The sequence below is a fragment of the Bradysia coprophila genome, assembly GCF_014529535.1.
Source record: "Bradysia coprophila strain Holo2 chromosome X unlocalized genomic scaffold, BU_Bcop_v1 contig_128, whole genome shotgun sequence".
Taxonomy (NCBI): domain Eukaryota; kingdom Metazoa; phylum Arthropoda; class Insecta; order Diptera; family Sciaridae; genus Bradysia; species Bradysia coprophila.
In genome coordinates this window covers 2,302,937-2,431,206 of record NW_023503295.1, presented here as the reverse complement: position 1 = coordinate 2,431,206, position 128,270 = coordinate 2,302,937, and the positions used below count along the sequence as shown (strand labels likewise).

Here is a 128,270-nt window from a genome sequence, read left to right as displayed (position 1 = left end):
ATCAGTAGATTGGTACAACAATCAGTAGATTGGTAACAACAATCAGTAGTATTGGTACAACAATCAGTAGATTGGTAACACAACAATCAGTAGATTGGGTACAACAATCAGTAGATTGGTACAACAATCAGTAGGGATTGGTACAACAATCAGTAGATTGGTACAACAATCAGTAGGATTGGTACAACAATCAGTAGGATTGGTACAACAATCAGTAGATTGGTACAACAATCAGTAGATTGGTACAACAATCAGTAGATTGGTACAACAATCAGTAGATTGGTACAGGGACAATCAGTAGATTGGTACATAACAGAACAATCAGTAGATTGGTACAACAATCAGTAGATTAGGTAAACAATCAGTAGATGGTACAACAATCAGTAGATTGGTACAACAATCAGTAGATTGGTACAACAATCAGTAGATTGGTACAACAATCAGTAGATTGGTACAACAATCAGTAGATTGGTACAACAATCAGTGGATTGGTACAGCAATCAGTGGATTGGTACAGCAATCAGTGGATTGGTACAACAATCAGTAGATTGGTACAACAATCAGTAGATTGGTACAACAATCAGTAGATTGGTACAACAATCAGTAGATTGGTACAACAATCAGTAGATTGGTACAACAATCAGTAGATTGGTACAACAATCAGTAGATTTGGGTACAACAATCAGTAGATTGGGTACAACAATCAGTAGATTGGTACAACAATCAGTAGATTGGTACAACAATCAGAAATAGATTGGTACAACAATCAGTAGATTGGTACAACAATCAGTAGATTGGTAGACAAATCAGTAGATTGTACAACAATCAGTAGATTGGTACACAATCAGTAGATTGGTACCCAGTATTGTACAACAATCAGTAGATTGGTAAACAATCAGTAGATTGGTACAACAATCAGTAGATTGGGTACAACAATCAGTAGATTGGTACAACAATCAGTAGATTGGTACAACATCGTGATTGGTACAACAATCAGTAGATTGGTAGAACAACAATCAGTAGATTGGTACAACAATCAGTAGATTGGTACAACACAGTAGAAACAATCAGTAGATTGGTACAACAATCAGTAGATTGGTACAACAATCAGTAGATTGGTACACACAATCAGTAGAATTGGTACAATCAGTAGATTGGTACAACAATCAGTAGATTGGTACAACAATCAGTAGATTAAAACAATCAGTAGATTACAACAATCAGTAGATTGTAAAACAACAGTAGATTGGTAAACAATCAGAGATTGTACACAATCAGTAAGAAAAACAGTGGATTGTACAAACAAACAGATAGATGTACAACAATCAGTAGATTGGTACAAACAATCAGTAGAGTAAACAATCAGTAGAGTACAACAATCAGTAGATTGGTACAACAATCAGTAGATTGGTACAACAAGATTGGTACAACAATCAGTAGATTGTAAACAATCAGTAGATTGTACAAAAACATAGATTGGTACAACAATCAGTAGATTGGTACAACAATCAGTAGATTGGTACAACAATCAGTAAGATTGGTACAACAATCAGTAGATTGGTACAACAATCAGTAAGATTTTTTGGTACAACCAATCCAGATTGGTCTGGTACAACAATCAGTAGATTGGTACCATGTGAGTACACATCAGTAGATTGGTACAAACAAATAAACAATCAGTAGATTGGTACAACAATCAGTAGATTGGTACAACAATCAGTAGATTGGTACAACAATCAGTAGATTGGTACAACAATCAGTAGGTACAACATCAGTAGATTGTACAACAATCATAGATTGTAAACAATCAGTAGATTGGTACAACAATCAGTAGATTGGTACAACAATCAGTAGATTGGTACAACAATCAGTAGATTGGTACAACAATCAGTAGATTGGTACAACAATCAGTAAGAATTGAGTACAAACAAATAAACAATAGTAGATTGGTACAACAATCAGTAGATTGGTACAACAATCAGTAGATGTACAACAATCAGTAGATTGTACAAAATCAGTAGGAAAAATCTGGTACAACAATCAGTAGATTGGTACAACAATCAGTAGATTGGTACAACAATCAGTAGATTGGTACAACAATCAGTGGATTGGTACAACAATCAGTGGATTGGTACAGCAATCAGTGGATTGGTACAACAATCGTTGGATTAGAACAAACGAATGGCAACAAGGCATAAGGTCCATTAGAAATCCGAATTGATGGCAGTCGTGGTATGTAAGGCCAGCCCGGGTTGTACAGAAATTGCAGAACGGATTGATCACTAGAAAGAAATGTGATCAAGGGACGAGTCCGGCAAATCAGAAAGTTATTGGCAGAACAGATTGATCACTAGGAACAAATATGATCAAGAGACGAGTCTGGCAAATAACAAAGTCATTGGCGGAGCGATTGGTCACTAGCGAAAGGAGTGGTTATATGAAAGCCATTGGCACGAACGAAACAATTGGTGAAAGGTTCGAAATGCGAGTCGATAATATTTCTCGTTGGAGTTCTCTCAAGTACTCGAAAACTGGTGGGAGTGTTCGAAATATTATAACTGCCACTGACCGGTGTTTCCACTGCACAGAAATGAAACATCACAGAAGTCAATTAAATTAAAGTCGATCGAGTAGGCTCAGAAAGCTGTTTAAATAGAGCTGCTGTACGAACAATTGGATCAGAATAAACTTGAACGTTGAACGGGTAACAGCCCTAAATAAATGTTTATTTCTCAAAGTAGATAGGCAGAGGTTTCTGGCACTATTAGTGCGGGGAGAATATCCCTTCCAGTCACCAATGCTTAGTAGTAAGTATCAATACGGCCAACCGGCAATTCAAAGAGAAACAGTTAAATTCTCAACAGGTGGCGTAAATTACAGATTTCGTCACTGAATTGTATTAAAGTATAAAGAGAATCGTCATCCATATGTGATGAACTAATATATTGGAACGATTGATACAAACAAAGCCAACGAAAAGTTAAAAAATTCACACAACTTTTCATTAGACCAACTACAAAAATGGTAATTTGAGCTTCCGAAACACGTTCCAACTTGAAACCGATTTCTATAATGTGAGTACGGCTGCTCGGTACAGATTAAACGAAAAATCCCTTACTCCTATTTTGGTTTAGTACAACTATTTGCCCCAATAAAATTTTACCTCATTTAAAATTAACTCAAAGTCTCCATAATGGAATATACATATATAGGTTTGGAACGGCATAACGATCAAACAATTTTCGATTAACTTTTGCAAATCGAGTGAATTGGGGACGGGGCAAAATTTGCTAATTCACTCGAAGGTGACATCAATTTTAAATCGAAAGTTATTCAACTTGTCTGAAAAATATGGATGAAAGCTTCACATTTTACACGGCGAATAATATAAATCTAAATTCAAATATATAGCTGCCGATTCGATGCTTATACGTATAATGTGTGCACGCTGTAAACACATAATCAAATAAGAAAGCCTGGATGAATTTTCACTTTGAGCAACACTTGGCTCTGGCCCCAGCGCATCAGGTTGAATTTTATATTAAATTAAAGAAGAAGGACGAGAAAAAAAAAGCGAAGCTGAAAGTAAAGAAAAGAGAAATACTCTACTGCCGACAATTTCTTTTTTGCCTTGCTCTGTGAAACATAAGACCTACTCGTTAACTTTTAATATTGAAATAAAATTATAATTTCATTTTTTTTCGCTCGTCTTCGCAAATAAATAATCCAAGTCCAGATAGATTGTGTTACAACAACATCAAATTAAATTCGAAAATTCATTTACATTCACAACCTGTCACTTTGTCGACGTAGAGCTTCTCCGACGGCATGAGGTATACATTACTTCAAACAACAACAACAACAACAACAACAAGGCATCAGAACAGTCGGAGCGTTTGCTGCGACTTAGCCCCGTACGACCTGTAATCCTATTTCGTCCGTAACCATAATACGAACGTAGCCGTAATACGCCCGGACCCCTAATACGTCTACAACCCTCTAATGCGTCTGTTACCAAAATGCAAGTCAAGTTGGGCATGCTCAAATTTACTGAAAGTGTTCATTTTTAAAATTGCGCATAGCGCAATTACGAAAGCCCGTACGAAGTACCTCTCAAATAAAATCAACAATTTACGACAATATTTTAGAAACCCAAAATTTTTTGCCAACTTTCCATTGGGTATTCAATTACCTCTCAAATGAAACAAAAACTAGCAAAATCGGATGAGATTTACTCGATTTATGTGCAAAAAACACTTAGGGCCGAGTAGCGGCCTTAGTCCAAGGACCCAAATTTAAAACTTTTTTCGCCATCATTCTATTCGGCATTCAATTATCTCTCAAATGAAACAAAAACTAGAAAAATCGGATGAGATTTACTCGATTTATGTGCAAAAAACACTTAGGGCCGAGTAGCGGCCTTAGTCCAAGGGACCAAATTTGAAACTTTTTTCGCCATCATTCTATTCGGCATTCAATTATCTCTCAAATGAAAGAAAAACTAGAAAAATCGGATGAGATTTACTCGATTTATGTGCAAAAAACACTTAGGGCCGAGTAGCGGCCTTAGTCCAAGGACCCAAATTTAAAACTTTTTTCGCCATCATTCTATTCGGCATTCAATTATCTCTCAAATGAAACAAAATCTAGCAAAATCGGATGAGATTTACTCGATTTATGTGCAAAAAACACTTAGGGCCGAGTAGCGGCCTTAGTCCAGGGGCCCAAATTTAAAACTTTTTTCGCCATCATTCTATTCGGCATTCCATTATCTCTCAAATGAAACAAAAACTAGAAAAATCGGATGAGATTTACTCGATTTATATGCAAAAAACACTTAGGGCCGAGTAGCGGCCTTAGTCCAAGGGACCAAATTTGAAACTTTTTTCGCCATCATTCTATTCGGCATTCAATTATCTCTCAAATGAAACAAAAACTAGAAAAATCGGATGAGATTTACTCGATTTATGTGCAAAAAACACTTAGGGCCGAGTAGCGGCCTTAGTCCAAGGACCCAAATTTAAAACTTTTTTCGCCATCATTCTATTCGGCATTCCATTATCTCTCAAATGAAACAAAAACTAGAAAAATCGGATGAGATTTACTCGATTTATGTGCAAAAAACACTTAGGGCCGAGTAGCGGCCTTAGTCCAAGGACCCAAATTTAAAACTTTTTTCGCCATCATTCTATTCGGCATTCCATTATCTCTCAAATGAAACAAAAACTAGAAAAATCGGATGAGATTTACTCGATTTATATGCAAAAAACACTTAGGGCCGAGTAGCGGCCTTAGTCCAAGGGACCAAATTTGAAACTTTTTTCGCCATCATTCTATTCGGCATTCAATTATCTCTCAAATGAAACAAAAACTAGAAAAATCGGATGAGATTTACTCGATTTATGTGCAAAAAACACTTAGGGCCGAGTAGCGGCCTTAGTCCAAGGACCCAAATTTAAAACTTTTTTCGCCATCATTCTATTCGGCATTCCATTATCTCTCAAATGAAACAAAAACTAGAAAAATCGGATGAGATTTACTCGATTTATGTGCAAAAAACACTTAGGGCCGAGTAGCGGCCTTAGTCCAAGGGACCAAATTTGAAACTTTTTTCGCCATCATTCTATTCGGCATTCAATTATCTCTCAAATGAAACAAAAACTAGAAAAATCGGATGAGATTTAATCGATTTATGTGCAAAAAACACTTAGGGCCGAGTAGCGGCCTTAGTCCAAGAGAGCAAATTTGAAACTTTTTTCGCCACGTTCTTTTTAGTATTCAATTACCTTCCATAAAAAACTAAATCTAGCAAAATCGGATGAGATTTACTCGATTTATGTGCAAAAAACACTTAGGGCCGAGTAACGACCTTTGGGCCCTCCCAACAAGCCCGCGTTGCATCTTACCCAAAAACAATGTTCAGCAACTTTGTTCTACTCGTCAATACATTTCATTTGATATATCACAAGCAGCTATTGCGTGCGTATTTCGGTAGATATCGTCGAAAGACTGAAAAACACCTATAGGGCCCTAGCTCTGGAAGGGCCGACCCTACCATGTCCATTTTCGAACTTGACCTTACTTTTGTCGATACCAATCGGGGAAAAAAAGAATTTTGAAAAAAGGTTGTGATTTACTCAAGCTAGAGGGGTCACGGACAGACGGACAGACGGACAGACGGACATTTTTTTTATTGCGGATTCGTTATCTATGAACATAGACAAATGCTTTGCCCTTACCGTCTGCTTCCAATTCAACATGTTACAAACGGCATATTAATCTTATAAGCCCCCAGTACTTCGTACGGGGCTAACAAAAACTCAACCAACAACAAGAAATAAAAAAGGAGAAAAGTTCAAATCTATAAACAGCATTTCGTCTTTCATAAGAAAAATCTTTTTTTAACTTCCTTTTTTCCTCTTGTTTATATTTTTTAAGAATGTAGACTTGTATATATACACCGTAAAAGTAACACACCACCCACTTTACACGTCATATAAAAAGACGTTTCATTGCCAAAATACTCGTAAATCGATTTAATGAAAATGTTTTCCAAACTCAAGCAAAAAAAAAAAACTTTAGTGAAATGTTAAGAGACATGATAAGTGTGCAAGTATATAAAGTACACGGGGAAATTTAATAAGTTTCGAATTACATTTCACGAATTAAATATAAAATAAAAGAGAAATTCCAATTTACCTCGCCCTCTCCATCTAATGAATGATAAATTACATGATATCCATGCAAACCGGTATGTTCTCGACTCTGCCACGACACCAGCACTGAGTACGGTTGAATGTCCTGTATTGCCAGCTTCAATATCAGCGGCATATCGCAGAACTCCTTCGGTTCCATTTCGGTGAAAACGCTGCCACGCAACTCTTGCGGCTGTTCGCATTTTAACTGTTGTATACTGCTGTCTTGCGCCCATTTTTGATGATCCAGCAACCATTCCCACAGTTCTTGCGATTCACACGTACATTGCAACGGATTGTCTGGAATTTTAATTTTAAAATTATTCCATCGGTAGATAGACGTTTACATCGACTAGACAATACACGCCAGCTCAACTCATTTTTTTTATTTTTTTTTTTTGCCAGCTCATCTTCTTTTCTTGTACAAGCTCAACATAATGTCGTATCACCTCATGAGGGTATACTTGGGTCAACTCAATGTTAGAGAGATTGCTATTTTCACTTATAATTAGAAGTTGACGTAAAACTTGGAAATTGTATAACTAACATCTCCCATTGGGGAGTCTGCTTATAAATCACACGTTTTACGTCGACTTATAATTATAAGTGAAAATTATAGGGTTCAAAGAAACATCGGATAAGCACAGTAGAAAGAGTTGTACGTTGGGTACAAACAACCACCTTTATTCTACTGAGCTATTCCGCTGTTTCTTTGCAAAAATATATAAGTGAAAATCCCAGTTTCTCTGTTCTCGGAAAATATGGAATTGTGGCGCCAATATGTTGCAGTTACATTCTTGTTGAAACGACAAAACGAAATGACCACCGTTACTCTTGCTGCGATGGGTGTTAAAGTGAACCGAGGCGGAAGAAGTTAAATATAAAATACAATCAATGAGGTAAGGAAACAATAAATAAAATTTCTGAAAAAGGGATCATAAAATTTCAGTTTTGAATTGAAGCTGAAAATTGAAATCTCGGAACTTCGGGGAACGGAAAAAAAAACATGCAAAGAGATAGGTCAGGTGATTTTTTCTGCAATTTTTTTGAGTCAACTTAACAATTTCTTCTTGACACATTTTGGGTGGGTGAGATATCGTGTTGTAAACCGAAATTTAAGGCTTTAGGTTATAGATCTCGTCATAGATCACACAATTGACCACTTGCATGACAGTGCGGTCGCATAACAAATTTTTGTGTGCAAACTAACGACAATCAATCTTCGCAAAAAAGAGGAAGTTTTCAATAATTTTTTGAAAAATAATTAAGGCAACATTGCCTTAAGGCCAGGTTAAAGTGCCTTACATCGCATGTCACTAGGAACAAGAAGATCTAATAAATAACGAATTCCGTAATAAAATTGACACAGCTGGGAACGAAAAGTGCACAACTGGGAACGGAAAGTGAAAGAGAACGTGAGAGAAAAAATTATTGTTTTGACTTTCTACCTGGTGAGAGTGACGGTTTTGGTCGGCCAGAATGAAAAATTTGTTTTTATATATTTCAGGAATCCGAAGAATTTTCCGCTTTTTAGAGGTTGGCCATGATTAGGCTGCACACAAAATCGTCAAAGTAACTGTCATTTTTTTCGCCAAGTGAAGAAATCAACACGTTCATGTATTTTCAATCATAGTGAACACATTTTGTAACAAAAAATTTCGAGTGATTTGTTGGTGTAAGACGTAAGACCCATGACTTACAATCAAAGCACTCACAGTAATGAAATGTATGAAAACAAAATTTCTAAATTTATCAAAATTTACAGCTTTTTTTCGCTAAATTTCAGTAAATTCTGTCAATTTTCAGTAAATGAAACCAATAAGAATGGTTCTGCAATGGAATCTTATTGGTAAAATGGATTTTCAATGAAAGATTAAATACTGTGCCACGTTTCAATTTGTTTATTGCAAATCCTCTATATATGAAAGGTTTTAAAGCGACTAAAAGTTCACAGAGCCATTAGCTCTGTGCCAGCATATATTGGAATTGTTGAGAGAAAAAAAAACGTCCATTAATTCGATAGAGTGCCCCTTAAGTTGAAATAAATTTTTATGAAAACAAATACGATCCGGAAAAAAGTGAGTAAACGAGCCATCAGAACAGTCGGAGCGTTTGCTGCGACTGAGCCCCGTACAAACCCGTATATCTATTGCGTACGTGACCCTAGTGCGTCTGTCACCCTACTTTGACCGTAAGCCTATTGCGCCGGTTAATGTAGTTAAAGTAAAATTATTATGGAATGTGTACATCTTAGAAATTGCGCATAGCGCAATTACGAAGCCCCGTACGACGTTCCTTTCAAATGAAACAAAAATTTCAAATCGCCCTAAAATTTTATTTTTTTGAAGGGCCTAGTATCGGCCTCAGTCCGAGGACCCAAATTTAAATTTTTTTTCAACTACATTCTATTAAGCCTTTGATTACCTTCTAAATTAAACAACGAGCCGTCAGAACAGTCGGAGCGTTTGCTGCGACTGAGCCCCGTACGAACCCGTACATCTATTGCGCACGTGACCCTAGTGCGTCTGTCACCCTAGTTGAAGTCAAATTATTATGAAATGTGTACATCTTACAAATTGCGCATAGCGCAATTACGAAGCCCCGTACGACGTTCCTTTCAAATGTAACACAAATTGCAAATTGACCTAAAATTTTAATTTATTGAGAGGCCTAAGGCCTAGTTACGGCCTTAGTCCAACGACCCAAATTTAATTTTTTTCAACATCATTATATTCGGCCTTCGATTACCTTCCAAATGAAACAAAAATTAGGAAAATCGGACGAAATTTACTCGAGATATATGCAAAATACACTTAGGGCCGTGTAGCGGGCTTAGTCCAAGGACCCAAATTTAATTTGTTTTCTCAACAATATTCTATTTGGAATTCGATTACCTTTCAAATGAAACAAAATTTAGGAAAATCGGATCAAATTTACTCGAGTTATATGCAAAACACACTTAGGGCCGTGGAGAGGCCTTAGTCCAAGGACCCAAATTTTAGATTTTTTTCAACAACATTCTATTCGATGTTCAATTACCTTTTAAATGAAACAAAAATTAGGAAAAACGGATGAAATTTACTCGAGTTATATGCAAAATACACTTAGGGCCGAGTAGCGGCCTTAGTCCAAGGACCCAAATTTAATTTTTTTTCAACAACATTCTATTCCTCGTTCGATTACTTTTCAAATGAAACAAAAATTAGGAAAATCGGATCAAATTTACTCGAGTTATATGCAAAATACACTTAGGGCCGAGGAGCGGCCTCAGTCCAAGGACCCAAATTTCAAACATTTTTCTCACCACATTCTATTCGGTATTCAATTACCTTTCATATTAGACAAAAACTAGCAAAATTGGATGAGATTTACTCGATTTATATGCAAAATACACTTAGGGCCGAGGAGCGGCCTCAGTCCAAGGACCCAAATTTAAAACGTTCTTCGCCACATTATATTCGGGCTTCGATTACCTTTCAAATGAAACAAAAATCACGAAAAAAGGATGAAATTTACTTGAGTTATATGCAAAATACACTTAGGGCCGAGTAGCCTTTCACTTCTAGGGCTCTAACTCACGGGCCATTCACCCGATTTTAATAATTTTTTCCTGGATCGGTATCAACATTACCTATCTTTTGCCGTTTCATTTACATTTCCAACGTTTTTTTTGCCGTAAATATCCCCAAAAGACCTTAAAGCACTTAGGCGGCCCTAACTCACGAAGGGCCGACCTAAATATGCCCATCTTCGAACTTAGCCTCACTATTTTGACTATCTTTCAGGGAAAAAAATTTTTGAAATCGGATTTGATTTACTCAAGATATCGACGTGACGGACAGACGGACAGACAACATTTTTATTGCGGATTCGTCATCTATGAACATATGCAAACACTTTGCCCTTAACGTCTGCTTCGAATTCCATCAATTACACACGGCATCGTAATCCTATAAGCCCCTTCGTACTTCGTACGGGGCTAAAAACCAAATGAAATTTTCACCATCCGATTAAAGGGTCACTTGACATCATATACCAATATCACCAAAACGAAGAAGACGAAGGGAAAAAAACAAGACACGAAAAGAAAATACAATCCCATATAACATACGAAAATACTAAACATCTTCCACAAATCTTAAATATTTGAATAATAAATTTCCATACGAGGACAATATTATCTTAGCAAATATTTCTCTCAATTTTCCCATATATATAAAGCCATTTGCCATTTGAAATGTTTTATTAAGTTTTCTTGAAAATACGAGACGACCGGGGCTATGTGTGTCTGTTTAAAAAAAAATGTGTGGACGAATATTCGGCAATATTCTTGTGTATGCAAATGGCTAGGTCAAAAAATAAATAAACACTTATGTTTGGTGTGTGTTTTCGTATCTTGAATGAGTGGGTGGATCGGAAAATCGGATTAAAGGAAATGGTTGTGTGAAGTGATATATAAAGTTTACTATTTTCCATGTTATTATGTGCTTGAGCTCTGGGTAACGTAACAATGCTGGCTAAGGTTTATTAAATAAGGTAATATTTTTTGGAATGAAAATACTTATAGTTTTATTGCACGGAAAAAGGGACCATGGAAACAATATAAAGGACTGCAAATAAATGTAACAGTTTTATTTGATCGTAATAGGTTATGGTGCTAATGGCACCCACTTGAATGGTTTTTATTATATTCCATAGATATTTTGTATGCTGAATGGAAGACTGGACGTTCTTTCGCTCCGTATGAATTGACGAACGGTTTATCACCGTCACCATTCCATCGAATATTTAAATCCCGGCAAAAAATCTTTCAGAGCAAAGTTGGACGCAGTCTACAGTCTATATGTGTGATAACTTCTAAAACAAGTGATATCGCTAGAGGTGACGCTGTCAGCGTCGTTACGCAAAATTAAATTTCACAGCCAATTAATTGAAATTAGCTGGCCTATTTTTCCAAAGCATTCAACGATGAATTTTTTCAGAAAAAATTTGAACAAACAGAATTTTTTCCATCACAAAATGGCTGTACATTTTTACATGAGAGAAATTGTTCTGAAAATTGATTGATTAATTACACACAATTCTGATTTTTCCTGGGATAATGATGAATGAAACTTAAGTTCTAATGGCCTGACTAAGGTCCCTGCAAAGTTTCATAGAGATTTGCTGACTACTTTCCGAGATAGCCCGTCGATAGATAGACAGATAGATAGATAGATAGACAGATAGATAGATAGATCATGTCCGGAGCGATAGCGGAGGACTTGACGCAGTCTAACTTCCAAAAAAAGAACGAAGAAATTTTTTTGAGACGCGGCAACTATATATAGGCGAGAATTTAAGTTTCTTTCCTTTGGCCTGTATCACCACAAATCCTATTCTATCTTATTCGCGCTTCAAATACGAGCAAAACGAACTATCACTCGACTATGTAACTTTAAAATTGCCGGAGATACATCGTTTTGAAATTGGTCACTTTTCATACAAAATTCACCAAATTAACGTTTTCCAAACAATCAAAATCTTTCAACTTACTCTGTATGTTTCTATCTATCTGTCTATCTGTCTATCTGTCTATCTATCGACGGTCGATCTCGGAAACTAGTCAGCCAATATCCATGAAATTTTGCAGGAGCCTCAGGGTGGGCATAAAAATGAAAATGTGATACGCCATTACCCCAGGAAAAACCAGAATTTTGTTTTATTGGCCTCGAAGTGGTTTCTGAGTGTGGTTTTCGAGGGTCGGGAACGCGACCCATCAAATGAAAGGTATTCGTAACACGATTCGAACAAAAAAATAATTAAAAAAATCGGGGCAGATTCGTTTGAGCTAGAGTGATTAGAGTGACCAAATTTTGAGCTACTCGAGCGTAGGATGAAAGGACTAATATTTTTTGGGTTATGAGAGATAGAGAATTACTTTCTTCGGCAAAGTCTCAGAGTTTTACGAGTAGAACAGAGGGGCATATGTGAAAAATGTCGAAAGTTGGAAATGGGTGGGTCAATTATGTTTTTAGAGGTATTTCTTGAATGGTGGCAGATAGAGGGTTACTTTCTTCGGCAAAGTCTCAGAGTTTTACGAGTAGAAAAGAAGGGCATTTGTGAAAAATGTCGAAAGTTGGAAATGGGTGGGTCAATTGGGGTTTTAGAGATATTTCTTGAATGGTGGCAGATAGAGAATTACTTTCTTCGTCAAATTTTCGAATTTCGTCAAATTTTCAAATTTCGAATTTCGTCAAATTTTCGATTTTCGTCAAATTTCGTCAAATTTTCGATTTTCGTCAAATTTTCGAATTTCGTAAAATTTTCGAATTTCGTCAAATTTTCGATTTTCGTCAAATTTTCGAATTTCGTCAAATTTTCAATTTTCGTCAAATTTTCGAATTTCGTCAAATTTTCGAATTTCGTCAAATTTTAGAATTTCGTCAAATTTTAGAATTTCGTCAAATTTTCGAATTTCGTTAAATTTTCGATTTTCGCCAAATTTTCAAATTTTGCCAAATTTCCGAATTTCTGTTATAAACTGTTATAAAAAGCAGTGTTCTAAAACTTCTAAAACGACTGATATCCCAACAAAAATCTCTTCGAGAAAAGTGTGACGCAGTCTTTGAAATACAATTTCTAAAATGAATGATATCGCTAGAGTTGACGCTTTCAGCTTCGTTACGCAAAAATTAAATTTTACACCCAATTAGTTCAAACAAGCTGGCTTAGGTTTTCTCATCATCTGCCAAATATTTTTACAAAAAAAATTTTTGACTCGAAACAACCAAAATTTTACCAAAAAAATCTGCGTCGCATGTGGCAGATAAATTTTCTTGCTGGTCTGTTCCTGAACATCTGCCACTTTGCGACGCAGATTTTTTTTGGTAAAATTTTGGTTGTTTCCAGTCAAATTTTTTTTGTAAAAATTATTTGGCAGATGATGAGAAAACCTAAGCCAGCTTGTTTGAACTAATTGGGTGTAAAATTTAATTTTTGCGTAACGAAGCTGAAAGCGTCAACTCTAGCGATATCATTCATTTTAGAAATTGTATTTCAAAGACTGCGTCACACTTTTCTCGAAGAGATTTTTGTTGGGATAGATAGATAGATAGAAACATACAGAGTAAGTTGAAAGATTTTGATTGTTTGGAAAAAGTCAATTTGGTGTATTTAGTATGAAAAGTGACCAATTTCAAAACGATGTGTCTCCGGTTATTTTAAACCTACATAGTCGAGTGATATCTTGTTTTGTTCGTATCCCAATTAACCAAATTCTTCCTCTCCGAAAATTCGGAATTCCTTCGGAAAACGAACAATAGATGTCGCTATTGTTCGTTTCCGAAGGAACTCCGAATTTTCGGAAACCCTAAGGAGACGTGTTGTTTTAATACAACAATTTCAAAAAATTTTGTACTGAAATACAACAAAAATGCAACAATGCAACACTTTTGGTCTACCGTTAGTAATCATAGAGTTAAAGCGAGAATATCATGAAATAGGTTTTCTGATGATATAGTCCAAAGGGTAAAAACTGAAATGTTCGGCTATACATAGTTGACGCGTCTCAAAAAAAATTCTTCGTTCTTTTTTTGGGAGTTAGACTGCGTCAAGTCCTCCGCTATCGCTCCGGATATGATGTGTATGAGGTCATCAGACGGATAATATCGATATCATGTTTCACATTTTCAATTATCTACCGTTCATATTTTGTGCCTGATTGCAATCCGTTTGCTTTTTCTATTTTCTATTAAAACTGACGGGTCATTAAATTACAGAACAAAACCCCATCGAAACAATTACATTTAGACTGCATTGAATTGTGCTTCAAGTTTCATTATTGTCCTGTGTGTGAGTATGTGTGTGGCTGTGTGGAGAAAATCAAGATTCAACATATCTCTCGCATTCATTTCGCATATAAACATTGTGGAATATCCAATTTAGTAACATAATTATTCGGTCAAATATTATCGCATAACAAGCCCTTCCACTGATTGTTTGAATTATACGTATATATAGACCAGTTCGGTGTATAGCAATTTATGCTGCAACATTCGACACGGTCTGCTGAATGCTAAATTATAAGTTCGTTGGAAGGGTGATGGTGGTCATAAAATATTTTCTATTTACCGAAAAGCTTATACTTCGTCAGATTGCATTTTGTCAAGTTAAAAGAAAAGAAAAGAAAAAAACAAACTCTTGGTCTCCTTTCTCTCTTGGGGATTTTGCTACTAGTTTTCTGGGAGTCAAGTCAGCAGTTATGTCTGTACACTGTAAGTTAGTACAGTACAATCTATTTCATAACGTAGTCACATTGCACACAAAAAAACAGAAGCAAACAAAAAAACTATAAAAGAATTGAGAGGTTCTTTATTTTCGTTTTGTCAAATCGATTTTCGAAGAAATGGTCTGGTGTGTTTTTGTTAAGTTTTTTTTTGTTCTCTTCCTTTTCTTATTGTTTCTCACGATAAAGTGGATACTTTGTATTATGTGTGCACACCAGTGTTGAGTGGAAAAATGAAGTTGTTGGTCAGGCACTGAATTTATATACACTTTTTTTAAAGCAATAAATTATTGGCAATCATTTGAGGAAATGTTTGGTTATAGTGTACAAGCAGTTTTTACTTTTATTGCTGGCGGAAAATTATAAAGTGGTTTATGGCTGTTTTATCAACAACAACAAAAAATATGTTGTGTTCTCGTACTACGTACACGCAAAAAAAAAGTCGTACGGATAAAACGTACATTTCGACGATGAGACCAATGGTTGAGTTATCAGTACAATGTACGAATAAAACGTATATTGGAAATTTCGCTTTTTTTTTAATTTTTCTAGAAATAATGTTACTATATTTCGTCCTTTGCCCACTTTACAGATGTGAGATCGATTACTTTATATAAAACAAAGTGCTGGGTTTCTCAAACGCGAATGAAAAAAAAAAAAAAAACATTTTCACTGGCGTGAATTGAACTGGGGACCTCTCGATCTTGAGTCAGTGACTTTCGCACTGAGCTAACTAGTTGTTGAGTTACGAACAGTTTACTTTGAAGAGTTCTTTTGTTTGTCATTTCCTTTTAAACATAGTAGAAAAAGGATGTAGTTTAGACGCAGTAAACTGATCTCATCATAAGAATGCAATTTTGGTGGGTTTCGTTTGTTTCTTTCGTTTTATTTGTTCCACGCGTGTTCCACCACATAGAAGTAGCGTTTGCCTTTACGCTTCTTCAATTCCACACGTTTGTGAGTGAAACGACACTCTTTACGCTTCTTTTGTTGACAACATGTGGAACGCTGTGGAACAATTAAAATTGTAGAATGCTAACCAATTGCAAACTTAAATTGAGTTGAGTTTAGCAACATTCAGGCAAATATTTTCTGATGATTAAACATTGAATTTCAGGCTCCCAAAAGAAGTCGAGTTTTCAAACTTTAAAAAATAATTATTATTGATAATTTATGAAATTTTCGCCACATGTTCCTTTAAAAATATAATGTACAGTTCATCTAGAACACATGATCATAGGATTCTCGGTAGATTTGTACATTTTATTATGCAATTGTAGCTATAGATCTGTTCCAAGGCCATACGAATTGTCAAATTTCATCCATAGACAACAGAACCTAAACAATTGCTCATGAAAAATGAGCTGTCACTATATATACGGGGCCTTAAAATTTCAGCGAAAAGCCAAGGTTATGTCGTCTATGGATGAAATCGTCGTGGTTCGGGTTGTCAAAGTTCGCGTTTACAGTTATTTGGAACAAACCTATTGAGCTAGAAAATCTGAGTACTTTTAAGCCAATATAATGACTGGTGAGACCGAATCCAAATATGTATTCTTGTTCTGAAATTTTCGAGTAAGTTAGAGTTGTTAAGGTCGGATGTTGTTGCAGTAATTATATTTTTTCAGGCTCCAAGAGATTGAAGGTTTTAATCAAAAATAGATCCGATTTTTTAGCCGCAACGCATCCATTTGTCGAGTCGGAATTCAATCATCACTTTTTTTAGATGTCGGATTTGGGCTTGTTGATTGGCAATGGCAACTCCGAATCCGATCAGAAACTTGTGAAAGTATAATGGTCTCATCAAAGGCCAGAGTTCAAAATTAAATACGCGTGATAAAATTAAATAATAGAATTCCATTTCCTACGCATTATAAGAACCTCTTTTTCTTGGATGAACTCTCATGGTTCTATTGGCAAGAAATTGATTTTCCGCGGTAATATTAAAATGAACGTTAAAATCGCGTTACATCTTTACGTCGAATTTTTTTAAAACATTGGTCGTTTCAAAGCAATCCAACAGCTTAGAAACCAAACGAGCAATACGACAATACAACAATTAATTGAAATGAATATTTAAATCGAATTGTTCTTTTAAATAATTTGTGAAACAATTCAGATATAACTTTTGACATCAACACCAAACATAATATTATTGTACGTCTTACATGTACACCATCCTACGTCTTAAACGTAAATCATGCTACGGCTAAAACGTACATTTCGACGATGAGACCAATGGTTGAGTAGTAGTCTAGTAGTCTAGTAGTCTAGTACGTAGAATGTACGTCTAAAATGTAGATTTTGTACGTCTTGAACGTACTTCCGAAATTTCCTTTTTTTGCGTGTACACGGCTGATATGTGGTTGTTTATTTAACACACACACACACACACACAGCATAGAGTGTGGCAAAATTTTCTCTCGAGTTCCTTTTTAGTGTTGTTCAATGCAATTCAATATCACAATAATTTGAAGTGAAAAGGACATTTTACTCGAGAATATTTCACCTAAAATAACTGCAAACCACCAACACAGCACACCAGTTTTCTCGTCTGGAAATAATTTCCGTTAAGATTAAAAAAAAGCTTTTTGAAGCCGTACATGGGTACATACGGAAAATGTACGTACGCGAATTTATTATTTAATGGAATAAAGAATTTGATACGAAATTTACACATTTTTCCCGATCGTATAACATACCTTATTACACCATAGCGCTTGTTTCGCTTGTTACATGGAACAAGTAATTTGATTAAAAGCTACACGATTACTTGGGAAATTACGCATTGAAGTAATTTGAATCAATCATCTGTGTGATATTACGAAAATCTGAATTTGGGAAATGGAAACACTCATACACACATATATATATATATATATGTAGCCATATACAGACAATAGCATCCTTCAAACAAAAAGCTGCATGTCAGTGCGAGACTTGGTTTGATTGTTAACATAACACAAAACATTGTTGCCTTTCGGAATTTGCTCTATTGTAACCAAGTATTATGCCAAGAGCATTGAGAACAAACGTGACTATCGTAGTCATTCATCAAGAGTATTGATTATGTCATAATACGTTTAAAGTTTCCATTATCCGGATAGGTCCATTTTTTGTGTATTTGTGTGTGTGTGTGTGTGTGTGCAGTGAAATCAAAAACCAATGCACTGGATAAATCGTTTCGAAACAGCGAGTTATGTAATGTACTAGTCAGAGAAATGTTAGGTTGGTTCGTATGCGGCGAGATAGAAGGAACATGTACATGTGAATGACAGCTGGCACCTATGGGAGAGAATTCGTATGAAATTCTATCGCATTCTCTCTCATTATATGCCAGCTGTCATTCACATGTTCCTTCTAACTCGTCGCATGTGTACCAACTTAACATTTCACTGGTACTACTAATATTTGACATGTAATTAAAGTGATCGATATTTAATAAGAAACGATCGCAAAAAATAAAGAATTGATCGCAATGTCTTCGTGATCGCAATAAAAATAAAATTTGATCACAAGAAAATAAGAATATGATCGCTAAATCTATGCAGTTTTACAACTAACATATGATTGCCTCAAAATATGAAATGATTGCAAGAAATAAGGAATTGATCACAAAAAAATAGAACTTGAAAGCAGAAAACAAATAATTGATAGTAAAAAATAAGGAGCTTGACAGAAGAAAGTAATGAATTGATCACAAAAAATAAAGAATTTGATTGCAAGAAATAAGGATATGCTATCTATTATTCTGTTTGATTGCCATTTTGTCAAATTTAATCAGAGTACATGCGAAGTTTTACGAATGTGGAACGATAGGAGGACTCTTTGGTAAAAAATAAAAAACGCGATAGATGTGCTTCTCTTACAGTTTTGTACAAAAAAGGAAGTCCCCCGGTACTTACTAAATTTACAAAACCTTCAATCGTGAATAAAATTTGGATGGTAATAAACGACCGATAAATTAATTTAATTTTTTTTTTGTCGTTTCTTCACTTTTGTCGATTTTTTTCGACGATTCAGAAAGCGACAAAAGTGAAGAATTGACGAAACGTCTCTAAGTTACATTTCGTAGAAGGATGAATTCCCTAGGAGCGAACAAAACGCCATCTCATTACATTTCGTTGAAAGATGTAGTCCCTAGGAACGAACCGCCTTTGCTTTATATTTCCAAAATCGACAAAGTGCGAAGGAAAGCCTATTTTTTACTGATTTACTGAAGAGGTGCCAGCGACATGTACCACATTTCTATCGGTATTTTATTGTTTTCTATCGGTAAAATTGAATTTTTCTATCGGTCGAATATATGTCCCATAAAATTATCACGACTCGTGAGAATTACGGCCCTCGTTTCGCTCTGGCCGCAAACTTCACACTCGTATGGGAGTAGTAAAATATTTTGTTTGATTGTTGGAATAATGAATTTAAAAAAAATATTCAGAAATTAGTTGAGAATGACTTATCTTATATTGCCTACAAAGAATGATGGTTACATTTAACATAAAATTTCCTACACTTTTCAATCATAGTGTGCTCATTTGATAGCAGGCATTTTTCTGCCGTAAGACATTGAGTAAAAAACATCTTTCTTTGGTATAGGTAGACGCATTAAATTTGTTAGTCAACTATCAATTTTGATAGTCAACTATCAAATTTGATAGTCAACTATCAAGTTGTTAGTCAACTACCAAGTTGTTAGTCAACTATCAAATTGTTAGTCAACTATCAAGTTGTTAGTCAACTATCAAGTTGTTAGTCAACTATCAAGTTGTTAGTCAACTATCAAATTGTTAGTCAACTATCAAGTTGTTAGTCAACTATCAAGTTGTTAGTCAACTATCAAGAGTTGATAGTCAACTATCAAGTTGTTAGTCAACTATCAAGTTGTTAGTCAACTATCAAGTTGTTAGTCAACTATCAAGTTGTTAGTCAACTATCAAGTTGTTAGTCAACTATCAAGTTGTTAGTCAACTATCAAGTTGTTAGTCAACTATCAAGTTGTTAGTCAACTATCAAGTTGTTAGTCAACTATCAAGTTGTTAGTCAACTATCAAGTTGTTAGTCAACTATCAAGTTGTTAGTCAACTATCAAGTTGTTAGTCAACTATCAAGTTGTTAGTCAACTATCAAGTTTGTTAGTCAACTATCAAGTTGTTAGTCAACTATCAAGTTGTTAGTCAACTATCAAGTTGTTAGTCAACTATCAAGTTGTTAGTCAACTATCAAGTTGTTAGTCAACTATCAAGTTGTTAGTCAACTATCAAGTTGTTAGTCAACTATCAGTTGTAGTCAACTATCAAGTTGTTAGTCAACTATCAAGTTGTTAGTCAACTATCAAGTTTGTTAGTCAACTATCAAGTTGTTAGTCAACTATCAAGTTGTTAGTCAACTATCAAGTTGTTAGTCAACTATCAAGTTGTTAGTCAACTATCAAGTTGTTAGTCAACTATCAAGTTGTTAGTCAACTATCAAGTTGTTAGTCAACTATCAAGTTGTTAGTCAACTATCAAGTTGTTAGTCAACTATCAAGTTGTTAGTCAACTATCAATTTTGATAGTCAACTATCAAGTTGTTAGTCAACTATCAAGTTGTTAGTCAACTATCAAGTTGTTAGTCAACTATCAAGTTGTTAGTCAACTATCAAGTTGTTAGTCAACTATCAATTTTGATAGTCAACTATCAAGTTGTTAGTCAACTATCAATTTTGATAGTCAACTATCAAGTTGTTAGTCAACTATCAAGTTGTTAGTCAACTATCAAGTTGTTAGTCAACTATCAAGTTGTTAGTCAACTATCAAGTTGTTAGTCAACTATCAAGTTGTTAGTCAACTATCAAGTTGTTAGTCAACTATCAAGTTGTTAGTCAACTATCAAGTTATTAGTCAACTATCAAGTTGTTAGTCAACTATCAATTTGTTAGTCAACTATCAAGTTGTTAGTCAACTATCAAGTTGATAGTCAACTATCAAGTTGTTAGTCAACTATCAAGTTGTTAGTCTTTTATCAAATTCTTTATTCTTTGCGATCATTTTCGTTATTTCTTGCGATCATTTTCGTTATTTTTTGCGATCAAATTCTTTATTTCTTGCGATCATATTCTTTATTTTTGGGGATCAAATTTTATTTTTCGGATGGTAAGTGGTACATGGGATCACTTCTTATTTTTGGTCTGTAGAATCTTATTTTGTTGTGATAATTTTGAAAAAGTGTCAGCGATCAGTTTTTTTTTCCAGTGGTCAGTTAATAATTTCAAGTAATCAAATCTTATTTTTAGAATTATCAATATAAATTCTTTTCCTAATATTTCAATTGTTAATTTTACTATTACAATGATTTAAGTTAAAGAGTGATACCGAGAAAAACTTGGGTCAATTGGTTTTTAGGCTGCATTATTGAAAAGAAGAATTGGACTTTGGATGGGTAGCATTCGGAAAACTTAGGATGATATTCAAAAGCAATACAAAACATTTACAAAAAGCATTATGACCAATAGCCTCAAACTGAAAGTGTTTGAGGTCATGTATCGTTCCAGTATTAACTTATAGAACTTCTCTTAAGTGGAATTGGGCAGGACACATTGCACGGATGATGGACGAACCACGCCACCGACTACAATTGTCATAAACGTTTTCTGTTGCTGAAAACGATAACTGTACCGATCGGGAACAGTTAACTATAAGGTCGGGGTGGCTTCAGACAAACTGTTTCCTTTTATATTTTTCCTCGAGATCTATGCTTTGCAGAAAAATGATAATTTGGTACGACTGTGGCGAAATAGAAGAAACATGTGAATGACAGTTGGCTCCTATTCAAATGTTCCTTCTACACAGGCGTACCAACTTATCATTTCTCTGATGCCTTGTTGAGATGTCAACACATCTAGCCCATAACTCTAGGAACCAAATTTTCAATTATGCAAACGACAAGTAAAACCACCTGTCCCGACACTACGCACTGATTGAACAGCTTTTCAATTAATATAATCACAGATTGCAATATCGAATTCGATTTTTTTTCCTTCTTCTTCGGTTCATGTTAATGTATGTAACGTCGTTTCGGTCAAAATATATTCAAAAATTTGTGTAAATGTACGACATAAAATTGCCATAAAAAGTTTTTCTCAAGAGAATTCTTAATGCAATTACATTTTCGTATAATGTTACCGCATACGCTATGCCATACCATTTATTTCCTTGAAATTATCATTCAAACAGACATACGAGCACTATAATATACGCAATCACATACATAATGGAATAAGAAAACCTCCGACTTTGGTAACAACTACACTTAATATAAACACTCTTCCAGAAACTAATGTCAGAAACTATGTACGAGGATTTAAGTTTAAGAATGAAAATGATCATTAATAACGGTAATTTCTATACACGGGAAGAAAAAGCAAAGCAAGACGAAGAGAAGGAAGAATAATCGTTAGCCGACCGTCTATAAAACGTCGAAATAGAAAATGTGGGTTGTATTGCATGCAACCAAAGAATGACTGAAATAATAAGAAAATTAGATCAAATGTTCTAATGTCAGGGTGCCTATTCTAGTGTATTTAAGAGTCAATTCGCCAATTTCTCAGCCACTTGGAAAACAAGCTCGCGCCGATATTATTGAGTTATAGCTAATTCGATTCGTCGTTCAATTCTAGCGGGTGTCTGCCATTTTTTCTCAAAAAAATCCAGTTCGGGTGTAATGTGTCTACATGTGATGTGATGTCAGAGGGTGGTCAGAACACGTTTTTAGCAATAACTTGAGGAAGGAGTAACACAAAAAGTTTAAACTTTGTGGGATTGTTGGCTTATCCACGGCCGACCATTTGAGCCCACTCTGACTTCCGCACGCACCTCCCCATGGCCAGCCATCAGTCAAAGTATGGTCAACTTTCAAATAGTACTGTACCTCTGCAACATCATTGTTCTGGTGGGTGAACTACATATTATGGTAGCTAGAATTGAACGACGAATCGAATGAGCTATAACTCAATAATATCGACGATATCGACGATTCAGAAATTGAAAATTTGGCTGACGAATTGGCGAATTGACTCTTAAGAATTTGTAACTTGACAGTTGTCATCTTGATGCTGAGAGTGTTCCTTAGATGATTCGTAACTTTTAGGCTGCCAGCGGACTTACACCATTTAGCTCTCCGTTTACGTTCTGACAAAGGAAAGTGGGAGGAGCTTCAATTGTTCACTCGTAAACGGAGTGCTAAACGACGTTAGTCCGCTGACAGCTTTAAGGTGACAGCTGTCAAGTTACGAATTCTTAAATTCTCGAGAATCGGCGCCCAGTCAATGAAACCGACGATTTTTTGGCAATGCCTGACCCCCCGAAAAGCAATATTTTTTAAACATAAGTCGATTGTTGTCTAAATTTAGATTTCCTGAACAATTAAAAAAACGAGTCGTTCAGTTGAACGACCAATTTGAACGTGGGCTGGTACAAAAAAAAAACCCTCAAAATTGCACTAATTTGCGACAATAAAATATTTTCTAAAAGTTTTTGTGAACAAAAAATGCTTACCTTCGATCCGAAGACTTTTGATGTGAGTTTCCAGTGGTTTCAGTGCCGGCAACGGTACTTGTTCGAAATAATTCTTTCGCAAATCCAAAACTTTTAAACTCTTTACATACTTAAAAGCGTCTGTCGATATTGTCGTAATTCGGTTGCCCATTAAATGCAATTCATTGAGTTCGGTTAAATGTTTGAAAACGTATTTCCCAATGCGATGTAACTGGTTAAATGAGACATCCAGAATTTGTAATTTTGCCAAATCGATGGTGAATTCCTCTACATCCCGTAGGTTATTATGCGATGCATTTAACAGTTTAAGCATTTTTAATCCTTGCAAACGTTCTTTCGGTAATAACTCTAATTCGTTGATGCTCAAATCGAGCGTCAATAGATTTTGCAATGGCACAAATGCACCGGGAGAAATGCGATTGATACGGTTGTGTACGAGATATAAATGTTGGAGGGCGTTAAATGCTTCGAAATCTTTGCTAGTTAGTAATGTTAAATTGGTGTTACTTATGCGAATTTCACGTAAGAATCCGTAACGTTCCCCCGATGTACCATAAATTTGATTCAACGGATTTCCAGTTAAATTGAGCCAACCCAAACGTGGTAGCAATGTGTCAGACAGTGCAACGCTCGGTATTTGATGGAAACGATTCGACGACAAATCTAAGCGCTGTAATGTGATTGCATTTTGTAGAAAATTACTCGGCAATGCAACCAGACCATTTCCACTCAAGTCCACGAAGTCCAATTGTGTCAGATTAACCGCATTGAAACCACTTAACGATGAAATGGCATTGTCTTTCAGTATCAGATTCCGTAAATAGGGTAGACCGTTCAATTTGAAAAAGTCGACATTTGTTAGAGAATTCGATGCTAACGACAGTGATTCCAGTGTGGATATGTTGTATAAGGCAATATGCGGAAAATCGCCCAGAAAATTGTTATTCAATTTCAGTTCTTTAAACACATTCAAGCCGTTAAATATGTTTCGGCTTATCGTTTTCAGTCTATTGTTGCCCAATTCAACTTTAACCAAATTGATGTTTTTGCGAAAAACATTTTCATCGAGATATTGTATGCTGCAATTTTCCATTATCAACGTCTGCAACGACGGAAGTTTATCGAACACATTTTCAATGAATGTTGAAAAGTTATTGTTCGATATTCTCAATGTACGTAGCGATGGTATATCCAGTTGCTTTATATCAGCCAAAGTGAGTCTATTGTTTTCCATGTTAATGTCGTTTAAATTATTCAATTCTCTGAACGTGCCCGCATCAATTTTGCTTAACGAACAATTTTTCATGTTCAACATAACAATGGGCAGGTCATGCTGAAAGATACCCGAATTTAGCGATAACAACAAATTGTTGGACAAATCCAAATTTTTCAATTTTCTCAAATTTGCAAAGGAATTGCTCTGGATGTCATTGATCTCATTCGATGACAAATTCAGTTCTTCCAGTACGCTCAGATGACTGAAAAAATCCTTTTTAATCATTCGCAATTTGTTGCAGCTCAGGTCCAACGAACTCAATCGCTTCATATTTTGAAACGTATCCAATTGAATGGTCGTTATACTGTTGTTTGTCAGATAAATTCGTTCCACATGCTGTAAATCTTTGAACATTGTTTTATCCAACTTATTCAATCGATTATTTTCCAACCACAATATTTGTACGTTTCGCAATCCTTTGAACGATTCATTATGCAAATGAACAATGTTATTTGCATTCAATTGAATCGATAATAAGGATGTTGAATTATGTAAAAAAATGTCGTTCAACGTTTTTAATTGATTGTTCTGAAGATTTATGTGCTGGAGCGCTTTTAAGCTGGTAAATGCGTTCGTCTCAATGCTGTTAATTAAATTATTTTGTACGTGTAATTCCAGCAATGCAGGTAATGGATAAAATACGTTCTGTTGGATCTGTTGGATTTGATTGTTATGCAAACGGATTTCACGTAGACTCTCTGAATGCTGGAACGTACCCGGCTCCAATGCCATAATATAGTTTCTGCATGCGGACGAACCGAAAATGAAAAATATTATTTTGTGTTTGTGTGTGTGAGCGAGTTAGCATACAGTTATGTCAATCGCTTATTATATTATCGGTTCGGATATGATTTGTTTTACCTGTCTAAACTGAGAGATGTTAATTTCCGACATTTATGGAACAATGTCCGTGGTATTTGCCGTAGAAAATTGGAGCTTAAATATAATTGCTCTAAGCCTATAAGCGTATTAAACACATTAACATCGAGTCTCTGTATAGCGTTGTCTTCAAGATAGATGACACTTATTTTTGATGAGTTCGTGAACGCATCAACGGGTACGAAAAGAATGTTATTCTCCGATAAGAAAACCTGAAAATTTGTGGGAAACGGCTATTAGTGGTTATCGTTTTTATTTATTTGCCTTATTTATATTTAATGTATCTCTATATCATAGGAACCCCCCGATATATCATCCAATTACTAACGTAATAGTATAACAGTTAGTGGTTATAACGATAGCATGAACCATATCTGTGGTGTGCGGTGCCCTATTTACTTTCCACAGAGACAACGAGGCAAAATACATCCCCCAGTAAAATAAAGGAAACGGTTGGTGTGTTCTAGCCATCGCAGCCCGAGGGTTAAAATGTAAGGTATAGCATTTGTAAAAGGATTCTGTACGACGTAAAATGAAAAGAAAGAAAGTAGAATGAAAAATGCATTTCATTTTTTGATCTATTCGACACCCAACGTCAATGTAAAGTGACACTGCATAATCTTCGTAACATTGTAAGAAGTAAATTCTTCCATCTGCTACTTGATCTGCTATTGATGACGAAGACCAAAATAGACTTATCATGTCCGGAGCGTTAGCGGAGGACTTGACGCAATCTAACTTCCAAAAAAAGAACGAAGAAATTTTTTTGAGACGCGACAACTATATATAGGCGAGAATTTAAGTTTCTTTCCTTTGGCCTGTATCACCACAAATCCTATTCTATCTTATTCGCGCTTCAAATACGAGCAAAACGAGCTATCACTCGACTATGTAACTTTAAAATTGCCGGAGATACATCGTTTTGAAATTGGCACTTTTCATAGAAAATGCACCAAATTAACGTTTTCCAAACAATCAAAATCTTTCAACTTACTCTGTATGTTTCTATCTATCTGTCTATCTGTCTATCTATCGACGGTCGATCTCGGAAACTAGTCAGCCAATCTCCATGAAATTTTGCAGGAGCCTCAGGGTGGGCATAAAAATGAAAATGTGATACGCCATTACCCCAGGAAAAACCAGAATTTTGTTTTATTGGCCTCGAAGTGGTTTCTGAGTGTGGTTTTCGAGGGTCGGGAACGCGTTTTCGGCTGTAGCTTAGCTGTATTGAAACCTACAGAGGCGTGCGACCCATCAAATGAAAGGTATTCGCAACACGATTCGAACAAAAAAATAATTAAAAAAATCGGGTCAGATTCGTTTGAGCTAGAGTGATTAGAGTGACCAAATTTTGAGCTACTCGAGCGTAGGATGAAAGGACTAATATTTTTTTTGGTTATGAGAGATAGAGAATTACTTTCTTCGGCAAAGTCTCAGAGTTTTACGAGTAGAACAGAGGGGCATATGTGAAAAATGTCGAAAGTTGGAAATGGGTGGGTCAATTATGTTTTTAGAGGTATTTCTTGAATGGTGGCAGTTAGAGAGTTACTTTCTTCGGCAAAGTCTCAGAGTTTTACGAGTAGGAAAGAAGGGCATTTGTGAAAAATGTCGACAGTTGGAAATGGGTGGGTCAATTGGGGTTTTGGAGATATTTCTTGAATGGTGGCAGAGAGAGAATTACTTTCTTCATCGAATTTTCGATTTTCGTCAAATTTTCGAATTTCGTCAAATTTCGTCAAATTTTCGAATTTCGTCAAATTTTCGAATTTCGTCAAATTTTCGAATTTCGTCAAATTTTCGAATTTCGTCAAATTTTCGATTTTCGTCAAATTTTCGATTTTCGTCAAATTTTCGATTTTCGTCAAATTTTCGATTTTCGTCAAATTTTCGATTTTCGTTAAATTTTCGAATTTCGTCAAATTTTCGAATTTCGTCAAATTTTCGATATTCGTCAAATTTTCGATTTTCGTTAAATTTTCGAATTTCGTCAAATTTTCAAATTTTGCCAAATTTCCGACTTTCTGTTATAAACTGTTATAAAAAGCAGTGTTCTAAAACTTCTAAAACGACTGATATCCCAACAAAAATCTCTTCGAGAAAAGTGTGACGCAGTCTTTGAAGTACAATTTCTAAAATGAATGATATCGCTAGAGTTGACGCTTTCAGCTTCGTTACGCAAAAATTAAATTTTACACCCAATTTTAGTTCAAAGTGGCAAATGTTCAGGAACAGACAAGAAAATTTATCTGCCACATGCGACGCAGATTTGTTTGGTAAAATTTTGGTTGTTTCCAGTCAAATTTTTTTTGGTAAAAATTATTTGGCAGATGATGAGAAAAACTAAGCCAGCTTGTTTGAACTAAAATTGGGTGTAAAATTTAATTTTTGCGTAACGAAGCTGAAAGCGTCAACTCTAGCGATATCATTCATTTTGGAAATTGTACTTCAAAGACTGCGTCACACTTTTCTCGAAGAGATTTTTGTTGGGATAGCAAATAGCGTGAACGCATTCACTTGGAAGGGCTGACATTTGGGGTTTAGCAAAATGTCAGGATTTCGCCCATTTCAAGGGAATGCGAAGGATTTCGCTTTCGATGATGCCTTGAAATTTAGGTCGAAGAGAGTAATTTAGCAAGCAGAAACATTACGTGCGACATTTGCAAATTATAATAAAAATTAAAAATTGGTTTTCTACGGCTATCGAACCAAACGATTCAATTTTTTCTTTTCCATAAATAGCAAATTCATTTAAGAGTCATATCGCCAAATTTTCAGGCGACTTTTTTAACTTTGGGAACAAACGGTCTCCGATTTTAATGAGTGATAGCTCGTCAGATTCGTCTTTCAATTCTAAGAAACACGTATCTTTCACTTTTTCTAAAAAAAAATTGTTTTCTGTGAAAAGAGCTCAAAAGTGAGCTCAAAAGTAAAGACATGTCAGAGGGTACCGAAAACAGTTTTTCGGCAATAACTCAAGAAAAAATTATTTAAAATTGTTGTAATGTTGTACGAATGTCGGCCTTGGAAAGACCTTCAGGTAGAGTATACGCACCGCTTGGTGCGAGTAGATCCACAAGAGTTACGACTAAAAATGTAGTGAATGTTCGGAGAGTCCGCCTTCTCTGCAGCATCGATGTTCCACGGAACTGAGTATGGGGTGTTGTAGCTGACCTCACCCACTATCGTTCCACATATAAATGAACCCAGTACTTTTGTGTTGCAAGCCCAATTTTTCTCTTGATATTACTAACACTGGATCTGATATATTCGTGGCATAGCGGCTCGTTTTTCTATTGATAAAGGAAAAGGATAGTATACGATAAAAAATGACTGTCGTAGTACCGTTCCAGATGCTGTCCCAGCTGTAGAGCCCTCAGAAAAAAAGAAAAAATCTGCATTTTGGCACCAACTTTTTTTCCAACACTTCTGTGGGCTTGCAGCACACAAGTACTGGTTTCATTTATATGTGCAACGATAGTGGGTGAGGCCAGCTACAACACCCCATACTCAGTTTCGTGGAACATCGAAGCTGCAGAGAAGGCGGACTCTCCGAACATTCACTACATTTTTAGTCATAACTCTCGTGGATGAACTCGCACCAAGCAGTGCGTATACTCTACCTGTAGGTCTTTCCAAGGCCGACATTCGTACAACATTACAACAATTTAAAATAATTTTTTCTTGAGTTATTGTCGAAAAACTGTTTTCGGTAACCTCTGACATGTCTTTACTTTTGAGCTCCTTTCACAGAAAACAATTTTTTTTTGAAAAAGTCAAAGATACGTGTTTCCTAGAATTGAAAGACGAATCCAATGAGCTATCACTCATTAAAATCGGAGTCTTGGCGATATGACTCTTCAGGAAAAACAACAAAAAATAATTTTCATTTTTCTTATAATTTGTTAATGCGACTCGTTTATAAATTTAAGAAACAGAAAATGTGTCGGATTTCAAAATTCCGCGAGTGTATTAAAATTGTGTTGGTTCTCACTATTCTCTACAGTTCGAGAAAAATAAGAGGTCAGTCACCTATTTCACGAGGACGAAAAAATTGACAAGTCAAGTTTTCACATGAAGTTTTTTGATCCGAGGCGAAGCTAGTTTCTTCTAAGCTTCTAAGCTAGTTTTATCGGCTGTATTCGAAAATCTAATTTCTAAATGACAAATTATGTCTAATTAGTTGAAGCTCGTTAATTAATTTAAATATTTTTCATTGCAGTAGAGACAGTCAACTCATGACTAACATTTGAAGAAATATTTCGAAGTAATCCGTGACATACATTGAATTGTATATTGAACGTTTTTTTAGCGTAAAAGACGTAAAAGACCTTGATTTCCACTCACAGAAATAAGACACTTCAAATTTCTGAAAACTCATAGGCAAATCCTCAAAAGATATTTTCGTCTGAGTATCTGTAGACAGCTCTCAAGGATTGTATGTATAACAACGATTGGCCGCACTTACAAACACCTACAATTTCATGATTCACTTGAAATAAAATCGAAAAACATGAAATTAGAGACAGGTATCCAAAATACCTTATGCTGACATCATAACTCTAATACCATCATCGAAACAAGAAACACGCTCGTGTATACCTAATATACGAAAATATTCACTGTTGATCTGTTTCGGTATATAAATAATAAACATTTAAGCGCGACTCTAAATTTGCCTAATCACGGTGAGTAGTCACGGTGAGATAACAAAACAAAAAAAAAGTGAGCGAGATTATGATTCTGTTTAGAGTTTATAAATTTGTGACAAAAATCGGTTGAAAGTGATTTTCAGTTCAGTCTGTTTAACATATCGGAAGTTCGTTGTTTGCATATAGTTTGAATACGATGGCGTTTATATTCGGAAGTATTTCTACCGATATCTTGGCCCTCGTTGCCATTTTATCGGCTGCCGTATATTTCTACGTAACTCAACATAAATATTCCTACTGGAAACGACTGGGAATCAAACAAATATCACCGACTTTTCCGTTCGGTAACTTTGCTGCGGCATTCCTGCAAATCAACCATATCGGACTTTATCTGCAAGATATCTATACGAAAACGAAAGAACCATTCCTTGGCCTGTACTCTGGCTTCAAACCAATGCTACTAGTCAACGATCCGGAATTGATCCGTTTGGTATTTATCAAGGACTTTCAACATTTCCAGGATCGTGGAATGTATATCGGTGAGTGAATATTTAAGAAATTAATTGCGATTTGTTTCAGTGTGTTAGAGTTTCACACAGCTGAGCTCCACGTCTTGTAACGTCGTAGCCAGTTCTTTGTTATTATCAATTTATCGTAGAGTCAAAATTATCAGTCTTGATAAACTCGACTGATTATACCTGTTATGTGTATAGAAATATGAGGTCACCGACCCAGGGCCAGACTAGCTATTCAACGGCCGCTCGGGCAATGCTGTGAAGCGACTCGTAAAATTGATTTTCGAAACTTAAAAACTTGGAGTGGCCCGAAATAGACAGCGGCCCTTCTGGCAATGTCAGATCGCCCACTAAACAATAGTATTTTTCGTTACGAGTGATGAAACTTTTTGCTTTCATCACGAGTTACGAACTACGTTTTTTTTTGCGCCTGACGATCATAATGAGACAAAACACAAATTTAAATAAAAATAAATGAAAATGAAAATCACTCAACGGAAATAAAAATGGCCGTCGTCATGTCAAAATCAATGTTGCACAAAAACCAAATAATCGTAAACGACGCATGAACATTCTAGTTCAAATTTGAGTGTCGACTCAAGGCTACGTAAAATAATTTAGTTTTGCCAAAAAAAAGCAAAATGAGCGGATCCGAGACCGAAGACGACTTTTTCGATATTGAGATGGAGGCTGAGATAGTAATTCGGAACCTTTTACCTAAAATATCAGCACCAATTTACGAAAAAGCGTTAAAAGTGATATGCGAAGACATTGCGGTTGGATGAACGAAAGCATGGCCGAGAAATATATCGAGAAATCGATCAACAACAAACGAAAAATTGCAGGACACATCTTGGGTATCCAACCCACATCAACAGTCAGTTCAGTTGATGTAAGTGATGCGTCCACATCTTCTGCGAGCAACAAAATTTCTGTCGACACTGCTGTAGTCGATTTGATGGTTGGACAAATGGATGAAGTTGAACCAATCAATTATGTCGACGGTGCACGAGTGAATTCGGCGATTGCAGTTGCACCAGTCAATTCGGATATTACAGTTCCTCCGGACCAGGCATGAGCGCCGACGGAGAAACCTCGGCGGCGGCTAGCCGAAAAAAATTTCTCGACGGCGGTGAAAAAGTCGGCTTGAGCCGGCTTAAAACGGCTCGGCTGGAGGTTCCTTTTAACTTTTTTTCAAAATAAAAACGTTTAGATAAATTCATGGAAAATGAACTAGTAAGCATGAAAATGAAATTGTACGGAAAGCGAAAATGTAGGTAGATTAGGTTGTTCAAAGTGCAAGTGGAACTGGTCTTGTTACAAGCAAGTCTCTAAGTCTAAGGTTCACTAACACGTCAAGTTTTATTGCCTCAAAACTTGAACTAAATGGAAAATCATGCTCCGGTACACTCATTTAACTCATTAAGAAAATGGTTTTCGATAAGAAATCGAAAGCTCACGAAAATCAAGTAAAAATTGAAAATAAAAAAAAAATCGAGAAAATTCGCAAAGATCGATAAAGTTTTCTCAAATTTGTGAATTAACTGATTGTGCGCCTTCGGCTCGTTCCGCAAAGATCATACTTGCCAAAACAACAAACTTAGAAGCGAGGACGTAATATACCATTCTGGAAAATTCATGAAAATTCAAGAAAATTTTCAAAATTTTCTTAATTTTGAAAAAAAAATTCAAAAAGTACTTGAGCTGCTTAGGATCAACAGGAATCTCGGTTTTCAAAATTATTTCACCCATTCACCTTTCGAAATCTTTATTTCATTTTCCAGCCGTTTCAAGCCGGCTTGAGCCGTGTTTTTGGCACCGGGACGGCTGCGGCGCGGCTTGCTCAAAAATGGCCGGCGGTGGCTTGATCGGCGGCTTATTTTCGGCGGCGCTCATGCCTGCTCCGGACAGTTTGGTAAATTGCTCCATTCAATTCGGTGATTCGAGCAACTGCACGATAAACATTTACCAAAAGTAAACAAAATGCTTGACTTTGTGTACGCTGTATTATAATTTGCGAGAATGAACGTTGAAATTACTTTGAAATTCTAAGAATCATCTTTTGCGTCCGAAAAAGTTACTTTTACGGACGCAATCAGTGGCCATCTTGGTGTGAGCAGTACCGAAAAAACGCACATTTCATCATTAGAGTGAGTGACGAAAAGCGTCGAATTATGATCGTCAGGCGCAAAAGCGATATTTTCGTTATGTAGGTGGACTTTAATGTCGATAAACATCTGTTCAGGTTAATAATGCGTGAATTTAGTGAGCTTATGGTCACTGTTTTTATCAAAAATTGTTACGATCAGCGTCGCGTGACCGTATGACATTCCTTTATTTAATTTCATTGATGAAAATTTATTCAATTCATTCCAGACGAGGAGCGAGATCCATTATCAGGCCATTTGTTTTCAATGAATGGCGATAAATGGAAAAACCTAAGAAATAAACTTTCCCCCACTTTTACTTCCGGAAAGTTGAAAGCGTAAGTACAAATGAAAAATGAAGGAAATTCCAATGTTATGTAAACTTGAGCTTTCAGAATGTTTCCAACCCTCGTTGAGTGCGGTGATTCTCTGTTGAAATTTGTCGATAAATACGCCGAAAAAGGGCAAACTCTTGAGATGCGTGATATCTTAGCACGATACACAACAAATATTATTGCCTCGGTATGCACAAACTGATAATAGTTCAACTTGCCCGATAGATTGTAAATGTGAACTTGCCAACTTGTCTGATTTTAGGTGGCGTTCGGTATTGACATTGATTGCATCGCAAACGAAGACGAATCGTTCCGAAAATACGGAAAGAAAGTTTTCGAGCCATCGTTTGGAAATGCATTCCGTGGACTGACAGGGTTTATATTCCCGAAATTGATGCCCATACTGAATTTGAAGTCTGTGTCTCAAGATGTTGAAGATTTCATATTGTCAATGACGCGACAGTCATTAGAATATCGCGAAAGGAACAACGTTACGCGAAAAGATTTCCTACAATTGATGGTGCAGTTACGAAATACCGGTGTCGTACAGTCTGATGGTGATTGGGAAACTAAGATCATTCATGATGAATCGAAAAAGACATTGAGTGTTGAAGAGGTAGCGGCTCAAAGTTTTGTCTTCCTAGTTGCTGGTTTCGAAACGTCTTCCAACACAATGAGTTATTGTTTGTACGAACTCGCTCGAAACCCCGAATATCAAAAAAAGGTTCAACAAGAAATAGCTGATGTCCTCAACAAACACAACGGTGAAATTACTTACGAGTCAATATCGGAAATGCATCTGTTAGAATGCTGCATTGACGGTAAGATCAACAATTGCACAATGATCTCTGGGTCGTCATTAAAATCGCTTGAAATATTTGCAAACTTAATCGAACAGAAACCCTCAGAATGTATCCACCCCTCTTGCTGTTAACCAGGGAATGTACCAAAGACTGGCAAATACCGGGCACCGATACTATCATTAAAAAGGGCATACAAGTAGCCATTCCTGCGTTTGCATTGCAAAGAGACGAAAAGTATTACCCGAATCCGAATCAATTCACACCGGAAAGATTTAATGCGGAAAATTCGGCTGGAAAATCCTTTGTCGATCGACCATACATGTAATTTATTCTAGGCGCCTGGTTCTGTGGAAACTTTTTCTATTTTCATTTTACTGTTTATTTTAGGCCGTTCGGCGAAGGTCCGAGATTGTGCATCGGAATGAGACTGGGAAAAATGCAGTCCAAAGTCGGTTTGGTGTTGATGTTGAAAAATTATAATTTCGAATTAACTGGAAGTACATTGAAACCGCTACTGATTAATCCAAGCAGTTTCGTTATATCACCTGTGGGTGGCTTACCACTGAAAATATCGAAGCGCTAGTTTATATGGAATTAGGGTCCACGGTAAGTAAAAATTAAAGGAGAGATGAAACACTTCTTAATGCTTAGACACCAATGTTGTAAAATAAATCGAAAGTTGTGTGGAGTCGATTGGTCTTTGATTTGTTTAGAGGCCTCATTAGCAGCCTTTTAGGAAAATTCAAGAAAATGTTTTCCTAAAAGTAATCCCTGATAGAATCAATTGTCTTAATCTTCTTTTCCTTATAAGAACTAATTATTCAGGCTGAAGGTCGGAATTAAGTAGATAAACCGCGTTAAAAAAAATAGTTACTCCCGAAAGTTCCAGCTCAGACGTTGCATTCCATATCATGGGCGCGCGTTAGCATAGCGCCCGTGACGCAAGTCCTATTACTAGAAAAAATTCCAAAAAATTTTTTTTGTCGTAGACTGCAGAACCATATATACAGCAAATATTGAAGTTCCACCATTCAAATACAAATGACTCCAAATTACCATTAAAAAAAAACTAGGCGTCCGTACGAGTTCAACGAGCTATCACAAGTTCTTGCAGCTTAAAATTTGGCCACGCAAAAAATCTTCCAAGAAGCCCCATTTTCATACATTTTGGTCAATTTCAGTACTTTAAACGAAATGAAAAAATCCTACGTTACTTTGTTAGTCCGTCCGTCCGTCCGTGTTTCCTATCTTCTAAAGTATTCTTTAGATTTTGTTGAAATTTTGGGAGTAGATTCTAGTCGCCATTCTAAGACATTCCAGAAAAAAAAATTGGGGGGAACCGGCCTCGTCTCGGAGCTAGGGCTCCTCGAAGTTCCATATAAGCCCCATATAAGAACATCTTTAAGTGTGTGTGTGTGGATGGGTATGGTAGAACAAATTTGTTCGCTTTTGGTAAGCTCTGCTCGCCTCAATTTTTTTTCCCTAAATTTAGAATTTTTTAAACTTTTCAATTTTTTTTAAATTTTTCAATATTTTTTAAATTTTTCGAAAATTTTTAAATTTTTCGAAAATTTTTAAATTTTTCGAAAATTTTTAAATTTTTCGAAAATTTTTAAATTTTTCAAATTTTTCAAAATTTTTTAAAATTTTCAAAATTTTCAAATTTTTTCAAATTTTTTCAAATTTTTCAAAATTTTTCCAATATTTTCCAATATTTTCAAATTTTTCAAACTTTTCCAATATTTTCAAAATTTTCAAATTTTTCATATTTTTCAAATTTTTTTAAATTTTTTAAATTTTTCAAACTTTTCAAATTTTTTTAATTTTCACGTTTTTAAATTTTTCAAATTTTTCAATCTACTAATTCTTCCAAAAGAACTGATATCAGTCAAAAACACTCAAAAGAGTAAAAGTGACGCAAGTCCCTGTGCATACTTCCAAAACAACTGATATCGCTGGATGTGACGCATTCTGCGCTTGTACGCAAAAACTGTAACAGGAAAAATTTGACCAAAGAAATTCTAGAAACAAAATTTTACCAAAAAAATTTTGCGTCACAAGTGGCATATGTTGAGGAAAGTACTTTTAAGAATTTTTTTAAAATAGGCAAGAATACGTCCTAATACGTCCGAATCATCTGCCACTTTGTGACGCAAAATTTTTTTGGTAAAATTTTGTTTCTAGAATTTCTTTGGTCAAATTTTTCCTGTTACAGTTTTTGCGTACAAGCGCAGAATGCGTCACATCCAGCGATATCAGTTGTTTTGGAAGTATGCACAGGGACTTGCGTCACTTTTACTCTTTTGAGTGTTTTTGACTGATGCTAAATTCATAATCATTTCATAAAAATTCTGTTACCGTTTTTGATGACTGACTGTATGGGACTTTGTGCCGTTAATGTACAAAAAATGAACAACGCGCTTGAATCATTCTAAAACTTTTTCCCTTTTATTCGAGAAGTATAACGTTTCATACACAAAATTATAAAACAAAATTTCCGTCGCGCGGTTTATTTTCGCATCATTTATACCGCTATGGCCAAAATTAAGTTAACAGTGGCTCAGCCAGCAGCATTAGCAGCGTTTCGAATATCGATAGCAGCAATGAAAATATTGTGTTTGGTAATTTAATTTGCAGAAATTTAATTAAAAACTGTGCACAACATCCAAATGAAAATTGTACCAACGGCATACGGACTGGTATTGTATTAGATATCATATAATGAACAAATCAATTGAAATTTATTTTATTGATCTTTTAGCGTTAATAAAGATGCGCTTCTCGAATAAATTGAATCTACATCAGTCGCTCGATGTGAATACGTTTGATGGTGTAAGTGGAAACCTTAAAACTGAAACAGCCGTTTCGCAACCATATTAAGCAAAATCAATTTGTTGTAAGCTTTTAAGTAATTTTAACGGGCTTCGATTTTCTTCTTTTGTATTCCATTGGAAATTGTTGCAGCTAACGTTGCTCGAAGTTCGTACAATATAAATGCTTCACAACAAATTGACTTACTTTATAGACGGGTGATCAATTTCACATCGGAACCTTCTTTTTGTGGTCCACCGCGTTCAAAGACACCACCTTTTATGTTGTTGAAGTTTATGTACATTCATTTTGACAGTAACTTAAAGTATCGGTGTTAGCTGGCTGGCTAGAACGTCGTATCAGCACTCAAAAACAAGTACTAGAACTAGTTATTTTCATCATAAGGAGAGAAACCACAAAATTACAGTATCATGCCTGCACGTTAGTAAGCAGGCGGGACGCAAGTCCACACTACAAAAAATGTAAAAAAAAATTTTAGGGACTAAGGAACATATATACATCAACTTTTTGACTTTTTCCCCTTGGCTCCCACGACTCTTAAAGTATGATAATCGTATTCTGGGCGTCAATACGAGTTCAACGAGCTATCGCACGTCTCATAAGGTTCAAAATTGGCCGAGATATTGCACTTCAAAATCTACATTTTTCTATGGGAATGGTCAGATTTGACCCATTCTGAAATGATGAATTTTACCAACCTTTGTTTGTTTGCTTGTTTGCTTGTGGAATCTATCTCGAGAACGGCTCCTACGATTTGGCTGAAATTTTGGGAGTAGTTTCTGGGCATGATTCTAAGGTTTTTGGCAAAAAAAAATTGGGTCGACATGATCTCGTTTAGGAGCTAGGGCTTTCGGAAGTTCCCATACAAGCCCCATATATTAACATGTAAAATGAACGTGTTTCTCGATATGTTATGATTGGAGATGTTTGGAGATGAAATTGGAATGTTCTTTACTTTCAGTTTTGGGAGTAGAATATGGCCCGATGTGCAAAAACTGGAGAAATTTGGACACTATCAGTTTTTAGATTTATCTAGAGAACTGTGGCAGATGGAAGTTTGGTTTCTTCGGCAAAGTCTTAGAGTTTTGAGCGAGGGGTGACGCACTTCCATTTAATCCATTTAATCCATTTAATCCATTAAATCCATTAAATCCATTTAATCCAAAAAAAAATTTTAGTTTTACCGAAATAATTAGGCTACCGACCTGAAAAATTTGTAGAGTAATTGCGAAAAATAAATTTGCACGATCCCCAGCTCGTTTAAGTACTCGTGAGGTATAGGAAAAATTTTTTTGTGAAAAATGGTATTAAATTTATTTAATCCATTTAATCCATTTAATCCACTTTACACCAAAAACTCCTAAAAGTGGATTTTTTCGCTCTTTAACATTCTAGTATGAGTTGTAGTACGTGGTTCGATCAAAATCAACAATTTTTAAGACTTTTACAGTATTTGGTAAAATGAACTTTTTTCCTATTTAATCCATTTAATCCAATTTTTATTCCATTTAATCCATTAAATCCATTTAATCCATTTAATCCATTTAATCCATTTAATCCATTTAATCTAGAAGTGAGTTACCCCTCGGTTTTGAGAGTAGAATAGGGCAGTATGTACAAAAACTGGAAAAATTTGGTCACTTTCAGCTTTTAGATTTATCTCCGGAACTATGGCAGATGGAATGTTCGTTTCTTCGGCAAAGTCTCAGAGTTTTGGGAGTAGAATATGGCCCTATGTGCAAAAACTGTAAAAATTTGGTCACTATCAGTTTTTAGACTTATCTCGGGAACTGTGGCAGATGGAAGGTTGGTTTCTTCGGCAAAGTCTTAGAGTTTTGAGAGTAGAATAGGGCAGTATGTACTGAAAGTGGAAGAAATTGGTCACTATCAGTCTTTAGACTTATCTCGGGAACTGTGGCAGATGGTAGGTTGGTTTCTTCGGCAAAGTCTTAGAGTTTTGAGAGTAGAATAGGGCAGTATGTACAAAAACTGGAAAAATTTGGGCACTATCAGTTTTTAGATTTATCTCAGGAACTATGGGAGATGGAACGTTCGTTTCTTCGGCAAAGTCTCAGAGTTTTGAGAGTAGAATAGGGCAGTATGTACAAAAACTGGAAAAATTTGGGCACTATCAGTTTTTAGATTTATCTCAGGAACTATGGCAGATGGAACGTTCGTTTCTTCGGCAAAGTCTCAGAGTTTTGGGAGTAGAATACAGTCGAAATGACCAAAACTGGAAAAGTGTTTCAATTTTAAGGTTGGTGTCTTCGACAAAATATCAGTGTTTTAGAAGCAGAAAACAGTTTTGGTATCTTTTGTGTTACGGGACATATAAAACTGCTTTCTTCGTCTCTAAATAAAAACTTTTGATATGTCATAACTGACGCTTTAACCTTAAAACTTACAAAAGTACTGATATCAGACAAAAACCTCTTAGAAGAGGAAGGGTGACGCAAGTCCTTTACTTACAAAAGTCCATTTGTGACGCAATTTTTTTAATATAAAGAATTGGTGTTAAAGTTAAATTTTTGCGTATCGGAGCCTTGAGCGTCACCCTTTCTGATATCAATACTTTTGTAAGTAAAGGACGTGCGTCACCCTTCCTCTTCTAAGAGGTTTTTGTCTGATACAGTATACGCAACATACATACGTATGCAAAAATGATACTCTCGGCATACGAATTCACACACATACTGTGATATGATGAACACAATTTTATACGCTTCATGATACGAAAAACAGAAACAACAAAAAGGAGCAAAAGAAAATGAGAGAGTTAGCTCCGCCTTCGTATACATCAATTCAAAACAGGTCGCATGCGAGTAAAACATCATCTATATCCCTAGACCTGTTTACAAGGTCGCTCAGAGAGAACTAGAAAACTATGGTGTCCAAAAACTTTCGGCGCGTGATTACGTCTCTTTTCGTTTCATGAAGTGTGTCATAGTTATTTGGACGGTATATTTTAGGCAGTTTTGCGCAGGGCCTATTTTTGGCAAATTATTTTGGAAAAATTTGCCAAATTTTCCAAAATTTACCAAAAACTAATTTGGTAAATTTTGTCAAACTTTGGTAAACTTTGGAAAAAATTTTTTACTGGCTGCGCCACTGTGAGCAGTCTTTTTTTTCGCTTGTCAATAAAATAATATTTTGGTAAATTTGGCAAAATTTTCCTAAATAATTTGCCAAAAATAGGCTCTGGTTTTGCGGAAGCGAATGTGCCTAAAATAAACCGTCCACAACAAATGCGTATACAACTATACGAGAATACGAGTATTTCATGCTGACGAGAAAAATTCCGAAATTTATGCCCAAGACATGAAAAGATTGATTTCGTGTTTTGGAATGAAAAACTTATATTTCCCCTCCCCAAATTTGGTGCCGAAACACAGAAAGTTTCTCTCAAAATTGCAAAATCCAAAATGTTCTCCTATCATTGCTACCCAAGATTTCTGACCCATGCACTCCTCAAATAATGGTTTCGTATAACTTTCGTCGCACTTTTCGCGACAGATAGTCCATCGATTCAATCTGGTATCAATATGGCACAGGTTCCAAACCGTGGCCTTGTGATACCCTGATATGGGCTCTGCTATGCATTTGTACGTGTCCTAATCCCTAATTCGACCAATTTCAACTAAACTTACTCTTAGCTATAACCCCCCATTCTACCGGAAATCAAAACAATTTCCAATTCGTAAACAATATATCGCAAAAGTGCACACTTACCTCTCGCAATTGAAGTAAATTTGAAAAAAGGCCGCTTATGTAATGTACATGGTTGTGGCTCAAATCGATCGTCTGTAGTTTCCGTGTCATTTGAAACGTTCCAGCATCCAAATAAACGACACGATTGTGACTAATATCCAACGATTGCAGTTCTCTCAACGAATTGAATGCATTTTCATGAATCGTTTCGATTTTATTGTTGTATAACGATAACGTTTTCAAATAAGGAAACGAACAAAACGAATCTTCCTTAATTTCCTCAAATTTATTTGAACTTAAATCGAGAAATATTAACGATGTGAAACGTGTTTGTCCCGGATATCCATACAATAACGATATCTCGTTGAACGACAATCGCAACGATCGTAGATGTTCTAATTTTTTCAATGCTGACATTGGAAATGATTTAATTTTATTTTCGGATAAATCGATTTCGGTTATGGATTCCTCGGGACCAGCAAATGCGAACTCGGAAATATTTTCCAGTAAATTTCCTTTCATATTTAACTTTACAAGACGGAGCCCATAAAAACTGTAGTCGGGAAGATTGGTGATTTCGTTTGATTCAAAATCAAGCATCATTAATTTCTGCATGCCAGTCAGCGCTTTTTTCGGAACCTGAAAATTTCCAAAAAAGGAGAGAGCGTAAAAAAAAACATGTAACAGCAGAAGAGAATTGAAATTAATTTGTTGAGTTGATAGCTGGAACATAAATTTTATTTATTTCGTAAATGGGATTTTATTTTAAAAGGAAAATGAAATTTATTCGTTGGTTTTTATTACATTGTCTGCGTTCAGAATATTGTGCGGGGTTTGGGTGTTAATTTCACTTTATTGTGCTTGTTATTTTTTATGGATCATTCTCACAATTCTAGCATAAACAAGATGTCTCAATTACATACTGTTTAAGCGTTCATGATTTTTAATTTGCCATTTGCATAGTTTGGCACTGACTGTAAAGTTTTCCAGCGATTTTAATGTGTGATTAAACCACTGAAATTATTTTCTTCCTCTTGAAAAATATGGTGTAAAAGTAAAAGGGAAACGAGAGAAGCAATTCGCTTCTAATTATACAATTTGAATTATTGCACCGCGCTTCAATGTGAATGTTTAGCGTATGCGCATTTTATATCAGGATTTTTAGCCCCGTACGAAGTACGAAGGGGCTTATAGGATTACGATGCCGTGTGTAATTGATGGAATTCGAAGCAGACGGTAAGGGCAAAGTGTTTGCCTATGTTCATAGATGACGAATCCGCAATAAAAATTTGGGCCGTCTGTCCGTCTGTCCGTCTGTCCGTCACGTCGATATCTTGAGTAATTCAAATCCGATTTCAAAAATTTTTTTTTTCCCTGAAAGATAGTCAAAATAGTGAGACTAAGTTCGAAGATGGGCATATTCGGGTCGGCCCTTCGTGAGTTAGGGCCACCTAAGTGATTTAAGGTCTTTTGGTGATATTTATGGCAAAATAAACGATGGAAATGTAAATGACACGGCAAATGATAGGTATTGTCAATACCAATCCAGGAAAAGTTTTTTAAAATCGGGTGAGTGGACCGTGAGTTAGGGCCTTAGAAGTGAAATGCTACTAGGGCCCTATGTGTATTTTACATAGAACTCGAGTAAATTTCATTCGTTTTTCGTAATTTTTGTTTCATTTGGAAGGTAATCCAATGCCGAATAGAATGTTGTTGAAACAAAAATTAAATTTGGGTCCTTGGCCTAAGGCCGCTACTAGGGCCCTATGTGTATTTCACATATAACTCGAGTAAATTTCATCCGTTTTTCGTAATTTTTGTTTCATTTGGAAGGTAATCAAAGGCCGAATAGAATGTAGTTGAAAAAAAAATTGAATTTGGGTCCTCGGACTGAGGCCGATACTAGGGCCCTATGTGTATTTTACATATAACTCGAGCAAATTTCATTCGTTTTTCGTAATTTTTGTTTCATTTGGAAGGTAATCAAAGGCCGAGTAGAATGTTGTTGAAAAAAAATTAAATTTGGGTCCTTGGACTAAGGCCGCTACTAGGGCCCTATGTGTATTTTACATACAACTCGAGCAAATTTCATCCGTTTTTCGTAATTTTTGTTTCATTTGGAAGGTAATCAAAGGCCGAATAGAATGTTGTTGAAAAAAAATTAAATTTGGGTCCTTGGACTAAGGCCGCTACTAGGGCCCTATGTGTATTTTACATATAGCTCGAGCAAATTTCATCCGTTTTTCGTAATTTTTGTTTCATTTGGAAGGTAATCAAAGGCCGAATAGAATGTTGTTGAAAAAAAATTAAATTTGGGTCCTTGGACTAAGGCCGCTACTAGGGCCCTATGTGTATTTTACATACAACTCGAGCAAATTTCATCCGTTTTTCGTAATTTTTGTTTCATTTGGAAGGTAATCAAAGGCCGAATAGAATGTAGTTGAAAAAAAATTAAATTTGGGTCCTTGGACTTAGGCCACTACTAGGGCCCTATGTGTATTTTACATATAACTCGAGCAAATTTCATCCGTTTTTCGTAATTTTTGTTTCATTTGGGAGGTAATCAAAGGCCGAATAGAATGTAGTTGAAAAAAAAATTGAATTTGGGTCCTCGGACTGAGGCCGATACTAGGGCCCTATGTGTATTTTACATATAACTCGAGCAAATTTCATTCGTTTTTCGTAATTTTTGTTTCATTTGGAAGGTAATCAAAGGCCGAGTAGAATGTAGTTGAAAAAAAATTTAAATTTGCGTCCTCGGACTGAGGCCGATACTAGGCCCTTCAAAAAAAAAAATTTTAGGGCGATTTGAAATTTTTGTTTCATTTGAAAGGAACGTCGTACGGGGCTTCGTAATTGCGCTATGCGCAATTTGTAAGATGTACATATTACATAATAATTTTACTTTAACTACATTAACCGGCGCAATAGGCTTACGGTCAAAGTAGGGTGACAGACGCACTAGGGTCACGTACGCAATAGATATACGGGTTTGTACGGGGCTCAGTCGCAGCAAACGCTCGATGGCTCGTTTTTTTCTTCTTATCGCAAGGAAATTTTGTTAAAATCAACGAATTAATTATGCACAACAGGTCTGCCGTTACCACGACTGTAAACATTTACATAATATACAATCTTCAGTGGTAAATGGAATTGTTGGTGTGAAATTAAATTGTTAGCAAAATAAATTTTTGTCTGTTTCGGTTTACCATGAATAGATGTGTTACGATACGCCCGCACCGTTTACAATATTATATTCGTGATGCGGTCTTTGTGAGCTAGATTACGTTTTTACAGCGCACCGCACTGATGATGCCAGTCTGACATTGATACGGGAATGGAAAAAAAAAATTCAACAATTTTATTAAGTATAAAAGAGGTGAAATGGGAGAACCTGAATGCTGACAGTTCCGTTGTGTCTATCAAAAATTTATTTTTTTGGTGTTCAAAATTCGCAGCTACATTTTTAGGACATTGATGTGGGATGTTAGTTGGAAATAAAAAATTCAAAGTTTGAATCAACCTGTTAAATCTGTGTGGAATCCTCGTCTTTCGGCGTAAAAAATCATGCTTCTAATTCGCTAATCTGAACAATATTTTTCCCGTCAATAGAATTTCATTCACATAGAACATGAATCCACGCCATTTGTCGTATAAATTTATACGTCAGAGAGAGCTTTTTTCTCCTTTGTTTGTTACGATCTGTCAGTTTTTCTATTTTGCGATTTAGTTTGGAAATGAAAACGAAAGTTGAGATATCTTTGCTGTTGATATCGCCAAATCTTCAGGTGATTGGGGAACAAGCGGTCTCCGATTTTAATGAGTGATAGCTCGTTGGATTCGTCTTTCAATTCTAGGAAACACGTATCTTTCACTTTTTCTAAAAAAAAATTATTTTCTGTGAAAAGCGTTCAAAAGTGAAGACATGTCAGTGGGTACCGAAGACAGTTTTTCGACAATAACTCAAGAAAAAATGATTTTAAATTGTTGTAATGTTGTACGAATGTCGGCTTTGGAAAGACCTACAGGTAGAGTATACGCATCGCTTCGTGCGAGTAGATCCACGAGAGTTATGACTAAAAATGTAGTGAATGTTCGGAGAGTCCGCCTTCTATGCAGCTTCGATGTTCCACGGAACTGAGTATGGAGTGTTGTAACTGGTCTCACCCACTATCGTTCCACATATAAATGAACCGAGGACTGTTGTGCTACAAGCCCACAGTAGTCTTGGAAAAAAAATTGGTGCCAAAATGCAGATTTTTTCCTTCTTTCCGAGGGAACAGCATCTGGAACGTTTGTCACCGTTTGCTTCCACTTGATCGTATCGTTTTTCCAAACTCCTATCACGTAGCAAATATTGATCCGATTAAAGAACTAATTACTGTTCCGGAGTCCTGAGGTCATTTGCTATACGCTAACACTTTATTTGACTAAAATCCTGCGAGAAAAATTTGATAATTTTTCTCTTGATATTACTAACACTGGATCTGATATATTCGTGACATAGCGACGCGTTTTTGTATTGATAACGTAAAAGAATAGTTGACGATAAAAAATGACTGCCATAGTACCGTTCAAGATGCTGTTCCAGCTGTAGAGCCCCCGGAAAGAAGGAAAAAATCTGCATTTTCGCACCAACTTTTTTTCCAAGACTTCTGTGGGCTTGCAACACAAAAGTACTGGGTTCATTTATATGTGGAACGATAGTGGGTGAGGCCAGCTACAACACCTCATACTCAGTTTCGTGGAACATCGAAGCTGCAGAGAAGGCGGACTCTCCGAACATTCACTACATTTTTAGTCGCAACTCTCGTGTATCTACTCGCACCAAGCGGTGCGTATACTCTACCTGTAGGTCTTTCCAAGGCCGACATTCGTACAACATTACAACAATTTAAAATCGTTTTTTCTTGAGTTATTTTCGAAAAACTGTTTTCGGTACCCTCTGACATGTCTTCACTTTTGAACGCTTTTCACAGAAAACAATTTTTTTTAGAAAAAGTGAAATATACGTGTTTCTTAGAATTGAAAGACGAATCCAAGGAGATATCACTCATTAAAATCGGAGACCGCTTGTTCCCCAATCACCTGAAGATTTGGCGATATCACTCTTAAGCAGTTGCGTGAACAATCTAATTGTATTTTCACAAGTCTTGTTCTAATTACAGTTGCTTGATAAAAGCTTGATGTTTAATACAAATTGTTGGGTTGAACTACAAAAAAGTGAGTTAGTTTCATTTTTCGGCAATATTTCCACTGTTTTTGGTCAACATTCTATCGTATTCTATCGTCCATAACTTCAGCAAACTTTGTTTCTCTGAAGTTTTGTCACGGAAACCTATTGTCTATGAGATAAAAGCATAACTGTTCGCAATTAGCGCACATCGCTAATTGTGCGCATTTCTACTTTTCTCTCGTATCGAATCGGTTTTCGTTGAGAAAAGCGTTTCCACGAAAAGCAATTCGAGAGACAAAGTTTGCTCAAGTCATGGGCGATACAATAAAATTTTGACCTGTGTGATGCCTGCTGTGTGACAATCTACACATCGAGTGCCAAAAAAAGCATTTATAACTATTTTCAGCATATACGACCCAATTTTCACAGTTCTCGTATGGAAAACTTATTTTTTGTCAAAGTGTCTAGGGGTGGTTCTAGTGCTGAAAAAATGAACACTTGTAACACAACATACTATTACTGCCATTAAAGGGAAACATAGAGGCTTGCCGAGATTTTCCCTTAAGGCATTGGGAAACATTGGGAAATGACAGGACTGTTTCCGGAAAATGTATGTAAAATTTTATCACAAAAATTCACCGAAAAAATTCAAAGAAACTCACCTCTTATGCTTTCCATTGTATTCGGGCATAGTCTCTTTAGGTCGTCAAGGCATATTTGAACACTAAAACACTTTTTACTCGATGCAAAAACAAAAAGTTTTTTTTTGTTTTGTCGCGACAAAAACACAGAAAATATTTCGACACAACTGTGACACTCCGCTACTATAAGTACTAGAATGAATGTTTGCTGTGTTCACTTCGGCGGTAAAATATTTTCATTCAAAAAAGTGTCGGACATTTAAAAACAATCATCAAACGGTTGACAAAGGGTAGCGTATACATTTAATAATGCTCATCGACCATTTTTTAAGGCTTTACGAGAGCTCAGCGGACATTCTTTCAGCAATGGGAGAGCATTTATTAAAAATTTAGCCTCTCGTAAGACTGCGCTGAGCGTAAATAAATGTTCGTTCCACTTTAGTAAGCTAAGAAGACTTCGCGAAGTCTAATTATGCCACCTCTTTGAATAAAAATATCGGCTGAGTTCTAAAATTTTCTCCGCTGAGCTCTAATAATTCTCCGCTGAGCTTTGACAAAACGCCGCTGAGCTCTAATAATTCTCCGCTAGGCTTCAGGAAGGGTCCGTTAGGCCTGAGCAAGTTGCAGTAAGGCCTAATGAAGCGAATCGGACACTCAGCGGAGATCTGTCAAAGCTAAGTGGAGTCTTATTAAATCATAGCAACAATTATTAGGTATCCGCTGATGCTTATTGAGTGTTCGCTTAGCTTCATTGCCTTACTACAACGTGCTAAGATCTGACGGACTCTTACTGCAGCCTAGCGGAGAATTATTAGAACTCATTAGAGGTTTGTCAAAGCTCAGCGGAGAATTATTAGAGCTCAGCGGAGGTTTGTTAAAGCATAATTAGGTGGCATAATTAGACTCAGCGAAGTCTTGTTAGCTTACTAAAGAAGTGGGAGAGGTTACAATTTTAATAAATGTCTACCGTCGTTGAAGTGTCGGACACTTTTTTGAAAGAAAATATTTTACCGCCGAAGTGAACACAGCAACCATTCATTCTAGTACTTATAGTAGCGGAGTGTCACAGTTGTGTCGAAATATTTTCTGTGTTTTTGTCGCGACAAAACAAAAAAAAAACTTTTTGTTTTTGCATCGAGTATAAAGTGTTTTAGTGTTTAAATATGCCTTGGGGACATAAAGAGACGGTGCACGAATACAATGGAAAGCATCTTGGGTGAGTTTCTTTGAATCTTTTCGGTGAATTTTTGTGATAAAATTTTCCATACATTTTCGGGAAACTGTCCTGTCATTTCCCAATAACGGGCCTTAAATCTCGTTTTTGGATGTTAAATCCAGTCGCCATAGGGAACGTTTCAAGTGACAATATCGAGGTGGTTTCGGAAATGGTAATGTTCTTTTCGTATTATAATTGAATTTTTCATCACTAGTACAATACACAGTTATCAAGGTAATCAATCAACAAACATCGATGAGTGAATGCTTTTCTCATAGAAGGCTTACGACTCAATATATGAGCAATCCAATTTCTAGAAACTAATGCAAGCTGTTTGATCCGTTTGATATGTCTGTTGTCAAGATATAAATTTAAAAGGAATAAATCCTTTGTCGAATATTAGCTTTACAATAAGATACATCAACTTAATAATCAAAGTTTCATCGACAATTGTTTGTTCAATTTATGGGAAGAAATTGGATACAAGAACAAAACGATGACAAAACAAAGCCGTTTCCACCTAAGACAACTGAGAAAAGCTTAAGTATTAGCAGAACGAAAGGAGAAAAGAAAATGAACGGTGAAAAAAAACAACAACACCGGCTGTATGTGTAGCATGTGTAGGTAGATATATCTCATATCTCGTTCATAATCTACACACCCACTATAAACCAACGCTTTATTCATGATAACATGCTGAAACTTTTATATCGCTAAAGATATGGTACATGAGGGGTTACATCTTACCTGTAATAGTTTGCCATTGACTATACTTAGCGATTCTAAAGTCTCACGTAGATTCTTTAGACTGTTATCTTTCAACATTTGCAAATGGGAATGGGAGAATTGTAAATGTTTTATATGTACGCCAGCCATGAACATATCCTGTGAAAGCGACGTGACGGAGCGATCAAAGTCGAATACAGACAGGGACTGTATGGGTGCAGATATCACTTGTAAGGTTGAACGTAATGTAACGGCTGTTGTACCAGGACATTCTAAAAAGAGACCTGAAAGAGAAAAAGAAAAAAAAATTGTAGAAAATGGTGTGTTAAAGGTGGTTTTGATAGAACGAACTGTCTTTTTTTGCAGATAGGTTTCGTATTCTTAATGGGGAAAAAGGGATACAATAGTAATGTGTCTATAACACCCAGACCTTCTACACCATTTAGTGCAAAAGTTTGTTTCCTCTGAAAAGAGGAAGTTGCTTTAATTTTACGTTTTCAGTTTATTGCATTGGCACTTTGTCGTGGCATTTTCTGCTTCTTTCTTGAATTTATCTTCATCCTATCCATTTGTTGTCCGAATTGATTGAATGATTTTAACGTTCTACTCGTACATTTTTGTTCCATACATCGTTCACTAAGGAAGACTGGTTTTCTTATACGAAAGGACCGAGTAATGCCCATGAAATTGGACCGACGAGACCGAAAATGAGTATAGTAGGTTAAAAAAATTCTCGGATTTTCGTCTGGGTGGGAAGTTGTATGCAAGATCTTTGGGGTGGTTAATTTGAGGTAATTTCGCTTGTTGTCCACACTTCATAAATCGTCTCAAACAGGGACGTAAATAACTGATACCGCAAAAATTGAAACGATAGTACAATAATACAATAGTGGTATTACACGTATATCTAGTCGTATTATCATAGATTAAAGTCAAATCCTGATTTTTGAAAATACCTGAAATGTTCTGTCGGTTCCTAGTATTTGACATTCAGAAAAATATTTCGCATTGAAGTTTTTGTAAACGTTATCCGGATTATGGTTTCCAGTGCAATTGTCTGTCGAAACATCAGCGACATTTCCCTTTATTTGCTAGTTTTGATAAGCAAAATGTTCTCATTTTTTCCGATGTTTTTTCATGATTCACTTTAAATTGTTAGTTGACAGTCTCTACTTTTGGTTGTAGAATGTGTCTGGTTGTAGGTTTACCGTAAAATTTTAGAAAAAGTTTTCAAAGTCATCGATATCATCAATAAAGTGATTCGCCGTCATCATGTCCGGAGCGTTAGCGGAGGACTTGACGCAGTCGCGGAGGACTTGACGCAGTCTAACTTCCAAAAAAAGAACGAAGAAATTTTTTTGAGACGCGGCAATCATGTCCGGAGCGTTAGCGGAGGACTTGTCGCAGTCTAACTTCCAAAAAAAGAAATTTGTTTGAGACGCGGCAACTATATATAGGCGAGAATTTAAGTTTCTTTCCTTTGGCCTGTATCACCACAAATCCTATTCTATCTTATTGCTTCAAATACGAGCAAAACGAACTATCACTCGACTATGTAACTTTAAAATTGCCGGAGATACATCGTTTTGAAGTTGGTCATTTTGATAGAAAATGCACCAAATTAACGTTTTCCAAACAATCAAAATCTTTCAACTTACTCTGTATGTTTCTATCTATCTGTCTATCTATCGACGGTCGATCTCGGAAACTAGTCAGCCAATCTCCATGAAATTTTGCAGGAACCTCAGGGTGGGCATAAAAATGAAAATGTGATACGCCATTACCCCAGGAAAAACCAGAATTTTGTTTTATTGGCCTCGAAGTGGTTTCTGAGTGTGGTTTTCGAGGGTCGGGAACGCGTTTTCGGCTGTAGCTTAGCTGTATTGAAACCTACAGAGGCGTGCGATTCGTTTGAGCTAGAGTGATTAGAGTGACCAAATTTTGAGCTACTCGAGCGTAGGATGAAAGGACTAATATTTTTTTGGGTTATGAGAGATAGCGAATTACTTTCTTCGGCAAAGTCTCAGAGTTTTACGAGTAGAACCGAGTGGCATATGTGAAAAATGTCGAAAGTTGGAAATGGGTGGGTCAATTATGTTTTTAGAGGTATTTCTTGAATGGTGACAGATAGTCACTTTCTTCGGCAAAGTCTCAGAGCTTTACGAGTAGAACAGGGCATATGTGAAAAATGTCGAAAGTTGGAAATGGGTGGGTCAATTGGGGTATTGGAGATATTTCTTGAATGGTGGCAGATAGAGAATTACTTTCTTCGTCAAATTTTCGATTTTCGTCAAATTTTCTGAATTTCGTCAGATTTTGGAATTTCGTCAAATTTTCGATTTTCGTCAAATTTTCGATTTTCGTCAAATTTTCGAATTTCGTCAAATTTCGTCAAATTTTCGAATTTCGTCAAATTTTCGAATTTCGTCAAATTTCGTCAAATTTTCGAATTTCGTCAAATTTCTTTGTTTCTGGGCCCATGCTACCTAAAGATTAAAAAGCAAGCGGGGTGAATAAATAATTTTCTTTAAGTTTTCTATAATGATTATGCTTTATTCTCTCCGCTTTCTCTGCAATTGAGCGTGCTTTTTTTGAAGTTTCACCAATGTCTGAAGGAGGCAACGTATCACGCACTGTCACATCCCATAAAAGAGATTTACCATGAATCCACGGAATTAGAGTCATACCATCAGGTCTTTTACCGTCATCACTAGAAATTCCTGGTGGCTGCAACAAAGTTGGAACATCTGCAGCAGAAAAAGCATGAGAAAACTCTCTGTTTACAGAATCATATCGCGTTATCCCTGTCTTAAGCTTGCATGATAAGCCATGCAAACCGTCCTTTTTAACTAACTCACCACAGACACACCTATACTCCTCGCATAATTAAGATCCTAAACGCAGACCAACAGCAATTCTCGCAGCATTGTTATCTAATAGCAAACCTAGCTGACTCGACGGGACCAACTTGCAGCCACTTTGAAGATTCTTTAGTAGATGACGCAAGCAGTCTCGCACGATCAACAGATTCACCAGATTCAAACATCCCACTAAACTTGCTATTGACCAACGGAGAGTCCCAATTCCTCTGTACCTTCCTCTCATCATCACTACCTGGAACAAATTCACTAGGAATCGAACTTACTAATCCCAAAATACTATCATCGATCACCTTAATATTAAACCTACTCAAAATCTCATCAGACAGACTGGACGTCGAATACACAGACGACAGATACGCAGGAAGTGCCAATTCCTCAACTTTCCGAATACCTAATCCACCGTGAGCTAACGGTAGCCAAGAAAAATCTAACAGCCTAACATTAGTAATCGCCTCAAGCGTCGAACGAAAAACTTCATCTACATCCTTCAAATAAGCACTCAGAGAAAATGCCTTAGAAGTACGCAACAAATAGTTAAACCTACAGCTTCCTAAAGATTTCCTAAAAACGCACAAAGCCGGATGGACATCCATCAACTTCAAACGTTCGCACATCACCTTTATTTCTTCAATCTTAGAAGAAAACATCCTCTCTAACTCTGACTCAAAAATCGGCGAACCTAAAATCTCAAGGGAGGACTCATCAACTTCCTTTATCCCTTTATGGAAACACAAAGAATTGACTAAGAACATCGATGACTTGTAAAATTCTCTGTCTAGGTTTTGTGGTAGCTCACCACAGACCCACCACGAGTGAGCAAGGTTAGTGATGAATTAAAACTTCTTTTCAATTATGATTCACTAGACTTGTTCGTGTGAAAAAAGGCGTGATTCTTATACTTATTCAATTACCGATTTTCCAATCGTAAGAAATTGTACACTTCTTAACCAATCTTTCACTTAAATTACGGCATTTCACCTTCAAAATTTAATGCAGCGAATTCGAACAGTAATTTGCCACTTTCGATCCGTTAGCTGACTAAAGAATTGTTATTTCTTTTACATAACAAACGAATCGTCATGTGTACATCGTGGTAGAGAAAGTTTGAGATTGAACAAAAACGATTTTACGAATACGAATGTGGTCTATGCCAATTGACAAATGGAATTATTTCTAAAATGTTTTAAATTAAACGGTAAAGTTAGTTAGCTGCCTGTTTCAATAAATAATACCATAAAATAGTTACTAAAGTTCCATTTTCTCGGTGGCTTTTGTTGAGATGTTTTATGAAAATAGCTGAAAATAATAGTTTTTGTTTTTCGTTATAACGTCGTTACGTTTTGCTTATTATACGTATAATGCATTCCGGTATATGTGGAACGGAAAACATGCAATAATGTAGCATTTTTTCTCTAATAAACAATACGAAAGTTATTCTGTTCAAATCCAGCAACAAAATTGAATAGAAAAGGTAGACAATTCAGAAGAAATTTTTAATTATCAAACCTATGCCCACACTTCGACTGATACAGAAGATAACATTCGAAGCGATAACGAGAACTAGTCGGATAGGTCGGAAAATCTATTTTTTACATTAAGGCATAGCTAATAAAGCTTATCGAGTATGATCCGTGGACTCAAGAACTATCTCTAGGGCACCTGAAGGAAGGAGATTGAACATGACTTATTAAGAATAAAGTGTCCATGGGACTGACCAGATAGGAAACCTTCTAGGAGGTGTGGCATTCGATATTTTACTTCTCAAAAGTGTCAGAGCCGTTGGCAAACAAGTGCCGTCGCACATTTCACTCGTTTTCCTCAAGCATTAAAAACACGCTCACATTACTTACTTGATAAAACAGAAATTTCAAATTTAGATAATGTAGAATTTGTAGCTGTTAACACGACAATAATTCACATGAGTGTAATGCAACGCGATATTTGTAGAAGTTTACATTGTGGTAATTGTGGTGATAAAATAGCGAAATCATATCTGAAAGTCAGACACGACACCATGTTTGAGTGCAGTGTACATAAAATGCAGTTGGTTTTGAAAAGTCTCTAAAATCATATTACGTTTTCATTATCTTTGTGTGTTTTGTTGTGATGATGTTGTGATTTTTACTGAGAAAAAGTTCGAGGGCAAACTTTTAGCCTCTATTTTAGTAGAATCTCTGTGCAAAGACTGTTAACAGATAACTAGAATGTTAAAATTATATGAACAAATAAGCAAAATTGCCAACATTTGTCTGTTAACATTTGTGTATACATTTTGTTAACAGATTTCAATTCAAATAGTACATTATATCAGCTGGCTAGGCGCTAGATTGTTCATTTCAACAAAAAAGATGCTGAAAAAACGGGTACTGGAAAGTTTAGTGAAACAAATAGGAATATAGGGAGGTAATGAAGAGTAAGGACTGCCGGTATTTGAGTTACGTTAAAATGTTTAATGAAAATGTATGACTGAATTCACAAAGTGAAGACTGCTAATCAATTTAATTAATTAAATGGTAAGGCGAGGTAAATGATTGATTTTGAGAGTATCATGATTTGATAACTTTTATAGCGACCAATTGAACTGTTTTTATAACATTTGCACTGTATCATGGCACTGCTTCTAGCATTAAGAGAGATCTTCACATGGCTCAATTGTTGCATACATTTGGAGGTAAAATGATGAGGCGACATAACTACACGGTCAATATCGTCAGGAACGATATTATCGTTTTTTAGACGATAGTATCGTCTAAAAAACGATAGTATCGTTTTTTGGACGATAGTATCGTTTTTTAGACGATAGTATCGTCCAAAAAACGATAGTATCGTTTTTTAGACGATACTATCGTCTAAAAAACGATATTATCGTCCAAAAAAATTTCATCCAGGACGATAATATCGTCTAAAATTATAAATTTTAAAATATTTTCAGGACGATATTATCGTTTTCTTGACTATATTATCGTTTTCTTGACGATATTATCGTTTAAAAAAACGATAATATCGTTTTTTTGGACGATACTATCGTTTTTTTTGATTATACTATCGTCTAAAAAACGATATCGTTTTTTTGACGATAATATCGTCCTGGATGAAAATATCCGCTGGACGATATTATCGTTATTTTCTTTTTCTGAACAAATTTATCGTTATTTTGGACGATATTATCGTCCTGGGCGATAATTTTTGGGACGATAATATCGTTTTTAATTAATTTATTTTTTTAAATTTGAGACGCTAATATCGTCCAGGACGATAATATCGTTTTTAATTTATTTAATATAAAAATTCTAGACGATAATATCGTCCTGGGCGATATTATCGTTCTGGATGGTTGTTGAAGACGAAACACAAAATCTTGTAGATAAACACCTTTTTATAGACGTCAAATGTATATTAAAAATTGGTTCATTTGGTTCCGTAAATTTAAATTTTGTATAGAAAAATTACACAGACTAATTATGAGACGATGCGAGAAAAAAAAATTAACTCCTAAGTTCCGCTTCGCTCCGGGGCAATGGGCCGGATCGCTCGGCGTGTTAAAACGCTTTTTATGTACAATCAAAGTTGGTATTCATTACGTAAAAAGATGAATTATTTAGGGACGAACTAAACGCCTTTTTTAAACACTGATGTGTAGGTGATTTCCTCTGACAATTGTTTTTCGATATTTTGGAAGAGAATTCGGTTCTTGCTGCACCTCTGAGTAAAATTGAGTCCTGGACAATATTACCACCCAAAACAAAACGATAATATCATCCTGGGCGATATTATCGTTTTTTTTAAACGATAGTATCGTCCTGGACGATTTTATCGTTTAAGAAAACGATAATATCGCCCAGGACGATATTATCGTTTTGGACGATATTATCGTACAGAAAACGAAAATATCCATTAGATTTTCTAGAACGGTAATATCGTCCAGAAAACGATAATATCGTTTTTTGAACGATAATATCGACAAGAAAACGATACTATCGTCCAGACAATATTTTAGAATTTTTCAATTTAGACGATATTATCGTCCTGGATGAAAATTTTTTGGGCGATAATATCGTTTTTTTGGACGATTATTAGTATTTTGATGAAAATTCTGGACTCGCATCTTTTTTGTAAAAAGTACGACCATTGGTGTTAAAATGTGTTAGCTTTCAGTAAAAATTTAAATGTTTGTGGTGATGTAACCTCAATCCGAGAAAACTCAATATTTATCAAAAATTGACACATATTTTGAGTTTTCTCGGGCTGAGATTAAATCACCACAAACATTTAAATCGTTAGTGGAAGCTAACACATTTTAACACCAAACGATGGTCGTAGTTTTAACAAAAAGGATACGAGTCCATAATTACCATCAAAATAATTAGTTATTTACATACCAAGTGATGAAAAGTTGAAAAGTAGAGTTTTCGAGTGAATTGTGTTGATCCGTGGCGAAGCCGAGGTCAATGACCACACGAAAACGAGACTATTCAATTTTTATTCCTTCATTTCTTTACTAATTCTTATAAAATAAGGAAGAGACTATTGGCACCGGGTGACGGGAATTTAACGTAAAGGCGGATTGTTAGATCTGTAGTGACCTGTTCACTACTCGTGTATTTGCTATAAATCTCTCATCACACACACATATAGTAATAACCAAATCGTCTGCTATGATTGTTATCATGCAGACTGCATTGTAAGATTCAGTCCATTAGTAGAGCTCGAACAGACAACACGTAATAAATCATACACAAGCCTAACCCGATGTTTACATTAATTAAGTAGAAGCACAAGACTTTTATATTGGTGACCCGAACGTTCTTGAAACCAGCCTAAAGTATTTGAACGGAGCAAAGTGATCATTCGATATTTTTGTCAATAATCGAAAGTGAAATACACGCGAATAGTAAATGTCGGGAGTTGCATACAACGGGATTCGATTGTCCGAGAAGACAAAGAGCACAAATTTGGTTTTCGTCATTACACAAGCACGTAGTTTGGTGAAATTCGAACGCTTTGTATTAAAACATCAGCTCACATACCGGTGTAGAAGCATTATAGTTTCTTGGAAGTTGTGGAAAGTTTCATCCAAGATTTTGGCGCGTAAAGGTTATATAAATTAATCGCAGTCAACGTGGCCAATTAAAAACCCAATCGAGTAGCCTTACAAGGTCGTCTAGAATAGAGTTTACTAATGGATTCACAACTATCAACGGAGTTGTTGGTGCACATACTTTCGTTCTCTACCTTCACGATACAATTTCTACAACGAAGTTCGAAGGAGAATCTAGCGAAATTGTGGCAACAACGACCCGAGTCCGTAACAAACGGGAAGAATAAGCAACGTAAGCCCGAAGGGTTCAATCGTCAAAATGACGCAAGTAGCATCACCGATTCGAGAATCAGCGAGAACGCCCACAATACGAAATTCGAGAGTTTAGTCGGGTCGGTTAACGAAAACACAAAGTCATCGCACCGACCGTTCTTCGACCGCCATACCAAACATTCCATGGGAAATGCACACGATCATATGCGTAAGGAGGTTTGGAACAATGGAGAAACAAACGGGAACAGAGCGCGGCCGAATAATCGTGAAATAAATGGTTGTTTGTTGAATAGAAGAGTGCAATTAGCACAGAAAATTCTTCGAGTAATTTTTTCGATCGTTTCGAGCCAATCGTTTTATAGTTTTTGAATGAAAAGGTAGAGTCAAAAAGTTGAATTTTTTGTTTCATAATTTTTTTTTTGTTAAATTTTTGTTAATTTCAAAATTTAATTTTTTCAAGAGGGGAAGTAATGTAGTGACCTGTTCACTACTCGTGTATTTGCTATAAATCTCTCATCACACACACATATAGTAATAACCAAATCGTCTGCTATGATTGTTATCATGCAGACTGCATTGTAAGATTCAGTCCATTAGTAGAGCTCGAACAGACAACACGTAATAAATCATACACAAGCCTAACCCGATGTTTACATTAATTAAGTAGAAGCACAAGACTTTTATAGATCCTGTGGAATTCATCCTTATACGAAATGTAACGTAAAGGTATCGAACAATCCGCCTTTACGTTACATATCTCAATAGGATAAATTCCCTAAGATCGAAGAAACTACCTTTACGTTACATTTCGTAAAAAGATTAATTCCTTAGGATCGAACAATCCGCCTTTACGTTAAATTTCGTAAAAGGACGAATTCCCTAACATCGACAAACTACCTTTATATACATTTATTCATTCAATAAACACTGACATTACAACAATGTTTGCCGTTAGATACAGTATACTGTACAAATTGGTCATCGCTTTCATTAGTTTTAAATTGCGTTAAATTTCGTAAAAGAACGAATTCCCTAAGTTTGAACAAACTACCTTTACGTTACATTTCGTAAAAAGATGGATTCCCAAGAATTCAGCCGTAATTTGTAGAAGAAACACTTAACGGTACTATTTATTTTTTATCAATTTTTAATTTCATAAGAAACTACTTGATCGAAAATGCAAATAAATACAGGTACCCAATTTTATTATGACTATAGGATTGTAGGATGCATTACTTTTACATCCTACACACTTCCCACATTCAATTGAACCAACGAATTCAATTTCAATTTTGATTTTGTCGATTGGCACCATTGACATACAAGTAGTTAGTTCTCACTATCTGCTTGTGGTGGCACCATATACTTTGCGTGTCCAAGCAGTTAAAGAAGTACCAGGTAGCGTCAATCAAAATTCTGAAAGGACAGTTTAGATCACATCTGACTTGATCGCAAAGACAAACATAGCTAACGCCGACCCGTACGAAACACCTATTCGTATCAAAAGCCTTTAATGTGAAACTCTTCATTTCTCTTACTTCATTTTCTTCTCTGCTGAAAAACTATTCTCCCTTTAAAATCACTTACATTATCCACTCTTTGCCTTGTTATCATATACAACTAAATTGCCGGAGGCAATATAGACAGCCCCGTACGAAGACAAATTTCATAAATTCCTATTTAAACAGCTATATACCGCTATATTTAACTATATTTCACTATAAATAAACATTTCACAGATAAATATATGCTATTATATAGCTCTATATGCCTGTATATAGCTCAATATAGCTGTATATAGGTATATATAGATGTCCGTATATGGAATCCCTGAAACCCCACACACATTACAAATTATTTCCATGTTAACAGAAACTCTCTAAGTATCATTTTTCCCAAGATATTTCTATTTTACTAAAATCCAATATGGCCGCCGGCAGCCATTTTGTTAGGAGACCGGAAATAGTACCGACGCTTTACATTCGTTAATACCTTTCAAACAAAAAAAAAATTCATGAAATTCGGTCAAAATTTACTCGAGATATTGTCAAAATACACCACGTTCACTGTACTTCCGAGTAGCCAGATAAGAGCTCACTCCAAGAGACCTAGCTCACGCTCCGGAGAACATAATTTCAAAAACTTTTTTTCCCCTGATTGGTACGGTCAATACCTATCTAATAAAGCTAAAACAGACGAAATATGTTCAAATGTGGCCGACCTACAAGCAAAAACTGCTTGCCGCCCTGTGCCTGTTCCACACCAAGGGGTCTAACTCACGAGTCGGTCATCCGATTTCCATAAACTTTTTTTTTGTCGATCGGTATTGTAAATACCTTTTATTTGACGTATCACTTACAAGTTTAACGTTTAAATGTCCGGAGATATCTTCGAAAAACCGTAAACCACTTATTGGGCCACAGCTCGGGAGGGGTCGATCCAAAATCACTCATCTTCGAACTTCGCCTGTCTTTTGACATTACCAAACGGGAAAAAAAAAGAATTTTCAAAATCGGATGCGTTTTACTCAAGTTATCGTGCAGACAGACGGACAGACGGACAGACGGACATTTTTTTTTTCGCGGATTTGGCATCTCTAGACAACCACAATAGGTTTCCCCTTACTCAGGGAGTCCAATTCGACGTGTTACAAACGTATGCGTAAACCCATAAGACCCCAGTACTTCGTACGGGTCTAATAAGCAATTTAGAAGGTTTTTTTTGTTTACTATATGTATTTTACATGCTACATGCGTCGAAAACGGTACTTTTAATGTTTCACGCACTACTTTCGACGCCCAAAGCATGTAAAATCCACTCGGGATAAAAAGATGAAATGTTACATAAATTGCTATCAACGATCCTAATCCTTGATCCAAATGGCTGGCACCACGGCAGGTACCTGAACAATGAAACAATAAAAAATAAATTTCCTTTTCCACGCTCACACCATCAAGAAGTGCTACTTCAGTTTAAAGTTATGCACTACATTTTTGTGGAAAACTGAATGTTCGTTCAGTAGGTATTGTGTTATGCTGCAATGGTTGCACAATAAACAAATGATTATGCTTTTGTTTAATAAAAACTCACTTGACGGAGAAAGGGAAGAAAAAAACGAAATTAATTAGGAATTACTTCTCATTGAAATTTTAATTAAATTTCTAGTGCCACACAAAAGCCGTATAATGTAAAAATGCAAGTTGTATAGCGAACCTATTGAATAAATGTCATTCAATGGGAAAACACGAGCAATGCCGTTTGTCCTCATTTAAAGTAGTTATTCTCAATAATAATAATTTTTTGCCATGACGGAAAATCTTCAGCAGAACATTGTGTTTCATCAAAATGAAAAGCTCTTTCAGCGAACATAATATTCTTTTGTTTTTCACTGAATAAGTCCTTTATGCAGTTTGCTATAAAGTTCGGTTATTAATGCAAGTTGTGGTACGGTGCATATAGCTTAAAGATTCAAAAAGAAAATGTATATTGCCAGCCTCTTTTGTACTATTGTGACGATTTCTATTCCATAAATAATTTTCCATACGTCTTGAGCGGGTTAAGCTTGAGCTTTTTTTATTATTATTTCGTGAACGGTAACATAATATGGAATAGAAATCAGTCATCCATTGCACAAACGATATTTAATTGAGTGTAATACGGGAATTTAAAGGAACGGCAAATTTAACAGAAACGAGCCATCAGAACAGTCGGAGCGTTTGCTGCGACTGAGCCCCGTACAAACCCGTATATCTATTGCGTACGTGACCCTAGTGCGTCTGTCACCCTAGTTGAAGTCAAATTATTATGAAATGTGTACATCTTAGAAATTGCGCATAGCGCAATTACGAAGCCCCGTACGACGTTCCTTTCAAATGAAACAAAAATTTCAAATCGCCCTAAAATTTTAATTTATTGAGTATAAATACACATAGGGCCTAGTATCGGCCTCAGTCCAAGGATCCAAATTTAATTTTTTTTCAACTACATTCTATTCCGTCTTTGATTACCTTCCAAATGAAACAAAAATTACGAAAAACGGATGAAATTTGCTCGAGTTATATGTAAAATACACATAGGGTCCTAGTAGCGGCCTTCGTCCAAGGACCCAAATTTAATTTTTTTTTTCAACAACATTCTATTCGGCCTTTGATTACCTTCCAAATGAAACAAAAATTACGAAAAACGAATGAAATTTACTCGAGTTCTATGTAAAATACACATAGGGCCCTAGTAGCTTTTCACTTCTAAGGCCCTAACTCACGGTCCACTCACCCGATTTTAAAAAACTTTTTTTTCCTGGATTGGTATTGACAATACCTATCATTTGCCGTGTCATTTACATTTCCATCGTTTATTTTGCCATAAATATCACCAAAAGACCTTAAATCACTTAGGTGGCCCTAACTCACGAAGGACCGACCCGAATATGCCCATCTTCGAACTTAGCCTCACTATTTTGACTATCTTTCAGGGAAATTTTTGAAATCGGATTCGATTTACTCACGATATCGACGTGATAGACAGACGGACAGACGGCCCAAATTTTTATTGCGGATTCGTCATCTATGAACACAAACACTTTGCCCTTACCGTCTGCTTCGAATTCCATCAATTACACACGGCATCGTAATCCTATAAGCCCCTTCGTACTTCGTACGGGGCTAAAAAGCTTTAGTTTGAGGTGTTCCACTAATCTGGAACGCTTTTGTACACTTTTAGAGTTTCTTTGGTGAAATATTGACGAGCAGATATCCTTCTCAGCTGCAGGCAGTGTGAGTGAAACCATTTAAAATTCAGTATCGAATTGAACTCCCTTTCCAAAAATGAATTTTTGAAACAAACTTTTTATGCTTTTGATGTTGATTTGTTTCTCACCGCTTTGAAAACAGTGAACTGTAAAGAGAACTGGTTCACGTATGAGATGGAATGAATGGTGGAAGTGGAACGAGCACAACGTATAATGAAAACGTATAACCCTTATTTCAGGTTAAGCTTTTCAAATCAGGAAGTCCGGACCGTACGTTACATAACTTATGAGTCCGTGTCGTTTCTTACATGACTTCCTGATGATTTTTCGTGGAGGTCGACAGTTGAATTCTAGGTTGATATGCAAGGACGAACAATATTATTGAAATTGATGTTAAGGAGCAAGAATATTGTTCCAAAGATGGGTCGTCGAAGCCAACAAAAATGTTGAAAGACTAACTTCGAGATATTGTCGGGAATCAAAGCGGCGGTATGCCAGTCATTTTCAACAACCGAATGGAATTTGCCAAAGATCTGTTGCATACCGAAGACGTGGTACATAATACAAATCGTAAAAATAGTCATTGTGGACAGAGGTGCAAACACTATTTTATCTAAGGCAGATAATAGTTCAAATTACGAGACAAAACAGGAACGATCCAAACGGATCGAAATGCGATATTAAACATTGCAACAGAATTTTATGAGAATTTGTTTTCTTCAGCAAGACAGAGTCCAACGGAAGAAACCGAAGATAGACCAATAATAAGAAACGTGGGATCGGAGGATATGCCCGACATAACTGTTGATGAAGTCAAGGCCGCAGTAGCCGAGATGAAAAATAAAAAGTCTCCCGGAGAAGATGGTGTTCCAGTGGAAGCCATTAAACTGGGTGGAGACTCCTTATTAAAGGCAATCACGGTTTTGTTTAATCAATGTCTCCAATGGGAAGAAGTACCAGAAGCCTGGGAAAATGCTGTAATTACATTGCTGCATAAAAAAGGAGACATAACAAAGCTGGAAAATTACCGGCCCATAAGCCTATTGTCAACACTCTACCAGTTGTTTATGAAAATCATTACGAAGAGGAACACTAACAAGTTCGACTTCTACCAACCTGTTGAACAAGCTGCTTTCAGATCTGGTTTCAGCACAAACGACCATTTGCAGGTGATGAGAACGCTTATTGAGAAGTGTCGTGAATACAACATCGACATAGTCTTGCTATTCATAGACTTTGAAAAAGCTTTTGATTCAGTGGAAACATGGTCGATATTGGACGCATTAGACGAATGTAGAGTAGACTCAAGATACTCCAACACAATTCGATATGTGTACAAAAATGCTACTTCATGTATAAAACTTCACAAGAGCACGGAGAAATTCAGAATCGGCCGAGGTGTAAGGCAGGGTGACACTATTTCACCGAAATTATTCACGGCGATTCTGCAGAGTGTTTTTAGGAAGTTAAACTGGAGTAAAATGAGAATAAAGATAAATGGAGAGTATCTGAGCAATCTCCGCTTCGCTGATGACATTGTACCGATAGCAGCGAATCTAGGTCAGGCTCAGCTTATGCTACAACAGTTAAGTGAAGAGGCAAGCAAAGTTGGCCTCAAGATGAACTTATCGAAAACAAAAGTCATGACCAACATCGGGGACGATAGAGAGATCAAAATTGGTGACACTGTCATTGAACGAGTCGACAGCTATGTATATCTAGGACAGCAGAAATAAGACGTAGGATTGGTCTTGCATGGGCAGCGTTCGGAAAACTCAGACTAATTTTCAAAAGCAAAATGAATAATAGTCTGAAACGCAAAGTTTTCGACACTTGTGTCCTTCCAGTGCTCACTTATGGAGCGGAAACGTTAACTTTAACGAAAGCATCCGAAGATAAATTGAGAGTGACACAAAGAGCCATGGAACGGAGCATGCTTGGAATAACACTCAGAGACAGAATGACGAATCAATGGATTCGACAACAAACCGGGGTCGTTGATGTCATGGAAAGAATAGCATCTCTGAAATGGAGCTGGGCGGGACATATTGCAAGAAGGACAGACGAACGTTGGACCAAAACGATCATGAACTGGCGACCATATAAAAGACGAGCTATAGGTAGACCACCAGAGAGATGGACAAACGGAATTAAGAATATTGCAGGTACAAACTGGCAGCAAATGGCAATGGATCGTACGAAATGGAAAGAAGTTGGAAAGGCCTACATCCAGCAGTGGATAGAAACAGGCTGAAAAAGAAGAAGAAGAAGAAAGATAATAGTTATTTATATACCGAGGGAGAAAATATACAATTCCAAGAAGAACGATTTTCATATGTGCTATGTGCGATATACCGTTCTTCGCTACGAAACAAAAAACGTCAATACCCCAACCCCATACCATTTTTTAAAACTTAAACAAAGTAACAGTTCAAATGAGAAAATTTCTATTTTCTCCACACTGGAGAGAAAATACTGTCAACACAACGAAATTGAGCGTAGAAAATAAGGTAAATCACACCGCTAAGGAAAATTTTTAAATTTGCGCCACAAATCATGCCCGCACGTTAGTAAGCTAGGGTGACGCAAGTCCACTACCAAAAATGTTTTACCAGAATTTTTTTGAGGACGGCGGAGCATATTTACAGCAACTTTTTGACTTCTCTTCCTTAAATCCAACGACCCCCAAACTAGTATATTTGGAATCTAGGAATCCATACGAGTTCCACGAGCTATCACACGTTACTGCAGCTTCAAAATTGACCGAGATATTGAACTTCGAAATATTGATGTTTGTATGAAAATAAGCAAAATTTCGAATTTTCAAATAATACAAATCGCCTACATTAGTTAGTTAGTTAGTTCCTATGGAAAAGTGGATCCAGCAACTCCTAAAAGTTTCTATAGATTTTCCTGAAATTTTGGTTATAGGCTAATAATGGCCCAAAAATAAGAATGGAATTTTCAAAAAGGTGATTTCTGGATTTGAGTTATTTTCGACATGAGTGAGATGTTCCAAGGTTGGTTCCTAAATTTTGGGATGACAGATGATTCATCTGGCACTACCTAACTTCCATCAGATTTTTTGATGGATTTGGGTTATATTCGACATTAGTGAGGTGTACCAAGGTTGGTTCCTAAATTGTGGGATGACAGACGATTCCTCTGGCACTTCCTAACTTCCATCGGTTTTTTTGATGGATTTGGGTTATTTTCGACATGAGTGAGGTGTTCCAAAGTTGGTTCTTAAATTTTGGGATGACAAATGATTCCTCTGGCACTACCTAACTTCCATCGGTTTTTTTGATGGATTTGGGTTATTTTCGACATGAGTGAGATGTTCCAAGGTTGGTTTCTAGATTTTGGGATTCAGAATGATTTTTCTAGCATTTTTTAATTTCCATAAGGTTTTTTGATGTTGTCGAAATGACATACTTACAAAAGTTGTAATATCAGCGAGAATATCAGTCAAAAAACCCTTAAGAGGAATCACCCCTTTTTCATAGCACAAAACCGAAAAAAAGGGTCTGAAAGTTGCAGTGATTTCTCTTAGGGTACAACACAAGGAGGCTTATGGTTTATTTACACACTTAATTTACACGTTTCTAGATGCAATAATGGTTTCTGATTTTTGAAAAAGTAATTCGGATTATTGTTTTTTCAACTTTTAAAATGCCCGTTTTCAACCGAATTTTTCCTGCTATTGATTCTGATGCTTTAATGGTTTCACTTTAGCTAATTTCATTTAGTTGTTCACACAAAACGAATAAAAACAATTGAAACTGAAGCGAACAGAAAAAATGGCGGCAGCCATTTTTATCAGCTGATCTGAAATTTACATGGAAATATTGACGATTTCACCTATTCAACGTTAGGTGGCACCATGAATTGGTTGTTTAAAAAACTAAATGGATGAGAACTCTTAAAGGGTAAATGTGACGCAAGTCCTTTACTTACTTACAAAATAACTGATATCGCTGAGGGTGACGCATTGTGCGTCGTACGCAAAAGTTTTATCAACAAAAAATTGACACAAAAAATTTGTGAAAGAAAATTTTACAAAAAGAAATTTCCGTCACAAGTGACAGATGATTCGGTTTTCTTTCGTTTAAATTTTTTCAACAATTTTCCTAGCAATACGTTCCTCAACATCAAGCGTTTTTGACTGATATTCGTTCATTCTGGGTGCTAATGTCTTAAGGTGAAAAATCGTTTTTGTTGACTCCGCCGATAATTTGTTTGACGAACCCTCACCCAAAGTGTTCATATGGAAGAGGCGGCACTGCAAACAATGAACGCAAGCAACCCAGCACCATATTGGAAACCCTTTCTACAAAGTAAATAGTTTTATCATAATTTAACTTGTGTAACAAAAGTATACGAAAGAAGAGATGCTTTTCCAGGGAAATATTTCATTAAATTATGAAGAAACAATACACAGTGGCACTTGTAAGTCATGAATGAAAAATGCAATTAAAATGAGCCAGCTGCCAGCAGGTTAATATAAGCTCAGTATTTTGAATTCCCTGAACGTATCGCATTATTAACTACACCTCTTTCCTCCCTCAAAGCTTTAAATTTTCTCTCTTAAAGCTGGATCATTAAAAATATAATTTCCAAAATTAATTGCACACTGTCGCATCGGTTGTAATTGATCAGTAATCGCAATTATCATGTGAAATTGAAATTAATGAATGCGTTTTTGATTTGTGCATATGCATAATATCCCAACAAAAATCTCTTCGAGAAATGTGTGACGCAGTCTTTGAAGTACAATTTCTAAAATGAATGATATCGCTAGAGTTGACGCTTTCAGCTTCGTTACGCAAAAAATTAAATTTTACACCCAATTTTAGTTCAAACAAGCTGGCTTAGGTTTTCTCATCATCTGCCAAATAATTTTTACCAAAAAAAATTTAGACTGGAAACAACCAAAATTTTACCAAAAAAATCTGCGTCGCAAAGTGGCAAATGTTCAGGAACACACCAGCAAGAAAATTTATCTGCCACATGCGACGCAGATTTTTTTGGTAAAATTTTGGTTGTTTCCAGTCTAAATTTTTTTTTGTAAAAATTATTTGGCAGATGATGAGAAAACCTAAGCCAGCTTGTTTGAACTAGTTGGGTGTAAAATTTAATTTTTGCGTAACGAAGCTGAAAGCGTCAACTCTAGCGATATCATTCATTTTAGAAATTGTATTTCAAAGACTGCGTCACACTTTTCTCGAAGAGATTTTTGTTGGGATATCAGTCGTTTTAGAAGTGTAGTCAACACTGCTTTTTATAACAGTTTACAGTTTTAATTCAAAAATTTTACGAAAATCGAAAATTTGACGAAATTCGAAAATTTGACGAAATTTGACGAAATTCTAAAATTTGACAAAATTTGACGAAATTCGAAAATTTGACGAAATTCGAAAATTTGACGAAATTTGACGAAATTTGAAAATTTGACGCAATTTGACGGAATTCGAAAATTTGACAAAATTTGACGAAATTCGAAAATTTGACGAAAATCGAAAATTTGACTAAATTCGAAAATTTGACGAAATTTGACGAAATTCGAAAATTTGTCAAAATTTGACGAAATTTAACGAAATTCGAAAATTTGACGAAATTTGACGAAATTCGAAAATTTGACGAAATTCGAAAATTTGACGAAATTTGACGAAATTCGAAAATTTGACGAAATTTGACGAAATTTAACGAAATTAGAAAATTTGACGAAATTTGACGAAATTCGAAAATTTGACGAAATTCGAAAATTTGACGAAATTCGAAAATTTGACGAAAATCGAAAATTTGACGAAAGTAACTCTCTATCTGTCACCATTCAAGAAATACCTCTAAAACCCTAATTGACCCACCCATTTCCAACTTTCGACATTTTTCACATATGCCCCTCTGTTCTACTCGTAAAACTCTGAGACTTTGCCGAAGAAAGTAATTCTCTATCTCTCATAACCCAAAAAAATATTAGTCCTTTCATCCTACGCTCGAGTAGCTCAAAATTTGGTCACTCTAATCACTCTAGCTCAAACGCATCTGCCCCGATTTTTTTAATTATTTTTTTGTTCGAATCGTGTTACGAATACCTTTCATTTGATGGGTCGCACGCCTCTGTAGGTTTCAATATAGCTAAGCTACAGCCGAAAACGCGTTCCCGACCCTCGAAAACCACACTCAGAAACCACTTCGAGGCCAATAAAACAAAATTCTGGTTTTTCCTGGGGTAATGGCGTATCACATTTTCATTTTTATGCCCACCCTGAGGTTCCTGCGAAATTTCATGAAGATTGGCTGACTAGTTTCCGAGATCGACCGTTGATAGATAGACAGATAGACAGATAGATAGAAACATACAGAGTAAGTTGAAAGATTTTGATTGTTTGAAAAACGTTAATTTGGTGCATTTTCTATCAAAATGACCAACTTCAAAACGATGTATCTCCGGCAATTTTAAAGTTACATAGTCGAGTGATAGCTCGTTTTGCTTGTATTTGAAGCGCGAATAAGATAGAATAGGATTTGTGGTGATACAGGCCAAAGGAAAGAAACTTAAATTCTCGCCTATAGTTGCCGCGTCTCAAAAAAATTTCTTTGTTCTTTTTTTGGAAGTTAGACTGCGTCAAGTCCTCCGCTATCGCTCCGGACATGATGTAGGTCAAGGTACTTGTTTTAAATTGTGAATCATGTTACCCCGGCAACAGAAACATGAAAAATGATCGTGTTCCTGATATTTTAAGCATTATTTACATTTAACAACATTCCAGCATCATGTCATAATCTCTGTCTGTGAATTAATCATTTTAAAATACATTTATATATTGACCAGACCACAGTGCACTTTTACGCTTTTATGTGGTATCATGCTGATGTTGTGTGGTGGCTATTGTGTTGTAAAAATAGGGAAAAAAAAAGATTACAAGTCTCTGTGTGCTACTGTCTAGTTACAGAGGTTGAAAAGAAAATGGTACACGTACCTAAATTAGAGCTGCTTTTGTGCTTTCTGTTGAATCTGCACGATATTTCTATTCAAATATATAAACAATCTACAATGCTTCTTCAGTGGGTTAGGCTTTAGGTTTACAAAAACCCTTAAGCTAACGGGGTCTCCGGTCTTGTAAAAATATTTTGCTTTTCTTTTGTTTTCTTATCCCATTTAGGAAAAGATTTTGGGCAAACAAATGCTAAACGAAGTGTGTGTACATAGCTTTTTGTGGTCTGTCTTCTTTTTTTTTCATTCAAGTTTTTAATAAGATAACTAAATACAAGCAATCGTATTAAAGGTTATGGTTACCCGTTCCCATTCCGCGTGCACTTATCCCCCGTATATACACAGAGAGCAATATAAGTAAAATATTTGTTCGGTTCGTATGCCATTGTTATACTGAAATATTGTTTTTCTCTTCAAATATATGCTGACCAAATTACCATGACCTATAAATGGGTGTATGTCTTACAACATTAAATGAGTGCGGAGTTTATTTGTACATAAACATAAACATAAACGTAAAGCCCCCCCCCCACCCGTCTGTATAATATTATAGTACCTTTCACTATACGATCTATGAATCTATTCATTTCATTTCATTATACTGGGAGTCCAAGTCCAACGGATAGTTTAACCAAAAATATATTATAACGAAAGAGGAGTTTGCACTTTGATGAATTAGCTTTTGAGGGTGATTTATGTTTAGTATTATTTAAAGCTGCCGACACAATCTTGTACAGTTTTCTGTAAACCAATTTATTTTCCCTCAGCTTAACATTTGCAATATTCGTTTTGCAGATGGATACGCAACACATTACAGTGGAATCTTTTATCTATATTACGTTCATATATCTGTATGTATAATACGCAAACAACCAAGAGTATTCTTTGGTGTTTGGTACAGTGTTCAGCGGCCTGGCCGGTTCTTATATTTTGAGCTTCTTTTCATAAAATATACAAGGGTGATGATAGTATGATGGACCAAAAAGGAGTGTGTGTATGGGATATTCCGGTCGGATACATCTATATTGTACGTACGATAATAGATGGTTAATACATGGGGTTGATCTCTGCAACAAATGAAAATTGAATTTGAATGGAAACATATCGGAAGTGACCTTTTTGTGAACTATTAGGTGAAGACGGATGGTGTTATTTTCATTATCACGTTTATGTATAAATCGAAGTTTTGCAAGTTTTCCCAAGCTCTGGATCTTATGAAATATTTTCGCATAGTTTCGATGGATGGGAAATGGGGAAGAATGTATTTCGTTGTGTATATAACACAATGCTGCCACATAATAGTTTATGCAGTGTGCTCGCACATTTAAAATTTATGATCGTGCACTGATTTCATTTCTAATTTCCTCTTCAAACATAATATCCCAACAAAAATCTCTTCGAGAAATGTGTGACGCAGTCTTTGAAGTACAATTTCTAAAATGAATGATATCGCTAGAGTTGACGCTTTCAGCTTCGTTACGCAAAAAATTAAATTTTACACCCAATTTTAGTTCAAACAAGCTGGCTTAGTTTTTCTCATCATCTGCCAAATAATTTTTACCAAAAAAAAATTTGACTGGAAACAACCAAAATTTAACCAAAAAAATCTGCGTCGCAAAGTGGCAAATGTTCAGGATGTTCGGCAAGAAAATTTATCTGCCGCATGCGACGCAGATTTTTTTGGTAAAATTTTGGTTGTTTCCAGTCAAATTTTTTTTTTGGTAAAAATTATTTGGCAGATGATGAGAAAACCTAACCCAGCTTGTTTGAACTAATTGGGTGTAAAATTTAATTTTTGCGTAACGAAGCTGAAAGCGTCAACTCTAGCGATATCATTCATTTTAGAAATTGTATTTCAAAGACTGCGTCACACTTTTCTCGAAGAGATTTTTGTTGGGATATCAGTCGTTTTAGAAGTGTAGTCAACACTGCTTTTTATAACAATTTACAGTTTTAATTCAAAAATTTTACAAAAATCGAAAATTTGACGAAATTCGAAAATTTTACAAAAATCGAAAATTTGACGAAATTCGAAAATTTGACGAAATTTGACGAAATTCGAAAATTTGACGAAATTCGAAAATTTGACGAAATTTGACGAAATTCGAAAATTTGACGAAATTCGAAAATTTGACGAAATTCGAAAATTTGACGAAATTCGAAAATTTGACGAAAATCGAAAATTTGACGAAAATCGAAAATTTGACGAAATTCGAAAATTTGACGAAAGTAATTCTCTATCTGCCACCATTCAAGAAATATCTCCAAAACCCCAATTGACCCACAGATTTCCAACTTTGGACATTTTTCACATATGCCCCTCTGTTCTACTCGTAAAACTCTGAGACTTTGCCGAAGAAAGTAATTCTCTATCTCTCATAACCCAAAAAAATATTAGTCCTTTCATCCTACGCTCGAGTAGCTCAAAATTTGGTCACTCTAATCACTCTAGCTCAAACGAATCTGCCCCGATTTTTTTAATTATTTTTTTGTTCGAATCGTGTTACGAATACCTTTCAATTGATGGGTCGCACGCCTCTGTAGGTTTCAATACAGCTAAGCTACACCCGAAAACGCGTTCCCGACCCTCGAAAACCACACTCAGAAACCACTTCGAGGCCAATAAAACAAAATTCTGGTTTTTCCTGGGGTAATGGCGTATCACATTTTCATTTTTATGTCCACCCTGAGGTTCCTGCAAAATTTCATGGAGATTGGCTGACTAGTTTCCGAGATCGACCGTCGATAGATAGATAGACAGATAGATAGAAACATACAGAGTAAGTTGAAAGATTTTGATTGTTTGGAAAACGTTAATTTGGTGCATTTTCTATCAAAATGACCAACTTCAAAACGATGTATCTCCGGCAATTTTAAAGTTACATAGTCGAGTGATAGCTCGTTTTGCTCGTATTTGAAGCGCGAATAAGATAGAATAGGATTTGTGGTGATACAGGTCAAAGGAAAGAATCTTAAATTCTCGCCTATATATAGTTGCCGCGTCTCAAAAAAATTCTTCGTTCTTTTTTTGGAAGTTAGACTGCGTCAAGTCCTCCGCTATCGCTCCGGACATGATGGAAGTGTGGACAGTGCACGAAAATTTGGTCGCGTCAATACACACATTCACAGTGTCTACACGTAACATAATCGGTCCAAAACATATTTCGTTATATTGCGATGAGTTTTATTGGGATTTTCATCGTATCTTTAAAGCACATTAAACTATTTTTTTTTGTTGTTGTTGCTGCTGTTGGTAATAATAACACCGAGAGTGGCTTATTTATTTATAATGAAGAACAGTTTTACGAAGGATTAACAACACTGCTTCCACTGTAAACAAAAATGAAAAGGGGGTTGTGCTATAACCGTGGACATTTTGCTACCGAAAGAAAGTGAATAAATTTTCTCCCGTTGAAAGGATTATTATATGGAGGCTTACGTGGCTGGGAACGACAAAGAAACGGATATTCATTTTATCAAATGATAGTTAAAATTACATTAATTCGGGTAAAGAAAAAAAATTATGAAAAGTGGTTTATAAGACGTACAGAAAAGGTGTGAAGTTGTACAATAAATTCTTTTTGAAGGTAAAAAACTGAGAGACGATTATCGCCTCTGTTTTAGTTTTCTAGCTTTTCATCAAGTTAGGTGAGACTCATGCCCGTTTTGTTAACTTTGCACCCAAGATATGGGAATCCAAATCATCATTAGGTTGGTCCAAATTACACTTTGTTAGATTTCTTAGGCTACCGCTAATGACTCTGAAAGCCCTCTTGTAAAATATCCAGTAAGGTAAGTGTGGTATCAACTGAAAGCTCTTGCCAAATAGAATGCGATGCGAGCTGATTGCAATTAATTTGACACAAAACGATTACTCAGGGTTCGTTCAAAGTTCACGGATGTTCACCAAACTTTCAAAAACTCTCATTTTCTCTAAAAAAAAATTCTTAGAAGTGCAAATCGGCTTCAGAATCATTAAGGACACCGGTAAAGTAAGTGCAAAAAAAATATGCTCAAACCACCATTTATGGCTAGAAATAAGAGATTTCATTTTTGAAATGCTTCTCAGTACCTCCGATCGTCACTAGCAAAAAGAAAATATGGAATGGTGAGGCGACATAACTACACGGTCAATATCGTCAGGAACGATATTATCGTTTTTTATCGTCTAAAAAACGATAATATCGTCTAAAATTATAAATTTTAAAATATTTTCAGGACGATATTATCGTTTTCTTGACGATATTATCGTTTAAAAAAACGATAATATCGTTTTTAAACGATAATATCGTTTCTTTGGACGATAATATCGTTTTTTTGGACGATACTATCGTTTTTTTGATGATACTATCGTCTAAAAAACGATATTATCGTTCAAAAAACGATAATATCGTTTTTTTGACGATAATATCGTCCTGGATGAAAATATCCGCTGGACGATATTATCGTTATTTTCTTTTTCTGAACAAATTTATCGTTATTTTGGACGATATTATCGTCCTGGTCGATAATTTTTGGGACGATAATATCGTTCTGGACGATAGTATCGTCCAGAACGATAATATCGTTTTCAATTTATTAATTTTTTTAAATTTGAGACGATAATATCGTCTAGGACGATAATATCGTTTTTAATTTATTGAAAATAAAAATTCTAGACGATAATATCGTCCTGGGCGATATTATCGTTCTGGATGGTTGTTGAAGACGAAACACAAAATCTTGTAGATAAACACCTTTTTATAGACGGCAAATATATATTAAAAATTGGTTCATTTGGTTCCGTAAATTTAAATTTTGTATAGAAAAATTACACAGACTAATTATGAGACGATGCGAGAAAAAAAAAATTAACTCCTAAGTTCCGACACCGTTCCGGCGCCCGGCTCGCATTGCGGCCCTCCGCTTCGCTCCGGGGCAATGGGCCGGATCGCTCGGCGTGTTAAAACGCTTTTTATGTACAATCTAAGATGGTATTCATTTCGTAAAAAGATGAATTATTTAGGGACGAACTAAACGCCTTTTTTAAACACTGATGTGTAGGTGATTTCCTCTGACAATTGTTTTTCGATATTTTGGAAGAGAATTCGGTTCTCGCTGCACCTCTGAGTAAAATTGAGTCCTGGACAATATTACCACCCAAAACTAAACGATAATATCGTCCTGGGCGATATTATCGTTTTTTTAAACGATAGTATCGTGCTGGACGATATTATCATTTAAGAAAACGATAATATCGCCCAGGACGATATTATCGTTTTGGACGATATTATCGTACAGAAAACGAAAATATCCATTAGATTTTCTAGAACGGTAATATCGTCCAGAAAACGATAGTATCGTTTTCTGAACGATAATATCGTCCAGAAAACGATACTATCGTCCAGACAATATTTTAGAATTTTCCAATTTAGACGATATTATCGTCCTGGATGAAAATTTTTTGGACGATAATATCGTTTTTTTGGACGATACTATCGTCTAAAAACGATATTATAGTTTTTTAGACGATAATATCGTTTTTTAGATGATAGTATCGTCCAAAAAAACGATAATATCGTTCCTGACGATATTGACGGTGTCGAAATGTCCCGCCACCTATGGAATGCGTTAGTCATCTGTATGAAACCCTTTCCCCACAACAAAATCTTGAGAAATTCAGAATCAAAAAATTGGTCGAATGGATCCTCAGCTATGACTGGTCTTGGCCTATTAGAAACGGCTACATATCTTGTACAAATTCATCGAATTCTATATTTCTAATTTGGAAAGAAAACGAAGACCCAAAAACCTGCAAACAGTATTTACCATTTTACAAACGCTATTCGTAGACGCCAGCACATAGCGTCTAACGTCTAAGTGTATGTTTTGCTAGTCAGATTCAATGGAATTCGCAAGGAGTGTGCTTCAAAGATTTAATTACTATTATGAAGTTGAACTCCAGGCAAGCGTTTCAAATGGGATTTAGTCTCAATTAACTGAATCTGTTTGATAAAATGATGTACATTAGCTCTGTTCCCGTCACAGTTGATAAATTTAACCGCTGTGAGTTCAACGTATTAGCTTCGATGATAGCTTTTTCGTAGTTTATGAAAAGAGTTAAGATTTAACAGTACTAGCAGACGGTGACGGAAATACGCCTGTTGAAAGTTTCGAAATTATTTGTTTAAAGAATTTTCACATAGTGTCGAAATTTGTAATAAAAACATTTTTTTTAAAAGACATTGTTATTCCTTATATTATTTCTTCAATTTGCAATTATTTACATATTGTTTACTCTCAGGTTAAAGGTGCACGGACTGAATATGAAAATAAATTTCCACGAATTGAACAAGGTAAATAGCAGCATTATTGGTGTAATTTTAGTCTAGACGGGAGATTTGCATGTGTTTACATTCCACTGGCTAGATATTGTTTAGAAATATGAAAATGAATTTTTCAACCGACTACTGAGAAAAAGTTAAAAAAGACCGCGCAATAAATGTGAAAATCGTCAACTCGAGGCGAAACCTTCAATTCTCAATCTGTTACTTCATAAAGTTACGAGAGAAAAGGGTTAGAGAAAATTTCTATCTATCTAACTTCACATGACTTCAGCAATCTTCATCTATGATAATCTTTGTGCTACACTTCTTCTTTAATTTCTTAAACATTAGGGTTTCGTGAAGAAGCTCCTGAAAGACAAAGATCGCTAGAGTCGGGGGCAATATAATTGTGTGATTTGAACTAAAAACAGCAGAGATCTGAAAACGATACTAGATTTTTGCTCTAGCAGCGCGACCCAAACCAGCAACAAGCTCTCCGGAGTACCTCTACGATAAGCTTCAACTCAACAATCGACGCGATCCAATGTTTTAATCTTACCACAACACTCCACTTAACAGATAATTTTTTGTCTATGCTGTTTCTAGATACAATGCTCTTCCGACTATAGTTTGTTGTTTTGAAAAAATGACAGTGTAAGATGTAACGAAGCAATGTACACATACCACCGCTAATAATCAATCAATTTTGGACTCTCTTTTATGTTGCTAAACTTTTTTGTGACAATTTCTAGTATTTGAGGCTGTCTATTAGTATTTGTATGTAGGTCATTTTTAAATTCTAATAAATTTGAGTAAAGTTTTTTGATAATAGATTTTACACTCGCCACGCCACACCATGAAAACACTGAATATCACGCATCAAAACTTATCGGAAACCGCACATTTTTTTAGTATTCTCTCAGCAGACCTTGTAAACAGGTCTAGGGATGGGAACGATGTTTTCCTTAATAATGGACATTCCCTGTGTTTGTATGTGTTATTCTCAACGAGAAAAATTTGACGAAGCGGAGATAACTTTCCCTGGTGTGTGCGTAAGACATCGAACCATCAACTCGTTCGGCTTTGTATTGCATATTTTCGGTTTCTTTTTTATTCTCATTCATCTTCTATATATTTAAGTTTAACCTTGAACGACGATGTGTAGCAATGTATTTATGTGTACAAATGCAATAGAAATGGTTTGTATTTGTTTTTGTTGTTTGTGTATTTCATGGCGTGTCGAGTGTAAAATTTTATGCATCACAGGTTTGAAACCACACAATCACAGTATATGTGTGGATTCGAAGACCGCGAGAATAATTTTTGCATACGTATGTATGTTGCGTCTCGGCTTTGTCTCGACATACTTATGCAAAAATTATTCTCGTGGCTTCTAACCAAGTGATGAAAATAACTATTAGGACCTTTGTATAACGAGAAACCCTTGCTGTCCACTGAATAAACCAAATTGTAATTGCTTTCAATTCAATATTTTGTTCCATCGAAATTACAAACGAACATTATTTCACTTACCATCTTCAAATTTGTAACACGGACACGCCGAATTATCCGCATGGCTGGGACACTCAATGTTGGCTATCGGCACTTCCATATTCGTGTATCCGACCAATGTGCAAATTATAAGTAAAGTAACAGCCCGCCAATTTAGAGGCTGTGTATGTCTAAAATGACGGTGCCGAAACGTCATACTTGCCGTATCATTTCTATAAATGATATGATGTTTATTTCAAGTAATGATGCCGTTAAATTTATTCATCGTAGTGTGAATTCTCATTAATTATTTTTTAATGGATTTCTCGGTTGAAGGTGTCAGTAATTCCCATCGGATAAATACTTTATTTGATCAATACTTCGTTGATTATCTGAAAAGATATGAGAAAATCCTCTATTAGTTGAAAAAAAAACTTTTTTTTTCCTTCTCTTTTCGCTTAATAATTAATCCCATGGGTTTAAGTATAGTCTTTACAACGAGCCCTAGTTGGAAATATATAATCAACCAACATCAAAAGAATTATATTTTAATTATCAAGAAAGACGAAAAAAAACTTCACTTAAACCAACAAAATATAAAAAAAAACTCATTAAAGTCTCTGCCTTGATAATATAAAGACATGAAGAGTAAAAGATAACTCTTAAATCGACTGGGTTATTATGTACCTTTAACAAGCAAAAAAAAACTTTTCCGAAAATTCAATCAATAACAGCAAAAGGAGTGACTGGTGTATATATATGCACGTGTACAGTGTACATATATATATGAGTGTGTCGAGTGTTATAAATGTTTGTGATGAAGAGTTTTCATTTGGATCCCTTTCCATACAATTACTTTTCCGATCATTTTCTTTAAAGGCGAAAATTTCGTTATAAAACGATTAATAGATGTGTTGTGTGTATATATACATATATTCCGAGCAAAATTCGTTTTCCATAATAATAAAAGTTTTACCACGCGAGACTGCTCTCTGACAATCTTAATTCTATAAACCTTACAGAAAATAAACGACTTTTACCGGATTTTCGATGAATTAATGAATGGTTTGTTTTTCAATGGGTCTTAACTGTATACTCAATCTTTGTGTATCCATAATTTGAAGGATGCCATATAATATACGCGACGACGACGGTAGACATTCAGATTATTTGGTTCGATATGGTTCAGTCACTGTATTCGTTGAAAAGTACTCACTCTCTCTCTCTCTCTCTCTCTCTCAATTCTATCGTAATAGTATACATGCACGAATATGGCCCCATTATAATTTTAATTAAATTGAAAAGAAAACTTTCCCGATATTAGATTCGGAACTTTTCCCGAAAAATTGTTTTTTGTGTACTTATTTTAACTTTTCCATCAAATGGATATATTGTGTTTGGGTTGATCCACTTTCTTTTATCTCTCGCACAGTTTACCAGTCATCGAAAAGTGTGTTATCTGTTCGGCAGACTCTTTTTCAAATTAATCAAATCATAAGAAATATGCTCTCTCAGATATACACAGAAAAAGACAAAAATAAAAATAAAAAAACCCGAAGACGAAAAGTAGATTTCATTTTGCCAATATTTATAAAACGTTGGAAGTATAAATTTCCCCTGTAATTTTATTTAATTATCTCGAAAAGTGAGATTCGAATTTGCAGATTTCAAACAGCTCTTTTTATCTTTTCTTTCTTTTTTTTTTCCTCCATATAATTCGACATCGGAGAAATTGTTAAATGAGAAATTGATTCTAAGCGAATTATCATGGTTGTGCTATACTTATATATCGACGCATATACACATTATACGTTGCGTCTACATATACATTATACGTTCGATGCGGTGAAACCAATTTGCTTTTCCGAAAATATTCCCTTTATGTGTACGCTTTAAAGTCGAAAATTACTTTTCGGTACTTGACGTTGAACTTTAATTACATGAAAATTATGTCTGATTCCGATTGAAATTACTTTTCATAACTTTTTTTTTTCTTAATTTTCCACCAATTAAATTTACCCCTCAGTGTTTTACAAATATAAACAAAACGTTTTAAATAGCCGAATAGACCACCCTTTGCGCCATAGAAAGATACACACTAAACAAGTATCACGTTTTCTATATACACTGTACACGTTGAAAGTACCAAAGGAACGGGCGGATAAACGTTTTATATTTTATATTGTATTTGATTCCAGTAAATTTTGCCCGACTTTTTCGAAAAATAAATCTTCATGGTGTACAGCATGTGTATTGCTAACTGTTTTGTAGCATGGTTGTTGTAGGTACTTTCGGTGAAATTGTATTTCGTGAGTTAATAAATTTAATGTTGCCTAGAAAATTTCAATAAAAATCCTTTCGTGGTATGTGATGTATAAACAACATCCAACTTCTATAGCCGCCCTTCAATTCGTCGGCTAATTTTATATTAAACTTATAAATTGGCCGGAGTAGTAATACAGGCATACCTTTTGAGTGTTTTGAGAGCTGTGCCGATTGACCCTTTGTTTTTAGCGGTCAAGGTTGTAAATGTATACTCGGTCGGAGTGCTATTTTATACAGATGAAGAGAGAAAAAAAAATGTATTTATGGAAATCTGAATGGTAAAAAGAAATATGGGATGTATACAAAATGAAGTGGAATTGATTTATTTCGGACTTTTTAGTATCCTTTCTATGTTTGTGAGAAAAAGTTTTCAATAAATTTGCAAAAATAGAACTACAAAAAGACGCTGTTGTGCATATAAGTATTGCTATACCGTTTTCATTGCCTTACGATTTTCTACAGTATCCCTGACAGTATCATTGTTCGAGGTTGAACTGTTAATTTAAAAATAGACTTAGAAAATATAACGACTCTGGGATGGTCCGATATAAACCACAAAAAATACCACAAAAAATTGTCATCTAATGGTGGCATCAAATAAATTGTTTCAGACAAATAATTAACGGTTTAGATTGAGAAACGTTCAACGTTATCTTCCGATTTACGGCTATTTACGGAGTCTAATGTAAAAGAAGCTTTTTTTTAAAACTTAAACTTAAGTCTCAGACCAGAATTGTAAATCTGTTAAGAGGTCGTTCAGTCATTTCGCCCATGTAAGCCGATATCAAATTCGCACAGCTCGAAGTTGATAAAAAACTAGAGATCAGTCAAAAAACCCTTAAAGGGTAAATGTGACGCAAGTCCTTTATCTTACTTACAAAATAACTTCTGTCATCCCAAAATTTAGGAACCAACCTTGGAACATCTCACTCATGTCGAAAATAACCCAAATCCATCAACAAATCCGATGGAAGTTAGAAAGGAATCATCTGTCATCCCATAATTTAGGAACCGACATTGGCATTTGGATGGAGACTTTGGGGAGCTCCAGCACCCAAGATATGGGTTTTTTCAACTTTTGAAAATTCCATTCTTATTTTTGGGCCATTATTAGCCTATAACCAAAATTTCAGGAAAAACATTTCAAACGTTTGGGAGTTCCTGGATCCACTTTTTCATAGGAGCTAACTAACTAACGTAGGCGATTTGCATTATCTGAAAATTCGAGATTTTGCTTATTTTCATAGAAACATTTGTTGTAAAATTTATTTTTTGAAAAGATCGATTTTTTACTGGCTGCGCCACCGCACCGTGAGCAGTCTTTTTTTTTTCGCTTGTCAATAAAGAATTGGATATATGATACCAACGAATCGAAAAATCAATATTTCGAAGTTCAATATCTCGGCCAATTTTGAAGCTGCAGTAACGTGTGATAGCTCGTTGAACTCGTATGGATTCCTAGATTCCAGATATCTTAGTTTAGCGGTCGTTGGAGTTAAGGTGGAGAAGTCAAAAAGTTGCTGTAAATATGCTTCGCTGTCCTCAAATTTGTTTTGTTAAAACCTTTTTGGTAGTGGACTTGCGCCACACCCGCTTACTAACATGCGGGCATGATAAATGATCTTTTAAAAAAAAATTAGGAATCTGTTCAAAAAATGTTTACTCTTAAATGTGTAGTGACATGTTTTACCCAATTGAAAACCAAATGAGTTCTACGAATGCACTTTTTATCAGTAATAATGATTATTTTCGTACTTATTGAAGTACTAGATTTAAGTTTCTCAAGGTGTGACATTGCATTGGTTAGCATACAAGCCAAACTATACGAAGCTGAGTAAACATTTGACTAGTGTAATTGAAGTGTTTCTCTAATCAAATTTTGTAGGCACATCCACTTTTTCAAGATGAAAAAAAAGAAGAAGATGGAAACTCGTCACAAATTAAGAAACAAATAAATTAAACAAATTGTCTTATTATTCAGTATGCAAATATCTTAAAAGCATTCGAATCTTTAGATTCAACTCTTTTCAGTACATTTATTATAACTAAAATTCCCCATTCTCTTAAGTTAACTGAATAGCCGAGAATTTTGCAAAAATATGAAATGTTCTTTCTGATGGTTTTCGTTTTATTTATATTTTGTTTCTTAAATATTATACGAATTTTTTTGTTGTTGTTGCTGTTGTTGTTGGAGTAGATAAACACTAAAATACGGGATGGTTAGGAAGAGTGTAACGGCGTAAAGAAGTGGTAGGAAAAACAGACGTATAAAACTAACTTTCCACCAAGTTATTTATGCTTATGGAAAAACATTTTGGCAATAAGGTTTTGCCAAGATTTTTATGTTCTCGAATTATTGAATTCGTGGCAAAAAGAACTTCTTAAATGGTCGGTGATATGCTCAGTTATTTATTTTTATTATTCTAGCTTCAAAGATTATCGAAATCGGTTCTATAGTTCCTGACATATCAAAGATGACCACTGCGTTGAAATAACTTCTAAGTAGCTGTGAACCTACTAGAATTCGACTAGAGTTATGTTTCCTTTGTGAGTGTGGCAAATACTTATTGCCAATAGAAGGAAATAGTACGTCAATAAATACGCTAATGAAAGTAGTTGGGACCAGGCATGAGCGCCGACGGAGAAACCTCGGCGGCGGCTAGCAGAAAAAAATTTCTCGGCGGCGGCGAAAAAGTCGGCTTGAGCCGGCTTAAAACGGCTCGGCTGGAGGTTCCTTTTAACTTTTTTTCAAAATAAAAACGTTTAGATAAATTCATGGAAAATGAACTAGTAAGCATGAAAATGAAATTGTACGGAAAGCGAAAATGTAGGTAGATTAGGTTGTTCAAAGTGCAAGTGGAACTGGTCTTGTTACAAGCAAGTCTCTAAGTCTAAGGTTCACTAACACGTCAAGTTTTATTGCCTCAAAACTTGAACTAAATGGAAAATCATGCTCCGGTACACTCATTTAACTCATTAAGAAAATGGTTTTCGATAAGAAATCGAAAGCTCACGAAAATCAAGTAAAAATTGAAAAGAAAAAAAAAATGGAGAAAATTCGCAAAGATCGATAAAGTTTTCTCAAATCTGTGAATTAACTGATTGTGCGCCTTCGGCTCGTTCCGCAAAGGTCATACTTGCCAAAACAACAAACTTAGAAGCGAGGACGTAATATACCATTCTGGAAAATTCATGAAAATTCAAGAAAATTTTCAAAATTTTCTTAATTTTGTAAAAAAAACGAGCCATCAGAACAGTCGGAGCGTTTGCTGCGACTGAGCCCCGTACAAACCCGTATATCTATTGCGTACGTGACCCTAGTGCGTCTGTCACCCTACTTTGACCGTAAGCCTATTGCGCCGGTTAATGTAGTTAAAGTAAAATTATTATGTAATATGTACATCTTACAAATTGCGCATAGCGCAATTACGAAGCCCCGTACGACGTTCCTTTCAAATGAAACAAAAATTTCAAATCGCCCTAAAATTTTATTTTTTTGAAGGGCCTAGTATCGGCCTCAGTCCGAGGACCCAAATTTAATTTTTTTTTCAACTACATTCTATTCGGCCTTTGATTAGCTTCCAAATGAAACAAAAATTACGAAAAACGGATGAAATTTGCTCGAGTTATATGTAAAATACACATAGGGTCCTAGTATCGGCCTCAGTCCGAGGACCCAAATTTAATTTTTTTTTCAGCAACATTCTATTAGGCCTTTGATTACCTTCCAAATGAAACAAAAATTACGAAAAACGGATGAAATATACTCGAGTTATATGTGAAATACACATAGGGCCCTAGTAGCGGCCTTAGGCCAAGGACCCAAATTTAATTTTTTTTCAACAACATTCTATTCGGCATTCGATTACCTTCCAAGTCAAACAAAAAATACGAAAAACGAATAAAATTTACTCGAGTTCTATGTAAAATACACATAGGGCCCTAGTATCGGCCTCAGTCCGAGGACCCAAATTTAATTTTTTTTTCAGCAACATTCTATTCCGCCTTTGATTACCTTCCAAATGAAACAAAAATTACGAAAAACGAATGAAATTTACTCGAGTTCTATGTAAAATACACATAGGGCCCTAGTAGCATTTCACTTCTAAGGCCCTAACTCACGGTCCACTCACCCGATTTTAAAAAACGTTTTTTTCCTGGATTGGTATTGACAATACCTATCATTTGCCGTGTCATTTACATTTCTATCGTTTATTTTGCCATAAATATCACCAAAAGACCTTAAATCACTTAGGTGGCCCTTACTCACGAAGGGCCGACCCGAATATGCCCATCTTCGAACTTAGCCTCACTATTTCGACTATCTTTCAGGGGAAAAAAAAATTTGAAATCGGATTTGATTTACTCAAGATATCGACGTGACAGACGGACAGACGGACAGACAAAATTTTTATTGCAGATTCGTCATTTATGAACATAGGCAAACACTTTGCCCTTACCGTCTGCTTCGAATTCCATCAATTACACACGGCATCGTAATCCCATAAGCCCCTTTGTACTTCGTACGGGGCTAAAAATCAAAAAGTACATGAGCTGCTTAGGATCAACAGGAATCTCGGTTTTCAAAATTATTTCACCCATTCACCTTTCGAAATCTTTATTTCATTTTCCAGCCGTTTCAAGCCGGCTTGAGCCGTGTTTTTGGCACCGGCTCGGCTGCGGCGCGGCTTGCTCAAAAATGGCCGGCGGCGGCTTGATCGGCGGCTTATTTTCGACGGCGCTCATGCCTGGTTGGGACAGAGTTTGCTCGCGTATTTTTCGCCGCGCTTCTCGCAGAACATGTTATAAATGATAATTCAACTACGAACAAATCCATTCCCCATTGGGATCTTGAAAATGACGACAAAACACTCATCGAAGTAAATTCATTTTGTAAATGATTTTCGTGCTTGTTATTCGACAAATTTGGAAGCACAAAATCGTACACATAATCTAAATGATAATCTACATAATCTATTACAGAACAGATAATAATTATTGACACAGAGCTAACTTATCGGAATTTTGTTGATCGTATTTACGTGCTTCGGGTCGGTAAATGCACTATTTTTGAGTTCATTTTCGCATTTACCGACCAGAAGCACATAAAGTATAGTACGTACGTATGGTTTCAAATTTTTATTTTGACGAGTAGGAATAGCACCCTATTCTACGAGTAGGACTGTAACGTCCCTACTCGCCAAAATAAAAATTGGAACCAAGGCCGTAATGTACTATAAAAGTTGAGATGCCTTCGTACTTCAATGTTTGTCATGTGATGGTGATATATATAAACGACAACCAACAATTTCTGTATTGTCAGTGTCTTGCACAAAGCACATAGTTCGTTGTTAAAGTAAGCAAAAATGTCACTTGATATTTCCTTCGCTGGGAAAACCATTCTGATTACTGGAGGAGGCCAAGGTAAGTTTTTTGCCACATAAATAACAGCAAATCGTCGATGTTTCACGAGCCGATTAATGTTTCAGGTATCGGTCGACAACTAGTGCAAAGATTTTACGACGGAGGTGCAAATGTGTGTACAGTAGATAAGAATCCAGCTACTGTTGAACAACTGCGGAAAGAGCTTCCACAGATCAGGGCCGAAATCGTAGATTTAGCAGATTGGGATGCTACGAAAGAAGTCGTTGAATCCTTTGGTGCAATTGATCATCTGGTAAATAGTGCCGGTGTGATCATTACTGAGGAGCTGCTAAACATTACTAAAGAGTCGGCAACCCTGTATGGAATAGTTGGGAGAAGTTGAATGTTAGGAACTCCAGGATTTATAAAAAAAAACTATTTTGCAGACAACTCAACGTAAACTTTCTTGCTGCTGTAAATGTGACGCAATGTGTGGCTAAAGGGATGATAGCACGTGGAGTCGGTGGGACCATACTTAACATATCTTCTGCGGTAAAAGATTTCCTTTATCGTCGCTGTGATCGATATAAATTGTAATGTTTTGCGCCAGAGCTCAATACACACAAACAGAATGTGACGAAATAGAGGCCAGCTGGTGTGAAACGTTTCTATTGACTACAATGCAATCACTGCATAGATTTTATTCGCTAAAACTTAACAATTATAGGCAGCTGTGAAAGTCGGAGCTCAAACAGCGATATATAGCGCTACTAAAGCCGCCATCGAAAATTTAACGAAAACAATGTCAGTGGAGCTGGCAGCACATAACATTCGAATTAATTGCATGTGTCCCGGTGGCATCGATAAGCCAATGTTAGCATCAGTTCCGACCCAATTGAATGAAAGCTTGCAACGGTATCTTATCCATCGATTGATTGATCCCAATGAACTTGCCGATTTAGCAATTTTTATGCTAGGTCCGACAACCAGTATGATAACTGGCGAGTCTGTGATCATTGATGGAGGCAATACAATCACGTAAATTGTGGTTTTGCTTTGTAAGGGAACATGTGCACACTTGTCACTTGCGAACGATCGGGACCCAACCAACTAGTGTGTAGAACGGTTAGTGTGCGGTTTAACTAAATGTATACTAAACAACATTTAAGGAAAAATGAATAAATGTATTCAATGGTCCTATGACTTAATAGAAATAGAGCCAGTCTATTACTAATACGACAATGAACTGGTCGACCACTTTTGTATTTCAATTCCTTCTATTCTTAAACACTGTATGAAACCACACATTATGTCCTGAAGCTGACATTCGAGATTGCATGCGATATGTATTTTCCATTAAAAAATCCATACTGGACACATAACATTTATTCAACAACCAGTGTAGTACCCGGCTTTGCTCGGGATTATTTTGATGACAGAATATTCAAATATTTTCCCGCGCAAAAGTAAATTATCCAATAAAACATTTTCTAGAATTCGGAACAATCTATCTGATACCTTTGAAGCCTTGGAATGACTTAGACAAGGCGATGGACTGGCAGCTCTATTCTTCAACATTGTTCTTGAGAAGGTGATAAGAGAGCGACGTGGAAACCAGCGGTATAATCTTCAGAAAGTTGAGTCAGTTGTTAGGATATGCTGATGACCTAGACTTAGCAACGATCTTGAGAGGTAAATTTATTCCAACTCTTTGCGAGCTTTTACAGGATGTGTTGAATAGAGTTACAAACTGGTGTACCAGAAATGAACTAGAAATAAACCCTGCGAAGACTAAAATGATACTCTTCAGGAACAATAGAAGAAAAGTCGATGGAATAATCATTCCAACTGTAAATGGAATTCCTATCTCATTCGTTAATGAAGTAAAATACCTAGGTGTTATACTAGATTACCTACTAAGTTGGATACCGAACATTGACAACCGCATACACAAAGCTACAATAGCACTTTGGCAATGTAGGAAAGCATATAGTAACTCGTGGGGCCTCTCTCCGAAAGTCCTATACTGGATCTTTACATCGGTAATAAGACCGATACTACTGTACGGATCTTTTCTTTGGAACCATAAATGTGGCCAAAAATCGGTCATTGACAAACTCAATAAATTTCAACGCTTGGCCTGTAAAGCAATTACTGGAGCATGGCACTCGACGCCTACAGTAGCTTTAGAAGCACTCCTTGATTTAACACCTCTACATATAATGGTAGAATCAGAAGCGCTGTTAGTACTAAGCAGACTATCACGAAACTCAGCAGTCAAATTTAGAGATGCTGGTCACGCAGCTATCTGGTTTAGGTCGAAAACGATCCCCAGTCTAGCCACCATTCATTCAAAAACAGACTACATCACACCGACGTACAGATTTGAGAGAAGCTTCGAAATAGCTATTCCTGAAAGATCGCAGTGGAATGATAAAATACTCCCACTCATCAACAATACAAATTTCTATACAGATGGTTCTCTTATGAACGACGCTGCTGGCGCAGGAGTATCATGCGAAACACTAAATGTAGAACTATCAATCCCCCTAGGGATTAACTGCTCAATATATCTAGCTGAAGTAGCAGCAATAATAAAATGTTGTGAAGAAATTACAAAAAAGGAAATTGAAGATCATGATGTCTCAATATACACAGACAGTCAAGCTGCAATAAAAGCTTTAAGAACACCTAAAATCGATTCAGCCCTAACGCTAAAATGCTGGGAATCACTAGAATATCTCTCACACGTAAATAGAGTAAATCTTACTTGGGTTCCGGGACATTCGGATATTGCAGGAAATGAAATAGCTGACAGGTTGGCTAAACAAGGAGCACTCATGACAGTTGATCCGCTTCCAGAGCCACTTATAGGTATCCCAACCTCTATCATCAAGCACAAAATAAATGAATACAGGCATCATAGATTCTTTGATTACTGGAGAAATCATGAAGGATGTAGACAATCAAAGAGTAATATCTCACTACGTAAAAACCACACAAAGTTTTTAGTCAATCTGAGCAGAACTAGACTTAAGGTATATACAGGAGTAATGACGGGACATTTTGACTTTAACAAACACCTTACGAACATCGGAAAAAGACAGGATGCGGGTTGTGATCTATGTGGGGAACACATTGATTCAGCCGACCACTACTTATGCCAATGCCCAGCATTCATTTCTTCAAGATTTAAATACCTGGGCAACTTTACAATAAAAATCGGCACAATCAAAACGTTACACCCCAGGGATATCCTAAACTACATCTGTAGTACAGGTAGATTCCAACAAAAATACGGAGTGTAGCACACTGGCATAACTTATAACATGGGTAGCACAATGGGCCCACTGGCGGCCTAAGTGCATGTTTACTTAAGCAATTAAGGAGACGCCCTATTTAATAATAATAATAATAATAATAGACTTAATTGGACGGAACATTGACATCGTTAAAGAGAATTTCACGAAAATTGAAGATAGGTGTGCTGAGTTCAGTCTCAAGGTCAGTGAGAGAAAAACCAAGTACATAACAACTTCATTGTCTGATGGCATACGCTGGAGGTGAATGGAAAACACTTCGAGACTGTCGACAGCTTTATATACCTTGGGTCGCCGGTCAATAGTGATAATAGCATCGGAGAGGAAATACGTAGAAGGGTAACGCTTGGTAACAGGAGCTACTACAGTCTTCAAAAACTCATCCGGTCAAAAACACTTAACCGCAACCGTAAGTGCGAATTGTACAGATCGCTGATTCGACCAGTTGTAGCATATGGATCGGAAGCTTGGTGCATGATACAAAGTGACGAACAGACACTTTTGGTTTTTGAAAGGAGAATTCTTCGATCAATTCTTGGAGGTGTCAATGTGAACGGCAACTGGAGAAGAAGATACAACCATGAGCTGTATCAGCTTAACAAGGAGCCTGATATAGTCAAATTCATCAAAATCAATCGATTAAGATGGCTCGGTCATGTACAAAGATTGAACGAGGAACGTGTACCACCGAAACTGCTAAATACAAATCCCGATGGAAGACGCAGACCAGGAAGACCAAGAGCGAGATGGAAAGATGCAATTGAGTCTGATCTAAAAGTACTAAGAGTGAGCGACTGGAGAACGTTGGCGCGGAATAGGTCCGATTGGAGAAGATTGCTGGAAGAGGCCAAAACCAATAGTAGGTTGTAGTGCCCGCCTAAGTAAGTAAGTATGCTCGATATGCCAAGTTTCAAATATGTAGGACTTTCCACTGGGATCCTATACAAACCAACAAACGTTAGAAACTTTATGTTATAGATCGTGAGTCATTCAATATACAATCGAATATTCTGACAAATTTCAAAGAAAATTGAAAACAAATTAAGATACACTAGTTATTTGTTCAACCAGGGAAGAAAAGTTGGAACTTTTGAGGGTGTTGTTGAAATCACCCGAGAAAATGCAATTTTTTAACTTTTTTCCAGATGTAAACACAACGTTTTCGACGACAAAGACTAAGTCAAAGACAAAGACTAAGACGAAGTTTCAGCGCAGGGGAGAAAATGACTATTTTCTCGCCCGAGTTGGGAAAAATAAATGTAAAAAAATTGCATTATTATTCAGTGTACTTAAAAGCATTCGAATCTTTAGATTCAACTCTTTTCAGTACATTTATTATAACTAAAATTCCCCATTCTCTTAAGTTAACTGAATAGCCGAGAATTTTGCAAAAATATGAAATGTTCTTTCTGATGGTTTTCGTTTTATTTATATTTTGTTTCTTAAATACGAATTTTTCTTTGTTGTTGTTGCTGTTGTTGGTGGAGATAAACAGTAAAATACGGAATGGTTAGGAAGAGTGTAATGGCGTAAAGGAGTGGTAGGAAAAACAGACGTATAAAACTAACTTTCCACCAAGTTATTTATGCTTATGGAAAATGTTTGTATCTAAGCATTTTGGCAATAAGGTTTTTTCCAAGATTTTTATGTTATCAAATTATTGAATTCATGGCTCAGTTTTACAGGGTGTGAAAAGAAATTTCGATAAATTTTGCGAATTTCTTTGCGAACAGTTGCGCATATGAAAATGTTCCATGCTAAACATTAGGAAAAACAGAAATTTTCATTTAGAAATAACCAGAAATGCAAATGATTTTAATGAGCATTAGCACAGCACTGCTCCTAGCATGACCATAACAAATATTGTAAAGATATAGAGATACTTGTTGTTGTTGAATGTGTTAAAACATACAATACAAACAATGCTCTTATCACTAAATCCAAATTTGACAATAGTCAATTCAGTGTTCATGCTAGTAGCAGTGCTGTGACATTAGTTTTTGGAAAGAGTCTACTATTTCATATTTACACGTTCTTATGTGTTGAATTTGATCATCTTCTATGGTCAATGCAATATGTGAATGAACCTTCTAGTCTTTCTCAGTCCGATCAGCAGTAACTGGGTCCGTTTTATCGTCTTTGATCACTTTCCACAAACCCTTTTCTATCAACATCATCTCCATCTTCTACCTTCAGTTAAAATAGTTGCTGCCATTCAATTTCGTCAATGTTATCTTCGTTTCTGTAGCCATTTTTCTAGTTCTTCTATTTTGTACTGTCTTATTCCTTGTCTGGGCCCATAACCTGTTGGAACGTCCAAATATCTCCAGGAACGAAGAGACAATTACAAAATAATGAAAAAACACCAGAAAATCGGTATCCTTTGCTATATTTTCACAGTAATCAAACACCACTTACACTAAACTCAAAACGTTGCACTACTGCGATAACGTTGACTGCATAACACAATTTTGCATTGTTAAAACTTTTATAAAAGCAACAAAATGTACGGAAACGGACTTTTAAAAGTAAATAGTTGCGGTCAGATGCAATTGCAATTCTTTAATATCCGATTCATTTCAGAAAGTCCGTCGTATTTTTGCGAGACTTTTATTTCGTTTCTCTCGACGACTTTTGGTGGTGGGTAAGCATTTTTAGTTATTAGCCTACTTCAATTTCATTTCTAAAATAAAGTTTTCGTTCGGTCGAACATTACTTCTGTTCCAACAATAGACCAATCACAACAACAAAGCCCTGAAATATTTATTTACATTTTCGTTTTACCCTATGCTTTCTGGTACCGTCGTTTTTTTCCATCGTACTTTTTGTTCGGGAAATGAACTCTGTATGCTAATTTACAACGAGTGAAAAAAGAGGGAAACGATATCGAAAGGCGTTAAACTTTCAGAGGACCATAAACCATTTTCTAAATAAATTCGTTGAAATTACCAATTTAAGTAAGTTGTTTTATCACTAATGTACATGAGGCTTGGTATTTAAAGAGGGTCAAAAAGCCGCCAGACTACAGTCGCCATTCTAGACAGAGTCGGCGTCACAATGTCAACGTCCAGCGATACAGATCTACTAATCTACTCTTCTTTTGGTTTAAGTATCGCTATTAGTTTGATACAGAATCTATTACTTCTTCAGCTTTAACAAATGTAATTTTGTAGAATAGTAGTCAGGGCATATGACAGGGTTTTTCGGAGGAAACTATGGAATGCGATGGTAGAACTTGGTTACCACAAAAAACTTATTCATTTGGCTAGAATGACCCTGTCACATGTGAGAGCCAAGGTCAGGATTCGGAACAATCTATCTGATACCTTTGAAGCCTTGGACGGACTTAGACTGGCAGCTTTATTCTTCAACATTTTTCTTGACCAGAAAGACCAAGAGCGAGATGGAAAGATGCAATTGAGTCTGATCTAAAAGTACTAAGAGTGAGCGCCTGGAGAACGTTGGCGCGGAATAGGTCCGATTCGAGAAGATTGCTGGAAGAGGCCAAAACCAATAGAAGGTTGTCCTAAAGTAGTCAGGGCGACGACTCTCGTATTTGCATAACTCCAAGTATTCGTAACTTAACAGTTGCATGTACACACTTATAAAAAAAATATTTGGGTATGGTACCTGTGCAGTTCTTTTTACAACACAGCTGAACATTAGTTTTCAGCATATCTATATATTGTACGTAATTGCTGAATTTTGAACGTAATGACATTACTATGTACAGCTAAGATGTACTACTGTTCTGTTACGTTAACAAATATACTGCTACGTTAACAAATGTACTTGTCCCGAATTTGTACAGCAGAGCAGTACATGATTTGTGACAGATTCAAAGTACCATTCAGATGGACAATGTACACTATAGCTGAATGAATGCCAGTTTGAATGTAGTGGTCGTGAAAACTTCCATAGTGTTAAATGAGACTAAACACTGCACGAACTTTCGAGACAATTCAGGAATTATTTGTAATTAGTAGAGGGGCATTTGGTTTGTAGCCATCCTAAATTATTAACGAAAATGTTTTGATGGGATTATTTTGAGTATTATTATTAGTAGTCAAAAAAATACTAATTAGAAATTTTTTAGGTCGCGGATCAACAAGGTTTTTTTAACAAACAAAATTTCGACCGCCAATACAAATATATATTGGCGGTACAATATAAACAATCCGTTTCTTCGGCGACATACCATGATTTTCAACAGATATTGTATATAAAATATAAAATTAATTAAATAACGCGACACTTACGTGGAATCATCACCGAAATATGAACGTTCGCGAGCTTTGTTAACGTAAGTACAAGATGCACTAAATGACGATTCTTCTTCTTCTTCTTCTATACGTCGGTTCTTCATTCATGCGTGCATTTGTACATACGAATAAAGAACCGACGTATAGAAGAAGAAGAAGAATCGTATTTTTCGCATCTAGTAGCTACGTTAACAAAGTCCGCGAAAGTTTAATTTTTGATGATGATTCGACGTAAATGTCGTGTTGTTTAATTAATTTTATATATTTTATACACAATCTCCGTTGAAAATAATGGTAAGTTGCCGAAGAAATGAAATGTTCATATTGTACCGCTGATTTTATATAGGCGGGTGAAATTTTGTTTGTTAAAAAAACCTTGTTGATCCGTGACCTTGAATTTTTCTAATTAGTGTTTTTTTGACTACTAATAATACTCAAAATAATCCCATCAAAACATTTTTTCTAAAATCCATAGGAAGGCAAATCACTTTTTTTGACGAAATGCCCCCCTACTAAATTCAGAAATTCAAGTTTTGAATAATAACGTATTTGAATAATGAAGGCTCAAGAAATTTTTTAAATAAATGACTTGGTAAATGATTTTGTTACACTATAAACCATTTTTTGACATTCGTAAATATCAATCTTTCTCTTCTGTTCGAAAGTTAGCACTTAAGGAGCACACGTTATTCCACGAACTTTGTCATAAATGTAGCCGGCGAAAGAACTCAGCCTCGATGCTAGTCTGATTAAATAAATCCACGCAATTAGCGTTACACGATTGTATGTCAAATCGAGCTTTGTTATCCTTTGTTTGGAAACGTCAGTTTTTTCACTTCATAATTTTCTATGGGAATGGTAACTAAAATTGAGATATTTTTGCTAGGAAAGACGTTGTAGTGAATTTTGTTGGACCAAAATTTTTGAAATGTCATACGAATCGATTGGTATTAACAGAATAATAAAATAAAATAAAATAATGTACACAATCTGTTGCTGGCAATCGATTCTTAACACATTTTCAAACAGTTTGCTCAAAAAAATGAATAAACAGCTTTTCCGAAGAAAAATTTCTCACTTTTAGTTTTCATTCGCATACACAATCATGAAATGAAAAAACTGACGTCTGCAAACAAAGGATAACAAATTTGACGTACACATGTGTAGTACTAATTGCGTTTTAACCGCCTTTGAGCGAGACAGTAATGACGTATTTTCTGGCTGCAAGACAACAAAGAAGTTTTCATTGGTTAATAGTAAAATTGACTATGTTGCTACCCTTAATTTTAATAAACTTCTGTCAGACTGTTGGATGTCTAAATAATATGTGACGAAAGCCCATCTGCCGGAAACTTAACTTTTTCTTTCAAAATATTTATTCTAAGAATTATAGAATAGGAAAAGAAGACTTAAGTCTTACAATTTCCTAACAAATAATTTACAGAAAAAAAACTTCCTTCTTGAACCAATAACATTTGGAAATTACATTACCACACAACAGTATAAAAATACGAGAACTTTTAAAGTTCAATTTCACAATACTGATCAACTGAACATTAATGTTCAGCAAGACAGTACAGTGGAGACGTACGATGTTATAAGATAGCTTTCACATAATGTCTTCCAAAAACAAGTACTGAGTTGGGACATGGGTAGGGTGGTGGACTGGAGTATCGGAGGTCCCGAGTTCGAATCGCACGGACGGCAATTTTTTTTTTTTTCAATAAATTGACGTAAATAAACGTACTAAATAGTTTAAAGATGAAAATTTATGAATTCTGAATAATATTTTCTGTACAACTTTTATTTTTCGATGAGACAACCAATGTTCGCCCAACTGTACATTGATACAGCTGTACTGTAAATATTACTGCTACGTTAACATAATGTACTTGTCCCGAATTTGTACAGTACATTCGTACAACGACTACAGCTGAGCTGGACAAAATTTTTATAGGTGTATAAAATTCCAAAAGAACTGTCAAGTTACGAATTCAGCTACGAATGTTTCGAGAATCGGCGCCCAGAGTTCTTCATAACCAGTTTGGTCATTGTGGTCGATGCCATTGACACAATAAAGGGTAGACCATAGAAGAATATATCAATGGACGATGCAGATATTCAAAATTCTATTATCTCCATGCCAATTTTCGGCTCAAGGTTAAGTCTTGTGATGCTGACATTTTATTTTGTCTTCTTGCCCTGAATGGGCTCTTTGAATCAAATAACAAATTAAATTAAGTCATAATCTATAATATAAATTATAATTTAATCGGATATTCTTGCCTTGACAAGAATCTCTCTCTGTATATCCTCTCTGTATCTATTAACATTCCATTAAATCACCATAATATAAGCTCAAAGATAATGTGCCGATTTTCAAGCTAAAATCAAAATTATGCCAACACACCCACTCAAAATAACGTTATCAATATATTCAACCGCATATTATGGTCGTGTCAACACAAACCCATTTACTTTTGATTCATCTTTTGTGTCCATTTTATAACATTGATGTCCTGGCCGTCCCTATGATGTTACCATAAAGTCTTAAAACATACACTAAACTGGTTATATCAGTCTGTGTTTACCAGGATATAACTGAAATGGAAATGACGCTTTTATAATCGCATTACATGTTATGTTATGTTATGGCTTAAGAACATGTAAACCGAAATTGAGGGCGGTTAGGTTTATTTGAGCCTGGAAGACTTAATGGACAGCGTGTGTGTGTGAGTGTGTGTGCTCTTCGAAAGAATGTTTTTTAGTGTAGGGACTATCGATAGGTATTTGCAAATGCATCAATTAGTCTTACATGTTTAATGTGACTGCTGCTGCATGAATTATGTCTTATCATGCTGTCTCACATATTCCATAATCCAAAATGTTTTTTTGTTATATCGTCCAGTTCTGAACAACCCGAATATGAACAACCAGTTCACATGAAAATAAGATCAAGGTTTGGTTTGGTAAAATCGGTGAGGCGACATAACTACACGGTCAATATCGTCAGGAACGATATTATCGTTTTTTAGACGATAGTATCGTCTAAAAAACGATAATATCGTCTAAAAAAATTTCATCCAGGACGATAATATCGTCTAAAATTATAAATTTTAAAATATTTTCAGGACGATATTATCGTTTTCTTGACGATATTATCGTGTAAAAAAACGATAATATCGTTTTTAAACGATAATATCGTTTTTTTGGACGATACTATCGTTTTTTTGGACGATACTATCGTTTTTTTGATGATACTATCGTCTAAAAAACGATATTATCGTTCAAAAAACGATAATATCGTTTTTTTGACGATAATATCGTCCTGGATTAAAATATCCGCTGGACGATATTATCGTTATTTTCTTTTTCTGAACAAATTTATCGTTATTTTGGACGATATTATCGTCCTGGTCGATAATTTTTGGGACGATAATATCGTTCTGGACGATAGTATCGTCCAGAACGATAATATCGTTTTTAATTTATTAATTTTTTTAAATTTGAGACGATAATATCGTCCAGGACGATAATATCGTTTTTAATTTATTTAAAATAAAAATTCTAGACGATAAAATCGTCCTGGGCGATATTATCGTTCTGGATGGTTGTTGAAGACGAAACACAAAATCTTGTAGATAAACACCTTTTTATAGACGTCAAATATATATTAAAAATTGGTTCATTTGGTTCCGTAAATTTAAATTTTGTATAGAAAAATTACACAGACTAATTATGAGACGATGCGAGAAAAAAAAACTCCTAAGTTCCGACACCTTTCCGGCGCCCGGCTCGCATTGCGGCCCTCCGCTTCGCTCCGGGGCAATGGGCCGGATCGCTCGGCGTGTTAAAACGCTTTTTATGTACAATCAAAGTTGGTTTTCATTTCGTAAAAAGATGAATTATTTAGGGACGAACTAAACGCCTTTTTTAAACACTGATGTGTAGGTGATTTCCTCTGACAATTGTTTTTTGATATTTTGGAAGAGAATTCGGTTCTTGTTGCACCTCTGAGTAAAATTAAGTCCTGGACAATATTACCACCCAAAACTAAACGATAATATCGTCCTGGGCGATATTATCGTTTTTTTAAACGATAGTATCGTGCTGGACGATATTATCATTTAAGAAAACGATAATATCGCCCAGGACGATATTATCGTTTTGGACGATATTATCGTACAGAAAACGAAAATATCCATTAGATTTTCTAGAACGGTAATATCGTCCAGAAAACGATAGTATCGTTTTCTGAACGATAATATCGTCCAGAAAACGATACTATCGTCCAGACAATATTTTAGAATTTTCCAATTTAGACGATATTATCGTCCTGGATGAAAATTTTTTGGACGATATTATCGTTTTTTCGGACGATACTATCGTCTAAAAAAGATATTATCGTTTTTTAGACGATAGTATCGTTTTTTAGATGATAGTATCGTCCAAAAAAACGATAATATCGTTCCTGACGATATTGACGGTGTCGAAATGTCCCGCCACCGGTAAAATCGGCGTTAAGAAAAAAGCCTGAGTTCAATTCATTCATTGGATCGTAGCATTGAATCCGCTTTGTATAGTCACAGATTCATTTTTTTCATTGGAAAATGCAAACGGAACAATTTGTTTCTAGCAGAACATTTTATAAATCATGATTCCTGTTAGGAATTCCGCGAGTGTTTCCACTGTTCAAACTGAAATGAATCTAGCAACCTCTTGAATTGAAAATGGACAACGTATACCTACGTATACGTTGCCGAGGTGCTTGTGTGAAATAGATTCAGAATAAACATGAACGTTGAAAGGGCAACACGTTCGAAATAAGTGTTTCATTCTCAGTAGAAAGAATTTAGCTTTCTGGCTCTGTGATGTGCGGGGAGAATATCCCTTCCAGTGGCTACAATTCTGTTGTTAGTGTAGCTGAGCCGACCGACTTCTAAAATTTCGAACAATTCCACTGCAAAAAAAAACATTTTTATGCCAAATACTGCGAAAGTTTGTATTTTCGGTCCTCAAATGGTGACCGAAAGTAAAAAAATTCAGGCCTTGGGCCGAAAGTAAATGTCACTGTCATCATTTTACTTTCGCCCCGTGGGCTTGCGTATTTGCGGGCCGAAAGTAAATGTCACTGTCATCATTTTACTTTCGGTCCTCATATGTCACGAAAGCACATGTTCACTTGATTGAAAGTACGCATTGAGTGTAGTGTTGTGTTGACGATAACCAAATGTTTTATTAGCAAGTGAATGTGTGTTTAATTTAATTTTATCTGTTAAATCATTTTTATTTTTAAACCAGGGGGCTACCGCCCCCTGGACCCCGCGCTTTTCGTCATTTTACAGTTTTTACATCAAATTTTGTTGAGAACTCAACAGTTTCATTAAATTTATGTTTTGTTTCGGACCGAAAATACAAATCTTCCGCAGTATTTGGCATAAAAAATAGTATGCATCACTCGTGATTGCCGCCCTAGCCTGCGGCGCGGGCTGCAAACTTCACACGTTTGAATTTTTTTACTTTCGCCCCTTGTTATGCAAAATACTATTCCTCATTGAGATCTAAAAAACTGACCGCAAAACACTCAACGAAATAAATTGACTTCTTAAATGATTTCCTTGGTTATTATTCGTCCATTACATAACTCTACAATGCATTGCATGTGTATGAAAACTGATATGATTAAGTGACAATCTCATTTTATCTGATCATCGGACGGTAAACTGCATATTAAATCCCGGGTCGGATAACTTAATTATGTATTTACCACCCACCAACAAAAAAAAAAACAACAAATTACAAACCGTTACATCCCCTTCCAAATGGCTGTTTGGACGAGTGACTCACAATCTTGTCACACTGCGAAACAAGAATTTGGAAGCACACGTACATAATCTACTATTACAGAACAGATAAGAATTTTATTGACTCAGAGACTATCTGAATTGTGTTTATCATACTAAACGTTGAGGTACCTAACTTACTTCAATATTTGCAATGTTATGGTGATATAAACGATCGCCAACTAAAAACTTCTACATTGTCAGTGTGTTGCACAGCATCATCAAATGTTATTGTAATTAATTGGTCAGGAGATCCAATCAGTGAAAACAAATAGTTTGTTGTGAAAGTAAGCAAAAATGTCACTTGATATTTCCTTCGTTGGGAAAACGATTTTGATTACTGGAGGAGGCCAAGGTAAATTCTGTGCCACATAGAACAGTAAATCGTCGATGTTTCAAGAGCCGATTAATTTTTCAGGTATCGGTCGACAACTAGTGCAAAGATTTTACGACGGAGGTGCAAATGTTTGTACAGTAGATAAGAATCCAGCTACTGTTGAACAACTGCGGAAAGAGCTTCCACAGATCAGGGCCGAAATCGTAAATTTAGCAGATTGGGATGCTACGAAAGAAGTGGTTGAATCCTTTGGTGCAATTGATCATGTGATAAATAGTGCCGGTGTGATCATTACTGAGGAGCTGCTAAATATTACGAAAGAGTCGGCAACCCTGTATGGAATAGTTGGGAGAAGTTGAATGTTAAGAACTCCAGGATTTATAAAAAAAAACTATTTTGCAGACAACTCAACGTAAACCTTCTTGCTGCTGTAAATGTGACGCAATGTGTGGCTAAAGGAATGATAGCACGTGCAGTCGGTGGATCCATACTGAACGTATCTTCTGGGGTAACATTTTTTTCTTTATCGTCGCTGTAATCGATAGAAATTGAGTTGCTTTGCCTATTCCAAGCAAACAGAATGTGAAGAAATAGAGGCCAACTCGTGAGCTCGTGAGGCTTCTGTTTCAGCCAATTTCTATTGACTGCAATACAATAACTACATACTTACTTAGCAGCCTTTGTCAACCCAAGCGGGTTTTGGCTAACTCTACTAACTTCCTCCACTCGATCCTGTCATCGGCCAGACTTCTCCAATCCGCGACCCCCAATGATCTTCGACCACCCAGTCTATCCATCTCTTCCGTGATCGCCCTCTCGGTCTACGTCCTTCAAATTTCCTGTCGAGGGCTTTCTTGGCAGTTCGGTCATCATTCATCCTAGCCACATGCCCCGCCCATCGAAGCCTTGCTGATTTTACTGCAGCTGTGATGAAATTCCTCCCAAAAATTTCGGACAATTCCATGTTCGTTCGTCTTCTCCAACCTTCTGCTTCATGTACTGGTCCACATATTGATCTTAAGATTCTTCTTTCAAAGCTGTTCAGCATCTGCTCTTGTTTGGATGTCATGGACCACGTCTCACAACCATACATGACGATGGGTCGAACTACAGTTTTATAGAGTCGGAGTTTTGTTGCACGGGATACAAGTGAGCTTTTGAACAGGTGTTTCAGGGCATAGAAGCTTCTGCTTCCTTGCGTAATTCTCATTTTGATCTTCTCCTCTATATCACTGGTTACGTTTAATGTCGAACCTAAATACTTGAATGACTGCTTGACTTCAAAATTGTACGTATCCATGGTCACGTTTTGCCCCACACGAGATCCTTGACTGACTAATGACATATACTTGGTTTTCTCTTCATTTACCACGAGTCCAACTTTACACGCTTCTCTTTCCATTTCTATGAAAGCTTCCTTGACTGCTAGTGTCGCTCTTCCTATCAGGCCAGCATCGTCAGCGAAAGCCGTTAACTGATTACTCGTATAGAAGATGGTACCAGTCCAGTTCATTGACATGGCTCTCACAACCTCCTCTAACGCCAAGTTAAACAAAATAGTTGAGAGCTTGTCACCTTGCCTAAGTCCTGTTTCAATAGAGAAGGCATCGGACAGCGTGTTGTCGACCAGGATCTTGCATCTCGTATCGGTAAGCGTCGCTTTGATTAAGTTGATGAGTTTGGTTGGGAAGCCAAATTCATTCATAATATCGAACAAAGCTTGTCTATCAATGGAATCGTATGCTTGTTTGAAGTCTATGAACAGTTGGTGAATATTAATGTTGAACTCCCATGCTTTTTCCATTATTTGCCTCAAAGTGAAAATCTGATCCGTGGTAGATCTACCGCGTCTGAAGCCGCACCTATTATTTCCTCCGCATATATTGACAATATTTCTGCCAGGATTTTATATGATACGTTCAGCAGACATATTCCTACATAGATATCGCTAAATCCTAACAATTATAGGCAGCCAAAAGAGTCGGAGCTCAAACAGCCATATATTCGGCAACGAAAGCCGCAATCGAAAATCTGACGAAAACAATGGCAGTAGAGCTGGCAGCACATAACATTCGAGTGAATTGCATGTGTCCCGGTGGGGTTGATACGCCAATGTTAACATCTGTTCCGACTCAAAAGGATGAATGCTTAAAACGGCATCTTATCAACCGGTTGATTGATCCCAATGAACTTGCCGATTTAGCCATTTTTCTGCTGAGTCCGGCGGCTAGTATGATAACGGGCGAGTCTGTGGTTATTGATGGAGGCTATACAATCACGTAAAGTTTGGCTTTGTTTTGTAATGGACAACGTACTTGTCACTTGCGAACAGAATTGGTCTAAAGCAACATTATATGTGAAGAACGGTTAGTGTGCGGTTTATCACTAAACATTTAAGGGAAAATGAATAAATGTGTTGACTGGTCAACCACTTTTTTGTTGTTGTATTTCAATATCTTCTGTTCCTTAACACTGCATGCAACCACATTCTATCCTGAAGCTGACATTCGAGAATGCATACGATATGTATTTTCCATTAAAATACTCCATACAGGACATTAAAACATTCATTGAACAATCGTGAGACATGTGAGACATTCAATATACAATCGTCTATAGCGACAAATTTCAATAGAACTTGTCACTGCCTTCTTCCTGTAATGTGCCAAACGTGCATCAACCTATTCCTTATGGTCGAAGTGAATGAGAGTTCTTGTGGATACACTTGATTTCCATACGAGTGAGTTTAGGATTTTAAAAAAAAAAACGGTAAAACTGCATAACAGTCGAGTTGTGGTTTTGTGTGGAAACTTTTCCAGTTTGATTTGAGCAATGAGCATGAAAGGAATAGTCGTTTGGTTCAACGTTTGAGACGCAATGTGATGCCCGGTGACACTAAGCTATGTTCAGTTATGTTCAATTTGAAAAATTGACAGACCTAGTCCTATTGGATGAAACAATGAGCCAATTATGTTCGACGTCCGTTTACCATTATTTCGTTCTATCTCTCTCAGATTAATCAGAAATTAGCAAACAATTTCATCGAAAATATGAACTACAGGCCGTAATAAGCATTTGGAGTATCGCCTAGTGCCTATTATTGCGAGATAAGTTAATCCTTTCCCGCAAAATATGTAGATGAACTCGATGGTCCTTTTGTTCATTGTTAGGCTCAAACAGTCTGATTGTTTTCCATCACGTGGTAGAAGCCTTTGCCCACAAAATCTTTCTCAATAATGTGTATTAACTGAATGGTGGGTACATCCAGCTGCTATTATACACATAAATTATCATGCCCGCACGTTAGTAAGCGGGCGTGACGCAAGTCCACTACCAAAAATGTTTTAAAAAAAAAAATTTGGGGACGGCGGAGCATATTTACATCAACTTTTTGACTTCTCCCCCTTGGCTCCAATGGCCCCAAACTAGAATATCTGGAATCTGTACGAGTTCAACGAGCTATCACACGTTACTGCAGCTTCAAAATTGGCCGAGATATTGAACTTCGAAATATTGTTTTTTGAATGAAAATAAGCAAAGTTTCGTTTGTTAAGATAACTCAAATCCGCTGATAAATAAAACGTCCGCACGGTTCAAGATGTAAAACAAGAGAGAATGATTTATTCAAGTCAATTCTTACTTCTAAATACATAAACGTCAGTCTGGACCAAAGTGGTCATACAATCAGTGTTATCAACATCCTCCTTAATCTGATAACAATGATTAAATCGAAAAATTCTTTTCTATTCGAATGCTCTGTTTGAGCAAAATCACAAATTGACTTTTCCTTCTTTCTTAATACTTTTACATTTACAACTGATTCACTATAAACGTTTCATCACATTTGACGCAAAAAACTAATTCACTTTTCGCTTCACAAATTTCCATTTGTATCGTTATTCCCAAAATAAATTTCAAAATGCAGTCGTTTCTCTTACACCCCTATCGTCGGACTTCGATGTATCGAATTCACAACAACGATAAAAGTGCCGACGATCTCTTGATGTAGGAACCATTTCCGTCATTACTTCCAGCTTTATTGTCCCTCGCCGAGCCATTTTCTTTTCCCTCGCGCGATTCTGAACAATTTCTTGCCATGTGACCCAATTCATTACACTTGTGACATCGGATTTGATACTTCCAACTTCATCCAAATCACGGTTGTTGACAGATTCACAATTGGCTGAGATTAGTCGAACCAATGTATTAAACAGTTCCACCGTAGCCAGTGGTTCCAACTTAATTGACAGTCTTTGATTTTCTAAAAAATTTGAACGTCCTGACAATGTTCCATTAACTGCGATTGTCTCCACGTTGTTTCGATTCACTTTCCATTCATCCATTTGATTTTCACATGCCACCAATTCACATGAGCAAGCGTGCGTTCGAATTTGCCACTTAACCTCAATTTCCGTTTGGAGACAATTAGCCAATTCCGAATCAAAAATTTCACTATCATCATTCTGCAGTGATTCACAGTTCTCCATTTCCTCCGTTTTGGTTGCTGTTGGTTCTTTTAATATGCACGACCTTTCAATTTCGAGAAACTTCTCACCGTATCGTTTGCCATGTCGAATTAACCAACCAATGTTTCCAAAAGTAATCGTCAAAAATTCAAACGATTCTTCACCATCGGCAACCAAAAAAACAGTTCACAACAATTTTCAGCTCCTTATTTTCAGTTTTACACTTTTATTTTCGCGATAGCTGGTCCCATAACCTGTTGTAACAAGATAATTTATCCGCTGATAAATAAAACGTCCGCACGGTTCAAGATGTAAAACAAGAGAGAATGATTTATTCAAGTCAATTCTTACATATCTAAATACATAAACGTCAGTCTGGACCAAAGTGGTCATACAATCAGTGTTATCAATTATACGGTTCCAACAGCTGGAGAAGCGGATCCAGCAACTCCTAAACGTTTCTATAGATTTTCCTGAAATTTTGGCACTTCCTAACTTCCATCTGATTTTTTGATTGATTTGAGTTATATTCGAGATTAGTGAAGTGTTTCAAGGTTGGTTCTATAAATTTTGACATGACAGGTGATTGCTCTAGCACTTCCTAACTTCCATCGGATTTTTCCATGGATTTAGGTTATTTTCGATATAAGTGAGGTGTACCAAGATTGGTTTCTAGCTTTTCAGATTCAGACTGATGTCTCTAGATTTTTTTAAATTTCCATAAGGTTTTTTGATGTTGTCGAAATGACATACTTACAAAAGTGGTGATATCAGTCAAAAAACCCTTAAAGTGTAAATGTGACGCAAGTCTTTTATCTTACTTACAAAATAACTGATATCGCTGAGAGTGACGAATTGTGTGTCGTACGCAAAAGTTTTATCAACAAAAAATTGACTCAAAAAAATTATGAAAGAAAATTTTACAACGAGAAATTTGCGTAACAAGTGGCAGATGTTAAGGAATTAATTGTTGGGAAAATGGTTACAAAATGTACTGAAAGAATTTAAACGGAAGAAAACCGAATCATCTGTCACTTTGTGACGCAAATTTCTTGTTGTACAATTTTCTTTCACAAATTTTTTGAGTCAATTTTTTGTTGATAAAACTTTTGCGTCGACGCACAATGCCTCACCCTCAGCGATATCAGTTATTTTGCAAGTAAGATAAAAGACTTGCGTCACATTTACCCTTTAAGGGTTTTTTTTTGACTAATTATCAATTTGCGTATCAAATATAACATGTCCAATAACAGACATTTTCTTAATGCAGACGCGATGAGAGAGGACATAGAGATTGTATGGTGCACGTTTAACTATAATATACATAGATGTGTGTACCCGAGTAATATTTTATTAAAATATCATGTTATGATGTGAAATGGTCCAACATTTAAGCTTAACTTCATCACATTGAGTTACTGTAAGCCACAGTTGGATTATTTTAACAATGTGAATGTGGACATTATAATATTAATATCACTGCTACTGTGCGAACTATACCATCATTCACGTTGACAAACGATAATTAAGTGACGAATAGACGATTATTATATACATGTGCATACGTATGTACAATAATCACACATTGTATACACACACATCTAGTTATAACTTTCTTGTGACATTTGCAGTATACAGACAACAGACAGTATAATAATGGTTGCTATCTTGTTCCTGTTTATCCATTACAAATATTAGACATTTAAGCACATCAAAATTATGATAATGAACGTTTGATCAGAGCATTGAATAGACAGAAACATTACGAAATTAAATTCATTTACAAAACAATATTGTAGACACATTTTAAGACCATTCCATCATACAATGGCGATAATGAGGATATGGTTTCATATAAACGAGAAAAGGGAAGGGTGCTGAAACTTGACAGTGTGTCACATAACTGTAAAACACTGTAAAAAATCATTTCATCAACGCATTTCAAACATGAGTGGTACTCTTTTAAGAGTGATATCGCGAAATCTTCGAACAACTTTGGGACAAGGGGTCACGGATATTATTGACATATAGCTCATTCCATTCGTTGAACTTTTGCGAGTAAAACGTAGTACTACGTTTGGTGAACTTTATTTTGTTGCCGACGCTCGAGGTTATGAAGTAAGGGTCTGCCAAAAAGGGCCCAAAATCGTTTTCTCGCGATTAGTCGAGTAAAACCATTTTGGGAAACAATTACAACTAATCGACGCTATATTTATTCCACATGCATTACCAACGTAACAACATTTACGTGTGTATTATAACGTGTAACCCGCATGTGGAATGAATAACGTCGATTGGATTGTAATTGTTGAAAGTGTAACTTCTTTTTCTTCCACCGTACAATCGAAGGAGGTCCATGAGGTCTTGAGATAGGCCTGGTTGTTGTTTTTATTTGAAATCCAAATGGTTTATTTAACGAACGAAGGACTAGATTTATATTTTTAACTAGTGGATTTTGGGTTTGTGGAAGTGATTAGGAACAGAATTTACGAAATGTTTTCGATAAACCTGTGAGTCGATGGCCAATAGTTAATAAGGAATAGTATAAGAACACAATAATTTCAGCACGAAGGAAGTGATTTTATGGGGCGTATGAAGCAGTTGTTCCGTCAAAATACAAGAGGTTATCAAACATGTCAGACTTATTTATTAAACTCTGTTAGGGGAGGGATTACGGTATCGATTCTCTTTCCTCCAGTCAATGTCAACTCTACAGACAGAGTACGATTCACTATGTCACTGAAAGATGTCGCTGCAACAAAACCAATGTGAACAGAAAAATAAACAATTATTTACTCTACGGATTTTAGTCAAGTAAAATGCCATCGTACAGCACATGACTCCGTAACAGCAATCAATTTATCAATCGGCCCTATATTCTCTTGGAGATACGGGTTTGAAAAAACGTTTGCTATCATTTCATCACATCCTTTTTTAAGACTCTTATCACCAAGCCGATGTAAGACCGATTTAAAAACAAATTACTGTTCCAGAGTGTTGAGGTCATGTCGCGCAGAGCCTTTTATAACATATAAGCTCGGGGGAAAAGTGCACCCCAGTCCCCCGTCGGTGCGACCCAGTGGTTCTAGGTGCGACCCAGTGCACCACAGTACTACAAAATAATATTTTAGGATCCCTATAATTCAAATAAATCGTATATAATGACATAAAACGCACCCACTCGAACGTTAGCATTTACAGTTATTCCGAATATTCTATCAAACGTCAAAATATCGTCAGCCATACATTCCACGCTTGATCTAAAAAATGTCTCCGATGAAAAAACTAAGCAGGGCAAAAAAAGAAACTCAAACGGGACACATTGATAAAACAAGTGCCCAGCAATGAAAGTATACAGAAGGTATGGTCCAATGTCAAAATTTGTATGGAGCGGAGCAAATAGCTATTTCGTTTATTTCGTCCTCAGACGAACTCAGTTCTCTTTTAAATTTCACCAAAATTATCAAACTCACCAAATGGTTTAACGTAACCTCACACACAGAAAATTTAAAATTTTGTACATTTTTGCAATTATCGCAGCTAGAACCCATTTGATCACATTTATTTTGATTCAAACCGATAATGTGTAGGGTCTTCTAGGTGAAGATAGTGAGCTGGAAAGTTGTATTTGCAAATTAAGTGTGCTATTGAGCAAAAAAAAATCCAATTAGAAAATTATTTACACACAACTTATTTAGTCAATAGCACACTTAATTTGCAAATACAACTGTCCAGCTCACTGTCTTCACCTAGAAGACCATACACATTATCGATTTGAATTAAAATAAATGTGATCAAATGGTTTCTGGATGCGATAATTGCAAAAATACACAAAATTTTAAATTTTCTGTGTCTGAGGTTACGTTAAACCATTTGGTGACTTTGATAATTTTGGTGAAATTTAAATGAAAACTGAGTTTGTCTGAGGACGAAATAAACGAAATCGCTATTTGATCCGGCTTATATGGATGTACCATACCTGGTTTGTACTTTCATTGGTGCCCAGGGCCTTTTTTAACATACAAGGTCGGAGGAAAAATGCACCCAGTCCCCTATCAGTGCACCCCACTGTTTATAAATCCGCCCAGTGAAAAACTCATTGTAATCTGTCACATAATTTGTTTCTTCAAATTTAATCTAATTATTTTAGCGCTGCAATTCAAAACTAATCATCCGCTGTAATTCAAAGCTGCGCCTATATTTTTGTATTTTTTTGATAATTGCTGATAATTTCATCGGCAGCGAGACATGAATTAAGAGGGGTTAAGAGGGCCGTCCTAGGACGTTGGAGTTTACATCGCGCGTAAGCGTAAGAGAAATAGAACGTTTTGAAAGCAGAATATCTGAAAATTTTCTCGCTCGCTCCGCTCGCGATTTGTACCTTTATCTCGAAATCAGAGAATGTTAACTAGAAGAGACCGATTTTTTGAAGCCATGAGATCTTGCAAAACTAGTGACCAGCCTTTCTTCAAAAATTTTTGCCTGCGGCCAAAAAAGCAATATCTTGAACCGACTAATGTATGTTTATCTGCGTTCACTACTGTTAACGAAAACAAAAAATAAACATGGGCCCCTTGGCGAGAAAAATTGTCCCTTTCGAGAGAAAAAATGGGGCCCTGCGGAAAGTTGTGCACCCCAGTGAAAAATCCTTATAAAAGGCACTGCATGTCGGTCATGTGCTACAAGATGACATTTTATTTGACTAAAATCCGTCGAGTAAAAGTTTTTTCTTCCTGAAGTACCAAAACCGTCACATTCACTCACCAAATTTAGTACCGAAAGAGCAACATTCTCCGACACTTTTTTCTCTCAATTTTCATTCCCGCTTATGTCATTTTCGATCCTATCTTTATTCTTTCCCAGATGTGTCATGTACTATAACAAATGAAAATGCTACACATGTGATATTAAATGCGATCTCGCATCAGATTTTGTGATATCGCATGCGATCTCGCATTATATTTTGTTATATCGAATGCCATCTCGCATGTGATATTGTGATATCGCATGAGATTTTGTGATATCGCATACGATCTCGCATGTGGTATAGAGATCGCAGCTGAATATGGCGTGCAAATCTGTTGTTATGTTTTGTTCGGAATGTGACTTTGGTACTCCAGGAAGAAAAATAGTATACATACCAAGGATCGAAAAGGTGTGTTTTAGACCCAGGTGGTGAAAACGTCCAGGGATGGAGCGACGCGAAGCGGATCCTTGGTATGTAACATACTATTTTTTCAACAAACCCGGCGTTACAGTGACATCTTTTATAAAATGGAGAGTCGTACTCTATCAGCTAGAATAAAAAAGAGAACTGTTGCCTTAATCCCGGGTGGAGAAAGTAGGCATTTTCTTTGCTTATCGTGTGAAAATCGAGAATCGCACTGGCCGTACGGATTGATCGAATATATTCCGAAGCGCCTTTCGCTGTTTTTATTTGAAATGTATTATGGCGCCTCTTTCGACCAAAATTTGTTGCTTTTCTCTATTGTGCTACGTTACTTCACCATCGTACACACACAGTGTACAGCGTACAAATAATGGCATTTGCGTAAATCACTCTTTTCTTGTATAACTAAAAACGATTCCAATAAATAATATATTGCCAAAGCGCTTTATATGTGCCCGCTGTATCTCTATATCTCTCTGTATCACCATAGCACATTATATTCTACAATGTATACGTACGGTGTGTATGGAGTATGAATGGATTTTAAAGCTTTGGATTTTCTGGAAACTTTTCATGAATTATAACCTAATAAAATATTTATATTGGTATTATACACAACTTGGTGTACTTACACTGAAATGAAAGAGGCATATAACAATCACAAAATTTAATATTTGGATTAATAGTATAAGAGATCCGGTATCAAACTTACATATAAACAAGAATAATGTACAGATCGTAATATAAATATATAATATTTTGCAAGCGGCAAATGTAATAATTTTGTATGTACAAAAAAAGGAGGAGATAAAGTTAGTAGTTTTTTTTCCGGAAGAGCAAAAGGCAATAGACAAATGGATCATAAATATTTTCGAGTGTAGTTTCATGAAACTCTCTCAGTATGGATGTTATACACATTTGAGGGCCTCATGCCATATTTGTACATTACAAAATATTTTAAAACAAACTACATAAAAATTTGATTCATTTCGTTTCGCAAATATTTTTGTACCATACTTGCTTATGTACACAATATTATGGCCATATCATATTAAAATGTGAGGATCTGAGGATATGGTTTATATTTTTATAGGCTCTGATAAAACTTGGATAGGACAATGTAAAATGTTTTGTATAAATATCGTACCTATAAATACAATTCCTACATTTTGATTCCATAAAATGTTGCGATTGTATCGCTATATATGTATTACGATATCAGGCCTATTAGTACGGTACAAGCTGTCCGAAATTATGTCACATTTTCGGTCGAAGGCTACAAAAATGATTATGTTTTTTGATAGGATTTTCAGTTGATCTAGTTAAATGTGAGGAAATTAAATGGAAACGTCCATTGAACAACGATTTAAAACTACATCGTCGTCACATTGCAATAAATTGGTTAAACACACAGTTCATCTGTTAAGCTAAATGTGTTTAACCATCTTAATGGTAACCGAAGTGTCTAAGTTTACTTCGCTGTTCCACTCTAAAAACACGTTTTTGATTGGATGGTAATATTCGAGCGGTATTTATTTTTGGGTGAGCGTTATAAATAATTCGATCTACCAATATTTTCGTCGAATTTAATGAAAATATTGGTTAAGTTATTTAAAATATTTCTAAAAGGAAGAATTTCATTGGGAAACCGAGGAAAACATTTGCTGCAATATATTTTCCCGTTTTTCATTGTAAGTCTTTGTACGGATTTCATGTCACATGTATATGTGTGTAGTCACTTGCATAAGTGGACACCAACTGGTAAAACATTGGAAACAAAATTCGACACTAATTCGCTAGACATTCACTGTATTTCACTGTAAATGGCTTGGCCCCATAAAAACAAATACATGCAACGGGTTCCACTGAACAAAATACAAAAAAAACAAGGCATCAGAACAGTCGGAGCGTTTGCTGCGACTTAGCCCCGTACGACCCGTAATCCTATTTCGTCCGTAACCATAATACGTCCGTAGCCGTAATACGCCCGGAACCCTAATACGTCTACAACCCTCTAATGCGTCTGTTACCAAAATGCAAGTCAAGTTGGGCATGGTCAAATTTACTGAAAGTGTTCATTTTAAAATTGCGTAGAGCGCAATTACGAAAGCCCGTACGAAGTACCTCTCAAATAAAACCAACAATTTACGACATTATTTTAGAAACCCAAAATTTTTTGCCAACTTTCCATTGGGTATTCAATTATCTCTCAAATGAAACAAAAACTAGCAAAATCGGATGAGATTTACTCGATTTATGTACAAAAAACACCTAGGGCCGAGTAGCGGCCTTAGTCCAAGGGCCCAAATTTGAAACTTTTTTCGCCACGTTCTTTTCGGTATTCAATTATCTCTCAAACGAAACAAAAACTAGCAAAATCGGATGAGATTTACTCGATTTATGTGCAAAAAACACCTAGGGCCGAGTAGCGGCCTTAGTCCAAGGGCCCAAATTTGAAACTTTTTTCGCCACGTTCTTTTCGGTATTCAATTATCTCTCAAACGAAACAAAAACTAGCAAAATCGGATGAGATTTACTCGATTTATGTGCAAAAAACACTTAGGGCCGAGTAACGACCTTTAAGCCATCCCAACAAGCCCACGTTGCATCTTACCCAAAAACAATGTTCAGCAACTTTGTTCTACTCGTCAATACCTTTCATTTGATATATCGAATTTCAATAGTCGAAAGACTGAAAAACACCTATAGGGCTCTAGCTCTGGAAGGGCCGACCCTAACATGCCCATTTTCGAACTTGACCTTACTTTTGTCTATACCAATCGGGGAAAAAAAGAATTTTGAAAAAAGGTTGTGATTTACTCAAGCTAGAGGGGTCACAGACGGACGGACGGACGGACTTTTTTTTTATTGCGGATTCGTCATCTATTAACATAACCAAATGCTTTGCCCTTACTGTCTGCTTCCAATTCGACGTGTTACAAACGGCATATTAATCTTATAAGCCCCCAGTACTTCGTACGGAGCTAAAAATCGAAAGAACTTTCATCAGACCTTTTTATACAAATACCATGTGAGCAAGCATTCTCGAAGAAAGAATTACGCAGTCGTATAGTCATACAGTCCACTTCAATCCACATCTACTTTTCAAGGACAGCTACATTGATATGTGAAAAGATGCAGTAGTGAGGGTAAAATTAATGACCGACATCCGGACACTATTTTTGGGAAAACATTTTTCCATATTTTCCTAAATTTCAAAGATTTTCCTAACATTTCCCGACTTTTCCTACATTTTACCAAAAATATTTTTCGATGAAGTTAAGGAAAATATGCGAAAATGCAGGAAAATCTAGTAAGAAGCGGGAAAATTGATGAAAAATAACGATAAATTTGTTCAGAAAAAGAAAATAACGATAATATCGTCCAGCGGATATTTTCATCCAGGACGATATTATCGTTAAAAAAAAACGATATTATCGTCTTTTGAACGATAATATCGTTTTTTAGACGATAGTATCATCAAAAAAACGAAAGTATCGTCCAAAAAAAAGATATTATCGTTTAAAGACGATATTATCGTTTTTTAAACGATAATATCGTCAAGAAAACGATAATATCGTCCTGAAAATACAAAAAAAAATTATAATTTTAGACGATATTATCGTCCTGTATGAAAAATTTTTGGGCGATAATATCGTTTTTTTGGACGATAGTATCGTCTAAAAAACGATAATATCGATTTTGAGACGATACTATCGTCCAAAAAACGATATTATCGTTTTTTTGGACGATACTATCGTCTAAAAACGATATTATCGTTTTTTAGACGATAGTATCGTTTTTTAGACGATAGTATCGTCCAAAAAAACGATACTATCGTTCCTGACGATATTGACGGTGTGGAAATGTCCCGCCACCGGGAAAATTCAAGAAAATGTGGGAAAATGTTTTGCCAAAAAAAGAGTCCTTGCCGACGACATCCGAACACTTTCAGCAAGTTTCAACATTAGGGCTTCGTTTTGGCTTCAGTTGATCAGTTTTCTTACATCGATGTGTAGGTATGTCTTCTATTTTAATCAGACGTGTAGCCTGACTACACTTACATCTGATTTGCATGAAAACAACGAAACGACCAGCTGACGCAAAAGCATAAAAGTGTAGCCGTAATGTTGAATCTCACTGTGAACAACTGTTAATGTAAGGATCCGAATGGTCCCCTTCGATCCAGAAAGTTTCTCTTAGCTATTCGACCTGCTAACATTGACCCATATTTTTTTCGGCAGAAATTCTACTACAGTCGTACAGTCGATATTAACAGCTGTGACTGTTTATACAAATATTTAGCAAAACGACCAGGTCAACCGCACTAATATGGTGTTTTTATGTGTGTCTATAATGTTGTCTTCCGTAATAGCTAAGTACACTAGTATAGTATGTATACGTATGTGTACATAGAAAAGTTTTTGCATATAAATGACAGAACGGAAAAGCAGACTGGCATTTTATTAGCCCAAATTTATATGGTGCTATAAAATAAATTCAAACTAAATAAACTCAATTCCTATGGATAAATTTAACATGAGAAATGGTTTTGTTTTGTTCTTTTTCATTCTTTGAGTAGGTTTATATACGTTACAACAACAACAGTGATATCTGAAACATTCACTTCCGAACACGAATGGTTGGCCAGCCAGTCTGTTTTTTATATATCATAGGGTGTCACACTCTTACCACAGACACAATTTCTTCAGCATTTTTTTTCTTCTTCTTCTTCTTCTGTGTTCTATTCTCCGACTCAGTTGGGAATGCATTTTATGTGAAAGACCATTTAATGGCTCATTTCGTACGGATATACACGCCGTAATGTAGCACAGAGTCACTTCATTAATCAAGCGTTTCGTGAAAAACGGGAAAGCGAGAGAGGAAGATGTTAAACATACGCATAACTTTTAGTATTCCATTTTAAATTTATGCTAACGTCTCTAAGCGAGGTGGTGTCTCATTTTCGTATACCGGTCTTACCATAGCTACATCAAAAAAGGAAAGATGGGAAATAAACAATTTTATGATTCGCCTTTTGTCGGAAAGCTCGTTGGGAATTGTTTTTTATGCAAAAAGGATGAATGGATGGATGTACTTTTCGTTTATTATTTTCAAAGATGATAGTTTGTTAAAAGTTAAGATTTGCTTGACATTGTGTAGTGTATAACTAACGTTGATCCGGCTAAATTAAATGTCGAAAGTTGCAACGACAATTTTGTCAATTAATTTACGTTGGTGATGCTCCATTAGCTTGTAAAACTGTAGAAAATGTAGTGCATATTGAATAACTGTTTACGTTCAATTTGGAATAAAAGTTGGCTGGGATTGAGTTGAAAAGCCATTAAATCCTTGCTTGGAAAAATAACGACAAAGTACTGTCTGTGTTCGAGGATTTTATGTTCGCTTTTAGATGATGCAAATATAAAGTTTATATAAATCAAGATAAAGACATCAAAGAGTCTCTCGACTTGTATCAAATGTATTATCAGGGTTAGTGTTTTAACTTTTACGATTGTAACGTTTGGAACTTTGATTCCGGAGTTGGCGGGCTAGGTTTGTTGTTGTTTCAATGGCCCTAATTCGAGAAAAATTAGATATCCGACTGTCGCCACTTTTTCGCAACAATTTTCGTCGCAGCAGGTAGCGATGAAACCAGAGCCTAATATTTGGGAATTAATTCTCTAAATTCCCAAAACTCCCAAAAATTCCCTAAAATTCTCAAAAATTCCCAAAAATTCCCTAAATTCCCAAAAATTCCCTAAAATTCAAAAAAAACAACAACAAATATTTCAGAACACATTGAATATAATATATTCAGTAAATTGAGCTTAAGCGGCATATCGCCAAAACTGGAGGTGATGGTGATAGGGGAACAAGTGGTCTCCGATTTTAAGGAGTGATAGATTCGTCCTCAATTCTAGAGAATCGTATCTTTCATTTTTTTTCGAACATTTTTTTAAATTTTCGGTTAAAGTGTTCAAAGGTGAAAGCATGTCAGAGGGTACCGAAAACCTTTTTGCGGCTATAACTCAAAAATAATTATTTTAAGAGCAGTCTACACTCCGACCTTCTATGAAAAACATTTTCGATGATAACTTCTTATTAGAATATTTTTTGAAAAAAGTGGTTTCATCGTTTGGTGCCACAGCATATAAAGTTTCGATAGCCACCAGAATAAACCGCGAGCCTTTTTTAATAAAAGTTTAGTTTTGTTATAAAAACTTTTTATATTTTTTTATAGAATTTAATTTAAAAAAATCACTGCCATGATGAACTCACGTACGGAAACTCTAAAGAATCGAAATGGGATATTAGGTATCTGTCAGCTGATAGGAATATTTTGTTTGTTAGTGTTGGTTTTTTGGTTATCTCGGTGATCACAATTAAAACAAACTGTCAACAAATAAAACATCCCAATTTGTTAAGTCACGAAATTGTTCTTTTTTTTCAAGCGCGAGATTTTTTGGAAAATTGGAGCGGCATTTTAAACTGAAATTAAGAATTTCAAATTCCACTTTTCCAATATCAATATACATTTTCAGTGTGTTTTTGATGTGTTCATTGAAATAAAAATAATATGGACTAACGCTCGCGGTTTATTGTCAAAATTGATGCAGTCTACGCCGAAAAAACTCAAAACTCCAAAAAATATCACAAAACACACAAATTTTAGGAGTTTTGAGTTTTTTCTCAGTACACTACATCAATCTGGACAATTCCAGTGGCTATCGAAACCTTATATGTTCTGGCACCAAACGATGAGGCCACTTTTTTCAAAAATAATTCGAATAAAAAGTTATCATCAAAAATGTATTTCATAGGGGGTCGGAGTGTAGATTGCTCTTAAATTATTTTAGTGTTGTACTATTGTCGGCTTTGGAGAGACCTACAAGTAGAGTATACGCCCTGGCTGGTGCGAGACCATCGACAAGAATTATATCCTTCAGAGCATAATATTTGGGAACCAATTCTCAAAAGTTCACTAAAATTCCAAAAAAAATCCTTTTTTTTTGCTTGCACATAGTTTTTAAAGGTTTTTGAACTTTTCCTGATCTTTTACGAGCATTTAATTATAAAAATGCAGAGAAAAGAAATTTTTTGGGAATTTTTGGGAATTAATTCCCAAAATTCCCAAAAATTCCCTAAATTCCCAAAAATTCCCTAAATTCCCAAAAATTCCCTAAATTCCCAAAAATTCCCTAAATTCCCAAAAATTCTCAAAAACGATTACCAAATATTAGTCTCTGCTTCCGAATGAGTAAGGTAATATTGAAGATACTAAGATACTAACTGAAACCATTTGAAAACGTAACAAATCGCTGCGACTTTAAACCCACACAAGCCCATCGAGTTGACAAAATATTTTCTTGAATAGTCACGAATTTTCCTCAATAGTTAATTTCGAGGGGGAAACCTGTCTTTTTTATTGACGTGATTAACCAGTGAGTAACATGATGACGAATCAGTGATAAACAGCATTTAACCGGGGGATACGTCACAAAACTACAATTAATAGTGAAATATGATGGTTAATCATGGTAAATCACAGATTAACCGTCCGTATTCACAAAAATCATGTTGCTGATTAACTGATTAACCATGTTAATCACAAAAGATTGGTTTCCCCTCGGGTCATTGTTCACCAAGAGGAAAAAAAGTTGGAAATTTTCTCTCACTACAATCGACAACAAAAATGCAATTTCCAACTTCTTTTTCCCTCGTTCCACAAATAACTATAGCATACGGTGTGATTAACCTTATTTTCTCCTCTCAATAGGCCATGAGAAAATTACGTTTTGTTGACGATTGGTCGCACGAAAATCGAACTTCTCTATTGATGTTTTTCGTTTCACTGAGAAAACCGGTTAATCGCGCCATGCACAAATTAAAAAGGTTTTGTTCACCCGTAGGAAAATGGGAAATTTCACCTCGAACGAAATTGCGAAATAACTATTGAAAGATGCTTCGACGTAACTTTCCAACACTTAATTTCACCATCAAATCTAAACGTACGAAATGCTGCAACGCAGTAATAAAATTGAATGTGTGAAAACCTACCTCTATGGTGAAAACAGTGTACCGTAATATGGGCTATTCGCGCCCAGGTGTACATAATGCCGGTCTCAGAGTTCCCACGTCTTAGGAAGGCTTCTCGATAATGTATTCATTTTCGTTTAATCCACGTTCAGGATCGCTATTTGCATGACTCAAAGAAAGGAGTGTTTTTGCAAGTTGAATCAGGTTCATACAGAAGTTCAAATTCATTTCCGCATAATTTTGCTGTTTTTACCGTTATTAGTTTTTCAGTATTATTAAAAAATTTCTTCGAGAGTGTGAGCTCATTTTAGGAATTTTAGGAGTTTTAGAAGATTTTAAGAGATTTTAGGAGGATTTGGTCCATTTTATGAATTTTATGAATTTTAGGAGGAGTGGGAACTCTGCGGTCTACATTTTCTTTAAATATGCATCGTTACATTACGAATTGCCCGAAACACCAGATAGATGTAGTACAGTACTTTCGGATGGATACTTTCTCAAAAAATGTGTAGAACGTAAAATTTTATATCAAATTTGAAAAAAAAAAATATATTCCAGGCAGACAGATCCGTTCGTACACTCAACAATCTACATAATTTTATTTTATCATTTCAAAATCTTGCACACACGATGTTTTTGGGGGGTGTTTTGTTACGGGAGCAAATAAAATGAGATGGATTTACCCGTGTCTCGCTTTTGCCCTTTATGTAACGTGTACTGTTATTCCATATTATATGCAGAAATAATTTTTTATTCTTGCAACAACGAAAAAAAAAAAACAAAATTGTAGAAGGCATGATTTATGTGGATGTCCTAGGTCTGGGATGTTTGTCAGAATTAACACCAACCGATTCGAAAATATATACTAAAATATTATATACAGACGCGTAAGAGAGGGCGGTGGTGCGGTGTGGTGTGTGGTATACGATCTTGTGTGTAGTGTATAGTGTGTAAATTATATCTACAACTGTGCATATTATTTGAGTTGTTAGAATGAAAGCGTATATGGTAACAGGGAGTCGAAAAAATAACCAACCGTATGGATGGGGAGAAAGCACAAGCATACTTTTTCTGTTGTATAAGCGGGATATAAAAGGAAAAATTCATTTTTATTTTCCACAAAAGTACACCTGTTTTCAATTATATTCACAGAATAAATTTTAACTGTAATATATGAATACATGAATTTAATCAGGTTAAAACATACTGAAAATTTGAAATTTCAAAAATAGGTTTTCTGCCTAGGGACTTGTATTTTCGCGTTTATAGGCTGGAAGCAAATAGAGCATGATAAAACTGTGTGAATATATACGCGAAACCGGGGTGTATGGTATTGGTATATATACATATTTATGTGGAAATATGACTACTGCTATGTAAATGTTACAATGAAGAGATGTTACAATTGTGTTCGCATTTATCAAAACAGAGCTTTTATTTGTTAAGCATGTGGCGAAATGCGAATCGCACAAATGAATGTATGTGCTCCTTTATAGGCAAAAAGATAAAAGAAGAAAGAGAAATGGGGAAAAAAAAGAAGTTCAGAAACCGCCATCACAAATTCATTTCTGCTTCTTCGGTTTTTTTGTTCGGGATGTTGAGAATGTAAATTTTCGAGATAATGGAAAATTTTAAGGAAAAGTATTATGCGATGATTAATTAGCAGTTTTAATTAGTTTATAAATTGTCTATGTTAATGTTCCGAGAAAATTGTTTTTGGTATGCAAAAAAAATAAAGATTTAGCAACGCTGCACACAGGCACACACATGGACGCAAACCAGTGTGAAATCTTTTAAGTCGGTAATTCCGGTTTCTTTTTTTTTTATCACGCCAACACCATAGTTAGAACGTATATCGGTGAACGAATTGGGCGAGAGAATATTTCATAAATATTTTCGGCGACAGACAATTTTTAAGTTTACCATCTTTGAAAAATGCATTTTCGATATTGGCACGTCCAATGCATCCTTCGACGGTGCAGTGAGTACAAATAAAATTTCGGATTTTGTTACCTCAGTCCAATTCGTTCCATTTATTCGAATATACATCCTGCATAATCATGAAATCATTTCAAACCATTTTTCAACGAAATTTGACGTAAAAATAATATAAGATTATCGATACATGAGACGGACAATCGGGGCTTGCCGAGATTGCCCCTCATGTATCTATTAAATATTATGCATCTATGTCCAAATGTTTTTTTTTTGACGAGTTGGTGATTGTGATCCTAAGCCTAATGCGCGTTTGGACATAGGTGTATATCATTTTTTAAACTCACTCTCCGAACTGATGCATAGTGTTAGTCATACCACACAGAGACATATTATAGCAGATTATTCACCTCTGTCCAAAGTGACATTTTAAACGTCAAAACAAAATTTTTCTGCCAAATAGTTAAGAAGTCGCCTATTTTTCCTTAATTCTATTATGGGAAAGGAAAGACGATGTTTTCTGTTTGGAACCATATATTTGAATGAATGGGAATCTAAACGAACATCGTATTTATATGTTTTCTACAAAATCAAAGCCTGTCTGATTCGATTCAATTGAAAGGACTGCTTGGTCCACCACACTATAAGTGGAAGAGACTTATAGAAAAATAAACGATTTTGTAATTATTTGGCTAAAAATTTTTGGCTTGACGTTTAAAACGTCACTTTGACAGATGGAATAGAACGAATTTTAATCCCAACTGTCACATTATATTACCTGCCTAGAAAGATAATCTCGATGTTAACACTCTAGGGCAAATTTGTTTATCTCGATATATCTCGATCACCAAACATGGATTTGACATTCGGCTGAACAGGGACATTATCTCTTTGAGTGAAAGCGCAACAACAAAAACAAGGATTAGCTAAGGATTCATTATTGACCCAACGATCCGGATGGAAATTGAAGTTTATCAATTAACTACAGTCTACGAGCCGCGTGTCCCAGATTTGAAATCTAAATATAACATCTCTGATATCGAGGTACATACCAATAGTACATTGGTTCTAGAAGAACAATTTGCAAAAAGTTCGTTAATTATTTTGAAAGCTTTTAATCTGTTACAGACGGCAAGCATATGACACCAGTATTATTATCGGGTCTATTACATCAATCGATCAAAGTATTTTTAATCGAATGACTTAAAATCTTGTACTTCAATTTTTTAACATGCATTATCCATATTATACAGAACTTGTCATTATTTTTGTCGTCGTTATCGCCGTATGTGACAGGTTAAAGTTCCAGTAGTTGATGACTATTCCTAGTTTAGCGAAGCCTGTGATCCGTTTTTACAATGTTGAACGTATTATTCAAACAGTCGAATCCGGTGACCGATGGGAAAGGCGTGCATTTCCAAGCGAATACGTATTGTGTTTTACTCAAAAACGTGAGGTGAACGTGACATTTAATTCACGGGAGCGAAACTATTCCTCACATTTTTGAGTAATATTAGGTTACTTTGGATGCTACGAAAGCCATTCGTGACATGAGGTAACAATTTAGTGATAAATGCAACATGCTTTGGTAACTGTCTTTTCGACAAGAGAGTTGACGAGTATCACAAAGTTGTTGCCGAAGTAATGAAATACGTAGGAGCATGCTTCATAGGAAAAAAATAAAAAAAATGAATCGAAAATAGTCCACATGTAATGGTTAACAGAAGAAAATTGTCCCACATATACTTGGCAATGGTACAAATGGTGAAAATGGCCACTTCCATCATGCATCTACTTTTAAAGTAGTTGAAGAGTTGTATGATCCAATGTTGAATCTTACAACTAACTTCTCCACACCTTACTATCATCTCACAACTGTAATGAACCTATTACGTATCTGACGCATGTAAAGTTTAGAGTATACGCAACTGCCTTCAACGCTTTGTTTCTGATGCATTTTTAATTGAGAATTCAAATTACAGTTACAGCCGGAAAGTGAAAATTGGATGTGTGATGAATTAGTTTCATTTCTCTCACTTTAGCCGAAAAGTGTATGTTGTGCATCTGCTGTCACAGTCATTCAGAATGCAATTTTAAGTTTTAAATTGGTAAACCGGCCAATGTCGGTGTTTTCCATTGTTATGAAACGATGCAATTATATAAGCGGCAGCTATTAAAACAAAAATCTCATTTCGTTGCTTACCCACAAAAATTTATCTATAATTCAATTCAGTAAATATAATTAGGCCAATTGAATTGCATACTAGTTTGGCGGTGTTTAAACAAATATAACAACTTTATCGCAAGCGTAATAAATGTGTGGTAGAACATAACACACAGAGAGAGTATTTTTTATCCATGTGTGATGAATTGCAAATACGGATTTGATGGCTGGCAGAACCTAAAGTTCACATTCAATGAAGTGCACCGCACACAAAGAGCAAAATGAAAAAGACCGAAAATTCAATTAGAAAAACAGCAATTTGTTTGTTCAGCACTTACGTACACACATGGATAATGGTTATAGTGCCCGACCCGTACTAAAGTATTAATCAAATAGAACTTTTGTGCAGAAAATCAAAGCAATTGCAATCATATGTGATGTATCTCGCGTAAGTATACCGATGTTTTTGGGACATTAAAGCATTATTGTCAGAGTGGTCAGGGGATTAGCGTTTCGTTCAGTGACTCTACGACATTAGGGAACGTCAGATTTTCTACAATAACAAAACGTTATAAATCAACGATAAATGATTGACGCTCTTATCGGTTAAGGGGGTATTACGTTGAACACAGCGTACTAAATATTTGCGGATATTTTACGGCAGCGTCTCATGGCGTATTCGGAACCAACAACTGGTGAATACCAGGGTGGATTCCGCAACGATCGCTCAACAACAGACCAGTTGTTTAGCATCAGGCAGATCATGGAGAAATGCAGAGAGTTCAATGTTGCTCTACACCATTTGTTTGTTGATTTTGAAACGGCATATGACAGGATTCTTCGGAGGAAACTATGGAATGCGATGGTGGAACTTGGTTACCCCAAAGAACTTATTCATTTGACTAGAATGACCCTGTCACATGTGAGAGCCAAGGTCCGAATTCGGAACAATCTATCTGATACCTTTGAAGCCTTGGAAGGACTTAGACAAGGCGATGGACTGGCAGCTCTATTCTTCAACATTGTTCTTGAGAAGGTGATAAGAGAGAGCGACGTGGAAACCAGCGGTACAATCTTCAGAAAGTTGAGTCAGTTGTTAGGATATGCTGATGATCTAGACTTAATTGGACGGAACATTGACATCGTTAAAGAGAATTTCAAGAAAATTCGGTCTCAAGTTCAATGAGAGAAAAACCAAGTCCATGAAAACTTCATTGTTTGATGGCAGATCAACGGACCATACGCTGGAGGTGAATGGAAAACACTTCGAGACTGTCGACAGCTTTATTTACGTTGGGTCGCTGGTCAATAGTGATAATAGCATCGGAGAGGAAATACGTAGTAGGGTAACGCTGGGTAACAGGAGTTACTACAGTCTTCAAAAACTCATCCGGTCAAAAACACTCAACCGCAACCTTAAGTGCAAATTGTACAGATCGCTGATTCGACCAGTTGCAGCATATGGATCGGAAGCTTGGTGCATGATACAAAGACAAAGTGACGAACAGACAAACAGACGAACGGCAACTGGAGAAGAAGATACAACCATGAGCTGTATCAGCTTTACAAGGAGCCTGATATAGTCAAATTCATCAAAATCAATCGATTAATCGATGTACAAAGAATGAACGAGGAACGTGTACCACCGAAACTGCTAAATACAAATCCCGATGGAAGACGCAGACCAGGAAGACCAAGAGCGAGATGGAAAGATCCAATTGAGTCTGATCTAAAAGTACTAAGAGTGAGCGACTGGAGAACGTTGGCGCGGAATAGGTCCGATTGGAGAAGATTGCTGGAAGAGGCCAAAACCAATAGTAGGTTGTAGTGCCCGTCTAAGTAAAGTAAGTACGTTTAAAATGAAATGATATGAATCGTGAGACCATGTACAGCCATACAACATTGTAACGGGTTGTCTGAAACTTCTGACCGATTACATTGAATTAAATTGTTATCGCGCGACATTCATATGAAAGCAAAGCTTATATTGCCCAGTTAAATCGAACAGCAGCAAAAGTTTTGCTAGCAAAACAATGAAGTAAGAAATGTGTCAATACGAGAATGTTGTTAATAAAAATGAAATTGGGGAGAAACAACAATCAGAATAATCGAAACGCTTCGCTCGTTGCACTCATTGTGTTATGGAATTTGAGCACGTAAATAAAACCAATCCACACTACAGTGCGCTGTGTGTGTGTGTGTTTTTTTTTTTGTTTAGCTTTTAAACCGTTGACATGAAAATGTATACACCGAGCATTTGTAGCGTATGTGTTGTGGAGAAAATCTATTTTTAACATTTATCGTTTTTCAGACTTTGTTGACATACGAGACTACCAGTTTTTAATTAAACCATGCGAATAAATACATGATGGTCATACGTGGAATACAATAGTTTGAAAACTACGACCGTGATTCTCTGGAAATCTTTGGTAGAAATCGAAATGAATGTGAACGCGGAAGGTAATTCCATATATGGTTGCCTATATAATCCCTACTCCTCCGTGCATGGATATATTAAAAAAAAAAAAAAAATTATGTCCATGATTTAGCCGGATATGAGTTTGTATCTCTTCTTCTTTTAACATTATTTTCCAAAAAACGTCAGTCAGATACATTCAGTTTTCAGTTTTCAGTTTTTCATTAAAACTTTTTCCAATTCACTCAACTTTTACGAAAACAATTTTCTATAACAGATAAAAGCTGTACGGAATATTACAATAAAATAGAAAAAATCACGACGGAAAACTAGGACTTTTCTAATTATTTCAATTTATTCTTTCTCTCTCTCTCTCTCTCTCTATCCCTTTTTTTTAAATAACATCTGGCTTTAACACAGTAAAACTGCGGTGATACTTTGTTTGTAAGCTCGGGTGCAGCACTTTGAATGTACCTTATGGATATTATATCTGATGGGAAATGGCAAAAGTACGTGACGATGAGGATTTTCACTGGTATACGGTATTCGGTGCTGCTAACCCATAACAATGTTAAAAAGTAATTCTATTCCTTGGATCTTTTGGATATAAATTTCTCACAAATTTGATTTACATCATAGATAATTGTTCAAAAATATATATGTTCAATGTGTTTTATGCTGATTATCTGCGAAAAAGTTTTTTTTTTCCTTTCTTCTTCCTCTACTCACGGCTCTCTGTTCAAGTATAAAAAGAGGAAAAGAAAAGTTTGGCAACTGATTTTCTGTTACGTACAAATAATATATATATAATGATATAGGGCTGGGGTGTTGTTGATTTGTTACGTATTCGTTGAAAAAATGGTTCAGCCCGAAGGCATAAAGAGTATGTTGATCTATGTGTTTACTTGGTAAGGTATTATGTGGTACAAAAGAAGTGGATGGTTGTATATTATCAGCGTTTTTTTGCGGATATTATAAAAAAAAGAAGAATTATCTGTTCGTAAATTTTATTTTCTTGTTTGATATTTTCGGTGATCGGGAAAAGTTTTGTTTTGCTGTGTAGGTGAATTTCCAAAAACTGTTTTCGTGGTTCGTTAAAAAAAAGACGAGAAATTATTTGCATTTTATGATTTTCGTAACAGAAAAAAAAAATTAGCAAACATGTAGTAGACGCAAGCCTGCTCGGAAGCGAGCAAATATATCCGCCAAAAAACCCTAAAGGGTAAAAGTGTGACGCAAGTCCTTGTTTCTACTTACAAAATAACTGATATCGCTGAGGGTGACGCATTTTTCGCCTCAACGCAAAAGTGTTATCAACAAAAAATTGAACCAAAAAAATTAAGGTAGAAAATTTTAGAAAAAAAATTGCGTCACAAGTGGCAGATGATTCAGGACATTATTTTCTCTATTTGAACTATTTTCCTCAACATCTGCCACTTGTGACGCAATTTTTTTCTAAAATTTGCTATCTTAAATTTTTTGGTTCAGTTTTTTGTTGATAACACTTTTGCGTTGAGGCGAAAAATGCGTCACCCTCAGCGATATCAGTTATTTTGTAAGTAGAAACAAGGACTTGCGTCACACTTTTACCCTTTAGGGTTTTTTGGCGGATATCAGTTCTTTTGGAAGTTTAGGTGTAAGGGTAACTAGTTTTGTAAGCAACTCATGTCGACAACAGCTGAAATCCAACAAAAAATCCGATGGAAGTTTGGAAGTGCCAGAGGAATCATCTTTCATCCCAAAATTTAGGAACCAACCTTGGAACACCTTACTTATATTGAAAATATCCCAAATTCATCGAAAAATCCGATGCAAGTTAGGAAGTGCCAGTGGAATCATCTGTCATCCCAAAATTTAGGAGCCAACCTTGGAACACCTCACCTATATCGGAAATAACCCAAATCCATCGAAAAATCCGATGGAAGTTAGGAAGTGCCAGAGGAATCATCTTTCATCCCAAAATTTAGGAACCAACCTTGGAACACCTTACTTATATTGAAAATATCCCAAATTCATCGAAAAATCCGATGCAAGTTAGGAAGTGCCAGTGGAATCATCTGTCATCCCAAAATTTAGGAGCCAACCTTGGAACACCTCACCTATATCGGAAATAACCCAAATCCATCGAAAAATCCGATGGAAGTTAGGAAGTGCCAGAGGAATCATCTGTCATCCCAAAATTTAGGAACCAACCTCGGAACAACTCACTTATATCGAAAATAACCCAAATCCATCGAAAAATCCAATGAAAGTTAGGAAGTGCCAGAGGAATCATCTGTCATCCCAAAATTTAGGAACCAACTTCGGAACACCTCACTTATATCGAAAATAACCCAAATCTATCGAAAAATCCGATGGAAGTTAAGAAGTGCCAGAGGAATCATCTCTCATCCCAAAATTTAGGAACCAACCTCGGAACACCTCACTTATATCGAAAATAACCCAAATCCATCGAAAAATCAGATGGAAGCTAGGTAGTGCCAGAGGAATCATCTTTCATCCCAAAATTTAGGAACCAACCTTGGAACACCTTACTTATATTGAAAATATCCCAAATTCATCGAAAAATCCGATGCAAGTTAGGAAGTGCCAGTGGAATCATCTGTCATCCCAAAATTTAGGAGCCAACCTTGGAACACCTCACCTATATCGGAAATAACCCAAATCCATCGAAAAATCCGATGGAAGTTAGGAAGTGCCAGAGGAATCATCTGTCATCCCAAAATTTAGGAACCAACCTCGGAACAACTCACTTATATCGAAAATAACCCAAATCCATCGAAAAATCCAATGAAAGTTAGGAAGTGCCAGAGGAATCATCTGTCATCCCAAAATTTAGGAACCAACCTCGGAACACCTCACTTATATCGAAAATAACCCAAATCCATCGAAAAATCCAATGGAAGTTAGGAAGTGCCAGAGGAATCATCCCAAAATTTAGGAACCAACCTCGGAACACCTCACTTATATCGAAAATAACCCAAATCCATCGAAAAATCCAATGGAAGTTAGGAAGTGCCAGAGGAATCATCTGTCATCCCAAAATTTAGGAACCAACCTCGGAACACCTCACTTATATCGAAAATAACCCAAATCCATCGAAAAATCCAATGGAAGTTAGGTAGTGCCAGAGGAATCATCTCTCATCCCAAAATTTAGGAACCAACCTCGGAACACCTCACTTATATCGAAAATAACCCAAATCCATCAAAACACTTTTTCCAACATTTACCAATCATAATTCATAATTACTAGCTGAAAAAAAAATTATTTCTTTTCACACACACACACAACACACGCTGTTATATGGCATTGTATGGAAACTTCCGGGAGTCCTAGCTCCCAAAAACGCTTGCATACCCCCATTTTTTAAAATCTTATTTTGATCTAGGGCCCGAGATTGACCTATAACCAAAATTTCAGGAAAATCGTAAGAAACGTTTAGAAGTTACGAAATCGTCCTTTTTCATAGGAACTAACTAACTAACTAACTAGCTAACGTACGCGATTTCAGTTATCTGAAAAAACGAAATTTTGCTTATTTTCAAACAAACATCAATATTTCGAAGTTCAATATCTCGGCCAATTTTGAAGCTGCAGTAACGTGTGATAGCTCGTTGAACTCGTATGGATTCCAAGATTCCAGATATCCTAGTTTGAGGGTCGTTGGAGTTAAGGGGGAGAAGTCAAAAAGTTGCTGTAAATATGCTCCGCCGTCCTCAAAAAAATTTTGTTAAAACATTTTTGGTAGTGGACTTGCGTCACGCCCGCTAACTAACGTGCGGGCATGATTCGATGTATGAAATTGAAAGTGTACATAAATAATTGTGTCAAACATTAAATGCTTGAATTAAATTTATACCGAGACGGTTACGCGAGAGCCACTACGAAGCCACATCAACGGCAAAAATAATTATAGATAGATATTCGAGTGTCTACAGAGTATTTTCTTGGAATGGGAGAGAATTTATTTAGCTAAATTTTTCATTGAAGATTTTTAAGCATTTCCAAGGATTTTTGAAGTGACAAAAGATTCTCTTAGATAAAATTAGAGAAAGCATTCGTCACTATCCGACACGACAAACTGCTACGTAAGCTGCGTCTGGAATAAATGGCTATCGTCGTCTGCCACATCATTTGGGGCCAACTATTTAACGGATCGTATGCAATGTGTCACCATTGATGATCACACTTCACCTCCGATTCCAATCCGTCAGGGCATTCCGCAAGGTTCTGTACTCGGGCCTCTCGTGTTCTCGCTTTACATCAATGGCCGAATCACCATGTTCTTTCATGGCAAACTAGACTCATGTTAGTCAAGTCACTCATTCTGCCTTTAATCACATACTTCGGATCAGTTTACTCGTCAAATCTGAACGCTAAATCTATTCAAGTGGTTGAGAGAGCCTTTGCTGCGTGCGTACGGTTTGTGTTTGGTATTCGAAGATTTGGTAGTACGAGTGATTATGTAAATCGTATTTTGGGCTGCCCAATTATGTAATTTCTTAAGCACCGGTCAATAATCCTCGTCTTCAAACTACTCATCGACAAGTCACCGAGTTATCTTTTTGATAACCTACAACTATCGAGGCGCTCCAGTTTGTTAATCATTCTTCGTCGAGGACTACGAGTCAATACAATAAGTCGTTCTTTGTCGATGCTGTATCGGAATTCAACAGGCTACCGAATGTCGTTAAACAAACAGGATCACTATCATCTTTTAAAAGGCGTTGTCTGAACCATTTTATTAGTCGTCAACGGATCATTTGAGTAAGTGGAATTAAATATTGTTTCACACTAACTACTGGCTACGACTAAACCATATACCATACCATACCTTACGACCGTTACCGCTTCAGTAATAGCACACAGGCAATGTTGGTATATCTTTGTCGTGTTATGAACTTATATGTTGTCATTGTTTTTTTTTTTGTTGTTGATGCGTACAGTCTGCTACGAGGCAATCTCGGTGTGTATATAGAAGAGAAACGGGCAAGGTAGGTTTAGTCCCAAACACACCGAGTGTGAGACGGCAAGGTAGGTTTAGTCCCAAACACACCGAGACTACAGTCTGCTTTATTAGATAGGTATTGACCGTACCAATCAGGGAAAAGAGAGTTTGTGAAAATTGGTTCAACGGATCGTGAGCTAGGTCCCTTGCAGTGAGCTGATATCCGGCTACCCCGCAGTACAGTGAACGTGGTGTATTTTGAGAATATCTCGAGTAAATTTTGACCGAATTTCATGATTTTTTTAAAGGTATTAACGAATGTAAAGCGTCAGAACTACTTCCGGTCTCCTAACAAAATGGCTACCGGCGGCCATATTGGATTTTAGTAAAAGTGATGTATCTTGGCAAAAATAGTACATAGAGAGTCTCTGTTAGCAGATAAGTAATTGGTTATGTGTGTGGGGTGTTTCAGGCATTACATATTTCACGCATATGGAATGAAATGACGAAAAAGTGTATATAATGCTCGTACAATAGAAGTGATTGCTCACGGGGACGGGAAGAATCTCCGAGTGTATTATCGTTGCAGCGGCGATAATATCGTTTCATGGACGATAATATCGTTGCTGGGACGATATTATGGTTGCTAGGAATCTCGCGCCGCGTTATTCACAATAATTCACTTTTTGACACATTTTGTATAAGGAAGATGTCACTTTGTGAATTATTGTGAATGACGCGGCGCGAGATTCCTTAACACCGATATTATTGTTTCAGAAAACGATATTATTGTCGTCTGATACGATAATATCGTATCAAAAACAATAATATCGTTTCAATCGGCGATAATATCGTTTCACGGGTGATATTATCACTGCAGAAACGATAATATTGTTGCATAAAACGATATTATCGTCGCAAAAACAATAATATCGTTTCAATCGGCGAAAATATCGTTTCCTGTACGATAATATCGTTTCACGGGTGATATTATCACTGCAGAAACGATAATATTGTTGCATGAAACGATATTATCGTCGCAAGAACAATAATATCGTTTCAATCGACGATAATATTGTTGCACGGACGATATTATTGCCGATTAGTCTAGTCGATCAAACGTTCTAAAACTTAGGTGTTAATTTTTTTTCTCTCGCATCGTCTAATAATTAGTCGGTGTAACTTTTATATAAAATATTTAAATTTACAGAAGCAAATTATACACGGCAACTGAATTCACCCTTCAATTAGAAAGGTGTTTGGTTTGCCATAGAAAGATAAAAGATGGGTTTTGGAGATATTATAACTAGAAATGGAAATAACAAATGAATGGAATTTTCAATAATTTTTAGTGAATAATTTAACTGAACTACTGGACTACGTATAACGATAATATCGTTTCATGGGCGATAATATCGTTGCAGGGACGATAATATTGTTCCAGAAAACGATATTATCGTCCGGAAAACGATATTATTGTCTTCTAATATGATATTATCGTCGCTCGGACGATAATATTGTTTCACAGGTGATAATATAATATCAG

At 35.9% G+C, this 128,270-nt stretch overlaps 3 protein-coding genes across 3 annotated transcripts; 2 read left to right on the top strand and 1 right to left on the bottom strand.

The window, feature by feature from the left end:
• Positions 1-6,651: 6,651 nt before the first annotated feature.
• LOC119067623 (protein artichoke) lies at positions 6,652-103,854 on the bottom strand. The gene is made up of 7 exons (XM_037170715.1): positions 103,622-103,854; positions 76,174-76,523; positions 48,420-48,682; positions 40,661-41,278; positions 25,633-25,862; positions 23,496-25,513; positions 6,652-6,995 (listed from the first exon to the last, which is right to left on the bottom strand). The coding sequence occupies exons 2-7, from the start codon at positions 76,346-76,348 to the stop codon at positions 6,652-6,654; spliced, it is 3,648 nt and encodes a 1,215-aa protein (XP_037026610.1). The 5' UTR covers positions 76,349-76,523; positions 103,622-103,854.
• On the top strand, positions 30,403-39,944 carry LOC119067719 (cytochrome P450 6d3-like). Its single transcript, XM_037170836.1, has 7 exons — positions 30,403-30,838; positions 33,191-33,299; positions 33,357-33,483; positions 33,559-34,117; positions 34,195-34,420; positions 34,487-34,691; positions 39,901-39,944. Exons 1-6 carry the CDS (start codon positions 30,496-30,498, stop codon positions 34,680-34,682), a joined length of 1,560 nt encoding a protein of 519 aa, XP_037026731.1. The 5' UTR covers positions 30,403-30,495; the 3' UTR covers positions 34,683-34,691; positions 39,901-39,944.
• Positions 83,731-100,010, top strand: LOC119067622. The gene is made up of 8 exons (XM_037170714.1): positions 83,731-83,880; positions 83,946-84,198; positions 84,267-84,372; positions 84,548-84,859; positions 97,537-97,600; positions 97,664-97,916; positions 97,985-98,090; positions 99,551-100,010. Exons 1-8 carry the CDS (start codon positions 83,823-83,825, stop codon positions 99,863-99,865), a joined length of 1,467 nt encoding a protein of 488 aa, XP_037026609.1. The 5' UTR covers positions 83,731-83,822; the 3' UTR covers positions 99,866-100,010.
• Positions 103,855-128,270: the final 24,416 nt, after the last annotated feature.

Excerpts from the sequence above, each read along its gene's own strand:
- LOC119067719 (XM_037170836.1), top strand. The coding sequence starts at position 30,496 with ATGGCGTTTATATTCGGAAGTATTTCTACCGATATCTTGGCCCTCGTT. Across the intron at positions 33,484-33,558 it reads CAACAAATATTATTGCCTCG|GTGGCGTTCGGTATTGACAT; the intron begins GTATGCACAAAC and ends GTCTGATTTTAG. Across the intron at positions 34,118-34,194 it reads GTTAGAATGCTGCATTGACG|AAACCCTCAGAATGTATCCA; the intron begins GTAAGATCAACA and ends TTAATCGAACAG.
- LOC119067623 (XM_037170715.1), bottom strand. The coding sequence starts at position 76,348 with ATGACGTTTCGGCACCGTCATTTTAGACATACACAGCCTCTAAATTGG. Across the intron at positions 48,683-76,173 it reads GTGTTACAAATTTGAAGATG|GTCTCTTTTTAGAATGTCCT; the intron begins GTAAGTGAAATA and ends TTTCTCTTTCAG. Across the intron at positions 41,279-48,419 it reads TCAATGGCAAACTATTACAG|GTTCCGAAAAAAGCGCTGAC; the intron begins GTAAGATGTAAC and ends GGAAATTTTCAG.
- LOC119067622 (XM_037170714.1), top strand. The coding sequence starts at position 83,823 with ATGTCACTTGATATTTCCTTCGCTGGGAAAACCATTCTGATTACTGGA. Across the intron at positions 84,199-84,266 it reads ACTAAAGAGTCGGCAACCCT|ACAACTCAACGTAAACTTTC; the intron begins GTATGGAATAGT and ends ACTATTTTGCAG. Across the intron at positions 84,373-84,547 it reads TACTTAACATATCTTCTGCG|GCAGCTGTGAAAGTCGGAGC; the intron begins GTAAAAGATTTC and ends TAACAATTATAG.